Genomic DNA, 104,057 nt, shown 5'->3' with positions numbered 1-104,057 from the left:
AGTTTTCGGTTGGATTCAATCGGATTCGGATGATAGTCGGATAATTATTGTCTTAAGTAAATTCTTCTAAATGGGCATAACTACAGATTGAATGCAAGTTCGGATCATTTAATCAGACGGATAATGATCGGTAGGAGAGGGGTACATCATATCCACGTCCTATTAGTAATCGGACAGATTCGAATACCACTAAACAGATGCATATGCGAATTTAGAAGCATATTTCGATTATCCATATACACCCCTACTTAGAAGACCTAGTAACTTGTTTGAACATGAACTGGGGAAAATTGTTCCATCACTTCATGAGCTTATGAATAAGTAAAAACCCTCTTTACCAAAAAAAAAAAAAAATGGTTAATTTCAAGCCGCCATGATGCCTTTGCGAGGAATCCATGCAACGTATAATATTCTTTTAAGTTATTCAACTTTCCATGTTACTAAGTGAGGACTCCACTTTTGTGAAAATTTTATATTGGATTAGAATTTTTTTTTTTGCGGGAAAAGCAAAAGTTTTATTTATTTAATTGAAATCTTCGGAGATCTTACACATTAAAGAGTCAAAGAGTAAAGCCCAAGATAAAAAGGGGGGTGGGGAGAAATGATACATGAACCAATCCTGTGTGCACGCCGCTACTTTGGCAAGTTCATCGGCGGCAAAATTGACTAGACAAAATCTCTAAAAGAGCAAGAATGATCTGGTCATATTTTTCTCTCTTCAAACTTAAAAAGTAGCATTTGCACATGCATAAATTTCTATGCACTCCCAAAGTTAACTTCCAAGGAAGCAGATATAAACATAGAGACTGAACAGGTGAAACACATAAGGTGAAAGGTGAAAAGATAGCAATTTAGACTGCAGCGTACAAGTATTAATAATCTTACCAAAAAAAAGTACAAGTATTAATAATAATACCAAAACCCAACAAGTATGAGAAGCCAAAGGGAAAATTTTTGGGCTTGACTTGACTTGTTTCCATTAATTAGCAAAACACCGGACAATCGATTTCATGCTGAGTTGTATGGTCACATCTATAGAAATACGACCGAAGATCGGTCCCCATTTTAAGTTCGAAAAAGTTCGAATAGAGCGTGTTCAATGTTTTCATAGTTCTTTGTTTCTTTAGATCTATACGTTCAGATCAATAAGTAATGGTTGCATCAGTTATCAAAGTTCTTTGTTTCTTATAAATCTATTGGGACTGATGGGTTGAGGTTGCATTAGTTATTCAAGTTCTTTGTGTTAGGGTTATCTTAATATAATATGTGGACTTTGATTAATTATTAGGGTTAATAATTGATGAGAGTTTCAACACATCGGGTCGATGCACTGCCATTAAGTTTGAGATGAATCAAACTGATCCATTGTGTGAGATTGCTATTATAAATATCTATGATGAGATCACTCCAATCACTTAAGTTTTTTTGTTCTTTTCTCTCTCCACAAATAAAGATGTATGGTAGGAAAGACGAGAAGATTGGAGAAGGCTTCGTCACTACTTTGTACGTTTTGACATTCAAAGTTTAGATTAATCTTCTTCAACATACGTAATATAAGGTATGCACATTTGTTTTAAACACTATATTGTATTTTAATCTTATATAAAATTCAATTAAAATCTTGAAAAAAATCTAAAGTTACTCCAAACACTTTGTTTGTTACAAATGTGAACTACCACAAGGATAGAATAACACTTAAATCCAATGCAGAACCATGAAAAGGATACAACTCATAGGAATTGATTTCATCTCCCTAAAAAAATAAAAAACAGAAAAAAGGGGTTGGAATGATCAGTTCAGCTCATATTGGGTAAAACTGAGTATTTATTGGTTTCGATGAAACCAATAGTGATCAAATTGGACCAACCAAAACCAACAACCTGAAAGAGAAAAAAAAATTACTAGAATAAAATTAAAATTTGAAGAGGGAGAGAGTGAAAGAAATAATTTCGAAATAATCCAATCAAATTTCTGTCTAGTAGTTTAAAGTTGTCAAATATAACATAAATAATGAAAATTTTATAATATTAGGATTCAATTATATGGTCTCATCATCAGTAAAATAAGATTTCTCTTCTCTACTATAAATTATCTTTAAATGCAAAATGAAGAAAAGAGATAAAAGTTTTATGCACGATCATACATAATCCTTGGATGAAAATAAAAAATATATATACATAACATGATAGTTATTCATCTCCATTACAATGACAGTATATCATGTATTATATATAATAATCTGCAACACTTTTTCCAAAGAAACAGGGAGATTTAACACAAATTTTTTTAGTTTTTCAATGAATACAAATTTGGGCAGTTGAGAAGGTTCATAAAGAATCCTCGGTTTTCACAAAAAAAATAATAATAAAAATAAAAAATTAGATGAAGAAGAAGAAAGAAGACTTATCATGGGTATTGTATCATTCTAGAACTCGTCTCTCTCAGCTTCATTAGTTCTTGGACTTTATGAATAAGTCTTGTCACAACATCTGCAATGGTTTTTATTTTTCAATGAAATCTGAAATGGGTTTTTAATATCAGTTACAGTTGGGTCTGAACACCAGATTGAGATTGGAGAGTACTTCATTAATGATTCAGAAGAAGAGCTGCTATCTCAAACCTAATTATACTCGCAAGCCTGCCATTCTAGCTATGGATATAATTAACTAGATTAATTGTTGCAGGTGTGGATGTTTCAATGCTATATTAATTAATTGATACATCTTCTGGCTACTCTTTATAGTTCAAAATCCAAGTTGTTTATTTCAAAAAGACATAAATAAATTTCAAATTGGCATGGTGAATCTTATTTCAAATCGTTCATGAATTGTTAAATGAATAATTATTCTAAATTAATAAGTGGTTAAACATTGTTATGTTTCTTTCTTATCAATTTAAGGTAGGCATTCAAAGTTTCAAACTCAATGCTCATTCATTCCATTTTTTTTTCTTATCAAATTCTTTCATCTCCTAAGAAATTTTCTTTTTAATATTTCATTGATTGATAGTTAAAGATTAAGTTTTTCTTCAACCATATTGATGTTTTCATAGTTATACTGAAGTTCTCATTTCACCAAAAATTGAAAATGGTGTTAACAAATTAAGGGCTATTATCTCAAATTAAAGCTAAAAAAATATAAGGAAATGATCTCATCATGAAAGAATTTTTTGGTTTTTATTTATTTATTTATTTTAAATATTATATATTAAATAAGAACAATTTTACTTCATGTATAGTATATTTCATTTTGAGTGAGAGGAATCACACTAGGTAGGATATTCACATAAAGTTAATATTTCTTGTTACATGCAGTTAACAATTTTTTTTTTTTTCTATGACAAATTTTAATTAAACTATACTAACCAAATCACATAATGCTAATGCTTTGATTGAAAAAGAAAATCTCATGTGTTGTGGATGATATCACCCACTTCTCTTCTTATTTTATTTCATATCATTTTTGTTTTGTTCCTAGGAGATGCAATACTGTTGCTCATTCTCCTAGCTAAAACAGTTGTCAGCAACGAGGATTAACTGGTCAAATTCCACCTATTGGTTGTCAGATTTGTGTAATTTTGACATCTTGCTCTTCCGAATGAATATCGAATTACCAAAAAAAAGAAAAAGAAAATCTCATAGGATGACTTTTGTAGTAAACAAATAATTTTTGTTTTGTTCCTAAGAGATGCAATATTGTTGCTCATTCCCTAGCTAAAACAGTTGTCAACAACGATGATTAATTGGCCAAATTCCACCTATTGGTTGTCAGATTTGTGTAATTTTGACATCTTGCTCTTCTGAATAAATATCGAATTACCAAAAAAAAAGAAAAGGAAAATCTCATAGGATGACTTTTGTAGTAAACAAATAATTTTTGCTGTGTTCCTAAGAGATGCAATACTGTTGCTCATTCCCTAGCTAGAACAGCTGTCAACAGCGAGGATTAACTGGCCAAATTCCACCTATTGGTTGTCAGATTTGTGTAATTTTTACATCTCGCTCTTCTGAATGAATATCGAATTACCAAAAAAAAAACGAAAAAGAAAATCTCATAGGATGACTTTTGTAGTAAACAATAAAAATCTATGTGCAAACAATTTTAGGCAAATATTACTATAATAAATTAATGATTGAAAATTTTTGTGTTTGATTAATAGTTTTTGATAAAATATAATCACACAAACTAGCTTGACATTAATCAAGAAAAATTAACTAACTCTAAGTTCTTGAAGTAGTGGATAAACACTACGTACATACTATACATACAGTCCTGATTCACATGGTATTAGACTTGGAAACATGGCACACACAAAACGACTTTCAAGGGGAAAGCATAGTCACACAAAGAGCCCATGATTGATCTTCTCCATGATTGATCATTGAAGATATTCTTCAAAAGAAGAAATTATGGAAATGGCTCATCATCTCTATTGAAATTAAAGGATGTATGGTGCTTTCACATTGTAAGAAAATGATGTTTATTTGAAATATCATTGTTCCAACCCAGATGAATTATTGGTGGTTTGAACTCTCTTAACTCTTCTTCTTCTTCCTCTTCTTCATGAGGATTGCTGACATGCAGCAGCTCTAAACCATATAAATGACATAGTCATGACCTTCAGCTGAAAACCCTACTTCCTTCTATCAAAAAGAAAACTCCGCTTGCTTACAAGATTCTAATAAAAAAAAGTTCATGATCTCTTATTTATTTCTTTGTAAGTTTGTGATTCATGTCCAATTTTAATATTCACATTAGTATGAATGGAGATAGATCTAAACCCTAAACAAGATATATGGATATAGATCTCATATTTTGAAAATGGAGATTTGTCTCTTCACCTATCAAAGTGAATAGTATACTCGGTAATGTTGTTCATTAACATTGTTAGGTTACTTAAATTTAAAATTTTAGGTTATAAATAATTTTAAAATTTTTTCTTTTGCTTTCATATTGGAAGAGTTGAAATTGAGAGTCCATAATGTCTTTTTTTTTATATATATATATATAAAATATCTTCTGTTTTATACACATAAACAAAGTGTGAAGGAAGAAAGACAAAATTTGCTATTGACCAAGCATTAATTGACATCTCCCTCGTCAACTTAATTGAAGGATGTATATATAAAAATCCCTTTTATTAAAAAAAAAAAACATATAAAAACCCTACTACCCAAAATATATATAAGTTAGCATTATTTGTATTATTATTATTTTTTTAGTATTTTTTTACTAAGGTATCAGGCATTGAATTGTTCTTGTTCTAGTGAACCCAATCGACATGGTTAAATTATAATTTTTTATTTTATAAAAAAATATAAAAACCACATTATGTTAATTAAAAAATATTAGTAAATAGTAGGTGTTTTTTTTCTTCGTTTTTTAACCTCTCTTTCACCAAGTTGGTTTACTATTCTACTGTTCTTATCTATGAGCGCATGTGCTATCCAACACGACAAGTTCTTCTCCACCTCTCATCTTCTTGTTTTCGACTAAAAAAAGTTATGAATAAAGACAAATATAATGTATTTAAAGTTTATTTTTACTATGGAAGAACAGTTTCGCCTTTAGTGTTTGGGGAGCTAGCACGCACACCTCTTCATAGTATTTTTTTATGCAAAAGAAATTATTTTCAATGCTAGTTTCATGGAGAACACAGTGATCAAATGATGGTATGAAAATATATATAATATGTGAGAGAAGTGAGAGTTCTGACATATATTTATCATCTGATTCATTTACACATGTTCATATTAATGGTTATAAACAAACATAGATACTTAATTTCAGGTGGTAAATAGTGAAAATCATTGGCCTTTGGAGTTACTCAAAAATTTACTAATAATTTATATCTTTCTTGAAGTAATTTTAGGAAAAAGGCACCATCAGTTTTATTTTACTCTCAAACAGTTCTTTTAATTTTTTATCACTTCTAGTTCCAGCTTTGACTATGTTTGCATCTCATATGAATGATACAGATTTTCTTCAGGACTGGTAGAGCCCAGAAATAAAAATACATTTTATGAAGCAGATGTGACCTCGATTCATGCATACATAATTGACATTATTAGGGGTTGAAAATCAAAGTTTGGATTATCTCCCCTATGGGAGGAGCACTATATGTTCTTATTCTGATGTTTTTCTACTATATTTATTGTAGCGGACCACTTTTGATATGCGAAACTCATTTAGAGATGGGACCTTCAGTAAATCTTATATGAACTTCACACAATACGTGTAATGAAAAACCATAAAATTTCTATCTTCACCAGATGAGGTGGTCATTCCTCTTCCCTTCCATAGTTCCTTGTTTCGAAAATAATACCCCACAATGGACTTTCTTACACTAGGACATCTACCAACAGCTACAGGCTTGTCTTGTAGTTTGACTCACCCAACCTACTTGTCTAATCTCTCTCTCTCTCTTTCTCTCTTTCTCTTTGTGGCAGTAATGTACTTATTAGAAGTCATTTGGGTTCTATTTTAGGGTATGAGAATAGCATTTCTTGTATCTCTATATACTAAAAAGACGGACTTTGCTTCAGCCAATGCGTAGAACTGTCATGCAAAACTCAGCCAATGCGTAGAACTGTCATGCAAAACAATCTGAGACGTCATATCAAAATTTTCACCAAAATTTTGTGATCCAACAGTCTGAAATTCTGCATGATGGTCCTGCGCATGCGCAAGACTAAAGCGCAAAAAGACAGCTTTAACTTATGTGGGAGTAATACATAATTGTACTAGGCATAAGATCTTCATACATCACACCTACCCCATAGAGGTCCCGCATTTACGAGTGCTCACACTCTAAATGGTGTTACTTATAAAATATTTCTTGTAACATTGTCGGCATAGAAAAACCTCTCCCAAAATTCTACTAAATATCATATCAAAATTTTTGAGCGTAACTTTCACAGATGATCTTTCAAATCTCGTCCCACTGATGAGGATCTCAGTCTATCATAAATTAGTTTCTATCCACCACAAACTCTCATAAATTTTTCAAAAAACTCTCATAAATTTTCCAAAGAACAGGCATATTTTAGGCAAATCCATTCGATATCTTGTATCTTATCGCAGTAGAAGTCGTCCAATACCTTGTCATGAGATTCTCTTGTTGAGGGGTAACCATCCAGCTACCATATGTCCCAAAACCATGACTTTTAAGGGCTCTCTACCACCACCGGACCCCCACACCCCCACACAGAAGAAGGAGAAGGAGAAGGAGAAGCCAAAACAGAAAGCTGTCAAAGGGATAGGTTTTGGTCCCTCCCTCCTATTCGTCTTCATCTCTTTTTAGAAAAGAATCTTTATACATACATTTTACAGATTCTACAAGATAATCCTCCTGTGGTCTACATACCATCGTACACACTCACCTATACCTTAGACTTCGTCAGCAGGGTTTAAGTAAATAAAACAAGAAAAAAAAGAAAACACCAGCAACAGAGAGAGAGAGAGAGAGAGAGAGAGAGAGAGAGACCCAGAGTGGCAGATCTTGATGAACGTGGCTTCAGAAGAAATATTGAATCATGGGCTCGTTGGGGTTCTTTGATAAACAGTACATGCACGACTCATGAGTCTTGGCATATAAGAGCAAACCAGAGACACCCACACAACGCCCAACTTTGGTAACATATCAGGGATTTGCCACACCATTTCTCATTCTTCACTCTCTTCCTTGGTTATTATTCATTGCTTACTGCTCCTTATGGAGCCCCAACCAGGATCACAGTCTGTCTTCTGTAATGGTAACCATAATATTAGTGGGTTTGAAGACTATGACATTATCAGATGGTTTGAAGATGTAGCAGAGAACGCAGGTATTGTGCAGACCTTGACTCTCACGAAGATTATTCAACAGAATTTGGGTACAGAATACCTGAGAAGATGGTTTGGAGACATTGAAATCGAAAACATGGAGCCAAACGCACTGGAGTCTCTTTATACCTCTTTAGTTCCTCTTGCTTCCCATTCTGATTTGGAGCCTTATATCAACAAAATTGCAGATGGAAATTCTAGTCCAGTTCTCACTCAACAACCCATTACCACTCTCTCCCTCAGGTAGCAACTCTCTATTATTCTTTGCTTATTTCTTGAGTTCTTTTTCCTTTTCACTTACATAGTTGTTGTTTTCAAGTTCTGAAGCTTGAGCTCTTCTGTGTTCATTCAAAACAGAGATTCTTTTCATGGTTCTGTGTATGTTTTTTCATTGTTGTTTATGGGATGTATTTTGTTTTGTAGTTCGGGAACAACAGAAGGAAGACAAAAGTTTGTACCCTTCACACGCCATAGCTCGCAGACTACTCTTCAAATCTTTAGGTTGGCAGCAGCTTACAGATCAAGGTACAAATAAAACCCAGTTCTCATTTCCCCTCAAAGGACAATCTTTTTCCTAATTGAACAGTTTCTGCAATTTGTGCAGTTCTCCTCATCTACTCAGTTTTTCCCCCTTCTAGTTAATGAGACAATTCAATAACCCAATTCTGAATTTACTAGTTACTCAAGTTCACCTACAGTGTGAACAATAGTCCTATATTTGTTTCATTGTGATTGAGCTTTGAATGGAAGTTCTCTAATTTAAGTAATTCTTAATTTGGTCGTTCAGGTTATATCCTATAAGGGAAGGAGGGAGAATCCTTGAATTCATATATAGTAGCAAACAGTACCAAACAAAAGGAGGATTAAAAGTTGGAACAGCCACCACCCACTACTATGCAAGTGAAGAGTTTAAGATTAAACAGCTGAAAACCAAGTCCTTCACTTGCAGCCCCAAAGAAGTAATTTCAGGGGGAGATTATAGCCAATCAACTTACTGCCACCTCCTTCTAGGCCTTGTTTACTCTGAACAGGTGGAGTTCATCACTTCCACATTTGCTTTTGGCATAGTGCAGGCATTTATATCCTTTGAAGATTTGTGGAGGGACATATGTAAGGACATCAGAGAAGGCACTCTCAGTTCAAGAATCACCATAGAAAGCATAAGAAAAGCTGTGTTGGACATTCTCTCACCGAACCCATCTCTGGCTTCAAAAATTGAAGAGAAATGCAAGGAGCTAGAAAAGTCAAGTTGGTTCTCTGTCATCCCTAAGCTTTGGCCCAATGCCAAATATGTTTATTCCATATTGACAGGATCTATGCAACCATACTTGAGAAAACTGAGGCACTATGCAGGGGATTTGCCTTTAGTTAGTGCAGATTATGGATCCACAGAGAGTTGGATTGGAGTTAATGTGGATCCTTCTTCCCCTCCAGAGAATGTTACTTTTGCTGTGATTCCCACATTTTCTTATTTTGAATTTATACCTCTTTATAGACAAAACCTGGACTTCACATCTGCCATTGATGACTTTATAGAAGGTGACCCAGTACCACTCTCTCAAGTTAAGGTTGGCCAGGAATATGAGGTTGTTCTCACCACCTTTACAGGTTCTATCTCTTGCACCCTCTCACCCCCACCCCCTCTCTCTTTCACACACACTCACAAGTGATTCACTTAAAATTTTTATGGAGAATAACTATGTTAAGCTTGCACTTAAAATTTTATACAGAATAACTGTGTTAAGCTTTACTATGGATATGATTCCCTGCAGAACTGTGATAGACTTTAGGCATGATTTCGAATGATTCGGAATCAATTGAATTGGCCAGTTCCTATTATCCCAATTCTTCGTGTACTATTTCCCACCAAGTTAGGCTGTTGATAAGATGATTGGGTCAAAATGGATGGAGACTGATGAGTATCTGATTCCAAAGGTTTTTAGCCTTGAGTTTAGATTTCTAAAGATAGGGAGAGTTTTGTTTCTTTTTTTTGTTTGGATTTCTTTGCCCCTTTAGTGACCTTTTTCGTCTGTTCTTCCCCCTCTTGTAACTGGACATGCAATGACATATATTTATGGTTTGTGGAAGGGCATAAAGTCTTCCTTGATTCGAACTAAACTGATTTCAAGACTTTGTCACCTTGTCTATTTTAATTAATTTGCAAGTAAGAAGTTTCTTGATATGGTTTTTAGTATTATTATTATTATTATTAATCACTAGTGCTGCACTACATTGCCTTCTCTAGCCTGTGACATCAAAGAGAAATGCTAGTCACTAAGTCTCCTTTTTTAATCCCATGTTACTGTCCCTGCTATTATCATCTCTATCCATGAACTAGGCAACCTAAAAGAGTCTCCTAGTACGGACGAATTAAATTGCCTGTTTACTAGCTAACCAATCTGATTCCTTCTAATTATTTAAAGTAGGACATATTGATGTAAAGCTGTAAGTTCTAACTCTACCACTTGCTGTTTTTAATTCGAAGCCCAGATCTCAGTGACTTGCATGGTTCTTGATTTTCCTAAGTTGGCAGTGATTCTCTCATTTTTGTAGATAATTAAGTAAAAGTAGCCACAGTTGTATATGACTAGTCAATCCATTGTGTGATACTTGTTTGTATCTGTTTTAGTTTCTTGGTAATGATGAAGTAATCTTGTTAGTGGGATTAAAAACTGTGTTATTGTGGTCCCTTCACTTTCTTAACACCGAATCCTCGACCAACTTGACCACTCATCATCATTACCATGGAGAAGTTGTCCATGAAAGCTGGAATTAACACTTTCTTGATTATGTCAGTATTCTGATTTGTAGTTAGTGAAGTAAAGATGAGAATAGAGGACATAGATAGAATAATAGATTTGCAACCAAGTCATTATGGAGACAGAATAAATGAATAATTGCTTCTTTAATGTCCTGTTTCTGTACTTGATGTTCTGTGGTTGAGGCCATGGATGTAGAATCTTTCTGTCGCGGTGTCAAATGAACTAATTCCATCCCCATCCTCTCTCCTTCTTTTCCTTGCAGGACTTTACAGATACAGGTTGGGAGATGTGGTAGAGGTGGCTGGCTTCTGTAAAGGAACCCCAAAGCTGAACTTTATCTGTAGAAGGAAGCTAATATTGACTGTAAATATTGACAAAAACACAGAGAAGGACCTTCAGTTGGTGGTGGAGAGGGGATCCCAACTACTAAACCAAACAAGAGCAGAGCTAGCTGACTTTACAAGCCATGCTGATGTGGTTAATCAACCAGGGCATTACATAATTTATTGGGAGATTAAGGGAGAAGTCGAAGAAGGAGTACTTGGGGAGTGTTGCCGGGAGATGGATGCATCATTTGTTGATCATGGATATGTCGTATCAAGAAGGATGAACACCATTGGGCCTCTAGAACTCTGCATTGTTGAAAAGGGAACATTCAGGAAGATTTTGGATTATTTTGTGGACAATGGAGCAGCTTTGAGCCAGTTTAAGACACCCAGATGCACTAGTAATCAGGTCCTTCTGAGAATTCTCAATGCCTGCACCATTAAAAGGTTCCATAGCACAGCTTATGGGTGAGAATGTAACAGAATTTAGCTTTGAGTGGGAAACTTTTCTTAAAGGAGGCACTTGCTCCATCTTTATTTCTATTAAAGATTGCTTAAACTTACTTTTTCTAAGCTATCAAATCAAACTGATGTTCACCTTTAGGTTGGTTCAAACTCAAACTTTGAGTGAGGTCTCTTTCAATGAAATTACAGCATTTCGGGTAGAGAAAAAGGCAAAATTCCAAGAGACCCACTTAAAAAGAGATGTAGACATGACTTGAGGCATGCCTTTGATAAGAGACAAGAACACTTTCTCATGCAATGAGACATGCAAGGATGCAATATCGGCCTTTTGAAAGCAGCCTCCAAGTTCAAACACACCACCATCATCTCTTCTGATAACAAAATGAACTCGATCTTTTCCTCTGGCTCACACACTTGCCCACATCCATATTCAGGATAGCCACCAAGTTTCAGAATTATGTCAGTATAGAAAGTTTCAGAATCTGTATCACTGTTATGTCCCATTCTGCATTATTCACATTATCTCAACTAAATCTTTGATTTTAAGGCTAGCTAGCTTGGCTGGTAAAAGAGTGGCCTGCAAAGCCACAAGGTCTCATTTTCAGTCCCTGGCCACAACTCTTTTGAACAGCAAAACCAGGCAAGTTAGGAGCTTGGAGGGTCCATGTCATTAAAGAGAATAAGAAAATGTTAAAAGATAATGTGTGTCTAACAAAACTGTGTTGAACAGTCTTACAGTTAGTTGTTTTGTATAATTGAATTCCTTTTCAACAGGCAGGTACTTCACATTTCACTCAGGGACCACAAGCATCACAGATGTACATAATTTTATGATTGCTTTTAGTGGTGGAACACACCACCAGTGTTTGAAGAAGACAAGTTGCAGAAAAATTTGGAGCTTGGTTGGACACAAGTGCAGGAGCACGGCTTACTTGCAGGTAGCACAAGCAATGAGAAAGGGTCTCCATTAGTCTACCTCATTAGAATTGAGGAGACACTTGTGTGGATGGGATTGTTATCTTTAAGTGGGCACTCACATGTCACCCGGTAACAGTGGAACTGAATCTTTTTATCAAAGACAATCTAATCTTTAATTTTGAAGATTTTTTTGTACCTTTACCATAAAAAAAAAACTTAGTCAAAACAAAGATCAATTATACAAAGCTGTTAAATTTATATATATATTATATTACACTATTGATATGTAATCTGAACTTTCTATATATTTGAGGGGGAAAAAGAGAGTTTTAATAATCCCCTTGGAACCATAGGTGAAGCTTCGTTTTATATATAAAATACTTATGCCTTCACCTCCACCTTTTATATATATGCATGCATAAACTAGTCCAAACCAACTTCAATTACACCAACAACAAAAAAAATGACTAGACCTAAAGACAGGAGAATAAATAAAAATTAAAGGAATTGAGATGATCATTTTTTTTCATCTTATGCCTTAAAAAAATCAATATCGTTTTAGGTGAGATTTTGTAAACTAGATGATCTTTTTATTTAGTTCATTCTTTTTAACTGTCATTTGAATTTTATTTAGGTAGGCTACAATTCAAATGCTTGGGTTCACACATATTGCTAATAGAACATTATAATCATACAGTATATTTCATTCTTCTTTTTCTTAATTGTGTGTCTCCTGATCTCACTCCACATGGTCCCTACACATTTAATATCGCACCTCTAAATTTGTGGTTTTATTACACTACAAACCAAACACTGCACATTCCGAGATAGTGGCGGACACCTGCAAATTAGTACTAAACATTGTACAAATGAAAGGCAATGACAAGATGGGGGGCACCACAATGTGCAATTTGGTACTACTATCAAAACACTTTCTCTCTTCCTTACATTTTCTCCGACAATAAAAATCAAAGGGATAATTACTGTTGCCCCCCTGTATTATAGCTTTATTACTAAAAGAACCCTACTCTTTATGAAATTACTGTTGCCCCCCTTAATTCTAACAGTGTTAAGCTAGTGTTAAGGTTGAATGTTTAATGTCTATTTTGTCCTTTTATAATTAAGAATGCCAAATAAAATATTATTCTCATTTAGAAAAAAAATCATATGAAATAATTTTACATATGTATTTTTATCATTTTGAATTAAAAAAAAAAAAAAAGCACCCTATTGGTAGTAGGACTTCTTAAAAATAGCTAACGTCAAATTAGACAATAAATAATAATCTATTGGAAGTAGAAACTTCTTAAACTGATAACATTAAACTAGAAAGTAAATAAAAAAAATTAAAAATAACACAAAAAATTAAGAATTACTATTTTTTTTTTATTACCAAATTGAAAAGTACATATTGAAATTTGAAAATGAGTATCCCTCGATTTTCTCTCTTTCTTTTGACTAGAAAAGAAGATTGTTTAATTAGGTTTAAGTTTTTCCTAATTACTCAGGACAGTAATATAATTTAATATAAAGTATAAATAAATAATATAAGACTATAGGGTTAATTTGGGATTTTAAAATAAATAAAATATGTCATTTAATCATTTAACTAACGGAGTTTAACAGTAGGGGGACAATAGTAATTACAAGCAAAGTTGAAGGTTGAATTAGTAATTTCAAAAAGTATAGGGGATAAATTAGTAATTAAGCTATAGTACAAGGGGGACAATAGTAATTATCCCAAAATCAAATATATGATGTGGGTTTTCATGGAAGGGGTAGTTTTGGTGTTTCAATGCTCTTAATCTCATCCAAAACCCTTGCATGAGTATGGATGAAACTTAAAAAAATATAATAAATAAATAAATAAAAATTACTTTGTCATGATACAAAATGAAACAAAAATTTTCAAGGACACTAGATGCCAAATATTTTGTAAGTATTTATTTTTCTTGTCTTATTGTAATTTGTTTTCTTCTAGGAGGACAATTCATTTTTGAAAAAACATTTCCCGCCATCTTTTGAGAAGAAATTTTTTTCTTAGTAAACGATTCATTTATTCAAACAGAGGGACCGAGGTTAAAAAGTAAATTTTTCTCAACCAAAAAATGGACTTTGGCCAAACGATTGTGTCCACAATGTACAGTTTTGAGATGATATTATATCAAATCTTAATACACCTTGCAAAGTGTTGTTTAGAGGATTTCATTAAAAAGTTAATCAGAAAATCTCACTAACATTAAATGTTGTTGACCTACATTTTTTGCGGATATGCTTTGTGGATATGCCAAGCATTATTAATTGGTTACTTTCAACAAAATAATTATTTGGTTACTGTTCCGTATGACTTTTCACAATCAACAAAGAAGGGTCGAAAATTATAATCAAAAAAATAGTTTCTGGTCAGGGATTATAATCTACTAAGGGGTCAGTGCACGCTCCCATGTGTCTATCATGTGCTTCTTTCAAATAATTGTCAAAACCCCCCAAAAAAAAAATCTTTTTCCGAAGAGTAAACTCATTTGGATCCATAATGTAGAAACGAATTTTTGTTTTCAGTAAGCCTCCATGCATTTGAATTTTGGAGTGAGGTTTTGTGTATGACAAACTAGCTTAGAAATTGGGATTTTCATAATAGATTTTTGTAACATTTTCTATTGATGCGTCTAAAATCTGCTCAACCTTTAGGTTCCTGAGGAATCACCTGCAAAACAGTGTTAGACGTGGCCCTACCCTGGGGTCGAGAGGCCACCTCCAAAGGTTAAGTCAGTTAAGGAACTAATCACAAAGCTCTGGCGAGTTGCAGAGCAGAGATTGAATATGAGAGTAAGGGAAACGATTCAGATACCTCTGTTGTGCATAGATCACTTGTTTATATATGTTTTACCTCTCGTTCTTGATCATCGGATTCGTTCATGATCCTTCTTGGTGGTCGTCCGATTGTAGGGTTTACCCTTTTCTCGGGGGTGGAAGCAGTTTCCTTATGATACACGACCTCTCCCCCACATCAATGGTGGTTTTCATGTTAAACACGATTCCCACTCCTCAAAATAGCAGTAACCGTTTTTAAGTCAATCACGTATCCCGACTTCTTTGGGGTCACGTTCATGCTTGGATTCGCAAGGTTCCTTGTGTAATGACGATTCAACCAGATGTCCGAACCCGACCATGGTTGAGCCATATTTGGCCGGAGTCAAAGATTGAACCGAAAGTAGACCCTAGTTCGGTAGCAATTTTCCCCACCGTGATTCCAACCAGGTTCGGTAATATTTTCTCGACATCATCTATTTTTAGTAAATGGGTTTGTGAAACTTAAACAATGATATATTCAAAGAGTGTTTTTTATGGGGCCCCCTTAGATGAGCCTTAAATTAGTGACTGCCCCCTCAAGTACGAGAAATGACATGGTGCCCCTTACTTAAAGTAAAATATTCCAAGTACCCTTAACGGTCAAGCATTTTGACCATTAAGTTTGAGTTGTAAAATGTTCAATATACCCATGGAACTATGTAAAGACAAAAGCATCCCTGAGTTAATTTCCCTTCATTTTGCTCCCTAGTCACCTATCATCTTCCTTCATCTCACAAGAAACCCCACCACCACCACCACTCCTCCTCTCCGAGAAACCATTTCCCATAAATGGTTCTTTGTCTCTTATAGAAAAGGGAGTTGGGATTCCGCTCCCAAGTCTCCTCTAGTTCTGTGATTCTTCCTCATTTAGCTACTAACGAGTCTTCCTCCTCATTGCCTGTATCGAACTTTATCTCATGGTAGGCCTTCCCACTGAATCCATCGCTTATTTTTTCTCTTCAACACACCAACAACCCATCGAATTTCATCTCGCTACCCAAAAAAAAAGGGTTTTTTTTTTTTTTAATCTATTTTGTGTCATCAATGCTTCCATCCCCAATTTTTTCTCTTGTTGCAAGCTTGGTTTCACAAATTTGACCAAGAGGTAATTCGATGTTATGTGGCTAAAAAATATTCCTATGTAAATAGGATTCGTGATCCAACAACCCCAACAACCGAGACCGACGCCAGAACCCGAGGCAGGGGGAAGGGAGGCCAGAGAAGCCAGACCAACCCGAACCAGGAGGACCGCGAAGAGCCCACGGAGGCGAAGCAAGGCCGGAGAACCGGAAGAAGAGACCCCCACCAGGGCAGGGGGGACAACCCCAGCAAAGCACCCGAGGCAAAACAGGGGGCGGGCGGACAAACCAGCGACCCGCGGGAGAAACCCAGCCCCGACCAAAAAGGCAACCACAGAAGAAACGGGGAAAGGAGGAGACGGCGCCGAAGAGACCGAGGAGAGCCCCCGACCCGCGGAGGAAGAAAACGCACCGAAAGGAACCACCCGCGGGACCGGAAACAACACGAGAGAAAACGAAACAAAACGCAAAAACCAAGGGAGAGAGGAACAGAGGAAGGAGCACCCGGCAGGGAGAAGATCCGAACGGAGAAACGACACGAGCCGAGCAGAAACCAGGGGACACAGGGGCCAACCAACGGAAAGACATAACAAAGCGAAGGAAAGAAAGAAAAGCAAAAAAACGGAAACGGACAACACAACGAAGGACAACACCGAAAGACAAAAGAACAGGAAGAAAAAAAAGGGAGCAAAGAAAAAACGGGCACAAAAAGGGAAGAGGAGAGAGGAGGGAAGGCAAGGAGAGGAAGGGAAAGCAGGGAACGAAGGGGAAGGGACACAGGGCAGCGAGGAAAGGAGAGAGAGAGGAGGCCCCACAGAACCGGGGGGAGAAACGAGGACCCGGAGACAAGAGCGCGAGCAAAGGGGGGAAGGAGAGGAGCAAGGACGGACGGGGAGGAAAGAGAGAGGAAAAGGGAGACAAGGGAGGAGGAGCAACGGGAGGGAGGAAGGGAAGGAGAAGAGGGGAAGGGAGGGACAGAGACAGAACCAGAAGGAGAAACCGACAGCGAGAAACAAGGGAAGAAGAAACCCCCAGGAAGAGAGCGGGGGACCCCCCGGGCCGGAGAGGAGAGAACGGGAGGCAGGAAACAAACAAACAAGAGCAGAGAAAAAGAAAAGGAAAAAAGAGGAGGGAAAGAGGGAGGAGCGAAAAAGAGAGGAAGAAGGAAAACGAGGAGGGGCCAAAGGAACCACCAGAAGAAGAGGGAGGAGAGGAAAAGCAGGCGGGACAGGAGGACGAAAAGAGAAGGAAGGGAAAGGGAAGGGAAAAACACCACCAAAAAAAACAAAAAGGACGAAGAAAGAACCCAGTGTGGAGTTGGCGCAAGAGAGTTGGTTATTGAAGGGCACGGTCGGGGACGGGGCGGGGACGGGGGGGGGGGGGACACTTTTGATATTGCAATATTTAACCCTTAGTAAAGATACTACTAAGCTACGATCTAATTCAGTTTCACACTTGCATATAAGGTGTTTGTAGTGTGGTTCTTTTACGAGAGCTCTACTACTGATGAGAGCTATCACATCCACCAACCTGGTATCCATCCACCCGAATTCCCGAGGGAGTGATCCACACTCACAAGATCAGGTCTCAAACAATCACATACCATTCCACACAATAGACCAATCATGAATAAGAATAAATCAATGTCATGAATAATATAAATAAAGAGGTAAATCAAATTACAAGGATCTTAGAAGGATCTCAAAACCAAATGTGAGTGCGCAAGTGATGTCAAAACTGAAACAATCAATTGGAAAAGAAAGTATAGACAAAACTCCTAAATTACAAAGAGTAAGTGTCTTTAAGAAAAATGTAACCTACGAATCTCCCAAGTCTATGTTGCACGAATGGTGTTAACCAATTCATGAGTTGCACTAATCCTGGTATGCGACATCGTGACACGAACATTCATCACTGTGTGCATTATAGTCCCCAAAATCTTGTACACTATACAGGTCTATCACTTACACTTCGTAATCTTGATACGCAATATATGTACCTGCAATAAGATCTAAAGCAACAAATTCCCCAAAGGGTGAACTTAAAAGAACTCAGCAAGTAGTTCACAAGCATATAACCATAATCACAGTTTAAATCAAACATCATATAGTGTATCATGATATGAAGTGAAATGCAACAACGTTACTATACTCTGACTGATGCTACTATACTCTGACTGATGCTAGTCTCTATATGGTAGACACACATTAAGATAAAACACTAACCTCCTTTAGGTAGGATCGGCCTTGAGATCCGGGTAAAGGATAAAGGCATCCCTCTCCGGCTATCACCATGGCTAAGGTTTAGGTCACCACTCTCTCACACACCATTGGCATGAGAACTGACGCATGTCAAGGATATACCTTGCCCAATGCAGGTCAATTACTCAGTCACATCAACCTATTCATATACTTCCCCTCATGCATCTCAAAATCTTAGTTCAGTATCCTCCCCTACTCTCCCCTACTAGATTCAACGTATCATATGGCTCCAACCAACTCGAACTACACCTCCTCTTAACCCTATTGGTCATCCATATATAATGGGTAGGAAGCTCTCATGACCTCTCACGGGTTGGTTATTGGTCTTGAGCTTCCATGAACCCAAACCTATTATATGCAACTCTACCAATAAATGACCCCTACAATGTGGTTGTGCCCTCTCACGAGTTGATTACTGGTCTTAAGCTCCCACCACCCCACACTGCTGCCATAGGTCACTTGGCATCATACCCACGCCGATAAGATGTGATATGACAGGGTACCTAACCTTACTCTTCTAGACCTCCTAGTCATGGCAAACATTAATTGTAAAAAATACTGGGGACATCAAAGGACAATGTCTCATACCACCACCGCCGATATCCAAAGCCAGGAGTACCCAGATAGGTATTCTCCAATTCACAATCATAACATACAACAACCTCCCACAAAGACGTAAAAAGTTCAAATCAACATTCAAAATTCACACACCAATTCAAGTCCATAATGCCTCAAGTTTGATCCCTACATCGATATCAATAACAATCGACTTGTATTCTGTAATTTCAAAACATAAATATTATTCCTTAGTCTTAGAACAATCAGAATGTGTATCAATATGCAAGTCTCATATAAAATAAGAAAGCGACAATGTTATACACAAGTGAACACCATCACCTTGCTATTGTTTTCCAACTTCAAAAACACACTCAAAGAGTATACTCACGCTTCCCAAAAAATCCTAATAACATGATGGTTAAAAGTTAGAAATAACCCTAGAGGTCTTATATCGAAAAGAGAAACAAAAACCAACACTGCAATTAAGCAGTGGTTGGTTGAGTGGGTTGCCTAGGGGTGAAGCTACTTGGGCTAGTAGCACGGGGCAACCAAGCCAATCAACTAATCTCCAAGTAAGGACAAAATCAACTCAGATCGAATGTAGGCCTCCAAATTGGGTTCTAAAATATTCCCAAAATACATAAAAATTTCTGAAATAATACTAAAACATCATTTAAGCATTCAACGACGCAAAAGAAACGAAAACCTAGCGAATCCTAAGTTAGGTCTTTTATGAAATCAATTTGGAAGAATCACGGATGAACCAAAGTGAATGGGGATTCACTTTAGAGCAAAGAGAATAGATAAAATACGTTGATACATTAACTAAAAGGCTCCTACTAGGTCTAAACAGTAGAAGAAATCAACCGTGAAAGAGAATTATAAAGAACAGGGATAAGTACCAACCTTTAGAGAAAGTTACTTGGCACAGAAAGCTTTTCGGAAGATCTACAGACTATCTTTCACCTTTGCAGGGCACTCTCTAACAAGTTCGACATCCTCTTGATGGCTATGGATAATAGTGACACATTTTAGAATGAAAACACATTAAATAGAGCCTTGAAAATTTAATTTCCAAAAATTGCACTTTCCACCTAGAACCAGGCTAATCGACCAACCCCTGGAACTTAGTTCCAAAATTAGAATCAAAGCCCAAAAAGCCCATTGCTCTGCCCTAGCTCCTATTCTACACTCCAAAAGGGTCTTACCTAATTTTTTGGGAGCTTCCACATGTGTCATCAATGAACACTTGATCCATCTACCAAATCCATCGACGTCCAAGTTAGATCTCCTTCCAAACTCTAACAGAACTCGAACTCAGCATCATCTCCATCTACTTCCATTGGTTCGGATTTCAATCCAATGGTCTCTACCTAAATGGCCCATAGTTGCCTTCTACCTGCACTTCGGGTTTTTGGACCTACAATAAGGATTTCTAAGTTAAGATCATGGGGGATTTCACATCCCCCCCCCTAAAAGAAATTCCGTCATCGAAATTGGAAGCATACCTAGGTTTTCAAAGAGATAAAGATATTTCGCTCTCATTTCTCATCTTCCTTCTCCCAAAAAGCTTCTTCAAGGGTGTGGTTCTTCCACCTAATCTTCACCAGAGGTATGGTCCTATTATGCAACTACTTGTCTTTCCTATCAAGATCTTGGCTAGTTCTTCTTCATAGGTAAGGTCTGCACCTAGACCTCCAGGGTCTTGCTGGAGGAGATGCGTTGGATTTTCCACATATTGACATAGCACCGATACGTGGAACACATCATGCACACCGACTAACAATGAAGGTAAGGCTAATTGGTATGCAATAGGTCCAACATCTTCAATGATCTCATAAGGTCCGATGTACTGAGGGTAGAGCTTTCCTTTGATGTTGAATCTCATTACTCCCTTCATAGGTGATACTTTTAGAAAAGCTCTATCCTCAACTTAAAACTCAAGGTCAGTCCTCTTCTGTCCACATAAGACTTCTGCCTCAACTGTGTTGTATTGATTCTTTCTCTGATCATATCAACCATTGCACTTGTAGCTTCTACCATGGGGCTTCCAAAAATGGCTTGAGTGGGGTGAGGAATGGCATTCCTAGGTGGGAAGGATATGTAGACCAAAAGAGCACTAGGCATGAGGGGATGTATCTGAAACACATGTAGCACGAGATGTAGTTGGCTTTGCATTGGGCTAGACTTATCCCTGACACACGCCAGTTCTCAAATCAATGGTTGGTGGAGAGTGATGACCTAAACCCGAGCCATCGTATGATGTGGTTTGACCCAATTATCGTGGTGAACCTAAAAGACATGCTTGAGTGTCGTGAGGGAGAGTGACTCGACCACCCAAAGGAGGTTGGTGTTGTAACTTAATGTGTGTTTACCATAAAGACTACATTCATTAGAGTTTAGGATCATATTTGCATCAACATCATTACCATCCATTATTTCTTTTCAACTATATTGTATATAAATGTGTGTGACTATTGCGCGATGTGTGATTATATTGACCTCACTGAGTTATGTGGAACTCGTCCCTTGATGTATATTTTCTTTAAATTCTATTGTAGGTTATGAGGACTCATTTTACTTGGAGGGTCCGGCAGCGACAGAGTCCTTCGAAGGACCGGAGGGAGAGGACACAGATATACATGGAGAGATGTGTTCGGGGACTATGCCTAAGGAGTCCAGCCATTTTCCCGAAACTACCCCTAACTAGGCAAGGGGCTATCAACCGGCCCGATCGACCGGCCCTTGGTTTCCCCCTCAACCAAATTCTGATTCCGGTGATTTTTAGTTTGATTTAAAGGTCTTTCAAGGGCCTACGTTTGGGTATATTTACCTCGTCATTTGGATTTTCATTCATCGATTTTCAGACGTTCCAAAATCTCTTTTTAATACCTCCATGATTGACTTTCTCCCTCCCCTTAAACTCTAAGAGAGTGGCCTAGTCATCAATAGGGTCATCCATACCATGGGGTTCATTTTCGAACCTTCGGTCTCAACTCGAATGGCCCATAGTTGTCACCTACTCGAGTTAAAGGGTTAGAAATCTGAGGGATTCCACATCCATTGTTGAACAATTACTTCTTTCAAACTCTAATTTTGTTTAAACTAACTTTGAGATAAGATTTGAGGATAATTCTAATAACTCTTGATACTTTGATACTTGATACATTATTTCCTTTTCCTACTTTTGGATTATGCCATGTTGTATTATTGTTATGGATAGACTATGAAACTAGATCCTGTAGTGTTATCACCCCCACGGGTATTTGGTTGAGTCTGTATCCGGCTGAGTGAGGTGTGACAAGTATTGTCCCAAAACACATTCCAATCATCCCAACTAATCCCAAATCAAAAAGTCCCATTTGGTTCTCAAAGAGTCTCCCACAGGCATCTCAAATGGGTGGAATGAAACCAACCAGCGCTCAAAGAGGTTGGGAAACACAATGGAGAAAAAGAATAAGCATTCAATTCATACCAACTTCCACCATTCCCATCATTGTTGCAAACAAGCACCACAAATACCATGAAAGAATGGTTGAAAATAGAGGTTTCTAGGTCTTCTTACCTCAACACACAATTATATATGTAATCCGCGCTTCGGCACTGCCTCACGTGCAAGCATTCCTCCCAACTCCAAGCTATTATCCTCTCCCAAACCCTCAGCCTCGATCCAAGTAGCATAAGCATTTCATTTATGAGGTTAGAAAGCAATAAAATAGGATTTTAAAGTCTGAAAACCCGAAACTATCGTTTTCTAGGTAGAGGGTGGTCATTCAAATTGAGCCCCTATCAACCGGCCCTAAAACTTTCACATGCAAATGCCTTTTTAGATGGGCTTTGGAGGGTAGGCTCCTCTAAACATTTCTAAACTAATGGTATACTTGATCTTGGCATTGGAGTCCTCTGGCATAGGTTTTTGTGTATACCAAAATCTCATTTTTATGTCTTTTTGACTTATTTTCTCTCTCCTCTTGAAATCAATTAGGGTAGTCGGGTTTCTTCTAGTTCATCCAACTCCATAGGTTGGATTCTCAAACTTTTGGTCTCAACTTGAATGGTCCAAAGTTGCTCTTCTACTTGCACTTCGGGTTCATAGACCTAAAACGATGGGTTATCGGATTAAGACTTTACGGGATTTTACACAGATGGTGTTTGAAGATGTATCCATGAATTTCATTATAGGTTTATCGGCTGCAGGAGGAAATAAGGCAGCAATACTAGTGGTGATTGATTGACTAAGTATGCATATTTCTTACCCTTACCTCCCCATTTCATTAACCACAAGGTGGCCTCTATCTTCTTTAGCGGGGTAGCGTGGCTCCACCTCCACGGTTTGCAAAGTTAGTTGGTGGTGGAAAACAATAATAATATTGGATCCACTTAGGGCCCTATATGGAAAATGAAACCTCAACCCATAGCTAGGGTCATGAAGCGCTTACAGTAGCAATTACCAGACATTTGAGGGTCATAGTACTGAAGCATAGATTAGGGTTGGAAATGATTTGAAGATCCGGGTTCAAAATTAGGGTTAGCATATATACGATGAACGCAACTAGTCCAGAAATCTCAGAAGAACAGCGGCTGGCCTTCAAGTTATTAGAATCAAATAATAACCACGAAAAGAATCTGAACCCATAAGCCTGGTTCTGGTCATGCTTCCATTAAGATTATTTTTCTAGTAGGTTGATTTATTCCAGAGGAGCAGAAAAACCAAAAACAAAAACGTATCCAGTTGTAAAAGAAAACCCCAAAAAAGGCAGGAGCCCACCGCGAAGGAAGAAACGAAAACGAACCCAACCAGAAAAGAAAAAAAAAAAAAAAAAACAAGACGGGACTGGGAGGAGCAAAGGTACGTGAAGAGAGTTGACTAGGGTCCCCCACTGGGTTGGGGCCTAGATAACTCCATTTCGGTCACTAACGAATCCCCCCTCCCTCCCGCGGCCGTCCGGAACCCGGGGCCCAAGGTTTGGGTGGATCTTGGGGTGAAGACACTTTTGGAACCCGTAGTGCAGGCGAAGGGTTTCTATGCACATTGTGCAATACTGAGTGCTTACGGTCAATGATCAAATGATGATCCAAGTCGAAATCTAGACCATCTGATTTTTCTTCTTTTTTTCTTTTTTCAGCCATACCTATCTGTAACGAAAAAAATATGCAAAATGAGTAGTCGAGATTTCAACCTTGTCCAACCTGTTCAATCTTGGTCGTACGCAGTTCAGTGTTCACTGAAGTTGAGCCCCAAGAGCAGAACTCAAAACAACCAGAGAACAGACTGAAACTAAAACACGCAATAAAACAGCAATAACCCACCAAAGAATGAATCAAGAAACAGACAAAGCAATCTGCATCAGGCACTAATCCACAAAGGAGATCAAACCAATTACAAGCACAACCAGAGCACTTTACAAGACTATAACTTTCTGAAATCTTTCAAGCTCAACTCAATTACTTTTGCTCTCACTTCCCAAGAACCCTTTACACTCAAGTCACTCAAAATCGTATCATCAGACATCATAAGACACATTCATGTCTTATATAAAACAACTTGTAACAGAATAAACTGCAAGGAACAAGGATATAATTCTAAGTAATAAGGTGGTTAATCTGACTGTTAACTATGAAGACAGGTAACTGGTCAAGCAGAATTTTAGAGCCACTATAAACAAATCACAAGGTGTCTTCCATCCTATGGTGTTGGTTAAGCCATTAACAACCCTAGGAATACATGGGAAATGGACGCCAGATGAGTAAAAGAAGGATTAGAGAAATCTTGACAAAACCTTCATTATAGAGAAGAACAACTATCATAGAGATCACTCTGGAGAAGGGATTGGACGCAAGTCAAACTATCACTCTCAATAATGAAAGAGCCTTCCTAGCCAGGTATCTATCAGCACATTAGAACAGTAACAAATTCACAATACAAACAAAAGGACGATTTGATGTGTCTCTAATACACAACGGCACCCAATCAGTAGAATTAATGCTTTCTTTAGTGACTTGTTTAAAGAGGAAAATTGTAGCTTAAAAACACATTCTAAACAACAGTACCCAGTCCTACCCTAGAACCCTAATCTCTAGACCATAACCCTACCCAACCCTACCAGAGTAGAAACCAAACCCACTCTCTAACCTACCTAACCAATTTTTTCAATTCAAAATGCATTTGTTTTCTAGATTTAATTAGGGTTATGGTATTGGTTTTTTATTTATATTCTCTTGCCAAAATGAAAACATATGGAATTCCTAAAATTATATTGATTGACACCTTTACTGCATGGATCTTGACATTCCTACCCTGTCCTTCCTCATTAGCCACCGTATCCCTATTAAGCTGAATAGTCTCTAATGTTGGACTAATCTAGAGGATATTGAACACTTACTCTTCTCTTTGCCCCCTTCAATCCACACCCATTTGGGAAAATCGCTCTTCTATGTTTGGCCTTGCTCTTCAGCTTTAGTAGGGATTGGGATTGAGTCTTTGAGATCATTTTCAAGTTCTATTATTTGTTATCCCTTTAGTAAAATACTCTTCAATACTATTATTATCCATCACTTATGGTATGATGAGAGAGGTATCTCAGGAGACGGACTTTAAATCTAGGTTCCTTGACATGATTTGGAAAGTCATCCACTTTATTTATTTATTTATTTATTTCAAATTTCAGTTAACTCCCTCCCTGCCTCTAATGTTGATTTTTCAAGAAGTACATTCACCGTTACGTTGCCTCATAAAGTCTTGCCTTCCTCTTTCAATCTACTCCTTGAAGATCGGTGTTCTTTCCCTTCTTCGTACTCATTTTTGTTTCCCCTGTTATATTTTGCTATGGGACTTTGATAACAACAGTTTATTTATCAAAAAAAATTTGAACTTTGTCGACCCACTTGAGTGAAAGACTGATACCTGAATAATTTGAGGGAGAAAATAAGAAAAAGGCATTGTAGCATAAAAAGCACATTTTAAACTGAAATTGCTTGGATGTTGTGCATTAAATGCACAGTATCGTGCTGCCTAAGGTCAAAATCGAGACTAGAATTGAGATTTCGCTCTCAACTGTTCGTTTCGTAAAAGTTGTTTTCAACACTTGTGTGAAATGAGCGATCAAGATCAAAATCTCGATCCTTGTTTTGATCTCAACCGTACATTGCGCGGGCAAGACCCTTTTTAAACAACAGCACCCAATCCTACCTTGGAAAACCTAATCTCTAGACCCAAACCCTACCCAACCCTACCAAAGTTTAAGAACCCAAACTCTAACCTATGTAACCAATTTTTTCAATTGAAAATGCATGTCTTCTATATTTAATAGGGTAATAGTATTGGTTTTTCGTCTATATTCTCATGAGCAGTATGGTGGTCATGATAAAAGTGTATTAAGGTTCGAAAAGTCGCCTCATGTCGCCGTGTCGATGGCAAGCGACCCCACCGACACGACGACATGTCACAACATTTTGGGTGACTTTTGGAGGGGTGTCGGTGAAAAATCAACCCCTGGCTCTGAGGAGTATTTGGGGTCATTTGGGCCTAAATTTGTTGTGTAGCCTAATTTGAGGCCAATAAACACACTGAGAGCATTATTTTGACCTAAAACATCGTCTAAACTAATGTTCCTGATCGACACATGTCTGGCTATATGCAAGCAAAATTGGTAGTCTACAAAACTCATATAAATCAACGTAAACATGCAAAGAGAACACAAATGCACAACTAGTAAGAGAAGTACTAAGGTCTACAATTTATTATGCAATTACAAGATACAATGCTAGCACTGAAGTACAGTAGAGTAGGCAAGTACATAGAGTCATCCAATCATCTCAAATCTCAAATTCTCAATACCAAGTATTGTGCCTTGGTGGATCCAACTCCTCCTAACTCTCCTCTGTCCAACCCATAGTGGCAATCATCCAGTCCCCCAACCATTTTACATGTTGATCCCATGTCATTTGATACTGATAGTTGTCAAGATAGTCCTAAATTGCAGCTCTATAGCAGTCATCTTCCGCCTCCAAGAGAACTCCCATGTGAGGGAAGTAAGAATAGGGCCAAGGAAGGTCCTGCAGGAGTAATGATGGTACTACTAGTGCAAGTGACTGTGCAAATGGAGGGCCTGTCTACCACGAGCCAAATATGGACTCCACAACTAACTCTGACCCTAAGAGACCATGCTCATAATCACTATTGTCGTGTGAGTGCCCATAATACGAACTTCTAAAGGGGATACCCATACCCTTACCATAATATCCATGAGGAGGAGGGACACCACAAAGACCGATAGGCCCATAAGCAGATGTGGAGCCTACAGACTCATCCAAGCTCATGGACTATAAAGTTGTCCGCCAGATCCGGAGCTGAAGGATTTACGTAAGAACCGTAGCATCCATAAGATCCGTGCGGAAAGATGACATCATCATAACCACCTTTTGTCCGTACTGCTTCCCATGGCCCTTCCCCTTTCAGTTGTGGCTCGTATCATGACCACCATACTGCTCACCACCATGATCTTGATGTGTATCTGAGTGGGGGTTGTTGTGTCTCTGGTAATAGAACATGCAAATGCTCTTCAAGTCCTCCACCACCATCATCATCATCATCCCTCTCAATAGATTGGGAGCTAGTGTGTCATTTGGATTGCCCTCTTGCATGCTTGGTGCCACCATCCAATCCTCATCAATAGTACCAGTAATCTCTTGTTCATGTGCCTGCCCATCTTGAGAGGCCATCAACTCATCGACATCAACCCCTACAGCTTAAGCTAGCTCTAGGTCACGCCTCCCTCCAAGCTAGTCCAACACCGGCTCACACCTGTCCAAAATCCATTGAGTGAGGGGATCCCACTCATTTGCACCCACCTCGAATCTATCATCGAGATTGATGATCTGCCAACTATTCTCAGCTTGTTCCTTGGCATGTGGTGTCTTCAACCTCATATTGTAGTGAAAAAGCACTAAATCATTTAGGCGTTGGCTTCCCAACTAGTTCCTCCTCTTGGAGTGGATTGTGTTAAATGTACTTCAATTCCTCTCGCACCCAGAGAGGGCAAAGCAAGTCTAAGATAAGATGTTGATTGCTAGTATATGGAGGTTGGATGCACTGTTCCCAAAGAGATATCACCACTCAATTGCATTACTATAAATACATTAAGTTAGAACTTAAATACTTATCATAAAATCAATTTATGCATCTAAAATCTAACCTGGATCACTATTTTCTCTGCCCTGTATAGAAACATATGCACTAAAGGACCCAAATCAGTCCCTAAACAACTTGAACTACAATCATTGTATTGATAGTTAGCTAAAGTCTTTAAACAATAGATACAAGTTCTAATCGTTTGAAATCTTTGATATTTCACCTTGTTGTGGCAAAATGATTGGACCATCTAATCCCGCTCCAACCCTGAAACTACATGCAACAGGGCATCCAGTAGGTTTGTGTCGAACATGTTCACTATATTGATATCTAGGGTTTAGAAAATAGGTTGTACAATTACAAAAGCTTATAGTTAGAATTGAATGATTACGAATACCTACAAGTCAACAACCCACAATATTTACTTACTGGCCCTGTGCAAGGGATGCATCAAATGAGCGGTCCATCGTGCATACATAATATCCAAGAAAGCCTTTGCCGTCCGGGGCTTCCTGCATATATGGCAACCTTCATACGCTCAAGGGTTGCATACAGGTGGGGCATAGTGGGTCCCCTCTAGGAGGAGTCCACCATATGCAAGACCATTATAATGGGCTCTAAGGTCTGCAACACTACAATCACATTTTTTCAATACTCATCATGTCACACCCCACCCGCCGGCATCGATCCCTCCTAACCCGTAGGTGCGATCCACGGTTTACCCACCAGTGATAATAAATGCACGAAATAATAATCAAGAGCAAGAATAATCCAAATAATTAAATAAAATGAATTACAAGAGTCCAATACTCGAAAGGAATGAATCAATGAAAAAGAGTAATCATGTCCCAAAATTAATAGAGTTCAACGGAAGCAAAATTAAATTAAGTCTGATTGTTTCTTTGTGCTCTTTCATAGGCGATGGTCTTTTCTTCTAGCTTCGCAATGAAGGGAGTCATCCATCCTTCTTCCATTGACTTCTCAAACTGAAGCGCTATTTGAATCCTCCTACCATCAATGGGTGATGTATGCGCACTCCAGGCATCCACAGGTGGCTTCGTGACATACACCGTCACTTCCCATTGGCGCCTCCATAACTTCTTCATTGGGGTTCTCCCAATCATAGGGAATTTCTCCCGATCCAGGATCCCATCTGTTTAATTTAATAAATATTCACAAAAGAATGAGTTCTTACAAACTCAGTAAGTAAACACTCATATACATGTCAACATTATATCAAGATAAACAACATATACAAAGGATGATATGCAAGTGTATGGGTGTAGCTAGAATCTAACTATGCAAGTCTCTAATACGGTGAACATGCTTTAAGATATAACACCAACCCTCCTCTGGGTAGGTCTAGTCACTCTGATCCCTTAAGGACTAGTTACCTCTATTGGGATCCCAGTCAAGGGGTTCAATCCTTGTCAATCAACCATGGTTGGAGTTTAGGTCCATAGTCTCTCACCGCGACCATTGGCATGAATACTGGCGCATGTTAGGGTTTCTAATCCAATGCAAGTCATACAATGACATACTACATGTAGTCCAAACAGTTCCCATATGGCACCAACCAACTTGGTTTAGTATCCTTCTCTACCTAGGAATGAGAATCCTCACGGACTGGTTACCTCTGTTGGACTCCATCCCCTAACCCTATGGTCCACATATTGTTGGGGAGGATGATCTCATGTCCCCTCACGACTCCCAGCAACTCCTTGGACGCCTATGAGCCCAACCCTAACCTATGCAACCCTACCAATGCATGATCAACAGTGGACCACTGACTCTCCGCACAAACTGGCTACCGTTGTAGGATGAGACAGAGTCACATCACTATCATCACGGGTCATTTGGCTTCAATACCCCTACCGAAAGGGTAGTAGCATGTATGGGTACCTAGCCATGCAATCTAGACCTCCTAGGTATGTCATCCAGCAACCATGATAGTGCTGAGGGCATCAATAAGCAGTTTCCCATACCACAGTCCCTGATATTCCAAACAATGGCTACCCAATAAGGATACCCTCCATTATAGTTTTATCACATCATCAGCTACCATCATATAATTAAGCATTCAACATCACATAGTAATTAAAGTACATATAACCATCATTCACAATATATATCTAACCATAATTCATATAAACATACTGTTACAACAAGTTACAAGAATACAAATGCATTCAAAGTTACGGTAATTCATCATAGATCATGTCAATACATATATGTAAGAATGTATCATTACCTATCGAAGTTGGAAAGACTACTAATATAAGTGTAGTCAAACCTCTCTAACAACAGTTCCAGTAAACCTTAGAGATCACCTATAGATAGGTTACAAAATTACATTATGAATGAAAATCAAAACAGAGCAAGCAATTGACTGACTGGGCTTCTGTGACCTAGCCGGTTGCTTATGACGGTTGGTTTAGTCAATCAACCGCCCTAAGCGATTGCCCCAATTACAGACAGCAACTCCAATCTGAAATTTTGACTTTTGATCTCCCAATTTTAATCCAATTTTGGGATGATCTAAATCTGAATTTCATCCTCAATAAGTTAACAACTCATACACAATCCAAAACCCAAAACAATTAGTGGTTCAGTAATCACATTATCTCCTTTAATTAACTCAATCCTTTATTCGGATGCAAGGATCCATTTTTGGATATGATCCAATCAAGATCATTGATGGAATGACCATAACCATCACGATTAACCACCCACAAAATATGGAGGAAGGATTCACACTACTTAAGGAGAAGAAAATGGATAAAGAGAGTGTGAGATCATCTTACCTCCAATTGACTCGCTAAACGGATTAAGGATCGAAGCTTCTCCGCGAATCACTCGTCCTTCACCCACCAACATGTGTTCTCTACCTCCTAACCATCCACAACAACCTCCATGAATATAATAATATGAAAATAAGACGTGGTTGGCTATTTATAGAGGTCTGGAGCAAAATAGGGTTTAATTCTCATAAACAGACCTGGCTGGTCGCTTCGGGCGGTTGGTTGGTCAATCAACCGCCTTAAGCAACCACCCCCTAATACTTTTCAGTACTTGGGTGTTTTGCTCAACCGGTTGATCCCCAACACAAACCTAACCCTAACCAACATGGGGGGTGTTCTTACCTTGATCTTGGACATCTTCAATCACAACTTGACTTCGACTGGTGATTCACTTTCCAAGTCCATCAAGGTTTCTACGGGTTCTACTTCGGATTCCCAGTAAGGCAGGTTCTCCATCGGTGGAATCCAGATCCATGGCTCAGGGTAAGGATCCTGGACTTCAATTCGGATACTCCACAGTTTATTCCGGTTGGATCTTTGGGTACTCAAAGTTGCAATACAAATCCTAGGTTAGAAATGCGGGGGTTGTTATACATCAAATAATAATGTGTTATATGCCTCACGCCCGTTACTCGTACAGAATTATCACAAACTCATTAAATCAGTAGATAGTAGATATACAAGATAGTCATAGTATAATATTTTGTAAAATGAAATAGTAGATAGTTATCTTACTTGGATCCAACCCAATAAAACCACTCATGGGATGCAAACATGGATCTGAGGCCTGACTTCTTCTCATGCATACTGCTCAAGGAGAGGAAATTCGTCACAAATCTTGTCAAACTAGATTGCACCGACTCACCTCCACATGACCTTTCATCCTGGCAAGAGTAATGTTATGATTGTAAACGAAGTTGGTTACTCTGTCTAGCCCTTTCAACTATGTTCTAGACAATGTTAATTTTTTCAATGTCCTTCAACATGAGGTCGATAGAATGAGCTGCACAACGTGTCCAAAAAAGATGATAGTCTCGCGAACTCATCAACACCTCACCGGCCTTCTTAAAGTTGAAGCAATTGTCAGTGACAATTTGCATCACATTCTTCTTCCCAACCTCATCTATCACATCCTGTAGGAGACCAAAGATATATATGTAGTCTCTCGTATGACCAATAGCTTGCACAGATTTCAAGAAAATGGTCCTCCATCATAGTATACCATAAAATTGATGATGGGCTTTTTCGTCGCACCGATCCATCCATCAAACATGTTGTTGCATCCTTATGTATCCCAGAAAGGTTTCATACTATCTATATATTGTTGCAGCTCCTCCTCCTCCTGAAGAAAGGTGGTCATCAACTTTGTATGGGTGGGACCCTCATTATCCAGGACTTACATTTGCAATAGTAACAATCATGTGCCTGTAGTATGGACCATGTGTTGTATTTGCTGGAATGGAACTATAATACATCTACTTTGACATTGCCTTTTTAACATTCTTAGCCATACCATTTCATGCACCAGAAATCTTGGGATGTTTGGCCCCCTTCCTCCTAAAAACTTCAGGATCCTACAATAATATCATGTCCTTATGGAATGGTTAATCAGATGGTGCTAGTCCTGCTAGATTTACTTTACAAAGGGCCCTCTGACTCTGTCTACTAAACATGTCAAGTACACCACCGCTCCCCCTAGATCCAGATGCCTCAACCCCTGTAGGCCCAGAGGAACCAACTTATGAAGCTCTAGCTCGGCTCTATCCTGCTCTTGATAGTGCATCTCGCCTGCTCTCTGCCATGGCCTACCACATGTCCCTCTCTTCTTGATCTCTCCCCACATCATTATCTTGATCATCATTTGAATCATCTATGTATGATAACTGTCCCCTCACCACATTTTGTAGTGCTTTGTTCACTCTCCTCTTATCTTCTTTCTTCTTCCCTTTGTTTTCTGTAAATCCCTAAGTGCCTTCACTACATCTGGATAGGCCTCCATGCATGTGGGCACATCATTTGAACTCCCAATGACGTGACCCTTAAACCTGCTAATGCCACCTGAGTAGATTTTCTTCCCACAAAAATTACATTTTGTTTTATTTTTATATCCATAAATAGCCACACCGTACTGTCATGCTGGGTTAGTCCTCCCTCATGTTGCAAATTTTTGAGGATCTTCCAGTTGCTATGATTGTGGTTGTCCCCGTCCACCCTATGAACCAACTCCTTTCTAACTCCTAGCAGACATGATAACTGTTGCATTCAAAATGATTGCATAAGTCACTGAACAACACAAAAATAATTTTCTCTATACAAATAAACAACTTGTTCCTAAGTGCCTAGCTAGCAATTTTTTGTTCACCAAAAAAAAAAAAAAGCAAATTTTCATTTACTTTTTAAATACAAAATGAACTTTTACAATTTTTTGGCAAAAAAATAGGCTACCATATCAAAACCGGCTATAAAACCACATGGGTAGCACTTGAAAAATACTTATATAGCTATCCATAGTTTTTTATAATTTTCAAAACTCTCCCTATTTTCCCCTATTTTCCCCCATTTTCCTCCTTCTTTCATAATTATTTATATCTTTTATTAATATTTTAATCATTCTTTTAAAATAAAATAATTATTTTTTGGGTGGAAAAATATTTTGACTTCGTGATTTGTAGATCAGCCCATAGAATTCCACATATGTTTTTTCTCACTATATAACATATTTTTCACTTTAAATATAAGTATTTTCAGTGTAGAAAAATACAATTTCTTACTCCCAAAAAAATTAAAAAATAAATTACTTTGTGAAAAAAAATTCCAACTTCGTGAGCTTGTAGATAAGCTCATGGTGTTCAACATACTTTAATTTTATAACCATTCAACAACATTATGGCATTCATCTTGATAAAAATCAGTTAGAGAAAAATGATTATTTGTAAAATGAAAAAACTCACAGATCTATATGAAATTCCGCTTAATCGACACAAACAACATGATAGTCGTTAATAACGAAGCAAGATGTACTCATAAACGTCGAAGATCGGAGCAAAATAGGGTTAAAATGCAAGAAATAGGAGAGATGTTGTTGAAGTTTTTGAGAGAAAATGGGCAAAATTAGGTAAAAATTCGGTTGAAAATTCACCCATACAGCGTCAACATTGGCGATATATCGCTAATTTTCGATAAATGGCCAATGGTCGGTTTTTTGAACGTTGACGATATATTGCTGATTTATTGTTGAAATCAGGGGGAAGATCGTGTTGTCACTTGTGACCATGGCCGACATTTTGAACACTAATTGGGACTGTACATCACATCACTCAAACGGTGCGGTGAATTTAGGATTTACTTGAAAAAATGGTCGGCAATGTCGAGTCCGGATCAGCTACCCGTTGGTGTAGCACTTTGTGCTCCCCGACGGCTTTTCCACCATAAATACAGGGGGACCCAGGGGTTGGGTGATGGGAGGTTTTTTTTTTTTTTTTTTTTTTTTTTTACCGGTGGGTCCCACCGAATTTGTGGTTGTAAACCCGTCGGGGAGCACTCTGTGCTCCACGTCAAGGGTGATGATCCGGATTCGGCAATGTCAGTCACCATTAATTGTTATTGGATGCGTATCACCAACCATGTTGTCTTTCGTCCCCCATGTTACTGCAGAGATATTCTTCCGCAGCTCTCTTTCTGTCATTGCTTTCTCCCATGTGACTATGGGCGTCGTTCTGTCTCTTGAGCAGAAGACCATCTTGGTCACTGGTGCAGCTGGGTTTCTAGCGAAACGTAGGGACCGTTCTCCTTTGTGTGTGTGCGCGCGCGCCTGCCTGTGCGTCATCTTAATCACTGGCGCTTGGTTTCTTGCAAGCAAAACCCTCTGCGTGTGTGCTTTTTGCTGGGTTACTAGCAAAACCTAGAGATCATTTCCCTATGTGTGTGCGCGCGTTTTTTGCTGGGTCACTAGCAAAACGTAATGTTGGTGTGTGTAGACCTATAAACGGATCGGATTCGGCTCGGATACACCAGTTTCCGAATCCGATTAGCAAATCCACTATCCGAGTCCGGAAAAAATTTAAAAAAGGCATCCGAATTCGATTCCGAAACTTTATCTGATATTCGATAATAATCCGATCCGACAAACTATCTGATTATTAATTGATAATTGTCACTTTTTTATATTTCTTATTATATATTTCTAATTTCTGATTACCGAATACCAATTACCAGTATCCAAATCCGATTATCATCCATTTTTAAAGAAAAAAAAATGTTAAATACTTTATTCAATCCGGATATTATCCGATCCGATAAGCAACTATCCAAATCCAAATCCAGTTGCTTAGCGAACGGACACGGATATTTTTCGATAAGAAAAATTTCAGATACAGATACCCTTAAACAAATATGAAGGTAAATTCGGAGGCGGATTTCGACTATCCATTTATAGGTCTAGGTGTGTGGGTATGGACGCTTTGTTGTTTGTGTGTTTCTAATTAAGTTCAGGGTCTTGAAAATACCGTATTCATAGACAAAGTGCTGAGGATACAGCCAAACGTCAAGATGCTTTATCTTCTATTAATAGCTGCAGAGTCGGCGGAACAAAGACTGCATGGGGAGGTATTACTTCATCCTGCATGCATGCTCATCTCTCATCATACTTAATTAATGTTCATTAATTACTCTTCTCTCCTTCACTCTTTGAATAATAACAATACTGATTTCAGGTGATCGGCAAGGAACTTTTTAGGGTTCTGAGAGAGAAACATGGTGCCAGCTTCGATTCCTTCATCTCGAAGAAGATGACTGCAGTCACCGGCGACATTGCTTTCGAACACTTAGGTACAGGAGCTTCAGATTTAAGGGAAGAGATGTCGAGAGAGATCGACAACATCGTTAACGTGGCCTCGACAAACAGATTTGATGAGAGGTAATATAGCTATTGTCAACATTATTTAGAGCAAATTACACTTGATACCTAAAATGAAAGCTTTAAAGCACTGACACCTCACTTTTATGGAAGATAAAGAATTCAAATCTCATTGGAGTTGGGTTTCTCACCCTATATATAAATTAACACCTCCCTTGTATATACAAGCTATAATTACAACACGCATTGTTGCATAGATTCCAGTTATGAAAATGCATACTACATATAAGAATTAGGAGTTTGCACATTCTCAAAAATTACATCGACCAAACAGATTTCATTCTACATATTCAAATTAACCAAACAATTTATTTTATGAATCATAACTCCATAAATTTAAAATAGTCTAGATATTTGAAATCTCTAGACTCATGTAACCAAACAAACCCTAAAAAACTTACATTGTCAACAAAGAACTACATAAGGGCATAAACAATCTAGTACCAAAGCTACCAAGAAATAATGACAATGTTTTACCACAAAAAACCGGGTTGGGCTCTTCTTCCAGGGAGTGGATGGGGATATTACATATGCCGCTGGCAAGGTTGAACCCATAACCTCTCCATTCAACCACTCCATTAACCCTCTATGGGAAGAATTTCTCTAAGGAAGTGCATAGTGACACATGAAAATCTGCCACGTGGAATATACCAATCTAAGGGTTAACATTAAATTCATTTTTAACCCGGTGAAACATAGGACTCAAGAAAACCCAAACCGATTTGGGTTTCATCTTCTCCTTTCCATTTTCTTTCTCCTTCGGAGCCTTCAAGTGAAATGCAGAACGCCTGGCCTAGCTTGGCCACCATGCTCAAGGCTAAGTTGTTCATCATGGCTTCCTGGGTACTCAAGAAGTAAGCATCAAATTTGTGAAAACCAGAATAACAGAAGAAAAAATAAATATGGAGGAGAGCGAAAATCTGATTTCCATTTTCAGATTTGATGTCAACGAAAAAGAAGTAGAGACAAAACCGTTTAAGATGATGGATAAAGGAAAGAGAGAGAGGAAAAAACCACCTGGTTTCAGGGATGTTTTTACATTTATTTACTTAACTCTTAAGTATTGAAAAAGAATCTGAAATTGCAGAAAGAAATCTACGAGAAGAAGAGAGAAAAAACGAATGATTTTGTTATACAAATTAACGTTCTCTATTAGAGACAACGATCTAATTATCTGAAGACTCTTCTAACTTTTAATATCTATAAAGTTATGAAGTGCGAAATCCGATCACGAATTAATCTGATTTTGAATCCTTCAATGTGAACGGACAAGCAAACCAATAAATTTAATTTTGAACTTTTGCAACCTCCACTCTTGCAGGGAATTGGAATTTTATCGTCCGGGGAGAGGAGCCAAACTCCCAAAAACCCTTGTTTCTATCTCCTGAAAATATTAGTTTTAACTTGGGAAAGGCTTCATTCACTCGGTGGGGAATGTAGACTAGCTAGATATGTTAAACCTCTTCGTCTCTCTCTCCATTACAAGTGAAATAACTCCTCTTAACGTATGATACTATTTTCAGTGCCCCTGTTTAGAGAAACCCTCTCCTAACTGGTGGTAGTTTTGCCATTTAATAAGAATAACAAGTAACTAAATGTAACTTTTCTTTTTCAGTAAGATGACTAAATGCATCAATGCGGGTGGAAGATACCACTGACATGAATTGTTGTATACACAAGGGAAAGCAGTTAACAGTGGCAGGGAAATGCATGCTGAATTTACTGCTATTGTTAGAGGGAAAAAGAATGCTTTATACAATACGAAAACACTCTCAGATTGTCCTGAAAAGCAATCAAACACCACCAAAGAATCCCTGGTTCAATCATTCCATCTTAAGCTGACAATGATGATAAGGGAAACCACCATCAACATTTTTACTGGTCTCAGTGTAATCCTGTCAAAACTTCAAATTAAGGAACTAACCCAGTAGAGAGACTTCATCATCCAAATTTAACTGCACTGAGAGATATCCAGTAGCAAAATTCATTCGCTACAGTATCGGTAAATGGGAGCGGGCACAAGTAGGCAGCCGGGAAATCATTCATAAATCTCCAAAGATAAGTACAATTGACATGATAATACACTAAAATTTTCCATCTAGCAGAAACTTGAGAAAACAAAACAAAACAAAGTAACTGTTCTAGGCTTCAATGTTATCACAGTTTTAAACATTCAACTCCACCCTCTACTCGAGGATACAATACAGAGGTATCTATCAAATGAATACACCCAAAATTCAACTGGGGAGAAAAGAAAAATCTATTAAAATCAAATATTCTCAACCAATATTAATTACAATGGTATTCCAAAAAAGAAAAAAATCAATCTCATCATCAGAGAACAGCCCCAGAAACTCCAATTTACACTTCGGGAATGAATCTACCATTGTGCATCACATTTTTCTCAATGTGAAGCTCATCAAAATTCTCAATTCTAAACAATATCACTAAGTATGAAACTTAACAACTATACATACAAAAAACTAAAGACCAAACTCTATTCACATGACCAGCTGGTCAGCAACCAATTTCTATGTTAATTCCTGAATATTTTGCTTGAGATTACTGTCATATGATGACTTTTACTCGCTAGTTGATCATCCAATTGATGAGAACCATTTCAATCACCTTGGGCTACATCCTTTGCGCAAAATTTTGAAACTGCCTCCTGAAGCTCATGATCACAGGAAATTATGTGGCTAAGGAGTAAATAATTAGTTGGAACTATCCTCAACCTCGGTGGGCCAAAAAATTTGCTATCACACCATAAACAGGTATTTCAAATCATCCACTGTAAGCCGAGTCTGGCGACTACCAGTCTCATCCTCACCAAAAGCAGATGCTACCATCTCTCTCTTCTTTTGCTGCAGAACACCAGAATTTCTTATGAGTGCAAGCAAGTATGAAGAAATAGAAGGGACTTATTTGAGATGTTATAGACAGAATCAATGATGAACATAGCTCAAAGCCTCAAACATTTTGATCTACGCTACTCCTACAATGAGTACATGAGAATACATAATATTAAAAATACACAGATAAACATATACATAGTTCATATCATGCATACAAAGAAACTTTGAATGAAAAAAAAAACAACTAGCCCTATCCCTGCAAAATGGAGTCTACATGGATTCTTACCTTCCAATCAGCTCTTCAAATGAAAATAAAACCACCCAAATACCCAAATTCACATAGATTGACGTTCATTAACAGATTGAACATAAATATTTTTTCTACATTTATTGCTGGCTCATTTTTTAGTTGTTGGCTCTTTTTATGCCAACCCCAAAAAACATCATGGTCCTTTGAACACGTTTCAGATCCAGTCAGATTATCAAAGAGGGCTGAGCACCCCATCGTCTTTAATAAGCTTGACCCAAAAGAAAACAGACACCAGAGGAGTGGATTTAATTAGAAAGAGATGATATGGATGCACTAAATTCTGTTCAACTTCAAGGCGTCCAGTTTGGCTACCAGAGAGGGTTGAGAACTTTTAGATCTCGTAATTCTCTAACCGTTATGTGCAAAACCAGAAACTCACCCCATTTATGTAAGCCACACAAACACACACACATGTGGATTTCATTGGAACTGAGAGAATCAGGGTTACAGATCTACCTTGATACTGAGATATGGCTGTACTGCATATGTTCAACTTCAAAGTGTCTAGTTTGGATATCGGAGAGGTTTGAGAACACTTTTAGATCTTGCAATTCTCTAATCATTATGTGGAAAGCCAGAAACACACCCCATATGTAAGCCACTATGCCACACATGAAGTATTTCACTCAATTCGAAATTCTACACGTCCATGAACTTCAATGTGGATTCTATCTACAGGAAATAGTTAAAATTTTCAACGCTCCTCCAAGAAACATAACTTCCACTATCAATAATCAATATTAATTGTTTTTTTAAATTAACAAGGTATATTAATGAATTAACTAAACCTCAATCCAACCCAGATCAATGTGAATTCTTCCTGTAAAAGTTAAGTAAGATTCTTACTATTTTTAGTATCATATGAAGGTTAAATTGTAGTTCAGGAGATGATGGCTCCAATAAGTTCAAAGTTCAATTCTGCAGAGCCAGAAAAACAAAAGATATGAAAAATGAGACCCCATTTCCAAAGACAAGGATTGAAATGCCAAAAGAGACCAGACAATCCTTGATTTTATGGGGCTAGAACTATTAAGCCTATCAACAAAAAGAAAGAGTTCATCAATCTTCCCTACGTAAGCTGGGAGAAAAGGTAGTCAGCAATTCCCTTGCAATCCACCACCAACTCATGATATTCACAATGTGATGCAAAACCATCACCAAAATAAGCTTTTTTTATTAAGAATAAAAAAAGACTTGGGTTCTATACATGTTGGGCCTTAGATATCATGGACTTTCTATGTAATAGGATACTTTTATGAGCAAAAAATATGGGTAATTGATGTAAGTGCACTTCACTGGTCGACTGCTGGAACTAGTTTAGTTTGGAAACCCAAAACCAACAAAATCGGTCCTAGGGTTTTTGAACCAACAGCTGCTGGAACTAGTTTAGTACTATCTAAATTCAGTTTACTAAATGTTTGGACAGATTGTGTAGGAATACTTTGGTAGTTTTCCTTTCTTCGCACTAACTTGCTAGTTTCTTACTTCAGTTATTTACCATTTTACAGAGAATATGCTTCCTATGCAAGGCTGTCTCATATGCAGAAGGTTTTGGTTAAAAAGATTGGGAAAATTACATGATTAGCTACTATTCGGTTTTTCTTCACGAAAGTAGCCACTCAATGTATCACTTCACAAAACTAGCCATAAATGACTTTGAGCTTACATATCTAACCAAAACAGTGATTCCCATTCCTTTTGGACATCATTACCCCTAAAATTAACTCTATCGTCCCATCTTCTTCCCCCAATCTCTTCGTCTTCTTCCTGTAACCCAACCCCAGAAATCTCACACTCTTTTCTATATTTTTTTCCTTTTTCATTGTTTTTCTTGCAATGTCAGATGAGGAAGAGAAACCAACCGAATCCAATAAATTGAAGAAAAATAATGAATCAGATTTGGGGTTGGAAAAATCCAAAGCAGATGGAGAAAAATAAAAGTAACGATCTATTTTTTTGTTTTTTATATTTAATGTTTTCTGATGGTGCTGTCTTGCTGGCTACGATGTGTATTCTGGTGGGGGGCGAGGAAGGAACATAAGTTAACATTGAATGGAAACAATGAAGAAAAGAAAGAAACAGAGGACAGTGGGGCTTCTTGGGCTAAATTTCCGGGAACTGTAGGGTTTCTGAGCTTCTCTTCTTCCAGAAGTATTGAATCAGTAACGATGGGAATGAGTCGAAAAATTAACTTGTCTTCAATTCAATCATTTGCGCAATAATCCTACCTATTACCTGATAAATTCTCACTTCCAGTGGTTTATGTTTTTTCTTTCAACAAATAAATTAAGAATATTCACCATAAATGAACTTTGTTGCTGTTGTCCAAAGCTTAGCATTCGTGAGGTAGGAAAGTAAAACAATGAAAAAGGAGAAAGAAAAAGAAGAAGAAGAAGAAAGAAAGTAACACGTGGGATTTCCTAAGTTGGGTCGCAGGAAGAAGATGGGGCAGCCGTGTTAATTTTAGGGGTAAAAATGTCCAAAAGTGATGAAAAATCACCATTCTAGTTAGTTTGTAAATCTGAAATCAATTTTGGCTAGTTTTGTTAAGTGAAACATTGAGTGGTTACTTTCATAGAAAGAAACTTAAAATGTAGCTAATCATGTAATATTCCCAAAAAGATTTTAGTAGTGAAGCTGATGGCTGGCTTGTAGAAAGAAGGGAAACACTGCAAGGAAGGGGAGAGAGATCACACAAGCACACCAACTCAAAGACATTCACTCAATTTACTCTTTTCCAATTTTTGGATTAGACAGATGAACTTAAAGGAGAATAAGGATGACCATATTACAGCTGGGTCAGGAATAGCTCAATTCAAAATAAACTTCAAGGGAGTTGTTCAAGATGGCATAACCATGTTCAACAGAGACCCTGGTATGCCACAACAGAAAGGAGTGATTTCATTCAGATTGAGAGGACTAAAAAAGCCAAGGGCAAGCCTAAAATAACCATAGGAGAAGTGGTTAGGAAACACATGCCTAGCATGGGCCTTATATCATGTACGGGTTTGAATAGAACTGGTGGGATGGGAGAGCAACAATCCATGTGGCTGATCCATTTAATTCAGAAAACGGTATGTTGTTGCCGTCATTGTTTAAGTGACAAAAACTCTGACAACAAAGCAAAGCATCAGGAAGCACTTTGCAACTCATCTTAATCCAATTAGGACCTTAATAAGATGTAAATCCACGTTGATCTGCCTCCACTCCAATAAATAGAAGGATGCATCTTATAGGTCCAAATCCTAAACAGAGAAGATTCTGCCTAGTTCCAAATACGCTATGGATTGTATTCATGATGTCAGGTTAAGGGTCTGAACCACATAAAGCCCTATTGGCCTTCTGTTTGTGCATTATGAAAATGGTTCAACAAAGTTTGATGTCTAGAAACATTATCTTCTTCCTTCCTCACACTCCTGTTCAGAATTACATGGTGATCTTGAGTAGGATCTGTAACTTGTAGGCAATCTCTTCAGTCCTGCATTATCTTGCCACAGAAGCTTGATCAAAAGATCTCAATCTAGTATTATAGTATGCTATCCTAACCAGAACTCCACATCAGCAAGATGATACGTACAGCTTCTCAGCTTATCAAACTAAGCACCCAATATATTTCAAATCATGGGAAAATAAACATCAGGTGCATTCTTTTTTGGGGAAATTTCCCAGACTCACTGATTTTAAAAAAGACCTGATAAGATTTTATTTTTTTTAAGTTTTACTCTAGCAGATTTTATTTTATTTTAAAAATTACCAAATCCCTGATTTAGTGTTAATTCTTCCTGCCCAACCAAACTATCCACCTAATAAAGTATTTTTTATATCAACCACTAGAAACGAATTTAGTAATCATGTGGATGATAATAAAAGAGACTTTATTCGAACGATAATTTGGTTGGGCAGGAAGAAAGGTAAATCTTTTCAAAAATATAATCTGTTAAGAGTAAAACTTTTTTAAAAACATCTTATCAAGTAAATCTTTTTAAAATCAGTAGATCTGGTAAATTTTCCCTTCTTTCCTCCGGTTAAATACCAAGCAATATTGCAATACATTCAATAATTTTTTCCACTACGATACATGTAGCAGTTGCCTGAAAGATTTTGATGATTATAACACATCATTATCGATAGCATTAACATTAGCGGAAATCCATGGCCTGCTTTAGCTGGAAAAATTTAGAATATCATAGTTTGTCTGACAACTAAAGAAGACAAAACAAAGAAAAGAAGAGATAGATTCAGAATTTTCTACGAGGAAAAAAATGATGATTCAGTGGCCAAGAAGCTGCTAAAGCTTGGGAGCTTGAAAAGTCTAGATTAAAAGAAAAATGAAAAGAAAATTCAACAAAATGGGAGGCAATAGAACATTACTTGAAGGGCTAATATGCGATCTTCAACCGTATCTTTCACGGTCAACCGCAGAACTGTAACAGGACGAGTCTGTCCAATTCGGTGCGCTCTATCAATTGCTTGATCTTCTGTTGTAGGATTCCACCATAGGTCCAGAAGAAGAACATGACAAGCTGCAACCATGTTCAATCCAAGACTTGCAGCTTTCAAAGACATAATCATAACAGAAACCTAGAACAAAGAACAAAGAGTCACATTTGGGAAATAATTCAATTGTGATTAAATCCTAGCAAATGCAAGAAATCCATGGCAACATAGAATTAAAAGCCAAACCTCAGGACGAGAGTTGAAGTCCTTCACAGCCTTGTCTCTTGCAGCAATTGACATTGTCCCATCAAGCCTCCTGTACTGTATGAAAGAACTTTTAAGACGAGCTTCTAGCAAATCCAGCATTCTAGTCCACTGAGAGAAGACAATTGCTTTTTCTGCTACTTTCATATTTGAATCGTTTCCACCATTTTCCAAATTTTCAGACATATCTTCAAATGATCCGCATGAATGAGAAACTAGTCCATCTTCTGAATAGCTGGCAACCTCGCTTGATTTCAATATGTTATCTTTTGAGGCACACTTCCGTGGCTTTGACAGTGATTGTAGAACCTCTACAGCAGCTTTAATTTTGGAAGAATCAGAGGACAGACCCTCTGAAAATTGCTCAAGTTCATCTGTAACTTCAGATTTTGAATTTTTAGGAGAGCATTCCTGACCAAGTTGTTCAGAGAGAGAACTTCTTAATGTGGCTTTGGAAAACACAGACGCCACATTGAGTGGGAATTTGCAGTGTGCCACAGGGCATGGACTGTCATGATCACTTGTCAGGTGTTCACAGATACATTGACTGCAGAAGATGTGACCGCAGATCGTAACAACGGCATCTTCAGGAGGGTCCTTCATATAATAATAGGTAAAATTCAACCCAAGGTAAAAACAGGAAGAAATCCTACAGTTTGAATCATGGAAGCAGGTGCCCTTAACATCAGGAGAACTAATATATAGGGGCAATGATCAAGATCAAAGGTCAACTAATCAGTAAGACAGTTCTTGTTTAAACATGTAGCAGACAACCTTACAGAACATAAACACACACACAACAATTTTGACAAAGCAAATGCAAAATGTTGAAGTGACATGTTACATTAATAGTGATTAACTTTCTATCTTCCCCACAAAATAGGAGTGACTACAATTATATTTTCTTCAATCACGTTCTCTTTATTGCCTTCTTTACAGGATAACTGTTTCTTCCTTCCATTCTCACGGTCTTTTATAAGGAAAAGGAGGGTGAAATCTGACAGCATATAATGACATATAGATGTCCAACAACTTGACATTTAACAGGGACAGAATATTATATATGATGCATGGTCCATACAGAGAAAACTTTATTGATCATGACAGTCTCCCAGATGAACACGCAGCAGAGCTCCATATTCAGCTATTTTACGATATACTGAAAGACGTAGTGATGTTGCAGTGCACATTTAACTTGTTTGGACTTTCACTACATTATTTTGGGAATGGTCCCAGACTGCAAAAGGGTTTCAGTAAAGGGTGGCAGCCAGGTATCATGGGTATTTGAAAATAACTATTTACATTGTCAAGGTTATTAGATATTCATATAGTGAATTCTTATATACTTCCATTTCATGTTGGAGTCTAATTCAGTACTTCAGACTGACAAGGAAATATATTCTATGAATAATTTAGAAATAGGGAAAATTAGAATTTATTATGGATGAAATGGTTTATGGTTCCACAATGAGCAAAGAATATCTCATCAAAGGGGTTGACGTGCAAGCTAAACCGTTCTTGTCGAACAAGTTCTTTATGTCCCTTCTCCTCTCTCTTACAATTGTTGTTCCTGTTGTTCTAAAAATCCTACAAAAGGGGTAAGGACCTTATCGTTGAATGGTTAGCAGCTCTGGTCCACCTATCTTTGGAATATCATATTTTAGCTAATAATATATTAGAATGAGTCGAAGTTGTGATCTGGCAAATCATATATTCAAATTTTTCCTTTTTATTTCTAAAGTTGTTTCTAGCAAATCTTTCTCCAAACATGAACCAAAAAACTCTAGTTTTTTTCTTCCATCAACCCCCTTTATTTCTTAAGAAAAATAACATCTACTGCTCCAGGCCAGACAGAATAGTTCAAAACCTATAAAACAGGTAAGTCATATTAAAGTTACAAGGTTTGGAAGAACACAGATATTTCCTTAATGATCTTCCACTTCTAATGATTTAATTTATCCCAAGAAGTACAAAAGACAGGCCACAAAGGTACTCAAAGGTAAAGGCAACAAAACATATCAGAAAATTTCAAGTTCAAGAATATATGCAAGTTTATAGATACTATGAAATCACTAACACCCATAATCATCAAACACTCAAATGATGCAATACAGAGGAAGAAATTACAAGAGGACACATGCAGAAAGAAACAAAGAGCAACCACATACATTGCAGATGCCGCAGACTGCCAAACAAGCTTCCAAACAATTCACAAGATCCATCCGTTTATCCCTGGGAAGTTCCTTTGCCATCTCTCTATTGGATCTCCAGTCAGAATTAGAATCAAATCCCTTAACGAGAAGAGGGTGGTCACAAGCTTGACGAAGGCGCAAGAGCATGAATAAAATATTAACATAGTTCTGTTTAACAGTCCCAGCAGCTGCATAAACCTGAGGATAGATGAACATTAGACCCCCTAAATTTTCCAATGCCATGAAAACCAAGACACAATTATTAGAAACCCCAAAATACAATTCATCTTTACACTTAACAGCTAATGACAAACTGCTAATCTACAGAGAATAAAATGAAGACAACAGTGCACAAAGCAATGGATTTTAAAATGAAACTGCTACCCACTACCTTCCTTACCTTAAATTGGGCACGCGATTCAGCCTCAAGTCTGGAGTAAAATTCTCGCTCCTCCATTGAGAAATCGACCTTCTTCAATTCTACTGTTTTGGGGGGCAAGCTAATAATTGGTTCCCCATCAATAAGGGTGCCTAAACCAAACAATCACCAGGCATTAGAAAACATTTAATAATGAGTTTCTGCAGACATTGCCTTCTACTTGCAAATCTAAAGTTAGGAAGGATTAAATTAGTCAGGAACAAAAACCAGATGAATTTCCAGCTAAATGAATCACAACAGAGCCTGTATCCAGAAGAACTAGTGAAGAACATTAAATTTGGCAAAATGCACCCAGATATCATATTAAGAGAACAAAAATAACAAGCACGCCAAACTAAGCAATGATAAACCTGAGAAAGAGACCTAGGAAAGCCTACTCACTTCAATGTTCTTTAATTGCGATCCTAACAAAGGCAATATGGAAAAGTAGTGTTACACTTATAAAGCTGAGAAAAGAGTAGAGCCAACAAACACAAAAACTATAATAGATCATACAAAATCTGTATGAAGGTGATGTAGCCCTAGATTGAAACAGATAAAAAAGAAAAATATAAAGCCAAGTTCAAATAGGGTGTGGGGCCACTTGAGGGCTGGAGTTTGGATTGTTGGGATTGATGGTGTAAAGTTGATGTCTGGTAGATTATCTGATGGAAGTTGCAACTCATTCAGGTCTCTCTGGGTTAGAAGTTTCTATCAAAATGTCAGTATATTTTAATGGTTAGATTTGTCCTGGCAGAATTCTCGCAAAGAACTGTACATGAACTTCTAGAAGCAAAGAACAGTTGCAGATTTATTCAAACAGAAGTTAACTTAAATTTGAAATTCAACTAAAAATGTGTAAACCACGATCTAGGGTTAGGGTTTCTAATGAAGTTCCCTAGATTAGGTGACTGCCTAGGAGTTCCAGCAATAGAAAGAGGGTTTCTAAGGTGTTTTTTAAGCTGTTCAAAACTGCTTTGACTGAGTTTCAAATATGAAACAAGCTGATGTTTGAAGTTCAGATTTGAAAATTGGAGTCCTAGGTCAATTAGGATTAGGTTAGGGTTTACCAGGTTTTGGCCAGAGGGGTTTGGCCTCAGATTGTGCTGGTTTTGTGATTCAGATTTAGGACTCAGGTTTTCAGAAGGGTTAAAGGGTACTGGAGGGTCAGGTTTAGGGTTTTATGAAGTTTCTCAAAAATTCTGCAGAATTCCAAGGTTGAAGAAGACTTGCAGAAAATTTCAGTTTAGGGTAAACATGTTGACAAGGTCAATTGGCTTAGGGGTTATGTTCTAGGGTTTGTTGCGATTCTAGGAAAGGGGGAAAGGGTTCGAGAAGGGCTGCAGAAGAGGGTTTAATCAAGGAGAGGTGCTGCTGTTTGTGCAGAAATAGGGGAGGAAGGGGTGACATACAATTTCAAAGGGGAAGGGGCTGGAGTTGCAGAACCGGAAGGGGGAAAACCTACGATGAATTGCGATGGGTTAAGTGGGGTCTCCTAGGACTAACAGCACGGGATAGGGGCTGGGAAGATTCAGTGGCTGTAGAGCTTGCATGGGCTAAGGAGAGGGGAAAGGAAGGTTGCGGACAGAGGGGGAGGGATCTGTAACTTACTGTTGGTGGTGGAAACTTGGGAAGATTACTGGACTTAATGTTTGAAGGCTTCCACGTGATTCCTGGTTTAAATGAATGCCGGAATGCTCACTTTGGATGCTCGAATGCTTGGATGCTCTTGAAGAATGCAGAACACTTGATAGCTTTGACACCTGCCAAGGTCCACCCACACAGGAGACCCTGCCTCAAACACTCAATAATCTTTATTAATCCAAAAAAGAAAAATAACTTACAATGACATGCTATTTATGACCTAAGTAACTTACTCTGACATAACTTAGGCCTTCCTTATCAGATAAGCATCCATTTACAGCTTAATTGGACTCCAAAAACACTTATCAAAGGAATCAAATTACTACGCGATCTTAGCCCTGGGATCTAAGATCTCACCTTCACACTTTAAGTCATCTAATCAGGCACATGCACTTGAAATAACATAACACCTAAGCAACCAAATTACAATCAAACACAACTTTGACTCAAGATAAAATATTCCAAACAACTTCAACTTGGACTCAAACTGACTCAAATAAAATCTGAAATAAATCCTAATTCAATTTCAGGAGTCAAGGAACGATATATCGCCCGGTTCGCTGGGTTTGCTACCCAGCAAACCGGGAGAATTTCGGCGAGATTTCGCCCAAAGATTTCGGCGAGATTTTGCCCAAAGATTCGCCAAATTTCGACCCCGATTTCGAATGTATTTTTGGTCATTTTGAACACAAATTTGATGCCTATCCTAATTTGATGCTAATATGTGGTAAATTTGAATTATTTTCTATAAAGTCTTCCATTTAAACCTGCCTAGCCACATTTAACATGTTACCTTCTGAGGCCTAAATCATTCAGACATAACTGGAATGATTATCCGTTCACTCTAAAGATTCTATTACAAAATCCCTTCGTAATTTAAATTGTTTCCATAAATTTTTTCATGTATATACTCTTCCCTAATTACATTTGGTATGTTGACTTTTGAGGACTAAATCACTAGAATATAATTAGTAAGATTGCTCATTAATCTTGAAGATTTTGCTATAAAATATCTTCCTAATTTGAATTATTTCTAGAAATTATTCTATGTAGATTCTCCACCTAATTACATTTAGCACATTACCTTTTGAGTCTTGAATCATTGGGATAGAATTGGTAAGATTGTCCATTGATTCTAAAGATGTTGCTATAGAATCGCGAGATAAATCGCCTAAAAAGTGCAAGAAATAACGTACAAATCGTACACACAAAAAAAAAGTGAAAATATCGATATTTCGCGATATATCGCGAGAGAAATGGCGAGATATCGCCGAGAAATCGGTGATATCCCGCCATATCGAATTTCAGTGCTGGGTTCGTTTTGCCCAGCACCGAAATCACCGAATTTTGGCGATATATCGCCGAAATCACCGAATTTTGGCGATATATCGCCGAAATTCGACAATTTTTCTTTCCATGTAGGAGTAAGGTGAGGGCTAAAGTGCCCAAAATACCCCTTCTGTAGGGTTTGGCCAGCCTATGGAGGCTCCTTGGATCCATCCTAGGCGCCGCCCCACTTAGGGTTTCAAACAAGGAGGTCCTCGTGTGCACATCAAAAAAATAAAGAACTTGAAGGACATCTTTGAAGAATTCAAACTAAGAAACTAGAAAAATCTTCAAAGTAGTTAAAGAAGAGCTTTCATTTGAACTTCCCAGGCTTCACATCATCAAGGAGCTCATAACTGATTGGATCAGACACAACTGCCACCTGGGCATTTTCTCACCAAATGGGGTTGATTGGATCAACCACCAAGGCCGAACTGAATTCTCACAAGGAGTAAGTAGGCAGTAGCAGCTTGCACAAGCAGTCTGAATAATCAAATTTGTGTTCAATCATTGCCCCGATTACAACCTCACATAAAACACACTGAAGTATTACACTCCTACACTAAAGGAAGGTCCTGACCTGATTCTAAACTTATTAGGTAATCTAAACTGAACAGGAAGGAAAATAAAGAAAACAAACTCAAACATGGCTCTAACTAAACTAATGAAATAGATCCCAAATTATCCTATTTTCTACCTTTATTTTAGGCTCATTCAGTTTTTCCAGTAAATGAGGACAAATGACTTCTTGTTTCTCTCACCATGAGTTCCATTCTAAAACAACCTTACCCTGAATTTTAATTCCTAAAAAGATCATTCATAGCCTATTCACCAACCCTTCATAGATTCTGTTTGACATTCTCTAAAAAGATGAAAGGCCAAAAGTGGAATCACAATTATAGAGACTTTTCTACAGCCATTTTTGTCCCTATAATTGGAAAAGTTCCTCAAAATTTGTGATGAGATTAAAAATTTCCTAAAACTGCTTACGAAGGTTTGAATTACCACTCAGTTTTGCCATCAAGGAAAAAACAAATACAATAAAATATGCAAAAAAGAAAACATTATCTGCAATGTCACCTTTAGTACGACGCAGCATTATTGTTTTCAGGACTGCTTGTAGCTTCTTGTAGCCAGTTGCTGGATGCTTAGTAACTGGTATCTTAATCATGGAGCAGAATGATTTGTAGACAGCGTATGGATCATATCTGAGGAATCTGAAGTAGCTATATAGATCATCAACAGCATTCTGGATAGGCGTACCAGACAAGCACCACCTCCTTTTGGCTCGAAGTCCCCAGCAGGCTCTTGCCACTTGAGTCCTGTGATTTTTAATGCTCTGTGCTTCGTCTAATATTACCCTAAACCATCCAACCCTCGCAAGAGGACGACCAACAGATTCAAGCAACTCACCATCAATTCCTTTCTTATGCTTCGGACTTCTTTTATCAGAACTTGGAGGATATTTCCGTTTTTTAGTAGACATTCCCATATGTGGTGTACCATGAGGCTCATCATTCCCTTTCTCATCATCATCCTTATCCATGGTAGGCTTCTTTGGTACCTCCATGCTTACAATAGCATATGTTGTTAGCACCACATCATACTTGGCCAGCTCATAAGGATCTTTTGTTCTGTTGGATCCATGGTATACAAGAATAGAAAGATTAGCTTTACTAGTGACCTTATTTTGCAGTTCTTCTGCCCACTGCCTAAGGACACTTGTAGGGCATACAACCAGTGTCCCAGCAGAGGGCCTCCCCTTCACTGACAAATAAGAATTTTCGCTATTGACTGCCATTTTTGAAGTACCACAATTATGCTCTCCGTCTTGCTTCATTTCATCAACCAGATGACTGCCATTATCATCCTCATCCAAGTTCAAAGCTTCAGAATCTCCCTGTTTGATAGGCACAGAATTCATTTTAGAGGCGGGAGATCTTTCCTTCAGAATAAGTGCAATCATTGATATGGTTTTCCCCAAACCCTGCAAGACAATTGATATGTAAAACCACAAACACAAAATGGTAAACTCATTACTCATTCATATTGCCGAATTTCTGTATCAAAATACAAACACAAAAATAAACAAACAAACAAAAACAAAAAAAAGCAGAAAAAAAATACTGAATAATCAAACCTGATCATCAGCAAGAATTCCTCCAGAGCAGTGTAAACTGGTGGTCTCTTTTTGCGCCATCCATGACAAGGCAATTCTCTGCCCACAAAGTTCAGTTAAAATTTGCTTAGAAAGCATAAGGTAGGACACAGTAGGAGAAAACATATGATTAGGATTTCTCATCATACAAGTAACACAGCTATGTATATGGTACAAACAGTAAAGGACAGAGAGGTATAGCAAGTTGAACCATTCTATTTGGTTGTTTGTAAGCACTCTATATGAACTTAGTTAGATAAATCTGCACTTCATTCAACCATGATTGTCTATGACTCTCACCAACTTAGAAGTATAACTGATCCTCACTCGGAGAGCAAGGCTGGGATTTTCACACTGTTTAGCTACATCTAGCATAAGTGACTATACCATTTAATTAAGTGGATAGGCTAGGGTAAGAGTCCCACCTTGGCCGTTACCCACCTAAATAATCTAGTTCAATAGCCATAAAAATCCCATATAATGTACCCAAACACACTTTAAATCCTTGATTAATAGCTCACATGCCATAGTCCATTCAAAGTTCCAACATGGCAACAATTAGAAAGAATCAGCAAACAAAGCCAAACCTGATGCCTCAAGAGGGGAACTGCCAAAACACCATCAGGTGGACTAGCTTCTGATTTTGGCTGAGCAAGATCCTGCAATGTATCTCAACCTTAGCTAGAGCACAACAATTAAAAACAAGAAGTGTTTCTCTGAATGTGTAATAAACAAGTACAACAAGACCAACAACAAGCCATCATAGTGAAAAAAATATTCTTTAAAAATCCAAGGAAACAAGACTAAATTCTTTTTTTGAAAAGAAAAAAAACATCTGAAACCAGGCCAAGACTCCACCAGTGATTTACTGAGTGAAATACGGAAACAATAAGACCACACTGATTGGGGGCCCTTACCATTTCAAAAGATAATATCAGTACTTTAGCACAATGACTCCCCAGGAAGGGAGCAGACTTACTCGAAGCCATATCAAATATTTCAAATTTATTTCAGTTGCCTAAATGCAATTCAAACAAGTTGGTTGAGACAAAACTATCATCGATTTTGATGCAACGCAACCACCCAAACAAAGATAGTCTTTCTAGGACAGGCAAGGAAGGGAAATTTTGTTAGAAAAGAGGGGGCCACTGTTGTGCCTAAAAATTTATACAAACATGAAATCTCATATTTTTTTTTATATTGAATATTATTACCCAACAAAGATTATAAATTACCTCTCTAATCTCTATGCATCTGGTTTACGCACAAAATCAGTTTAATCAGCATAGTAACAAGAAATTTTGGCCATTCCTAATGATCCATAGTATCCATACAAAATAAAGCACTCACTGGATGACAATTAAATTAGAGACGCGCTAAGAGAAGAAAAAAATTTCATAAATTGTATCATTTCACTTACTGTTATAACATCACTTAAGAATAGCAGCAAAGACTATACAGTATACATTGTCAGTCTGAAAACAAGTCTAAAGCTATATCTAATTCTGAAAGTAGCATGAATATACCCTATCAAGTTACAATCTTAAATGCAGTCGAGTCTCATCCTGACCATGTTTGTTATGGTACTTAGACAACCAAAATGTTGGCAGGGGCTTGGACATCAAGGCATCACTATTAAGGAGTCTGGACACCAAGGCAACCCTTAAAAACCATGATCTTGAGCCATATGTTGATTTATCCAGTAACATCTTACATCTTCATATTAGCACTTTCAAGCACTTCAACAAAAATTCCATGGCATGGTAAGAGAATTTAACTCTTAAAAGTCCTCTAAGGGAGCTTTGCAGTGTCTTCAATTTTAAACCTGTCTTCCACATGCCATAGGAGCACCATACCCATCGAAGTACACAAACAATCCAGATTTTTGCTACACAATTCTTATGACTAATGAGAATATTCTAGAAGGGTATTTTTTGTCACTAAGCTGATAAAGTCATAGCAAGTTGAGAGCAATTCAAGAAAATCTCAATAAATAAATCCCAAAAAAAAGCTTCTTTCTTCGTTTGTTTAGTGGTTTTCTTCGCTGCTGAATTGGCCTTTTCTTGCTTTCAGAACCGTTCTGTTCGCCACGCACTGGCCCCATTCACTTGCAACTCGTAGAGGCTGTAAGTACACAGTGCCCCACAACTATTTTAAAGTATAGTGGGGTTGAAAGAAAAAAACAGTTGGTGGAAGCAATTATGGAGGATGTTGAGCCAAAATGTGGGGCTGTCTACATTGCCTGTGAGAGAAGCGCCAAGTGTGACTACATGGCTGAAATGTGGAACATTCAAATAGACTGGAAAACTAGAATACCTAGAGCTAGCTCATGGTTTCAGCCTCCTACACACATTATAGCCTTACATTGTGATAGAGGCTTTGCAAACTCAAGAGTCACAAATGGAGGAGTGCTAAGATCAGAGATACAGGAAAGGCTACATTGGCTTTTGCAGCACTGGGTAATGTAAATGGAGCGCTGTAGGGAATGCTTACAGGTCTTCAAAATCTGTACCCAAAAAAGTTGGGGGAACATATCCATTAGATATGACTCAACATTGGCAACTGACATAATCAATGGAGACACTCAAGAGCCGTGGAAGATTCAGGCAACGAAAGGAAGAATCAAGTAAGAGGCAGCACTTAGCATCAAGCAAGTGGCAGCTATGCTAAATGACATGGAATTTAAGCATGGTTGTAGAAAGAAAAATTAACTAGCAGACATCAACAAGGACACAGATTAGGCAAAATCAGGTACAATGGGAGCCACAAGAGTTCCCTGAAGAACTTGAAGACCTAATTCAAAAGGATGCGGAAGAAAACGTTTATTACAGATTGCAATTGAGCTTGCTTTCCAGTTTGGGATACTGATTTAGGAGGGTACACATTCCTCAATAGGATTGACCTCTTGCCTTAGTTTGGCGTTTCTAGGGGAAGGCCTTCTGTGTAATGTTTCCACTTAATACAAAAATCACTTATCCACCAATAAAGAAGGAAACAGTAATTTGACATTTTCTCTAACTCATTTTACTTCTCTAGGGAAGGCTATGTAATATTAAGACTATTAATAAAAAAGGAAATAGGTGAGAGAGTTGCAATTGATTCTCCCAACCTTCTTTATCTTTCTTCCCCTTCTCTTCTTCTTCTTCCCTTAGCAGCAACCTTGTTCCTTTAACCAATCCAATTCTAAATTCAAACTAGAGTTACAGATAATTATTACTTTCTATTCTTACCATTATTTTTTAGTGATATTCAGTATCCATATAAGAAGTATGATTCAAACTTTAAGAAGCAAAGGGTTGGGGGGGGGGACTCTAAACATGTCTAAGGAGCAGAGATTATATTATACTTTGCACAAAAATCCACATAACTGCAGTAGCACCTTACAATGAAAATAATTAATCTAAGTTAACAAAGATCACCTGCAATGCAATCTGAAATGTTAATCTTTCATCGTTTTCCTTAAGCCTCATGCTCCCTGTTCCTGAATAATGAATAGAGTCATTATAGGTTGAGCGTTGTGAAGTAACAATGGACCTTCCATGGACTGTTGATGGATGTGGACATACAGGGGCACTGATGTCTTCAAGTATACATATATCAGTATCATCAGAGTCAACATGCATCCTGTGCCTTGAGGGATTATTACGAATAGCTTCATTAGTGTGACTTAGAGAATGACAACTAGAAACTCCAAATGAAAGTGCTTTATCATTTCCTTCTTTCTTCATGCATACTGCTTGTTTCTTATTTGAAGGTAATGATTGAACATCAGAAACAAATAATTTTCTTAATGTATGACCAACGGTAGGTCCAAGATCAATTTCAGTGGCAAAATCTGAAGCATAAGCAGTTGCAGCAACATCAGATTCTTCAGCAGAAACAACCAAGCTCCTAGACACTGGTAGCTGATCATCTTTTTCATCCTTTACATGAACCTCTTTCTTCTTACTTATCATGGATGACTGAATATGATGCATCGACTGACTTGAAAATTTCTCCAAAAAAGCTCCGCCATTAGCATTAGAAGAAGGTACCGTTGCCGTAGAAAAAATGGTTGTTCCTTCCTGTGTTCCCAAATTCGCCACACTACTTCGCCAGATATTCTGAGTTGGAGGCCTGTGGTCTTCTGCCTCATTCTTTACATGACTAATATTCTCTCCATTGCTCAACATAGATGGCAGGTCAAGAGAATCAGGTATGCATTGCCTTGAGGTATCGGTCGAAGCAGCAGCATTTTTAATGCCTGTGCCTGAGTCTGTCAAGTTGAGTGTTGGTGAACAATCACAAAAAGCTTCGCTTATTTTTTCAGAAGCATGATTGTTGTTGCACTCAGTATGAAGTTCATTTGGCAAAAATGTGTCATCCATGAGAGGAATCTCAGAAGTGCATAGGTTCTGTTCCAGCTCTCCAAAGTCTACAGTGCTATCCCCATAGAGAGAATGAAACTTTGAAAAGTTCAATTCTGACTTGCCAACCGTCCTGAGATGTGAATTAGCTGTATATTGAAACAGACATGAGTTGTCAGATCCAACTTAAGCTACAAAGCATATAAATTAACAGTAAACAATAAAATTATACTAAAGGTCAAACTCAAAAGAATCATAATTGTGCGAATACTAGCAGAATTACATACCACTAGAGTGAAAATATCCTCCCTCATCTCTGAACTCATTGACAGATTCGGTCTTCAAATGAGCAAGATTCACATGATTCATATCAGCTGCAGAAAAGTTGAAACCAGTGATACAATGCTGTAACTGGTCTGCGATGTCCTTATTATTAACGTTGCTATGAACTGGAGGCTCAGAACCTCCAACTCTCTCCCCAGGGTAAGTATCACATTCTGGAAAAGGCAGCTGTAACCAGTCTGTAAGACTCAACGAGCAGCTATGCATAGGGGAACTGATTTGAAGTGCAGTTTCCAGATTTCCATGATCAAATGGCATACAAGAATTACTGGGCGACTCAAAGAGTTTGGACTCCATCGTCTCAGCACCTGAAGGCCCTAAGCTTGATGAAGGATAACCTCTGGAGGATGCAGGCATCTCACATCGGGTTGAACGGTCACACTCAGACTCTTGTTTATCTAACAGAAGTAGAAGATCCCCCCCAAAAAAAAAAATAATAAGTTTTAAAAACTGACAACAAAACTGAACATTACATATCATGTCATGGAGATTTATTCAGTTGACCTGTTTATTCTACCATGCAAAAGTGTAAAACAATATCAAAGATCAAAGAAGCAAAATGACTAATTCACTGCCTCCACAAAAATTTCAATTACCATTTTGAGAATGGGTTGCCTGCTCATGTTTGACTACGGCTGAATCTGACTCACCATGGAGTAGATTGTTACATGACAAATCCTCTGAACCATTCTGTTAAATAAACATTAATCAAAACCAACGAACTGAAATTGATTAAAAAAGCTAGATGACAAGAGGATAGACAAAAGAGAATAACTTTAAATGTAACAATAAAAACCTTAGCAGGTACAAAACACCAACTGAATATCAACTCTAAAATTGGAATTTTTTTTGGATAAAATTTCTCTCTTTATCACAAACATTTATTCTATGAATTCTTAATTGAAAATGGTCACAATATGTGTACAGTTAAGTAGTAAAGCATCATCAACATTATTCTGTCCTGATGCTAGGATTTGTTCTCGATGTCTCCATGCATGATATATATCTATGTTTGGGCCTATTCTTCTGGAAGTTATAGACATGTCAGAAATCAAAACTTCCCATCTCAAAATCACCAGGATTGGTCTATGAAATTATTATATGTGACCCGAATTCTTGTACCTGACTTTGAAGATTGACTTGCACCGACATATTTTGATGGGTGACCAAAATGACCCGTTTGATGATATTTGTGATAGAAGCAGAGGGCTTGGCCAATCACTAATCTCTTTCCCAATGAGGAAGCGACATAGCCCCGCGGCAAAATACAACTTGACCTGATGGGTCAACCCATTAACCTAACTAGAATTCTATAAATATGTATCTTACATTCTCCTATAGAATCATTGTGAGATTGGAGGTTTTCGCCTTAGGGTTTTGGGTGGGGGTTTTTGCAATGCCGTTTTGGCAGTTGGTTGAAAGATCTCCATTATAATCTTCTTCCTACATAGTGAATGTTCTTCTTCTTCTTCACCCATCGACATAGCACATCCACATTGGTGTGTGAACCATGTTGTCTATATGTTGCTTCGATTTGCTTCCGTTCTTGCTTGTGATTTCTTGGTGTTCATTCTAACAGAATTAATTAGGAGTTTTCTTCAAAGAAGTAGATGTGTTTTCTCTAACACAAATCCACAAGTGCCATGAAATCGATGGAAGTGGAACTGTGGGATAGAATTTGAAACAGTGAGAAAACGAAAGATTGCTGTACACCTGTCAAAAGTATCTTTCATCTATCATCCTGTGTTTTTCTTTTCTTTTCTTTTCTTTTCTTTTTTTCCCAGTCATTTTAGAGGGAGTTCCACCCTGAAAGTTGCAGATCTGCTGAAGACAAATCAAAAGACTGAATCAGCCACTGCAAGTGTGAACATATCAGCACCTTGGTCCTACTGCAGTGTTGGTTCTTAGTTGAGTTACTGATCTGCTAAAGACAATTGAAAGACAGAATCAACCACTGCAAGGCCTGAGCAGATCAGTACATCAATCTGACTGTATTGTTGAAACTTAGTGATGTGAACAGGGTTGACCCCCCGGCCGAAACCCTAAAGTGGGCCCATCTGGGCTGGCCAAACCTTAAAGAGCGTATTTTGGTCAAACCAGCACTAAGTAATTGCAGGATTTTATTTTTTCACAATTTCCTTTTTATTTGTTAAAAGAGTTTCAGTTAGTTAGGAAGTCCATTTAAGTTGCAGAGGAGTTCTTGTGTCTTAGGGCTCTTCTTTAATGTAAGACTCTTAACAGTCTTTAACTACAACAAGAGTTCCTTAGTATTTAAAGTCCAAAGGGAATCTATTTTCAAGGGGATTCCATTAGATCTTTTATTATTGATTTGGACGGGTATGATAAAATGTAATGGGATAATAATCTATAACAGAGTCCCACTTAGAATTAGAGTATTTAGTAGGCTATAAATAACCCTACTCTCTCATTGTAAAGTGAAGTCTTATTACCTAAATTAGAGTTATTCAGTTGAGGACCATGGTTTCTGTTTGAGGGGGACACAGCAGATTTAAATTAAGCTCTTCTCAAAGATCAGCACCCTTCTTCAAGAATTCCCGCATACTTCTTCCAATTTCCGGCAGCCATCAACAATCTCAGCAAGCTCCAAGTATAGCAACCCCCCACCCCTCCCTTCAATTCCAGCAACCCCCAGCCCTTCCCTCACCCCTTCAAGACCTCCCCTACCCTTCCCTTGTTCTGCATGGGTACCCCCACCCCCTTTCCCTGCTGCCGCACCTGGGCAGCAGCATACCCAGGCCCCCACGACACCCCTATCCCCCTACGATCCCTGCAGGACCATCCCCACCCCTCCCTTTGATGTATCCTGGATTAAGCTTCCCCTAAAATTGGGCCCAAAAACCAAACCCAACAAGGCATTCAAGGCTAGCCAAGTACCCCAGGCGTATTTTGGTCATTTTTCAAGCCCCCTTTTGGGGCTGAATATGGGTCTTGATAGAATCCCCTCAATCTAAGAGTCAAGGATCTATCTTTATTTTTATGTTTGAGTCAATAGTTTAAAAGTTACAGTCCATTTCAATTAAAGTTGAGTTGTTAGGACCATAGTTGTCACGGCGACGAGGCGATGCAAGGCGGTTTAGGCTAATTGAGGCGATGAGTCGACGAGGCGCCCTCCGAGGCGCTTTTGAGGCGGTTAAGGCGTTTTAAGTGAAATTTTTAGTGTACATCTCATTCACTCTAAATCTATCATATCTTATATAATAAAAATACTAATATCAGACTACCTCAAGTCATCCAGCATACTACAAACCACACACACATAATAGGTCCTAAATAAGAAGTCGCAAGAAAAAAGGAAGAGAAGAAGTTGCTTGTCACTGACCACTGCTTGCCGGAGTGTCGCTGCGGGAATGGAAGAGAAGAAGAGAGGAAGAGAGAAAGAGATTAGGGATTAGAGTGAGAGTGAAAGTGAGAGTGTGAGACTTGAGTCAAGAACTTAATCTCTTTCAATTTTGTTTGTTTTTATTTTTATTTTAACATTTGATCACATGTAGCGTTATTATACATATGCATATAGGTTCAAACAATAGATACTTTACAATCGGAATCTAATAAGTATTTCAATATATGCCTTCAATTAGGCATCTTTCTCGTGATTTAAAAAAGAAAGAAAAAAAGGCAGACGCCTTATTGCCTAAAAATAAGGTGACGCCAATTTGAGGCGCTCCAAAGGAGCCCAGACACCGAGGCGACGATTAAGCGACGCCTAGGCGACGCCTTGACAACTATGGTTAGGACAGGGTTCCTTAATTTAAGAAACCTTATCTTAAAATAGTTCCATTATAGTTAAGTCCTAGATTGGTTTAAAAGGTTGTTTGTTGAGTCACAAATAAGTGTTTGTAAGAGATTCTAATTTAAGGGCTGGAATCTCGTAATAATTCGATTCCTTTTTCTAAGTGTTGATAGAGTCCAACTTGAGTTCTAATTGGATCTCATCTATGAGATTCCAGTTTAAGTCAAAGTCTTTAATTTTAGGCTATAAATAACCTATTTCTACATTGTAATCTCAGAGTTGATGATTAATAAAATGATTGAGTTTGAAGTAAGACTTGGTATAGTCATGGGATTCCCGGGAGGGTGACCTACAGCTGGGTTTGAGGTTTATTTCTGCAATATTCAAGTTCTTCTTTTACTTCCAGCAATCAAGCAACATCCATGGCCTTTTTGTCTCAGCATACAAGTAAGTTACAGCCCCTATCCCAAACCCTAGAAACCATTCCCCATCTCCTTCTTCATCCCATGTCTCAGATCCCACCCCAACTAGGACACCCTTATACTAGCTCCAAAACAAACCATTATAACCTCTACGGGATCACCCAAGCCTGCTGAACAAAGATCTAATCTCAGTTTCACCATAACAGCACTAGTTTTGAAGTGAATTTTCTGCTTCATCTTCCTCGCAGAGAAGTTGCAGAATTTTGAATTTTCCAGAATTTCCTAAACCTACCAAACTCTCTCCCCACCTTTCAAATTCTGTCCAAGCTTACAGATTACCCTTAACAGCACCTAAAATCTACAGAACCAGCAGCCTATCCCCCTTTGAAACCCTAACCAAAACCTCAAGCTTAATTAGAAGATCCTGAAAATCTAACCCTAAATTTTGGGGTTACATCAATGGTATCAGAGCTATAGTTGTCAAAGCGTCCAGCAACGCTTTGTCACCTTGTTCGGTGTCGCATTGGTTTTCATTGCCCTCTATTGCCTAGCCTTGCCTTGTTGCCTTGAAAACCATGATCAAAACTACATGAACCAACAGTAATCAGCAACATGGGTGATTCAAGGTGCAAGGAAGAAACTGAATTCAAAGACTACTGTGGCAGCCCCTCCATCAATGCCATCTCATAGGTCTTTTCAGCAGAGCAATAAGAAGAAGACTGGAAGAGGAGTTGCCCCTTCTACACTAGAGTCCAATTAGGTGAGCACAAAGCTTTGGCAATTGTTGACAGTGGTAGTAACTTAAATGTGGTGTCAAAAGAATTTGTAAAGATGGTTGATATTGAAAGTGAGAGGCATCCCCCACCCCCATAGAGTTTCCCTAGTAAACAGTGATGAATTATAAGTCACTCATGGTAGTCTAGTTCCCATCAGTCTCCACTCTTACTCAGAAGAGATATGGTGTGATGTAGTACTCATGGGATTGTCTGACATTATTTTAGGAAGAACCTGGTTGTATGATTACGATGTAATTATCATGGGAAGGGAAAACAAGTGTAAGCTCACGTGTAGAGGCTTGAGAATTGTACTCTTGCCCTTGGATCTACCAGCAGAGATCAAGAAGAAGCAAGCCCTCAAAGAACCTAAAGGCCCAATCAAGAGATTAACAAAGCCCAATCAAGAGATTAACAAAGACACCACCCCAAACAATGCAAAGGCTCCACTACCAGATGGTGAACCCTCTTCACCAACCCAACAGTTACCTATAGACAAGGTGATAGAAGAGCCTGACAAGGTCATAGCAACTAAGGAAAGAGCTAAGGCACCCATTCCTCCAACGGATCTTTACAATACAGGAAAAGCATTGCTGCCCACAGATATAAGGTCCATTCCAACACCCATTCCTAGCGAGACTGGACCTCCCTTGAGTCTCCCACTTCTTGAAGGAAATACTGTAAACCAGGCCATAGCAACAGTGATGATCAAAGTGCAGACAAAAAAGGGCTCCAAAGGCATGACCATCGACTCCATCCTTCCTACTAGGGCTCCTAACACTCAAGCCCCTAGAATTGAAGACTACATTACCACTAGCCTGAGTCCATCAAGGTACTATCAAGGAAAGGTGCAAGCAGCCACGCATCTGTTACTTTCTCTTCACTGCAAGATGAGAAGTTGAGTCCACTTGAAAATTCTCCAGAGAGTTGATCTAGAAGCACATAACAAGCACATTCATCAGGTGATGAATGTTTTAAAGAAGGAGAGAATTGATGTACCCTGGGTTGGGCTCTCCTAAAATTGGGCCAAAAAATCAGACACAACAAGGCATTCAAAGCTGACCAAATATCCAAGGGGCATTTTGGTCATTTTCCGAGCCCCCTTTTGAGGCTGAATATGGGTCTTGATAGAATCCCTTCAATCCAAAGGTCAAGGATCTATCTTTATGTTTTTGTTGGAGTTAGTAGTTTAAGAGTTATAGTCCATTTCAATTAGAGTTGAGTTGTTAGGATAGGGTTCCTTAATTTTAGGAAACCTTATCTTAAAGTAGTTCTATCTTAACTAAGTCCTAGTTTGATTTAAAAGTTGTTTGTTTTGAGTTACAAATAAGTGTCTATAAGAGATTCTAATCTAAGGGCTGGAATTTATTAGTATTTGATTCCTTCTTCTAAGTGTTGACAGAGTCCAGCTTGGTTGTAATTGGATCTCATCTGTGAGGAGACCCCAGTTTGAGTCAGAGTCTTTAATTTTAGGCTATAAATAGCCTATTTCTGCATTGTAACTCCCAGATTTGATAATTAATGAACTGACTGAGTTTGAAGAAAGACTTGGCATAGTTGTGGGATCCCTAAGAGGGTGACCAGCAGCTGGGTTTGAGCTTTGTTACTGCAATTTTCAAGTTGTTCTTCTACTTCAAGCAAGCAACCAACTAACATTGACAGCCTTCCTTTGTCAGCATACAAGTAAGTTACAGCCCCTATCCCAAACCCTAGAAGTCATTCCCCATCTCCTCCTTCTTCCCACGTTTTCAGATCCCACCCCAACTAGGACTCCCTTATTCCAGCTCCAAAATACACCATTATACCCTCTATGGGATCGCCCAAGCCTGCTGAATAAAGATCAAATCTCAGTTTCACCATAACTGCCCTAGTTTTGGAGTAGAAAATTTTCTGCACTTCACCTTCCTCGCAGAGAAGTTGCAGAATTTTGAATTTCCTAGAATTTTCTAAAACCTATCAAACTCTCTCCCCACCTTTCAAATTCTGTCCTAGCTTACAGATTACCCTTAACAGCAACTAAAACCTACAGAACCAGCAGCCTATCCCCTTTGAAACCCTAACCGAAACCTCAAGAAACCCTAGCTTACCCTAAAAACCCTAAAGTAGTGTTGCTTCCTTAATTAGAAGATCCTGAAAATCTAACCCTAAATTTCGGGGTTACATCACCCCCCCCCCCCTTCCCTCCTAACTCTCTTGACCCCTCTCTATCTCCTCTTCCTTGCAGCGGCAGAAAACAAAAAAAACAGAAGAGGGAAAAAAAAATGAAACTCAAGAAAGAGAGAGAAAAGTTCATGTATCTTTTCAAGAGCAACTCATAACCCTTTTGTTAAGCTTCAAACCTAATTCCTTTTCATCCCATACAATTTTGTTAAAACCTTACCTTACTCATAACCTACATAGTAGGATCTCCGAATAAATATTATCCATCCCATATTTGTTTCATCCATGGAATAAATTTCGCATCCAAATTGTCAAAACTTCGATCGAAATTACTGCAATTTTGAAAATCAAAACGAAAACTAGGGGTAAGTAAATTCATTATATATTTAATTAGTTATATTATATCTTTCAGTTAATTACTTAAGTACTGAAATGACATCCAGTTTATGTTTATTGCAGCTGAATGGTGGTTGTAACTTGGTTGTGATTCACTCCATTTGAGTATGATTACATGCAAAGTGCTCTCCCAGACATGTTCTGCCACTAGCTGTGAGCGAAATAAGAGCACCTTCAGCCTCATCCACTCAAAGAGGCGCAACTGATTGGGAGTGAAGCGTCTAGAGGACCTTGTCTACTTACACTATAATATGAGACTAAGGAAGCATTAAACAAGGGATGGACAGAGAGTAACATGATCAAGTTAGCTCACGTAATTGAGATGGATGATGATGATAACCCATAGTTGATTGGATCAAGGACAGTGGAGAGCCCTTGCTGGATGAGGAGGGAGGTCATCCCAATAAACAAATTGCAGAGCAGATGGGGGCTAATGTGGCTAACTTCTTGGCCCAGGAGGGGAGTGCACATGCAGCGCCTATCCGTCCCTTCATGCAACACCCCAATGCATTCACCCAAAGTGAGGATTTGACTACCTAGTCCAACACTGAGGATGATGGAGGGCATGATGAGGGTGTTGGACCTTGTGATTAGGATTCAGCTAATCCTAAAGACAGACTAGCACCAATACCAGCAGTACATGAGAGTCAAGGATGGGGAGGACGACCACCGAGATTCATAGATAAGAGTCAGTTCAGCCATGCACCACAGATACAGCCCATGGTGGAGCTGTTTTGTCAACATATTTGAGGAAGGGGAAGGGGAAACAACACAGATGTCGCATAGAGGACATACCATCATATGGCTCTATCGTCTAGCTGATGTAAAGAGCTTAGTGGGCTCTATGAGGTCGATGAGCATAAATGATTCCACAGACTCCATCTCTAGAGGAGCCAAATGGCATAGACCCATAAAGTCTCAGTCATATGATACTGCTATGGAGAGTGTTGGTTCTACTGGGTCGACTTATAGACCTTATGGTCATGGACCTTATGGTGTCCCTCCTGGCCATCAGACTCAGACTCAGCCACCAGTGGAACCTTATAGTCATAGAGCTTATAGTGTCCCTCCCAGTCTCACCTATCGAAGTTAGCCACAAGGACTTTATTATGATTACGGAGCTTATGTTGTCCCTATCCCTACCGACGACCAAGGTGGTTCTTCGCTTGTTAAGCAGATATTTCACTTTATGCCATAGCCACCTCCAGCCCTTCCATCAGCAGTTGAGTCAGTTCATTATTAGGAGATTACCAAACTTCCCACCATCAAGACATCTTAGGCATGTGAATGAGGCCACATGTAGAGATGCAGTTGTCAATCACGTCGACGACTACATGGATCATACATTATGGAACATGTAGTGTGCTTGGTATGGGGTGCAGAGGGAAGAGGGAGACTGTATTAGGCAGACTTGTACTTGGTAACATTCTCAGTTCTTCTCATATATAGTATATATTTGAATGTTAACTTTTCAATGGTTTTTTTGGTAAACTAGTAGCTCCATAGTGTTTATTATGCTTAAAATATGTAGGAGACAAGAATCTAGATCATTTTGAGTCCATGTAAGGCTCGAAACTGAAGTTTAGTTCAGAAAAAATCATACGTTTCAGTCAAAACCTGAAAATTTCAGCCTTTTCTTGGGTCGAAATTCAAGTTTCAATCGAAATTTCTTCCTTGGTTTCATTCCATATTTGTTTCATCCCATATTATTCTTGGGTATAACAAACCCTCCTTTGGGTGACTTATCAACAATCCTAACTTGTCCCTAGGGCCTTCCCATAAATTCTTAGAGATCCTAAATATCCCATAGCATCTTTAGACCTATTTGCTAGAAAATTCTGGGCAACCCTTAATTTTATAGGGAATCCATTCAAGAAAACCCTAAACCTAAAATTGGGTATCACATCACTTAGTTAAACTGAATTCTACATTAGCTGTACCTAATGAAAATTGTCTAAATCCACCTAATATCTTGTGGAAATTATGTTGTCTGTCCCTCCAGCTTTTTGGAGATCAATGAGACCTTAAGGCCCTTCATTCCACTGAGGCCCAATCATGGTACCTACACTGTCTATTTGGCTAGTGTTAAATTGTCGGTAGGATTTAGCTTTCATGCTATAATATTTATCAGTGTCTGCAGCCAGTAAAGATCCTAAGTATTCTGTTCTTCTCCGCCTCTTCTACCCAATTAATAAATTTCAGCAGCTATTCTTCATAAAACCTTAGAAGAATAGACAACAAAATCCTTTCAAGGACTGCCTTTTCCCCCTTTGTGAATCAAAGCCCTAGCAACCCTAACCTAAACCCTAGCCCGCAGCCAGCCTTAACTCCCTGGTTTTCCTAGCTGTAAGATAGAAGTTTCATCATCTATAGCAAACTTTAATTCTGACATTCTGATCACGGTTTTCACAGACTATTCAATGTTGAATGGCAGCCATTTTTCTACTACTTTGACTGCTACCCAAAACCACACACTTTACTCCAGACGATATGGAAATATTTCTTGGTATTTCCACCTCTCCTCTTACCCCTTTTCTACCTCCAAAACCCAATTCCACAACTTGTAGAATCCATGTTTTAACAATCTCCATGTGTTTAGTAAGATCGATATGGTCCACAGCTAAAACGCTATATCCCTACCCATAAAACCACGCGAATAAAAATTGTTCATCAAGAGTTCATGAAGCAGCAGCAAAAGAAGGGGAAAGAATTATCATATAGTTTTCATGCTTAAATGCTTTTATGATAGTAACAATGAAAAACTGTGCCCATTTCACCTTGTACTGAGTGTAAGTGAATCTTTATGTACGAAATAATAGTATATCATAGATTAAACTATCAGTCTATAAATTCATCTATCAGTGGATATCTTTATCAACTGAGTACTCAACCCCTTCTCATTTGAACTTCTATTCTCGCTCTAAAGCTAGACCCCTGGTCTCAAATCTCGTAGATCGATATCATGCCCATAATTCTATTCTCCCCTAGTCTCTAAATATGATTATTTCTCTTCTTCGGCAAGGAAAGGGTGTGAGAAGACACTCATCAATGCCCTAACTTCAGGACAGGTGAGAGCAACTATCTCAATAAAGAACTGAACGTACCTGAGACAAGTCGAGCTTATCAGAACTCTCTCCAAGAATGGCGTACAATTCGTCGATGTCAATAGCGTAACTGTCCGAGTTGTTATCTGCAAAGTCATCATCAGTTTGGAGAACATCCTCTAACCAATTCGAATTCGAATTCGAAGTCAACATCAGTAAATACCATGGGAGAACAGTAGCTCTCCCAAATCTCTCTAACCCTAGTCCGACAGTTCAAGAGAACGAAGTGCAAATTAGTATTCTTCAATCCTCCGAGTAATCAAGAAAGTTGCAATCCAGATTAATAACAAGCGCTCAGTTTCGCATTGATTCCCGTAGCGATTCAGGGAAAGTTCGAAGCTATTTCGTTGATGACTTTTCTCCTTTTTCTTCGTTTCAGATCGTAATGGAAAAAGATATGGAAGAGAGACGAAACCAACGTGTGCGTTCCAAGCGAGAATCGGACAGTCTTCTTTACTATATATATATATATAAATACAACTTTGCTTTTTTTTTCCTTTTTTTATATTTTCAATTCCCACCTATTTCCAAAGTAGGAATTGTATGTCACCCATGTTTCAAAGGTTATCATTCGTCTGTTTTCGTCTACGCGGTATTGTCTTTTTCGGAGTCCGAATCAGAAGCAAAACGTGCTTTTGCCGTACTTTATGATCACAAAAATAAAATTTTACACAAAAAAATATAAAAGTATTTTAGAAATAGTGAATACTGTATGAACTTCTTTATTTTCCTAATCATAAAGCATCTGGTTTATGAACTTATTTATTTTCGTAATCATAAAGCATCTGGTTTATGCTTCCCCGGAAGATGATCTCCATAATACGGTGTCAATTGCATACCAAAACTGTTTAAATGTACCGAACTATGCCATCTAAAACTAACTATGCCGTCTAAAACTGCACGATTCAAAATTCGATGCAGTACATAATAAAACTGAATTTCTGCGATACGGTTCTAGTTTCAGGTACTCATGTCGTCGATATGTACCGAATTGGTATCGTACCAAATTAAGAAATATAAATATAATTTTACAATTAAAACACTTTATCTTTACCTTATCTCTAATTCCCTGTTTCAATTTTCCGTTTCATCCTTCACTCATCTTTTTGGAATTTACTTGCTTTGTCTCTATTAATTAGATTTACTTATTTTGTCTCCATTAATGTCATATTCTATTGATTATTTGATCTCAATTTCATTAAGATCTTAATGAACTAATAACAAAAATGGCATGGACTCGTTTATATCAAAATTGTACTGCACTAGATATTGTGTTTAAACAGTTTTCATGCACTAATTTAATACAAAAATCATACCGAACCGTTTTTACAAATACCAAAACTGTACCGAAATGCTGAAATTGTACCATACATAATTTTATGATACGGTCCAATTCTTATTTTAATTATTCAAAGTTGATACCGTATCGAAACTATACCGATCGACATCCTTGTCTCCATAGGTTTATATATTTACAAAAAAGTATTTAATATTTTGTAAAATAACACAAGCAGCCTCAGGTTTCAAAAGGTTAATAAAAAAACACGCCTGTTCTCACCTGATGCTCTAAAACGTTTAAAAATATTAAAAAAATATTTTTTTTGTTGGATATGATAAACTAATCATAGACATTGGGGGCAGAGGTCCAATGGGAAAGGGTGAAATTTATCTATAATTATCTCGGGATCCAAGTTGCCTCTTCTTTCATTCTTCTCACTTATGTTCTCAAACTCTCTTCACCCAGAAAAAAAATTCAAAACCTTAAGAAGATCCAATTGGCCAAGCCTTTAATTCTTTTGATAAAGGTCGTCCGTTGATTCAAACCTTATAAAATCCATCGCATGTCTTGGTTTTAAACCAATGGCATAATAGAGGCACCTTAAGAAGGTCCAATTGGCCATGCCTTTGATTCTTTTGTTAAAGGTCGTCCGTTGATTCAAAACTTATAAAATGCATTATCCAATGCATGTCTTGGTTTTAAGCCAATGGCATAACGCAGGCAGATTATAAAACATTGTTTTTTATTCATATTTCGTTCAAGTTAAAATAAAACATTTCTATTGTCTCAATGCGACAAATATAACATCTCATTTGGATAATAGTTGAAGGATCGTTGTTCGACCAGCTATGATGTATAATGCAGAGTGTTGGGTTGTTAAAAAGAATCATATATATAACCTCATATTAGAGTTGGTCTGGGAGTTGCTCCCATAAGAAATAAGCTTCGAGAAAGTCGTTTGAAGTAGTACGGCCACGTTCAACGAAGACCTATAAATGCCCTGTATGGAGAAGTGATATATCTTTTAGCTGACCATATTTAGTTGAGACAAGGCTTATTGTTGTTGTTGTTGGTTGTTAAAGAAGACTTGCACGATTTTATTTATTTTTAAGTTTGTACGGTTACTTGCAATAATGTTATATAGAGCCCTATAACCCACCTCAAGTTCTAAGTCATATATAAAAATATTAATATTAATGAGTCATATATCCATGGCTCAGTTAGAGTCAAACCAGGGTTCTAGTAGGGTATGTGTCGCACTGCGTGGGTGCAATCCTTAACCCCAATTGTAAGTGAACAAGAGCTTGAATCTATGGTCAGGGATAGTTTGAAGAGGATTGAGAAGAGAGAAGTAGGGGATGGAATGTTCAGGTGATCTCTTTGGATGAGGATTTTGTTTTGGATATGATGCAAATTCTCATGAAGCTTAAATAGTTAGAAGTTTTGGCAATGACCTTAGCAGTAGTAACAAAAGCAATGGATGTTTACAAAAAAGATAACACAACATTGGATGTGGTGTGGTTCTTGATTTAAGTGACCTGAAATAGCTTGTGGAACAACTAACTGGTTTGGTGTTCCTGGTTCTAGGCAGATACAACAAAAATTGTATTGGAACAATTTTTCCTTTTAATATCCCTCAAATTTATTTTTCATTCTATAATCAATTATGGACGTTACATATCAAACCATCTTTCATTTGTCCCAAATCGGATTCTTGGGTGAATTTCTTTTAAATAGGCAAGATAGAGAATGGAATTGATATAAAAAAGTCTCTGAAAATTCTATGATTAATATCCAATGCCGAAGCAATATTTTGAATAATTCAAAAAATTAATAGAGAATTAATTTTTATATAAATAAATTATTTTATAAACAATTTACTAAAATGACACTAGTACTAGACTTATGCCTGACTAATCACATATTTTTTCTCTATTGAGATTCTAAAGTCAACGAATATGGATTTCATGTCGAGCATCTCTTTGACTACAATGTAGGACCGCATATCTAGTGTGTCCATATATGCTCCATAGGACTTCAACCATTTGTTTACCAAAATAGGAGGCATAACACTATAGCAAATAGGACCTCTCATGTCAAAGTCCAATTGACAACTTTGAGTCTCCACACTAACAATTAGCAGTAACTCATTCAAAGTTCTTATTGGATTATGTTCTATGTATAGATGATACGTGTAATCGCATTTATACGCCAAAAACTCTTTTTTTATTTATATAATGTGAAGATTGTATTGAGGATTTTTGGTCCTATCCCTAATGTTGGGTGAAAATCCGAAGAGCCACTTTAAGCCTAGTTAAATTATGTAATGTGTAATTAAAAACTAATAAACAATTTATAAACTCAACCGAGTTTGATGAACATATATCCAACATGTCAACCTTAACCCTCAAGTTACTGTGATGTCAAAGACCAACTCAAACTTTGAACATACCACTTCAGTGTCTTTCTATTTCTCTACCTTGCACCAATGATTTTTTTTTTTTTCTTAGGGAATTGCTAGCTTTATATATGGTGGGGGAAGGTTATTTGGGCACTGTAAAAGGGAATTTTGGGGGGTACAAGGTACTGGGGGTTGAGGATCTAGACTTGGGGGAAGGTAACTATTTCATATAATGGGGCTTTGCTCCAGATAGCAATGAGATTCGAACTCCATACCTCATACTATGAGGCGTTGGTTTTTGTCGATCACACACATTACAATTGCATGAATCTTCAATTTTTGTACAAGCAAAGAAAGATGAGGAAACCTAAGTTATGGTGGTCGCTGCTCCAACCATTGCTACATCCCCAAGTGATTCTCCTAGCAGATAATAGGAGTATTAGAAGATATGATAAACCAACAACATAGATGCAAGGCATTACTAGCTTGACTCCCCTATTTTGCGAAGAAATTTATTTTTAAGTTAATTTGGGGGAGGCTGTAAGATAATGGGAAAGGTTGATTTGGTGAGGGAAATAGTATGAACCAATTATATCCCTAGTTGAGGACATAGGTGTTGTGTCAAACATTTAAAACTTCAAAGTGTGTTGCTATAATTCTTTAAGTCTAAGCATCTCGAATTTCAAAAAGATTCATCGATACACATGAGAAAACCTATATTAGAGTCTTTTACAAGCACTCTGCAACGTTGAACTAGTGAAGCCACCCGACGTTGCAAACCCTTACTAAAGAGAAATAATTGTCAAAACTCTAAAGATGTCTGGTTTTTATCATGTGGAGCCTAAAGGGAAGGCAGGTGGAATGACTTTGATGTGGAAGGAGTGTAGTCAGCTTCAAATCATCTAGGCTGATATGCAGGTTATTGCTACTACAGATTCTATGATGCAAGAAGAACCTTTTTCATTTCTTTTGTAAATGGTAACCCTTTGAGACATAAATAGAGGATTGTTTGGCATCTCTCTCAAATTGGTAGTAATTGGGTCTGATCCTTGGCTTACCGCAAGTGACTTTAATTATCATTTATCATGGAAATAAAATAAGGGTGGAGTAACAAATATTTTATATGGTTGTAATGATTTTCAGGCCATGCTTAATGATTGTAGACTTATGGATTTGGGGTGTAAAGGAGCCTTGTTTACATGGATGATAATCATGAATTTATCATTATTTATTTGATTTAATTTTGCATGCTTAATAACTAGAAGAGAGCTAATTGAGTATCTTTGTGTATTTTTTTTTCAGGAACTAGGGGATTTTGGTTATTACAAATAATGTAGAGCAAAGTTGACAAATATACCAAATATTGATGGATTTTAATCAAATTAAAACCATGGGATTCAATCGTTCTGCCCAAGAATCATGAATGCTGAGATTCTATTTAATTAATACAAGACAAGCATGAATCTTAGCTAGATTGGAAGCAGGTGGAGGCCCTAGGAGCAAAATTGGTAACAAGATCCGAAAATCTTGCAAACAAACCCACCTCAGGTATTTTGTGTATAACTCTCTCATCTAAACTTGGATTGAAGTAATTCAAGATGTTATGGAAAGATGATGAAAAAAATCTACGATTTTATAGTTTCGAGTCTTCAAGAATTGAAACAAATAATGGTCAAATTAAGGGGTAAAAAAGATAAATTCATAGCATGCAAGGGAGATAAAAAGGAGGAGACAACCACTGATAGAGTAGAAGGCGAACAAGGATCTTGGATTTCACTCTCTCTCTCTCTCTCTCTCTCTCTCTCTCTCTCTCTCTCTCACATTGCGCAAGAAGAAGACCACAAACCAGTCTCCACTCCTATTCTGTCCAAGAGTTCAATAGTGCTTTTTGTCCAAAGCTGAAGCTTTCGCCAGAGTGCCGTCCGCGATTAGTAGGAGTCCTTGCAAGAGTTTCATATTCCATTATTTTTTATTTTATAAGTTTTCTTTTTATAATGAGTAGCTAGTTCCTTTTTCTTTGGGATGTAGATGAACAATTGCTTATTTCATTAATTTGATAGTAATATGCCTTCTGGTTGATGGTTTTAGTTGTGAGTCTGACCGATGATGCTCTATAGCTAAGCAAACTAAACATGCCAAACTTTGGCAATGGACGTAGTCTTGCAAAGATATAACATATCTAGGAAAGATAATCTCTTATTTTTATGTGTAGAGCTAAAATTAGTTAGTGAGAAAAGCATTGGGGATTCGAAATTCCAAAGACCCTCACTTATTCATAGTTAAAGTTTTCACATTAGTTATTAGTTTTATTTCTCTGCGTTTCTTAAAGTAAATAATCAAAAAATCAGATTTACTTTAAATTAGGTTTTGCTCAAATGAATCTTGGGAACTTAGTCTTTTAGTTCCTCGTAGTTCGACCCTGTACTTTCTGCTAGCTAGGTTAGTATAGGACTTTATTTTTTATCAATTAACACAATGATCAACAAATAGAATGAAGGGTTCGACCAACATCAGAGTACGCCTTAACAGAGCTCTCTCTAATAGTCAATGGAGAATTTTATATAATGATGTTGTGGTGTTTACAAAACCTGGTTTTGGTTATGATCGTAATACTATAATGGTCGATTTTGATGGAGGTAAAAGCCAAGGAGAATGACCCTTCCATTTTGAAAGTATTTGGTTTAGACATCCTGAAGGCAAGGTGTGGGTATTGGTGCATGGTAGCTGTATGTGAAAGCATTTCGGCTTGTAAATTGAGGCAAAAAATGGAGAATTGTAAAAAAATTTATAAAGCTTGGACTAGGGAGACCTTTGGCAATATACAAACCAACATTAAAAAGCATAAAGATAAACTAGACGTCATCCAATCTTCACAAAATGGGTCTTATTTTAAATAACAGGTTCAACACCTCATGACGTTATTGGAGGAGGAATTACAAGTGGGGCAAGAATTATGGCTACAAAAATTAATAAATAAATGGCTTAAGGGAGGTGATGCTAACACTTCCTTTTTCCATGCTTGTACTCTTCAGAGGAGGCAATTCAATAAAATTTTAAAGCTGAAAAATAAGGAAGGTATGTGTACTTCTAAACCAACAACCATTGAGGATATATTGCATGACTATTTTGTTACAACTTTTATTTCGGAGGCAATGGATCAGGTAGCACTTCAGCATGTCCTACAATTTGTCCAACCAATGGTTACCGAGTCAATGAATGAAGCTCTATGTGCCTTACCATCGGTTGATGAGATAAAAAGTGCACTCTTTTCCATGAGCCCATTAAAATCACTTGGATCTGATGGTTTGCCCCCCCCCCCCCCTTCTTTCATAAATTATGGGATTCTATTCACTTATATTTGGTGAACCTTGAGTTAGAATTTTTCCATAATGGTAATATTAAACACGTACTAGTATTTTGGGTTTTCTAAATTGTTTGATAATTTAAAAAAGAAAAAGAAAAAAGGGTATGTTGGGTTTTTAATAATAAAAGATAATTTAGGTTTTAACTATGATGTTTTGGTTTTTAATAATTATTTTAAATGAGGGTAATTTAGTACTTTAACTGTTAAGGTGATTACAGTAATTTAGGGTTTAAAATAAAAAATATTTTTAGCCAAGGGTAGTTTGGGGTTTTATAAAATATTTAACGGTAAAAGTTAAATTTAACCGAGAAAGTTAACAGAGGGAAGGTGTTTGCTATATTTGTTAGGTAAGAGGGGAGGTAAGTGATATTATCTAACTAAGAGGGGGTGTAAGTGCTATTTGTCCAATTAAGAGGGGAGGTAACTGATACTTACCCTTGATTTATTAAAGAGCCCTATTTTCACGTTAGAAAAACACAATTTCAAGTCACCACTATGAACTCCAATGAGTAGTAATTATCTAAGACATGAAATTATGCGATTCGACGTTTCCAATTCAGTTCCACACAAAGACTACAACAATGATCAATTTTGATTTGGTGCTTGATTAAGTTCTCACCAGTAACCATTCCTTCAGCACAAAGCCTCCATATAAATGCTTTGATTTTAGAAATTAAGGCTGCATTCCATATGACTTTCAAAACTTTCTCTAGTATTTCCTCCCATTTATGAATTCTAGATGATGATAGATTTGTAGCCAGAAGCTTCTCTCTTCTATTAACCAACATATGGTAAGCAGTTTTAACATAATACATACCATTTTTAGCTGGACCCCATATGCAACGATCTTTTCTTGAGGTTGATGCTTAGTTTGATATTTTTTTTTGGTAAGCCAAACTTCATTCAGAAATTGAGCAGGAACAACAACACAAGGCCTCGGAATTACACATATCTGAGAGCCAAGGATTGGAATGTGGCTAGTCAATCCTCCCTGCTGAGGTGACCGCCCTCCTGGCTAAGGAATGAGCTATGAAGTTACATTTCCTATAACTAAAAGTAAGACAACAAGAAACAAAACCAAATGAGAGGTGGACAATATCTTCAACTACATTTTGAACCTCAAAAGACATTGCAGACTTGGACAACAACATATTAATCAGCACTTGACAATCGCTTTCCACAATCAACCTCTCCAGACCTTCACTTATCGCCAGCAATAAGCCTTCCCTCATACTTAAAGCTTCTCCTTCAAGAGGCAAGTAAAAAGAATAGGGCAAAGAAGAGGTTGCTACCAACGAACCACCTGTTCCTCTGATTAAAAAGCCCAATCCTCCTTTCTCACCTTTAATTGCTGCATATGAATTTAATTTGAAGATCCCTTTAGGTGGAGAACACCACTTGGCTTCTCTACTTGCTCGGGCAACAAGATCATTTGGCTTTATTTGAGACACTATCTTAGCCTTTAAAGAATTTTAAAGATTACTTGAGGCCAGCTGCATAATATGTAAAGGAGAAGATATTGAACCGTTAAATAGCAAGTTGTTCCTAGCTTTCCATAATCCCCAGCAGATGAAAGTAGCTAGACCAGCTCCCAAAGTTGCTTGTTCTCTGCCACTGTCCTCCATGCTTCAATAAAACAGACAAAGAAAGATTAGATAAAGGAGCAGCAAAACCCAGCTTGGAAGAAAACCATACAGCTCTAGCGAAAGGGAGATCCAGCAATATATGTTCAATAACTTCCCCTTCCTTTCCACATCTAAGACATTGTGGATCCACCTGAATCTGATGATGTCTAAGGTCAGCAGAAGTGGCCAGACCACCCGATAAGGCTCTCCAAAGAAAATGTTGTAATTTGGGGGGGGGGGGGTTAACTTTCCAGATAGCCTTCCACACAACCATAGCTATATGAGACCGTTGAAGTGCAGCCCCGTTTAATTGATTTCCCCACCCATCTACTTGATTACACAAAAAGTGATAAGCTGTTTTAACAGAATATACTCCATTTTTAGCAGGTCCCCAAATCTGAACATCATCTTTTGGGAATAATGCTAGTCTAATTTTCATTATAGCCTTCACATCTTCCTCATGAAACAACATTCTAAGAAGATTTTCATTCCAAAATCTAGATTGTTGGTTAATGAGTTCAGCAATCCAAGTCACTTGATTACACCTATAAGACTGATGAATTATCTTATAGCCTTCATTAGAATAGTGGGTTTGGCTTTCAAAGTTGCTCAGCCTTAAACTGGCTTAAAATAAAAGGGCTTAGGCCTTTATTTAGCTCTTGCTTACTGACTTATAAGCCTAAAAACGAGCTTTCTTTACTTTTACTCACTGGGTTCTTTACACGGGACGGGGTGGACTGCCAAGAAGAAAGTCGATGGGCTTCGGTCCACTGATCCTCCCATATCCTAACCTTATCCCCTTTGCCAATCTTCCAAATTAATCCACTTTTAAGGACCTTCCTTCCTTCTATAATACATTTACAAGCCCAAGAGGATTTAGATCCAATAGGAGCCTCAAGAAAATTACAATGTGGGAAGTAGAGCTGTTTATAGAAGCTAGCCCAATAAGATAAAGGATTACTCCACAATCTCCATGCCAATTTCCCCAAAAAAGCCTTATTTTGTATCAATGGATCCCTAAATCCCAACCCCCTTTTTCTTTCGATCTACTCATCCTGTCCCAAGATACCCAACACAACTTGTTCTTCTCCTCACTATTACTCCAGTAGAAGTGAGTAATAGCACTCTTGAGTTTCTTACATTGAGACACAGGAAGTTTAAAATGAGAGGCTGCATAATTAAAACTAGATAGGGCTATAGATTTGATCAGCACTTCCTTACCTGCATGTGACAACAATTTACTTTTCCACCCCTGCAATCTTGTGTGAGTCTTCTCTTCTATTTCTTTAAAGATCTCTTTTTTGGATATCCCAAACTCAACTGGTAAACCAAGATACTTTTAGGCCCCTTCCATAAGAAATTTTAAGAATTCGGGAAAACCATCTCTTAATTTTAGGTGGGGTGTGGGACTAAATGAGAGAGAGGACTTCTGGAGATTAATACTTTGGCCACTAGCTAAACAACAGAATTTCAAACATGCCTTCAAGTTATGAATCTCTTCAATACCTACTTCAGCGAATAGGAGGCTATCATTAGCAAACAGTAGATAAGAGAGGGAGGAGCTCCTATTTCTGACCTTGATACCATGAATAAAATTGCTCCTCTCAGCTTCAAGAAGCATAGCACTAAGGGCCTGAGAACACAATACGAAGATAGCGGGGGAAAGAGGGTCTCCTTGCCTGATGTTCCTAGAGGGTGTGAAGGTAGATTGGGGCTGACCATTGACCAAAATGCTATAAGAAACAATGGTAATACAAGACATGACCATGTGCACCCACTTATCTGAAAACCCCATTGCCAACATCACTTTCTTGATGAATCTCCATTCCATCCTATCGTAAGCTTTCCTCATATCAAGTTTAATGGCCATCAATCTTTTTTTACCCTTCTTTTTCCTCCTAACATAATGAAAAGCTTCATGGGCCATCAAAACATTATCAGATATAAGTCTCTCAGGTATAAATGCATATTGGGAAGGGGAGATCAAAGTGTCCAAATATCCTTTTAACCTAGTGGCCATAATTTTATTCACCATTTTTGTGGTCACATTACATAGGCTAATCGGCTTAAATTGGTCAACTGTTTCAGGATGATCCACCTTGGATATCAAGCAAATGTAAGTAACATTGGAATATGAATGCATGGTACCAATATTGAAAAATTCAATAACAAATTTGCACACATCATGGCTTACCAGATTCCATAATTTTTGGAAGAAGATTGGAGGAAGCCCATCAGGTCCTGGAGCCTTCAAGGGGGCCATTGTGTCTGCTGCTGCTTTAATCTCCTCTTCAGATGGAATAGCACAAAGACGATCATTAGCTTCTTGTGTGAGTGAAGGAGTAATGGCCGAAAGAGCTAAGTTTAATGCCTCTTCATCTATGACTTCTGAGGAAAAAATATTATTGTACTGCTCTTGGAGAAGATGTTTGATCTCACTTGGAGAGTGAGTCCACGAGCCATCAAATCGTTTCTGAGCTAAGATCTTATTCCTCTTCCTCCTTTGTACAGTACAATTGTGGAAAAACTTAGAATTCCTATCCCCCTCTCTTGCCCAATGTTGTTTTGACCTTTGGAGCCAAAAAATTTCTTCACTAAGATATGCTATTTTGAGCTTCTCCTGAACTTCCTTCTCCCTAGCTTGATTCAACTCAGAAGGTGGGTATCTTGCAGTATTTTTAGTTCATGAATCAGCTCCTCAAGTTCCTTGGTTACCCTACCAAACACCCTTTGATTCCAGTCTTTAAATTTATGTTGGCAACTCTTAATCCCAGTTCTTGGTTCAGCCGAACATATATTACAACAGAAAATTAAGAGTTAGTTTAATATTTCAAATGGTCACTTTATCGTTGCATTGCAGAGCTGACTAATCACATTAAAATCCCACTATAGCTCTAATATCTATAAGAATTAAGTCAACAACCTTTGTTATTTGGCAATTCAATGCTTTTAGAGTAGAAATTTGAAACTCCTCATTCGAAAGAATCCGTCTCCTGTCCCAGATATCAATATGATATCCACAACCAATGTCCCACATAAGGGTTTCACAGTAGATTGTCTAGCCTCTTTTATTTTTGGGTAAACTATGAAGGGAATACCAATATAACACTTTACAAACCTAGGGACCCTCCATGTACTTGCTTATATTTTAATAATAATAATAATAATGTAGTTTGTGTTTAATCCAAAAATAAAACAAAAGGGTTGTTATTATATTTTCTCGGTGTCCAAACACAATCAATTGAATCCTCGCGCCCGCTCCCAAGTGGTTTGGTAAACCCCATGTTTGAGGTTTGAATCCCCTTTGCTCCTCTATTTCTTGCATTGGACAGTTGTGTGCTCTTTGGTTTGGCATCGGTGCTACTGGCTTTTGTGGACTATATACTAAACCTCTGGTGAGGCTTCGCTGATGGGGGCCCCCAGTGCTTGTGCTGGTAGTATACAGGGCTAATGCTTGCATAGGTTGCATTTGATAAAAAGTCCAAACATTATGTAGCGGGGGCGCTAGGTCGTCGCAATTGCATCCCCTATTTTAATTACAAAAAAAAAAATCCTCGCGCCCAGAGGGCCTGACTACGGCGTAGGCCCGTTGCCGGTGGCTCGTAGGTTTAGTTGGTTTTTTTTCCCATGGGTAACATAACCAGTAGGATATAAAAACCTCAAAACATTAACGATCATCTAATTCCAGGTGTCTGCCACGTGGCAGGAGAAGAGAAGGCGACTTTTCTGCCCTAGATAAAATCATGGGAAGACAAGATACCGATTAATCGAATACGTCAGACAAGGAGAGAATCTCCGGCATTTCCCGGAAACGCTCACCAGATTCCAGAGAAATCTCGCCGATAAACCGAAACGGAAGGTACGTTCTCCGCTAACTTACTTATGTTACAAATTATTCCCATTTCCCATTGACTCAGTTTTCCTCTCGACAAGTATGAATCAGCTTAGCTTCCAAATCATTTAATGCTAAGCAAATATTATCCTTTTTCTGTTGTATTTACATAGGGGTTTCTGAAACTTGAAAAGAGATACCGTGCTCCTGTTTCCCTAGATATTCTCATTCCGAAAGAAAAGGGTAAAACCCTAGAAACCTTTTAGAGATTCTCTTATTGCGTGGCGTTTTTGTTTGGATATCCTAGGCTGACTGTATAACTAGTTCTGTAATTCAATGGATCTGCTCGAGGAGTACTGATGTCAGTGTACTGGGTTGCCGTTGGTCAGCTTGCAGCCATCGAAACAATGGTAATTATATTATCCTTCTCATTTTGAATCTGAATTTCGGTGTTTCTTGTTTGTTGTTCCCCTTTCATTGTTCGTTTAGGGGTTGATTAGCTTTCAGCTGACAAATGTCTAGGATCGGCAACCTTTTTTCTCCTGCGCTTGAATTTAGGTTAATCGTTTTGGCACTGTCCTTATTATATAGTGGATGGCTCTAACCATGTAAAATGCAATTTGATGCAGTCCACATCAAAGAAAGTGATTACAAGGGAGGAGTGGGAAAAGAAGCTAGACGATGTAAAGATTAGGAAGGAAGATATGAATAAGTTGGTGATGAATTTTCTTGTGACAGAGGGTTATGTTGAAGCTGCTGAGAAATTTCGAATGGAATCTGGCACGGAACGTATCCTTACCACTTGATCCATCTTCCTTTCATTTATCCTTTGCCATTATCTATTTCTACTTTTTGGTGGTCAATGGTTCGTTATTGCAGGTAACCCTTCCTTATCAGCCAACAGCAGATATTGATCTTGCAACAATTACTGATCGCATGGCCGTAAAGACAGCAGTGCAGTGTGGGAATGTTCAGGATGCAATTGAAAAAGTTAATGATCTTAATCCCGAGGTAGGATGATACATTCATTACCCTGTATCATAGTGCTTCGAAATGCGTCCGGTATTCTTTGATGATTAAAAAAATTGTTTGTTAAACTGGTCTTATTCAACTTGCAATTGGTGAATTGTAGTTTCAGGCAAGCTTCCTGGGAGAGTATTATTGTTATCTTAATGCTGTTTGTTTCTTATAACAGTATGTACTATACATTGTACACAAAATTGGTTGGTTAGGAGTTATTAGATTGTTTAGGTCTTCGAGTTGCTTTTCTGATAAATCTTGATTGTTGGTCCTCAATCCTATTGAGATTACATCTCTTTGACTTGAAATCCCTAAACATGATCTTGATAAGCCGTCTCCATGGCAGATTTCCTATGGAATTCTTGTTTGCGATTGCTTCCATGTATGTCATGATGATGTACGGAAGTTAACAAGATTTTGCTCTTATAAGCAATAAGCAAGGGAGCTTGGAAAGGAGATCATTCCAATAACAAAGGTTTTGGTTCTAGTATGGTTGTACTTAATCATTATAGTTCCATAAACTGTGTTTTCCCGCCATCAAATCAGTCGCATTCCCTTTGGTATTGAGATAGAAAAGTGGGCCTCCTTGGAGATTCCTATGAAAACTTCCTAGGTCATCAATGTGAAACTCCATCTGGACTGCTTTCACGTAGGAGTGAATAAAGAAGTTCTTACTGTGACTCATGGTCAAGTTGCAGTAAATCATCTGAACAAGTTCAGAATGTCATTGAGAATATGGGTAAGAAGAGAATCAGTTATTTGGTAAACATTTCTGGAAATGATTATGGATTATAGACTGAAGAAGAATCAATGTCTGGTACGACATGTTGCTAATCTTACATTTTCCAATATTTACTCAGTCTCTTTTTGGTTTCATTTTTTATATTCTCTTTCTGACATAAAAATTGTTTTATAGTTATTTGGTTGGATTTGGGACAGTTTCAATGGCTAGCTTGCTGTAGGTCTGAGTTTCAAATTTGGTTTTTTTGGGGAATATGAGAATAGAGAAAAAAAGGGATATAGGGTTTAGGAATTAGAACATTCGAAGAAGAAGAATTGGAATTTGGGATAAGTCAGCTTATTATTGTTGAGGATCTTATTAAACAGCAACTTGAACGATAGAAGACGCTTGTGGTAAAGAAAAGAGAAGAAGAGAAGAGGAGATACAACATAAGAAAGAAGAAGTGGCGGGGTTGGAGGTGGTCATACAACCATGCTATGCCATTGTACCTCACCAGTAGCAAGGAACAAACTCAGAATTCAATTCATCAATTCATGGCTTGATGGAGATTTTGCATCTATATTTATAAGAACTTTGATTGACATTCTTTCAAACTCAAACTTGGACTAAAAATTATAAATTGACTCCAAAGTAGAATCTTATACTAAAATGGTGAGGCCAAACCCAGTCCTTAATCTATTACATTAACCCTAAACTGACTAGGAAACTGAAACAGTAAAAGAAATAGACTTGAAATAAGTTTTTAATTAAACTAATGAATTAAATACCATTTTCCCTACTTACTACCCCAGATTGGCCAATAACATATTAAACCCATGCATTCATAAGCCAAATATCCTTAGGAGAAGTGGTGAGAAAGGATATGCATGGACTGGCCCTTGTATCTAGTATGACCTCAGATAGAGTTGATTGGAAGGCAAGGATCCATGTAGCATTGTACACCATTATACCATGTTTAGGTGGTTTTTGGGTCTGATTTTTGTTGTACAGGCTAATTTGAGGCCAAAAACACAATGGCATTGTTATTTTTGACCAAAACTTAGCACGAAGTGGGGTTTTGATTTGCACATGCCTGGCTGTATCAGACCAACCTGGATCATGTATTTTCACAAATATAAACATGGATATACAAAATAACATTGAAACTTCCATTAAAGTCAAAAAATAAATATTGAAAAGTAGTCAAATTGCAATTGCAATTTACAATATACAATTACAACCCCTTGAAATTCTTGAAATTTCATGGAGATTTCAAAATTTCACCGAAATACCAAAATTCCATCAAAATTTTGACGAAATTAAGCCAACTGACTAATTTTCGTTTCAGTACATGTTTTGCCTCGATAGGCTTGAGATGACCAAATTTTCACAGAGATTTTGTGAAATTTAGTATGTTAATACATTTATCATCCAATCCTAGACTATTTATAAGTAAAGAAGCCAATTGATAATGAATCTACATCATGTGGCTAGGCATGACAAATAGGGTAGTGCAAGGTTGGATAATTGCCTTGCCCCGGGCCTCATAGAAAGAATAGAACTCTTACCCTTACAATAGGTTGTGTCAGCAATAAATCCTCTTACTTGGGTGCAGATAAGAATTCCATTATTGGCAGATAAGTTTCTAAATGGCGAGGCTTAGACATCTTGGTTAGGTTTAAAAAATAATAAAATATCAAAGGACCTGTCCTCTCTAACTTAATAAGAAAAATTATTGACTGAAATGTACAGTACATCACAATAATTAATCACCCATAAACATAGAAACAGAATAATGGCTTAAAAGGATACCTGTATTTTATATGTATATAAGATATTTACTTTTAAATTACCCTACCTTAGGCGGTAAATGGGAAAACAGGGAGGGTGAGGATGCCCCTGCTCTGTTAGCTAGAAAGTTGAGGTTGGGCTTGGCACCCTTTTCCTTTTGGTTTGGCTAAATGAAGACATCTACCCATTCTTACCTTATGAGGTGGGTAATAGGCGGGGTCAGCCCTGTCTGGGGTTAAATCAACTTTGATTGAAATTTTCTTGATGCGTGGCTTTCTCGAAATAAAAAATTGTATATTATTTGTTCTGCTGAATCTGTAGTTCTTTTTATCTTGAGATAGTAACCTAGTGATTGTCATCCTAACTTGACTTCTCACCTTTCTCTGATTGTCTGGTGCAGATACTGGATACGAATCCACAGCTCTTCTTCCATTTGCAACAGCAAAGATTGATAGAATTAATACGCAATGGAAAAGTAGAGGAAGCACTGGAGTTTGCTCAGGAAGAGCTTGCACCAAGGGGTGAAGAAAATGTAACTATTAGATTCCTTTTGGATTTTCTTTTGCTTGCCTGTGCCAGTTTGGATTTGACGCGAACTATAACTTTATTTTTCTCATTGTCTAGTGGTAGATTTTGAATCATTTGTTCCAGTGTTCTTTTAAGTTGTTATCATTTTGGAATTTGGACTGTTATTTGGTTTTATAGAATGAGATATTTTAGGTTAGTACATATCCTGCATGAATGAAATCGCAGCAGCAATATTGTATTTCCTTTCATTACAGTCTTCTTGAGGTTTAGGCGACTTGTATTATTCTGCAGCAAAGTTTTTTAGAAGAGTTGGAAAGGACAGTTGCACTTTTGGCATTTGAAGATGTGTCAAATTGTCCTGTTGGAGAGCTTCTTGGCATATCACAGCGTCTGAAAACTGCTAGTGAGGTGAATGCAGCCATTCTTACTAGCCAGAGTCATGAAAAAGGTTGGTAGGTTTCCGTATTATTTGTATGCATTTTTTTCTGACATGTTTTTCTGTTTCTGGCCGGTTAACTCTATTAGCAAAATAGTACTACTTGTGTATTTGCAATGGATATGTGATGACCCTGGAATTCCCAATCAATTGATCACCACTCGAGCTCCTAGCAGCACCCTGGTTAGCACCAAAACACTCACACCACAGTACTCACAGGCACAAATGGATCTGTAATTGAAATGTAAAAGGTCGATTCCACTAAACTCATAAACAAAACTCCATTACAGAACTCCACTCTACCTTCCAAATGCCCACCCAAGTGTCTTCCCCTTCGCGTAAGAAACCTTGCCCAACAAAACTGAGTTTCTGTCCCCCCTTTACCCCTTTGTCCCTACAACGTAATATAGCCCCAAGAAATCCTAACGAACCTACTTTCCATGTGTCCCACCCACATGGTTATTGTGATAACCTACAACTACCCTACCCCTACACACCCAACATGGTGTCCTATCAATATGCACTGTATATCTTGTATACTGTAATGAAATGTGAGTGTATATATATTTGGTCAGTGCATTTTCTTTGCTCATTAGCTACTCCATTGCTGATCATTTAGTTTGTATTTCAGTGTCCTTTTTGGTTTTAGAAGACTGGACAATAAAGCCTTTGCAGTTTATAATTTTACTTTCTATGTTATTGTCACTAGTTGCTACGTTAGTCTTTATATTTAGTTTAAACTTTAAAGTTTCTTTTTCTTTGTAATCTTAGCTATGCTATTGATAGCGAATTTCCTTTGCACCCCCAACCTCAACACCAATCCACACCCCAGGAGATAAAATTGTAACTGAGACGGATCATTGGGGAATGGAATTTTGGTCATGCTTGCCTTACTCATTGGAGATCCTCCAAGAGGTTGGATAGCTGTGGTGAGTGACCGAGGGCTGAAATAGCCCATCTCCTGCCCCTTTTGCTGCGGTAAATCTATGAGCTGCTGCTTCCCTGTGATCGGTACTAGTGCTGTGAGATTTGATTAAAAGCTGCAAACAACACAATCCAAGGCTGTTGGTGCTACTGCCCCTCCATCCAAGTGAAGATTGGTGTGGTGCTTCTTCTGGACTTGATTTTGTTCTGCAAATTCAATGCTACATATCTCCACAGTCCTCCGTCAACAACAACAACAACAACAATAAGCCTTGTCCCAACTAAATGGGGTCGGCTACATGGATTCTTGCCCTCCAATCAGTTCTGTTCGAGGCCATGCTAGATACAAGGCCTAAGCTATACATATCCTTTCTCACCACTTCTCCGAAGGTTATCTTAGGTCTACCCCTAGCTCTTCTAGTTCCTTCAATATGGATTATATCACTTCTCCGTACAGGAGCATTTATAGGTCTTCGTTGAACGTGGCTGTGCCACCTCAAACGACTTTTTCTAAGCTTATCACTTATGGGAGCAACTCCCAGACCAACTCTAATATGATCGTTTCTTATCTTATCCATCCTAGTTTTGCTACTCATCCATCTTAGCATCCTCATTTCTGCTACACTGAGTTTATCTATATGATTCTTTTTAACAGCCCAACACTCTGCACTGTACATCATAGTTGGTCGAACAACGGTCCTATAAAATTTTCCTTTAAGCTTTAATGGAATACGCCGATCACATAAGACCCCGGACGCACCTCTCCACTTCATCCACCCTATTTTAATTCTTTGGGAAACCTCATCTTCTAAATCACCTCTTTTACTTATGATTGAACCTAGGTACCTAAAACAATCACTCTGAGGAATCTCTTTATCGTCAAGTATCACCACCTCATCATCTGCCCGATCATGACTAAAGTTACAAACTAAATATTCTGTCTTCGATCTACTAAGTTTAAAGCCTTTTGATTCCAAAAGCTAATCTCTATGATTCTAATTTGGTATTAATCCCCACTTGGGTCTCATCAATCAACACAATATCATCCGCAAAAAGCATACACCAGGGGACCTCATCTTGAAGGTCTTTGGTTAATTCATCCATTACTAGTGCAAATAGATATGGGCTTAAAGTTGACCCTTGATGTAGCCCAACCTTCTGTTTTCATTCCATTGCCATAGTTCCCAGTCCTAACATCAGAATCAAGTGATATTTTCAGCTGTCTCCACCCCTTACTAGGAACCTTTGATCGAATTCTGCACTTGGTTTGACTAGAATCCTAACTTTCTAATTTCTGTTCTGCTTGCTAATTTCATCTCGTGGGTTAGATTGGGGGCTATATTAACCATAGTTTAGCCTCACATTACGAAAACCGTAAGTAATGATGTAGCCCTAGATTGATAGATGATCAACTAGGAGCTATTTTTTCCTATTTATAGGACAGAATAGGTTAGATTTATGTAAGTTTGGTTATGGCCGTATGGGTAGTTCTCATGGTTTGGGCTATGATAGAATGATTTTGCTACTAAGGATGGAGATGCATAATGTAATTAAGCTTGGTGAACTCAAATAAGATGGGTTAGGTTTGGTTTCAAAAGGATTAGCTTTTAGCCTTCAAGCAATACGAGGGGCTTGTTGAGAATAGGGTGAAGCAGAGATATCTCTAGATGATGTACAAGGGAGACTTCAGGTGTCAGAATCAGATCAAAGGTGGATGGCACATAGGTAATGATATAGATACGATCCTCCAAGTTTTGTTGGATTTGGATGGCTAAATTGGAAGATACGAGGTTTTCTGTTTTTAGGGTTTTAGGGAGTATGAAATATGAATATTCAAGAAAATATTCATGTCTTGAAATTGGCTTTTGTCACATGGGGCCTAAAGTTTGAGATAGATTTGATGGTTATAATTGTATCGATCTTACCTTGAATTTTAGGTGTCTTGGGGAGATTAAGATTCAAGAAAGTTAAAGAAAAGAGTGAAAAAATAAAAGGGTCATAGGGCTAGCTGCCAAATACCTAGATGTGGGAACTTCTTATGAAGCTGTGGATCTTGACTTGTCTAAACCAAGAACCTTTTATCAAATACCTTGGAGATATCTTACCAGGGCAGGGACGCTATTATAACTCAGTAACTGCAAAGAGAACAAGAGAATTCACAGCAAAGCTGGAGAATTATCAACAATATCAGAGTATTTTATTCTCCCCTTTAGTGGGTATAAACTTCTAATCAGCCTTACAACCCATAATATTAATTGGAATTAAAAGTCGTAAAAGACAGAATCTGAAAATCCTTCTAGATGTAGGACTCCTACTGGACATATGACTTGGACACTTAAAACTAAAATAAAATACAAAAAGACTATTTCTCTATTTCTTCCCTTGTAAGTTAAGTTGGGCACAACTTTACATTAGTAGACTAGTTAAACACTCAATAAACTTATCTTCGTACTTAACCAAACCCTTGACTCTTAGACCCATATAGCAGGTCCATGATCACATAATTCTATGGGAGAAAAGCTGAACTTCCATATCTATCAACCTTGGTTTGATTTTAGAGGAAAAAATATTAATTCACTGGTGGATCTGCACCATTAAAGCATAAACTGTCATTAAATTAGAATATAATTAGACGAGCAATCAGTTAGAAACTTGAAGAAGAAAGAAACAGGAAAAGTGAGTGAAAACAGAGGTGCTGCAGGGTGAAGAATTTGACAGAAATGTGACCTCTGAAGTTGAATAAAATAGATAGGTAGATAATTTGGTTTATAGGGCATGAATCCACCTGCAGTGCATTTTGAATCCACTGAGATCCATCTTCCATTTAGGGATCAGCCAATGCACCTGAGTATCCAATGAAGCATGTATTGAAAGCCATGGCAATTTTTACATGGGATCAACTGTATTTTTTTCTCTCAAATTTTGTTGGGGATGCCTTAGGTTCTTATATGTATTTGTAGTGTTGGCTAGCACAACAAGATTGCATAGTGACTGTTCTCCGACAACCTTGTCCAAAAGGAAATGATAAAGAACAACTTAATTTTATTAACAGACTGCCTCTATAAATTGGGGATAAGCATGAAAACTAACATCTCACGATGTCGGCTAATCCAACTGAGGTAATCTAAATATATAGTAACATAATGTAAAGAATGCACACACCATGACTCCAACCTACATACACACACACCAGGACCCCATTAACAAGAAGAAGCCTTGTCCTAACTAAATGGGGTCAGCTACATGGATTTTTTCCTTCAAATCAGTTCTATTTGAGGCCATACCAGATACAAGGTCTAAGCTATTTATATCCTTTCTCACCCTAACTAAATGAGGTCAGCTACATGGATTTTTGCCTTCAAATCAGTTCTATTTGAGGCCATACCAGATACAAGGTCTAATCTATTTATATCCTTTCTCACCACTCTTAAGGCTACTTAGATCTGCCCTATCCTATTAACTAATAAACGTGTATTTCTAGCTTAATCCATAGTTTAGGCCATTATAATAAGAACCCCTTCAACCAAAGGTGCAGCAAATAACCCAGCCATTGCCAATTTTCACTTAATAATCCCACTTTTCTGATGCTGCGTTACTGAGAAATGCGCATTCATATTTGATTGATTTGATGTCCTGGACTAATCGTAGCAATGGTGTTTCCTTGAAGAATATTGTTTATTTAGATGCATCTGTATATGTTGGACCAACAGCATTTCCTGTTTGTGATTATAATTTATGCATGTTTCCACTTGTCCCTACTGCAAACCTGTATGCTTTTTCTGTTATTCTCTACTAATAAAATCGTGGGAAAGTTATACTAGGATCATTTCTCTGTTGAATCGCAGATCCAAAGCTTCCAAGCTTGTTAAAGATGCTGATATGGGCTCAGAATCAACTTGATGAGAAGGCTGTGTATCCCCGAATAAAAGATTTATCTACTGCCATGCTGGAGGATCCTACTGTCTGAAAGATGTACAAACTTGAAATGTGAAAAAAACTGGGTTGGTCCATGTACTATTGCATTAAATGAGCAGAATGAGGACTTACCTGAATACGTTTGTGAAGTTTGGGCAGTATGATTTCCCCCCCCTCTCTCATTCTGGCCTCTGATGCTCTATTGTGCACATGCATGCTTGTTGACAACCTTTCTTTAGCTAAAACTTGCTCATTAAACAAGCTATACAACAACGTCATTGTTGCTAATAATAGATCATCTTTATGATTAATATTATCATTAATGCAGTAGTGATGCTGTATTCTGCTAGGAAGGTTAAGCAAATCAGTTCCTAGGGTTGGGTTCAGTTCTAAGCCAGTTCTCTGGTTTATGGCAGCATATGTATTATTCATGTGTAACTATGTTCATGCCAGATTTGTTTTGGATTTATTTTCTCTTTATTATTATTATTATTATATTGTAATAGTTAGCTGGATTAGATTTTATTTATAGGCCAGTATCCTTTAATTTAGTTTTCTTCCCCCCCCCCCCCACACCCAAAAAAAAAAAATTGTTTCTATCATATCGTAGCTTTTATTTTCAGTGTTCTGGTTAGTTTAGGAAAGTGGAAACCTCTTACACATTTTCCTAATGGGAGATTGGGGCAATCTTTGTACCCCCACCCCCCAAAAAAAAAAGAGAAAAAAAAAGAAAGAGTTTCAAGTCTGAAGTTACTTAGTCCTGTAGCTCTTATGTCTCTCCTATCTCTATTCTCTTCTTTTTCCTTCTGTTTAGCACCAGCAGATCTATCTAATTTTATCTGCATCAAGAATATGGGAGGATGTTGAATTCCAGTGCAGAGAATAGATGATAGTTTGGCTGCCTGTCAGGGGTACCGATTACTACCCTAGTACTGTCAGGTCTAGGGATCCTCCCTATAACCACAGCACCAAATCATGTGTACAATTTAGGATTTTATTTAAACTTTTAATTAGTTTATTAGTTGTTATTTGTATAGTCATTGTTTGAATAGTAATCCTAGTCTATGTTTGAGTTTGAAAGCTATGTTAGCCATAGTGGCTATAAATGTAGATGTAGCCCTTTGGTTGAATGATAAAATTTTATGAGCATTGCTTGAAGTTAGACAGTTCTCCTTCCCGGTCCTCCATTGAATTCTTCAAGCTTCCTTAAATTCTGCCCTAATCGATATTGATTGAAGAAATGTTCTAGTTTCTGAAATTTCTCCAAGTTGAAGGATATATCCGAGCATTCAACCCGCTGTTCATTAGTAACCATTAAGTTGCATCATTCCCAACCCCTATTCAATCTTATTCTAATCCTTGAAACATCAATGTTAGTTTGATTTCTTTTATATTTTAGTTTTCGACAAACCTTATTAGCTTGTGAACACTCCACGTACCAATTCATTCGTTAGAATCTTTCCACACCAGTCCACAGCATCTGCAAACTACCCAGCAACACTCAATCTACACTGCTTTCCTATCCAATCTCTGAAACCCTTACTTTGATTATCTCAATTCTTCCTTGGGAAAACTACCTTCAAAAGTGGACATTATAGTTGCTAAATAAATTTCTTCCTAGCTAGAAGTTCTGATAGATTATTTTGCAAGGATTGCAAGGTGATACTAGGGGAAAGTTTAACCTCACAGCATAGACTAGTGGTCTTGGGTATGTACCTGACTCCGCAAACATGTAAAAGGTGTGAGGTTAATTATCCTAGGATAAAGTGGTGGGACTTAAAACGAGATTGCTTGAAATCTTGCACTAATGAAGCAGTCAAACAAGGAAAGTGGGAATTTGAGGGGGACACTAATACAATGTGGAAAGAGATGACTATATATATTAAGAAGGTGGCTAAAGATGTTAAAAGTGAATCAAAAGGAAATGTCCATTTCTTCTAGAGAGACTTTGTGGTGAGGTTCACGTAGTCTTCAAGAATAAGAAAGCTAGTTTTAAGACATGGTGAAGGACTAAGGATGTAAAGGATCTACAAAAGTATAAGTTTGCAAATCTAAGTTGGCTAGAAATGGAGCCAAGAAAATTGTGGGAAAAGCAAGGGAGATGAAGTATGAAGATTTATATAATGAGTTGGGCATGAAGGAAGTGGAAAAATCTATTTATAGGATAACTAAAATAAGGGATAGGAAGACTAGAGATCTAGACCATGTGATGTATTAAAGTGAAAATGTTGAAGTACTAGTACGTGATGAGGACATCAAGGAGAGATGGAAAATCTATTTCTCTAGTCTACTAAACAAACATACTTTAGGTATCTATGATTCGGACAATTACACCATTTGCCATGATTCCAATTTAACATATATCAAATCTAGAACCAACCCTATCTTTTCTTGTGAAGAACTGAACTATGTTAATTTTCTATTTCAAGCCATGGCTGATAATCAGGTTGTAAGTTGTTCTCTTTTAAGAGAATTTTTTCCTTTTTGTAACCCCAAAAATAAAATCGAACATATACGGAGAATTTTGATGTTCGAAGTAAAAGAAGCTTTATGGAGAATGAAAGTTGGCAAGGCACTAGGTGCTGATGAAATCCCGATAGAAGTATGGAAGAGCTTAGGGATCTATGGGCTAGCTTGGATGACTAAGTTGTTTAATAAAATTATGAGCACAAGGAAAATGCTAAATGAATTGAGGAGAAGCAGCGTGATTCTAATTTACAAAAATAAATGAGATATTCAAAGTTGTAATAACTATAGAGGCATCAAACTAATGAGTCATACTAAAAAATTATGGGAGAGTGATTGAAGCCCATTTGAGGCAAGTAACCACAACTACAGAGAACTGTTTTGGCTTTATGCTGGGAAGATCTACAATGGAAACTATTTACCTTATTAGGAGACTATGGAAAGGTATAGGGAGTGTAGGAAGATCTTAATATGGTATTTATTGACTTAGAAAAAGCTTATGATAGATTCCTTAGAGCGTGAAGTTGGCGAGTACCAAAAAAAAGATATGTTATGAGTAAATATGTTGACATAGTTAAAGATATGTATAATAGTTTGGTGACAAGTATAAGAACGGTGGGGGACAAGGTGGTAAATTCTCGATTGCAGTTGGGCTACATCAAGGACCAGCGTTAAGCCCATATTTATTTGTACTTACAATCATAGAACAAAATTCGGTTGAAACTTATGAAATTTCCATTGAAAATTTCCATTTTGGGAACCTCGAAATGAAAAACTAGGGGACCCAAAAAAATCCCAAGTTTCGATCTAAACAGTCGAAATTTCGTTGAAACCTGGTTCAACCCAGCTGGACCAGCTGGTTCATGAGAAAAGGATTCCCAAATTTCGTAGGAAACATGAGAAATTTCATGGAAATTTGGGAAATTTCGTGGAAACTTGAGACTTTTTCCTGCAAGTTTTGTAGCTTTCTCAAATTTTCAATTTTTTTGTTTCTTTCATGTTTCTCCAAATACCACGACAAATATCCCTTCCATCAGGACTTCCCTATCCAAATTGCGTATTCCCTCAGACTGGTTATCTTAGGCATGTTGATGACCAAACTTATAAAGTTATAGTTGTTGATTACCTTGACAACCATAGGCATAAAATGTCATGGGATGTTTATGTTCATTGGTTGGAGGAGAGGATGTTACATGCATAATACTACTCAGCTCACAGGTAGATCTACTCTTGGCACTCCTCTTGGCACTAAGTTGTACTTTCCTTTTATTTTCTGTTAATTTGTATTTGATGTTTTGAAGTTAGAAATTATATATTGAATGTTATGTACTTAAGTAGTTAAGTTTATAGTGTACTTTTTGGACAACTCTACATTGATGTTATGTACATTGAATGACTTATCTACATTGATTTTTTAGCAAAATACAACCAATGTGTTCTTTATACTCTAATTAGCTTAAATGCAGAGTCCCACCCTAAAATACTTCCTAAAACCTGTCGAAACTTACACGAAAAAGTCATGAGTTTCCTCAAAATTTCCTAGTTTCCCACCTAGGTTTCCCATTTTCACTTGGTTGAAACTTGAGTTTCCCTCGAATTTTTTTCTATGCTTACAATTGATGAATTAACCAAAGACATTTAAGATGAGGTTCCTTGGTGTATGCTTTTTGCTAATGATTGTTTTGATAGATGAGGCACAAATAGGGATGGGTACCAAGTAAGTACTATGGAGAGCAACTTTGGAATTTAAAGGCTTTACATTAAGTAGAATGAATTAAGTAGAATGAAAAGGGAATATCTAGTGTGTAACTTTGGTCATGATTAGGGGATGTTGAGGTGGTTAAACTTGATGAGAGGGATATTCCACAAAGCGATTATTTTAGGTACCTTGGCTCAATTATAAATGAAAGAGGTGATATGATGTTTTCCAAAGAATTAAAATAGTTTGGATGAAGTGGAGAGATGCATCAGAGGTTTTGTGTGGTTGATGTATTCCTTTAAAACTCAAAGAAAAATTCTATGGGACAATCGTACGACCAGCTATGATCAAGTGGATGATAAGGTGGTGAAACTTAATGATAGGGATACTTCAAAAGCGATTATTTTAGGTACCTTGGCTCAACTATGAGTAAAATATGTGATATAGAGGATGATGTTTTCCAAAGAATTAAAATAGTTTGGATGAAGTGGGGAGGTGCGTTAGAGGTTTCGTGTGATTGACGTATTCCTTTAAAGCTCAAAGAAAAATTCTACAGGACAGTTGGAAAATTTAACATTCAGCATCCAAAAGTTTCCATGAAACCATAAACTGATGTGACCATGAGTCTTACCCCTGGCCAAAACCCTTAGTGGGGTCCACTTGATAGCTCCAAGGAACCTCCATAGGCTGGCCGAACCTCCTAGGAGGGGTATTTTGTACATTTGTAGCCCTATTTTATTGCTGGAATTAATTCCCGATTTAGTCCTAGAGTCCAATTTAGTTAATTCTTCTTAACTTGAGTTAGTTGTTGAGTTAGTAGTTTGTACTTGAGTGTCCTAAGGAGTTCTTTTTCAAGTGAACTTCCTTAGATAGAGTTTGAAGTTATCTAATATTTTAGCTTCTATTTCAAGGGTCAACGTCATGTGGTGGGATCCTAATTTATTATGGAATCCCACTTAAGAGTCTAGTTCTTTTAGCAGGCTATAAATAGCTATTGTTTCTTTGTCCTTCAAAAGTCTGATTACTGAATAAAATTGACTTTTAAGGATCATGATTCCTTGTTGAGGAGGCCATGGTTGAGTAAGAACTTGTTCAAGGATCAACACCTATCAATATAATTCCAGCAACTAGTCATCTTCCACAGCAGCCATAATCATCAGAGCACCCTTCTTCAAGTACTTAAGACACCCCACCCCCTTCCCCCCACTCTTCCCACCCATGCAATAATCCCCTCAACCCCCCCCCCCCACACACACACACAAAAAAAAAAAAAAGAAAGAAAAGAAACGTCATCCCTAACCCATCCCCTGGCCCTCCCCTGTTTTGCACACCCCTATAACCCCTCCCCCTTGCTGCCACAACACAGCAGCAGCCCTCCCACCCCCTGCAGCATCCCTTGGCCCCTGCCTCTCATCCCTATGATCCTACCCTGCCCATCCTCCACTTCCCCTAGCACCCGCAAGCTCCCCCCCCTTCCTTCTTCCCTACGACAACCCTAAACCCCACCCCCTACAAATCCCTATTCCCGGGCCCCTTAACCTCCTTTCTTCTCCCTATGGGATTGCACCTACCCATAAACCTCAGTCCTACTATTAGTTTCCCAAATAAGTGTTGTTTCCCGAAGTCTGAAATTTTCCTGCACTTCCATCGGCTTCATCAAATTTTCTGCGGATCATCTTCAACTTCTAAAACCTAAACCCTAATTCAACTTAGACCTTCTCCGACACTCTAAACCTACGAAGGAAAGTTCTGAAATTACAAAACCGCAAGCCCCTTCTTTCACCTAGCCCAACACCCAAACCCTAGTTTTAGAACTTTTTTGTTAAAATTCAGATCTGGAACTAGCATCACAGCAGGCTTTCAAGTGTTTAAACCCACCCTACACATCCTAAAACATCCATTCTCTATGCTGGAAAATCCTGGGCAGTCTTCAGTTTTAGGTGAAATTCTCAAAAACCCCAACCCCAAAGTTGGGTTTACAACAGAAACATTCCTTGATAGCTTCCCCATCATATACTTGACTAAGCCTACTCAAACCCTAATAATAACTTAGCCTTAGCTCTCAATGGGCCCCATGCCATGTTTTGACCTGCATGAGCTTACAGTTCATCCTAGATCCTGGTTATTGGCTCCTTTCCAATCTTGGACTACATCAATAGGTGGTTGATGTACTTCAAGCCAGAACAAAAGAAAAATCTGCTAGAGGTTGGGTTAAGAAAGTCAATAGAGTAAACTTAAGAAAAGATAAGGGTTTCATTACCAAAAAAAAAAAGAAAAGATAAGGGTTTGTTGGAGGATTCTAAACAGAACTGAGGATATAGTTTTGTCAAGGGGGCTAGGTGCCTTGGTTGCCTTGCGTCTAGGCTCCCTGTAAGCATGTTCAACTATATGCCATGACAATTATATGACAACTACACATTAAGCTAAAACTGGATTGATTCCATTCCCAAATTGTTGGTTTGGCCACAGGCCTATAAAACTTCATAAAAACTCAAACCAGAAGTAATAATAGCAACAATGATGTACCTAATCTTCCACGTGGGAGGTCCCCTAGACTGACTATAGACCAAAAAAGGGACTAAACAGAAAGAAAAGCAACTAAAGAGGGAACCAATATAAACTAATCTGGATTTATAGGAACTTAATTCAGCCAGATTATTATGATATCATTATAAAAATGAGGAAATAGAATCCAAACAGACGAACAACTTACACCCAAACACTATACATACTGGGCCTATACTAGGGAACTGCTTCAGAACAGAACCAGGCCAACCAACAAGCGGGAACTGGTTTACTTTCTCCTTTCTGGTAGAATATTGCATCGCTATTGAATCTATCTTCATTACCCAGATTACTTGTGTTCTTTATTGTTAGCCTTTTGCCTCTCGGGGGATATGGCTGACCGATATTGCACACCATCATTTAGATATTGCAATTCGTTTGCTGATAGCGATCAGCGGGTCACATGTATAGGTCTATAGGACCAACTGGGGCATTGGTCATGGCGTGGAAGATATTTTAGAGGCTCATACGGAACATTACAAACCAATGTCACGAAGGTCTGTATGAGACTCTAACAACGTCATGGCATGCTCAATTATCTGTTAACCTAGCTACATTAGGCTCTTTAACCATTGTTTTAGTTCGCCATGTGTATTTGATGCTCCCTTATCCGTATCTAGCTTCTGCCTATGGTACACATAATGATGCAGAAGAATCAGTTTCCTCTTCTTTTTTCTTTCTTTTTTTTTGTTGGGGGGGGGGGGTCAGTTGGGGTGTTTGGGGGTGGGGGGAGAAGGGGAAGGATTTCTGGTTGCAAGAAAGCAAAAATGTGTTTTAGTTGGTACTTGAACAATCAATCAGTGCTTTCTTATTTTAGACTGTGTGTTCACTTATGACAAGTGAAGAGTTCAAATAGAAATGCTCCTGATTTCTATCAGGAAATTATCAGTATGGTTTGGTGCAAAAGGAAGTATAGCTGATTACTGATGGCAAAGCTTCGCTTTCCTTATGATGAATATTCTGATTACCAAAATAGTATTGTTTTTCTAAGTATGGTGTGCAACTGATTGATTACAATGCAGAATTGTCCAGGTGTTTGTCTCTTGCTTTGTTTGTGGTGCTGCTTTGGTTTTATACCCTCTAAATTCGTTGGTTTTTCTAGCTGCTATGACAGCTGTGTTTGTTGCTGTAGTGAACAGACATATTTTTCCGTTTATCTGTTAGTGTTTTGGTACTTAGTGTGTGTATGCTCATGAGACAGAGATCAGTGCATCTCATGATTCTTGTTGTAAGGTTTGTCCTCCATGAGTTAACTAGAAGCTTGAGCTTGTTTATGTTTTGGTTATTAGGCATAACTTAACTGGTAGCACGTGTAATTATGGTTTTTGCCTTAGCCTAGCCTTAAAATTGGACATTTTAGGACATTTCTTATCACACAATCCTGCTAGCCATCCACCTTCCCCACCCCACACTTTTAGTTAGAGAAAAAAGAGTCGAGCATGTAGACACCAAGATATTTAATCGAGTCTAAAGGCACATTATCCATTTGAAATTCATTAATCCATTGTGATGGGTTTTCTTTTTAGTAAGAGGTAAAACCAGAAAGATGTGGGCATAGTTATAAACCTATGTATGATGGTTCAGTGTCAGGTTTAAGGACCGGGGGGGGGGATGTGGTAAATTCCCAATTGCAGGGAGGCTATATCAATGATCAGTTTTAAGCTCATATTTATTTGCACTTATAATGGATGAATTAATGAAAGACATTAAAGATGAAGTTTCTTGGTGTATGCTTTTTGTTGATGATACTGTTTTGATAGATGAGACACAAATAGAGATTTATTCCAAGTTAGAATCATAGAGAGCAACTATGGAATCTAAAGGCTTTAAACTAAGTAGAATGAAGATGGAATACCTAGTGTGTAACTTTGATCATCATCAAGCGGATGATGAGGTGGTGAAACTTAATGAGAAAAAGCTATCACAGAGCAATTATTTAAGTATTTTGGATCAATTATAACTAAAAAAAGGTGATATAGAGGATGGTGTTTCCCAAAGACTAAATAGGGTGAATTAAGTAGAGAGGTGTGTTAGAGGTCTTGTGTGATCGACATATTTCTTTAAAGCTTAAAGGAAAATTCTATAAGACCATCATGCAACTAACTATAGTACAAAGTGTTGGATTGTTGAGAAGCATCACATAAATAAATTCATTGTAGCAGAAATGCGGATGCTAAGATGGATGAATATGTTCCATTACCAAGTTGCTTGTGCTTTTCATTGTTCAGCCTTTTGCCTCTCTTTAAATGATGCAGAAGAATACCAGTTTCCTCTTCATTTTTTTTAGTGTGCGTGTGTGGGGGGGGGGGGGGGAGGGAGGGGAGGAAGGAGGAAGGATTTCAGGTTGCCAGAAAGGGAAATATTGTTTTAGTTGGTGCATGAACAATCAACCGGTGCTTTCTTATGTTAGACTGTATGCTAATTATTGAGAAGGGCTGAGTTCAAATAGAAGTGCTACTGATTTCTATCAATATTTTTTTTGGGGGGTAAATTTCATCAAATTTCTTTACATCATAGTGCAAAACGAAGTATAGCTGATTACTATTGGCAAAACTTCGTTATCCTTATGATTAAATGATTACCAAAGTAAAATCAAAGTGTGGTGTGCTTATGCGGTTTTTTTTCTTTCCCCCTCGTATAATGAATTGATTGATTATAATGCTGAACCATGATTTTTTGTAACCATAGTGGTCGAAGCGTCCGGGCGTTTGTCGCTTGCTTTGTTTGCTGGTGCCGCTTTGGTTTTATACCCTCTGAATGCTTTGGTTTTTCCAGCTGCTATGACAGCTGTGTTTATTCTATTAGGTGAACAACCGGATTTTCCCCTGTATTCTGCCATTCTGGTACTTAGTGTGTGCATGCTCATAAGGGAGATCGGTGCATCCCAAATTCTTTTGAGGTTAAGAAACTTGTTATAAAGTTTGTCCTCCATGAGTTAACTGGAAAGCTTGAGCTTGTTTCTGTTTTGCTTATTAGTCAATTAACTGGTAACTGGTAACAGATCGATGTATAATTGTGGCCTTAAAAAATTGGACATTTTAGGGCATTCTCCACCATCCATTAATCCATTGCGAGTGGTTAAATGTGCATGACGTGATTCTGACTATTCTAACAAAAACCTGATGATTAAAAGCAATCAGACAACCAAGTGAAAAAAAAAGGGTTTGAGCTGAAGTTTCTGTTCAAGGACTTGATTATTATTATCCTCTCAGATTGATATTATCATCTTCAATCCATCGCTCACCTGGAGAAAAATGATTAGGGCTAACCACCAGCAAAGCAAATAGAGGGCTTATTGCAACCATACAACTCTACTGGATTCCACTGAAAAGAATCTGCGCCAAAACTCCCTAGAGAAATCATACACAGATATTCATATTCATCAACTCAAAACGAAAAATTAAAAGAGGAATTTGAGCATTCTTACGAGCCAAAGCCAGAGTACAACAAACCATTTAACAGTCTATCCTAGGATGAGAGTGGAGGGAGATCAGTATTCTCAACCTGTGTACCGTTGTTTTCTTTGATATCTTCTTTTAAGTTGCTGTGACCTTCATCGAAGTTGAGAGCGTAGCTTGAAGGATCATACTGGAATGTGAAACGCTGCTTGCCTCCACCTCGAATGGCCTCTTTTGTTGCTGCTCTGAGTCTCCAGAAAATGCTTTTTAAATGCTTTTTTCTGCAACTATTCATCCATGCCAGTAGCCCTTCCCACTCCATGTGTTTACGTAAAATTCTCAGCTCTTTTTGTTTAGATTACAAGCTTTGACTTGAAGATAATAGCTATCATAGTGAACCCAACAACCGCACTTTCCTACAAGTCCCAGTCAGTTCATGTACTGCATTAGTCACCCAATCCATGACTGGAAGTCCAGTAGTGTCTACCTAGGTTTGGCGCTTGAGCTTCGTGGACTTGTTTTCTTGGTAAATGCTAATGAAGAAAAACAGCACAGAATAACAAAAGTCAGAGCTTACTTAACAGAAATTCAAAGTTTGATCTTTCTTCTACTACCATAACAACAAATTTAGAAACGAGTTGTACAACAGAACTCAAAGGCCTTCAAACCAATTGATAGAGATGACCATGGAACGTCAACAGTGGAAAGTTGAGAAACCTACTCGGAACTTTCTTCTGTGGTTCTTCCTGGGGCTGCTGTGCTCTCTACTAAATTTCAAGGGACGTTGAAAGCTGACTCACAGATGAAAACCCAGAATTTAAGATGAGTGAAGAAGCAATTGAGTCCTAGAAAGTTGATTAAACTCAAGGAGGAACAAGGGATGAGCCCAAGAGCAAATGCAATCTGCTTGTGCTAAAGGACCTTTTCCGCTGTACTTTTTTTCAGGCCTTTTATGTGCTCTTTCCAGTTCCGTCCTCCTTGGGAAATTCAGGATAAAATTTCTTTTTCAAGGAGTGGAACTATGGAAGCTATTGATTTGATCTTATCTGATCTAGCTGGACTGAGAAATCACCCCTTTATTTGGAGGGCTCTCCATCAAATAGAAGGCTTGCTGGAACGATGGGGATGTTAAAAAATATGAGAGATTAAAAAGGAGCATAGAAGTGATCGAATTGAGCTAAAAAATTCAATCAATCAAAAATGCAGACAGTTGTAAGTGAATACAAAAGGTAAGGGTCTAATGGATTGGTGGACAAAAATTATCCTCACTCTCTCCAGTCTGTTTTTTGTTGATCTTTTAAAATGACAAACTTGGCATCAATATTTACTTCTTCTGGTTGATAAATATTCTTTCATCAAATACTGTAGTGACATTCTGTCATGCCATTCTGGGTCAGTTTAGCTTGGGCTGTGAAAGGCTCTTGGTCCCTCCCAGGGCTTCCCACTCCAGAGGCCCACAAGTATATGGAATTGTGAATACTGAAACCTGGCTTAGACTTCTATTTTTTGAGTGGGGACCTGTAATGTTGTTCAAATGGGGAATTGGATTGCTTTTGAACTTCAAAATTACATTCACGATTCAGTAAGAAAACACAAGAAAGCTATCAACCCCAGTGTAAAATCATAACCGAGGTAAGACTCTCTGACTGATTTATCATTGATCAATCAAATCATGCTTGGCTTTATGCTGGAACCTGAAGATCTGTTTTGTCTGAGACAATAGGAATGGAATTGGATGAGTGGGTGGTGCCTTGGGTGGGTGATTATCTTTCTCATATACCTATTAAAGAGTCTGAACTAGAATCCTCTCTTTTCGCTATCATCACCAAAGCCATTTTGGCATTACTTTTGGTTCTCTTGTTTGATCATATTCTTTATTAAATTCCTTTCTTGACGTCTTCTGGGTGTCCTTATCTCCAGCATGCATGATGCTCTGTTAGTTTGTTGATGGGTATGAGCTTCCTCTGTCATCTCCACAGGCCCACAAATTCCTTTGTTTTGAGAGAGGGGTGGTGGTTGAACCTATCTGAGAAACTGGAATTTGAGGGTTCAGGGGCTTGGTTTAAGTTCATGGCATTGGAAGCAGGAGGGTCAATACCAATCGTCTCAGATACCTAGGTGAGATTAGCAAGTTTGGTGACCATTTGCAAAGCAGCATGGGGTGTTACGAAGCAGAGATTAAGACACAAATGTTTGATCTTCCAGAACTAGTTATACTTTGTGATGATGATGAAATAACACTGAACTGTGTCCAACCTCGGTCGGGTCATGGACTCCAGTTGGTGACGGGCTCAACCACGGTTGGATCAAGAAACTCAGTCTGGACTGGTCCAAAGCTCAAATCAGTAAGAAACATGAGAGCAAAGGGACCTTAATGGTTAAATGAAACGTGATCCTATGAAGTTTGGAATACAAAATCGTGACACAGAAGGTAACCTACACCAATATGGAATGAGCATCGTGCTAGAAAAAGTAACTACCATTACCTCTAAAAAAAGGGTAAAACCCTAGGATTGGGTGGCTGGAAAGAGGAGGCAAGGATCGATCCAACAAAGGAGAACCATACTTAAACCCTATATAAAAGGTTCATGCACAAAGAGCATTGTGGTGATCCATTACTGCCTTAGCCTTCGAAGGTGGCCGCCCAACCGTGCAGTCAGACCACATCTAACCAAAATTTACAGGTCATTCTTCCAGAATCTGAACGCATCACTTTGATCTGAACCAACCAGAATAATTGGAATTGATTGGAAGAAGATGGAGTTAGATAATCGATTAGAATAGAATTGACAGGAAGCCGATGGGATCTGGTCATGGATCAATCCTAAAAAAGTCTAATCTAATTTAGGTGGGTTTGAGTCCACGGGCTTTGTTTCATAGAATTTTGTCTAATTTTACACAGATAATATAGAGGCCCATGGGTTTAAGAAAAGGGTTTTATCAAAGCTTGTTTGATTCATATTTGGCTGCCATTGTTCTTAATTCCACATAGAAACTGTTGAATTTTTGGACTTTAAAGCCAATTTAAGGATTCTTGGGATCAATTCTGTTCAGCAACTTCGATTTCAATCCAAATGAACAAGACTTAATTTGATTATTCCATGTTTTGAGACATTATTAGAAGGCCATAGTTTATTTCATTACTAAATGAATTCTTAATTTTCCTTTTCTCCTACCATTTGTAAAATGTCTTTCCAAAAAACAAAACCATTTGTAAAATGAGAGAGACTGATCCACCAGGTAGTCCTATAATCAATTTGGTTTATAAAGGAGTATTAAATAATGAAGCTCTTAAAATCTAGGGTTAGGCATAACCTAGCATGCTCAACTTTATGCCCAGAATGTTTGAATACATCATAAGACTTCTGTAAGTTAGCTTAAAACAAAGCTTTTTAATTATTATCAAAAGAATGTCTCGAATCCGCCTTACAGGGTTTTTTTGGGGGAAAAAAAATAGAATAAGAAGAAGCAGCAGCATAAAGCTTTCAATTTAGCTCTTAAACCAGAGAACCCAGTTGAGAGAGTAGTTTAAAAACCCACATAAGTGAAAACCTAATCCCTAATTAATAATTATATAGGCTTACTCAAAACTAAAGTGTGGGATTTAAGTAGTCTTATCTGTGTAGTATCTTTCACATGGATTTGCTTCCTATTTCTTTTCTTACTTTATTCTCATATGTGCTTGCAGAATGGAAAGCATTCTCTTACTTTGTGTACATATTATTCAAGCAATTCCATGGTTGGGAATGATGGATTTTTTTGTTTTTAATTTATGGGTATCTTAAGATTTAAGATTGTACAGCTTCCACTAATAATTATTAATCTTTGTTTAGTGAAAGTATTTAACTGCCAGAATAACTTTTGATCTGTATTTGAGTTATTATTATAACACATAATCCCACTCTGAAGATCTCCTATTATGAAGGAAGAATTTTTTTTTTTTTTATTCTTTTCTGCTATTGCATTATGTTGGAATTATTTCTATCAAATTAATGCAGTGGCTTACTGTCATCTATGTTATGGACAATATTCTCTTTATTGGTTAGTTATATTCATCCTTAGAGTATGGGAAGAGACACTTGTGGTGGTGTGTGTGTGTGAAAAAAATATGAATTTTGTAACATGATTAGATGAAAATCTGGATCTCATGAGGTGATAAACATTGTATAAAATGATTTAACATATTATTAATAATGCCTTGAAGCACATATGTCATATATAATTTTTATTACTGTTGTATGCAAGCATCTTGATGATTATTAGATAGATGACCTAATGGCTCTACATCTTTTACTAGTTTTAGCAGTATAGAGATTCTAAGTAGTAGAGGGAGATGAAACCCACTTAGAGCTCCTCTCTCTCTCTCTCTCTCTCCCCACAATAAAATCATCTCTCTTTGAGTTTGAGTTAGGTTTTTAAACACTAGAAGTGTGGAGAAGATCATCCACTCCCCAAATATAGAAGTAATGGTAGATTTCATCCATTTTAGACTATTTAAATAAAGCTTGATCCAGAGTTGTTTTCGGGACCTGAGTGTCTCTGGGACCCATGAAAATGTTCATTAAGGATTCCAAGTTGCATATATTAAATCACTTAGGTTGTACTTCACCTACACATGCAATGTTTGGAAGTGTTGGGAAACCTAAGGACACTACAAACTTGTCCATGCCCACTTTTCTATGCTTTAGGGAGAGAATTAATGATGGGCTATCCCAACATGTTCTTGGTTATTAATGACTTTGTTTCCTGCACTTTTATCTTTAGATGTCATTTTAACTCACTTATGTGATTGATGCCTCTTGCTATCACCCATAACAGCCAAATGACCCTCTTTGTGGTTGTGTTATTGTCTTGAAGATATGTCCAAAGAAAAATTGTTGGTTTCCATAGAACCTTGTCTTCTAATTCCACAGTTAACTTCCTTGGACTCATGAAGAACCTTCTTCTTCTACCTATGAAAGGACATTTGAGTGATAGATCTAACTAAACATTACTAATCAGAAACCCCAATAGAAACCCTAAGCTATCACCTTAGAAAACCTGACAGTTACACATTCCACAATCCCATACCATGACTACTTAAAGATGAGAAAGTGTAGTTTTGAATTTTAATGAAAAACTGTAAAAACATAGACTTAGATCCAAGATTAAACTGGAAAGCAACATAGATAATCCAATGATAACCTTCATACATCATCTCCAATACTCATGAGCCTATGGAGCTGGCTATGTTTCATGTTTGAAGGATCATAATTCATTACATTTGGATAGCTTAGAAAAAGAGAGAAGGATAGGAGATGATTGGGT

General features: G+C 37.7%; 3 protein-coding genes and 1 pseudogene across 5 annotated transcripts; 3 read left to right on the top strand and 1 right to left on the bottom strand.

The window, feature by feature from the left end:
• Positions 1-7,459: 7,459 nt before the first annotated feature.
• Positions 7,460-11,486, top strand: DFL2 (Auxin-responsive GH3 family protein). Its single transcript, XM_089169348.1, has 4 exons — positions 7,460-8,066; positions 8,247-8,348; positions 8,611-9,431; positions 10,848-11,486. The coding sequence occupies exons 1-4, from the start codon at positions 7,714-7,716 to the stop codon at positions 11,381-11,383; spliced, it is 1,812 nt and encodes a 603-aa protein (XP_089025474.1). The 5' UTR covers positions 7,460-7,713; the 3' UTR covers positions 11,384-11,486.
• A 23,110-nt stretch (positions 11,487-34,596) lies between these two features.
• Positions 34,597-35,892, top strand: LOC149004579 (alcohol-forming fatty acyl-CoA reductase pseudogene; annotated as a pseudogene).
• A 1,475-nt stretch (positions 35,893-37,367) lies between these two features.
• LOC149004578 (helicase-like transcription factor CHR28) lies at positions 37,368-67,215 on the bottom strand. The gene is made up of 12 exons (XM_089169186.1): positions 66,787-67,215; positions 56,777-56,870; positions 56,126-56,578; positions 54,912-55,987; positions 52,080-52,151; positions 51,475-51,552; positions 50,415-51,321; positions 46,347-46,477; positions 45,923-46,144; positions 43,737-44,351; positions 43,425-43,634; positions 37,368-38,752 (listed from the first exon to the last, which is right to left on the bottom strand). Exons 1-12 carry the CDS (start codon positions 66,937-66,939, stop codon positions 38,648-38,650), a joined length of 4,116 nt encoding a protein of 1,371 aa, XP_089025312.1. The 5' UTR covers positions 66,940-67,215; the 3' UTR covers positions 37,368-38,647.
• An 11,989-nt stretch (positions 67,216-79,204) lies between these two features.
• Positions 79,205-89,024, top strand: LOC149004577 (LisH and RanBPM domains containing protein). 3 transcript variants are annotated; one of them, XM_089168221.1, is made up of 7 exons: positions 79,205-79,314; positions 79,595-79,697; positions 79,917-80,076; positions 80,195-80,298; positions 83,220-83,351; positions 83,639-83,795; positions 88,553-89,024. In XM_089168221.1, the coding sequence occupies exons 2-7, from the start codon at positions 79,647-79,649 to the stop codon at positions 88,672-88,674; spliced, it is 726 nt and encodes a 241-aa protein (XP_089024347.1). In that variant the 5' UTR covers positions 79,205-79,314; positions 79,595-79,646; the 3' UTR covers positions 88,675-89,024. The 3 variants fall into 3 exon arrangements, with proteins under 3 accessions (XP_089024347.1, XP_089024345.1, XP_089024346.1); XM_089168219.1 differs by having other exon boundaries at positions 80,192-80,298; positions 88,553-89,017; XM_089168220.1 differs by having other exon boundaries at positions 79,211-79,314; positions 79,461-79,697; positions 80,192-80,298; positions 88,553-89,017.
• Positions 89,025-104,057: the final 15,033 nt, after the last annotated feature.

The sequence above is a fragment of the Hakea prostrata genome, chromosome 9, assembly GCF_041222555.1.
Source record: "Hakea prostrata isolate BN-2017 chromosome 9, UWA_Hpros_2, whole genome shotgun sequence".
In the NCBI taxonomy this organism is placed as follows: Eukaryota; Viridiplantae; Streptophyta; class Magnoliopsida; order Proteales; family Proteaceae; genus Hakea; species Hakea prostrata.
The sequence above is the reverse complement of the archived record's forward strand: the minus strand, read 5'-3'. Positions and strand labels throughout refer to the sequence as shown.

What these genes read in the sequence shown, in the direction of transcription:
- LOC149004578 (XM_089169186.1), bottom strand. Translation starts at nt 66,939, where the DNA reads ATGTTGACTTCGAATTCGAATTCGAATTGGTTAGAGGATGTTCTCCAA. An exon ending in ATAAGCTCGACTTGTCTCAG is followed by an intron (nt 56,871 to 66,786) that starts GTACGTTCAGTT and finishes TTTATTTAACAG; the next exon opens with AATGGTTCAGAGGATTTGTC. An exon ending in ATCGCATATTAGCCCTTCAA is followed by an intron (nt 38,753 to 43,424) that starts GTAATGTTCTAT and finishes GGTGTTCTGCAG; the next exon opens with CAAAAGAAGAGAGAGATGGT.
- DFL2 (XM_089169348.1), top strand. Translation starts at nt 7,714, where the DNA reads ATGGAGCCCCAACCAGGATCACAGTCTGTCTTCTGTAATGGTAACCAT. An exon ending in ATTACCACTCTCTCCCTCAG is followed by an intron (nt 8,067 to 8,246) that starts GTAGCAACTCTC and finishes TTTGTTTTGTAG; the next exon opens with TTCGGGAACAACAGAAGGAA. An exon ending in TGTTCTCACCACCTTTACAG is followed by an intron (nt 9,432 to 10,847) that starts GTTCTATCTCTT and finishes TTTTCCTTGCAG; the next exon opens with GACTTTACAGATACAGGTTG.
- LOC149004577 (XM_089168219.1), top strand. Translation starts at nt 79,647, where the DNA reads ATGTCAGTGTACTGGGTTGCCGTTGGTCAGCTTGCAGCCATCGAAACA. An exon ending in AATGGAATCTGGCACGGAAC is followed by an intron (nt 80,077 to 80,191) that starts GTATCCTTACCA and finishes ATCAGCCAACAG; the next exon opens with CAGATATTGATCTTGCAACA. An exon ending in CACCAAGGGGTGAAGAAAAT is followed by an intron (nt 83,352 to 83,638) that starts GTAACTATTAGA and finishes ATTATTCTGCAG; the next exon opens with CAAAGTTTTTTAGAAGAGTT.